The following is a 144,179-nucleotide window of genomic DNA, read 5'->3' as shown; positions in this document are numbered from 1 at the left end:
GTTATCTGGCTACCTTCCCATTGTTCTTTTGTTTGGCTGCTGTGGGGAAAGGGAGGGGGGTGATATCACTCCAACTTTCAGTACAGCAGTAAAGAGTGATTGAAGTTTATCAGAGCACAAGTCACATGACTTGGGGCAGCTGGGAAATTCACAATATGTCTAGCTCCATGTCAGATTTCAAAATGGAATATAAAAAAATCTGTTTTCTCTTTTGATAAATGGATTTTAGTGCAGAATTCTGCTGGAGCAGCACTATTAACTGATTCATTTTGAAAAAAAATGTTTTTTCCCATGACAGTATTCCTTATATAAATGGCTACCTGCTAGATCCGTAAAGAGACATTTTCATTATTTATTGCCCTCATTCAAAATGTACAATAGTTAATCATGTTTTCATTTTTCAAGTTTCTTTAAAAAAAAGTCTTCAATAACAATTCTTCTAATGTGGATCTCATTTATATGAATGTTATGAAGTCATGGGTTGGACTCCCTTTCTTTCAGTGTCTCTCAGGGTAGGCTACTAAAGGAAGTGTTTTAATGCTCTCAGATTACCATGGTTATATAGAAACAGTGAGAAACAAACTTTTTCCGAATAGATTCTAGCGAGGGATGTAGCTTATCAATGGAGCCAGAATCTGTCATTTCAAGTGGTCACTTAGACTCTCTTACTTGGGGTCATACTGAGCATCATACATCAAATACAGTAAAACCTCAGTTTTACATCCCTGGATTTTTGGTTTTCCCTCATTTTCCTTAATTTTTTGTGGAACCACCTATATATTATGCAGAATACATTTCCCTGATTTCACATTTTCCTGGATTTGACACAATTTTTTTCTGGTCCCATGAAAAGCATAAAATGAGGGTTCTACTGTAATACATTTACATAATGGGCAGTATGATAATAAATAATGATAGCATTCCTTTAAGTTCTCCAGGAATTTTAACAAAAAGGCAGTATACCCCCTTTTATCAACAATATTTCATTAAATAGGGTTTGTGCTGAATGTACTTTTTGCCTGTTGTTTCTGTGAAACTAAAATTAGCAGTCGACTGAGAGGCCCTCTGTATAAACAAACCCCTCCCTTCCCTTGGCTGAAGCTTTTGAATAAGGAGCAGCTTTATACATATTTTTATACTGTGTGTGAATATAAATAGTGTTCTATGATGTGTTGGCAGTTTATAAATGTCACAAGCGCCAGTCGGTGAGTCCTCCGGCGGCGACGGTGAATCCAAAATATCTGCGCCCATAGCTACCATGTGGGTAACGGAGGCACCAGCATGATGACATCACAAATCGATGCCAGCGCGATGATGTCATGAAAACGGCGCCAAATTCAAATAAAAGGATGCCCAGGACGCCGGTTCAATGTCCAAGTATAGGACTAGTTTGCTAAACGTTCCTGGGTGCTATATAATTCCTAATTTATTGATTATTGGACTTTGATCCTTTCCTGGACTTCGTTTCTGTATCTATTCTGCCTGCCCTTGAACTCTCGCCTGGATTTGGATTATGTTTTTGCCTGAACCCTTCAGACAATAAATATATGTTAATAACAATAATAATTAAGCGCAAGTTAAAAATCGCACCCATTCGCTGGATTCAGTTTTGTTCATATGCTGCATTACAACCAAGAGCAATGTCCCATGTGACAGTTATTTATGTTTCTAAATTGACCGTGCATGTCTTTGTAAGTCTTGTGAGTTTCTGTATCTTGCTCTATATCATCATTCATTTTTATCCCAATTAATTTAGAAGTTTACAAGCAAAGACTTTCAGCACTGCAAAATCAATTATTGCTTTGGTAGCATGCACAACAGACAAACACAATTTCCAGGAAAACCAACCTGAAAAATGAAAATGATAGATCTGGGATTTTATCTTGCTCTGTTTTGAATGCAGGCAACTAGTGCCCTTAATAAATGCATGATTTTAACAAAAAAAACATGTAAGCAATTTGGGTCTATTTGAAAAAATATATTTTAGTTGCATACATTCATGCTTAGTGGCCATGTTTAACCCTGATACACTTTAAATACTTTATTTTTGTCTAATGCTGCTTGAAGCTACATTATGAAAAAACTCAGCCCATACCTCCATTAAAGGAGAAAAAAAGCTCCAAGACAGTTTATTGCCAACAGATTAGCCACAATAGTACAAGCTAGAATGCTATATTTATTCTGCAGAATGCTTTACCATACCTGAGTAAACAGCTCTAGACACTGTCTCTGTTTGTTTAGGATAGAAGCTGCCATATAAGCTTGGTGTGACATCACTTCCTGCCTGAGTCTCTCCCTGCTCACTCATAGCTCTGGGCTCAGTTTACAGCAGGGATGGGAGGAGGGAGAGGAGCAAACTGAGCATGCTCAAGCCCTTGCCTGGAGGTTTATGCTGAAAAAAGGAAGTCTGATACTGAAGCCCATGTGTACACAATAGAAGGAAAGAAATGCTGTGTTTCATTTGACAGAGGACTCAGAGCAGCATTACTTTAAGGGTTTACTGGTGTGTTTACAGTATATAGACATTTCTGATAAAGCTTACTTAATATTAGCCTTTCCTTCTCTTTTAAGAGAAAACTAAGCCCTAAAATGTATTTATTTATTATTATTATTATTTACATTTTTGAGATTTGGTAAGGCTACATATAGTTAGCAAATTGCCACATTTAAAGGTAGATGTTGTGTGTCCTACGCAACAAACTCAGGAAAAAAGTACTCAAAAAAGGAGCCTTGTAAAATATAATGCATATAGCTGTACAGGTATGGGATCTGTTATCTGGAAACCTGTTATCTAGAAAGGTATGAATTATGGGAAGGCCATCTTCCATAGACTCCATTTTAACCCAATAATTCAAATGTTTAAAAATCATTTCATTTTCTCTATAATAATAATACAAAACATTGTACTTGATCCCCACTGAACTATAATTAATCTGTATTGAAGCAATCCTATTGAGTTTCACTTATGTTTAAAAAAGTTCCCCTATTCAGAAAACCTCAGGCATTTTGAATAGCAGGTCATATACCTGTATCTGAATTGTAGAATTACAGTTTTTTAAGTGCAAATTATATTGCGGGTGAAGATTCCCTTTGATAATCAAGCTTTCCAAAAAATATAACATTCACCGGTGTATATAAATAGTATATAATAGTACAGGTATGGGATCCATTACCCGGAATCACGTTATCCAGAAAGCTTCAAATTACAGAAAGGCTGTCTCCTATAGACTTCATTTTATCCAAATAATCCACATTTTTTAAAAGTGATTTTCTTTTTTCTCTGTAATCATAAAACAGTACATTGTACTTGATCTAAACTAAGATATAATTAATCCTTATTGGAAGCAAAACCAGCCTATTGGGTTTATTTAATGTTAATTTTCTAGCAGAATTAAGGTAGGAAGATCTAAATTACGGAAAGATCCGTTATCCAGAAAAAAACCCAGGTACCGAGCATTCTGGATAAAAGGTCCCAGACATGTATATATAATATAAGCAAAACATACATACATACTTTTTTTTCCGGTTTAGTCCTAGGTGATTATTGTTCTCCATCTTTTAAAATACATGTCTTGTCTGTTTTTTTTAAAAAAAATTGTAGTTCAGAAGTGAAAGCGTCAGAGGTCCTCTTCCCTAATCATAACTGTATGGGTACCATAATCGCTAAACCTTTATCAAAGTCATTTTTTTTCAAAGGAAATGTACTTATCAGCTATTTGTTGATTGTTGTAGAAATGAACAAATGTTCAAGACTGCAGGAGCAATTATGTGCAAACCGTACCCAAGGGCAGCCTGATCTTTGTCATGGTCTGACCTTGGCTAATCCGTTGCCGGTTGGGCTAGTCAGACGGAATCAAATACGTAATAACTAGATTTGGTATCAAAAGAAAGAACTATATGTTTATTAAAAATCCAGGTTGGACATGCAGCCAAATGTTTCCTTCCTTTTCTATCCCTTCCCCAAGAATATAGAAAAATGTAAACGCTTAATTATAACATAAACGAAAGACAGCACCGTAAGATTATAGTTGGTAAAAATTCAGAAATTTTCCATTCTGAAATTCCCGAATTTTCAATTGCTTTAGTCAAACCCCTCTTCCTATTAACTCTCCTCAAAGATTAATTACTAAAGGCAGATGGTCTGTGTGACATTCAATGGGTATAGTAACTTTGGTTTAGGGCCCTACATCTGTCAAAGATGGTAAAAGGATTAAAAAACAACATTTTTTAATCATACCATCTCTAGAATCCCATTAACATATGGTGTGCATTGACCAAATGCTACAAATGCTTGTTAGTTGGCCTCTATCGGAAAATACACTGATTTGAATCATGATTTATATGAACATTTCCATGCGTTGGGTAATATTGGATTAAGGAGTAGTCAAGGACAAAGCTGATACTGATCTGTATGCTACCCTAAGAGGCCTATATACTAACATTCGAATTTCTGTTTTTATTCACAATTCAAAATGTTTTCTCTAAAAATATGTGCTTTTTCATTTCTCTAAAACTCAAAAATTTTGAAATTTATAAGGTGTTAAAGCCACCAAAAACTCCAATACAAAGCTTTGCCACGTAACAGCTGTCAAAGTCCTATACAAATCAATCCTATTGGACTATTTAATAAATTCAGACTTTTAGAAGTTTTCTGATTATTTTTTTTGCTAGTAGAATAACTAGAAGCTTTTAAGGTTTTTGTATCTGTATTTGGGTAATTCAGCGTCTTTTTTTCTTTCGTACTTTTTATATTTGGATATTTTAATAAATAACATGGCATTCATGATTTTAGAGAAATAGAGATTAATCATGGTTTCAAAAAACTCTAAAATCGCTAAAATGAGACTGTAGAAAAATGGGCCTCCAAGAGTAGCCCACGTTGCCCCGCTTGTCTTCCATTCTTCTCAGTTCCTTGTGCCTCAAGAAGAAATCCATGATGCCCATGCGTTTCACTGTTAAACACACAGCCATGTTGGAGGCAGAGAGAGGGACAAGCAGTTTGGGTGCAGCAGGAAAAAAGAACTTAGGTGCTGGTATTCTGCCTGTCCAGGTATAGACCCAGGTGAGATAATGCTTTCAGTCTATCCATTTCTTAATTTATTTTACCAGCATGTCTAGAGTTAATGGAGTGCTCATTGGCTGTTTTTCAGTGATCTTACTGGCTTGTCTAGGGTTAATTAAGTGATCATTGGCCATTTCTACAGTGATTATATTGCCATGTCTGGGGTTAATATTCTGTTTATACATTTTCTATAGTAATTATACTGCCACATTGGGTTCAATATGCTGATTTTAATTTTTTTTTAGTAATTATACTTACTCATTGGGGATAATATGCTGCTCATTCATTTTTTGTAGTAATTATACTGGCACTTCGGGGGTTAATATAATTATCCATTTTCTGTAGTAATGACACTAGCACTTAACATGCCTATTATCTATTGATTATATTGGCACATCTAGGCTTAAAATGCTTGTTATGTGACATTTTCGGACCACATCTGTGGTATGTTTTGGTAAGACAAGTGTAGTATTTAGGGGTTGTCAAACCAGTGTATTCCCAAATGGATCTCTCACCAAAATGCTCATGTTGAGGTGGGCAATATCAGACTGTTCCCATCATTTGGACCTTGGAATCATGATTGTCACTATGCAGGCTGTCAGACTAAGGACTGCATCAACACACAGATGTGGCCCTCGATCCAACGGAAAAATCAAACCTGCCAAATTGACATCTGCCTGATTTTTGGCCAGTCGCTAGGCCTGTTGTGGGTCCTATACATCAGATAAGCAACTGAATCGGCAACTTAAAGCTGCCTATGTATGGTCACCTTTAGGCTGGTAGAGATAGGGAACCAAAGGAAGCAATAAAGGAGGTAGAAGCAAGACAGAATGTCCCTCTAAGCAAAAGCAGTGCCAATTAGAAAAACTTATGGGGACAAATTCAGGTTAAAACACATCAGACCATAGTATAGATATGGGTATATATAAATTAAAGTAGGGAGGGGTGTGTGTATGTTTGCTGGGTTTTCATTTGGAGGGGTTGAACTTGATGGACTTTGTCTTTTTTCAACCCGCTTTAACTATGTAACTATATTATTTTGGGTATTGTTTTAGGGTATATAGATATTTAGGTCAATTTAATGACTTGTATAGTCAGTAGACTTTATGCTCTGGTGTTTCCAGTTCCAAGCAGAAACTTACCAGGCTTACTGTATCAATGGAAGATGTAAGAGCTATATGGCTAAATTACAATATTCTATCCAAGGTAAATCTGTAGGATTTGAGGCTGTGTGCTCAATATGGACTGCAACTTAATGTATAGTGGCCTGCTACATTGTAACCACCACCCAGACTACTAGACAGACTTAACTTGAGAGATAGCATTAACTTAATTAAATATGAATAAGTAGGAACATTCAGCCCATCTGTAGATGTCTCTAAGGACAGTACTCATTCCATTCATAGTGTCAGACAGAAACGTTCCAGGTCCACCAAAGACTTAAAGGAGAAGGAAAGCTACGGAGGCATTTTATTGCCAATAGATTAGCTGCAATAGTGCAAGCTAGAATGCTATATTTATTCTGTAGAATGTTTTACCATACCTAAGTAAACAGCTCTAGAAACTCTCTGTTTGTTTAGGATAGGAGCTGCAGTATTAACATGGTGTGACATCACTTCCTGCTGGAGTCTCTCCCTGCTCTGGGCTCAGATTACAGCAGAGAAGGGAGGGGTGGGGGGAGAGGAGCAAATTTAGCATGCTCTTGCCTAGGGCAATGAGGTTTAAACTGAAGGCAGGAAGTCTGATACAGAAGCCCAAGAGTACACAATACAAGGAAAGAAATGCAGTTTTTCTTTTGACAGGGGACTCAGAGCAGCACTACTTTGGGGTTTTACTGGTATATTTAGATGGACCTTTCTGATAAGGCTTACTTAGTTTCAACCTTTCCTTCTCCTTTAAGGTGGCCATACACGGGCAGATTACAGCTGCCGATATTGGTCCTTTAGACCGATTCGGCAGCTTATCTACCCCTGTGTGGGGGCTCCCGACGGGTACAACCGATCAATATCAGGCCAAAAATCAGCCAGATATCGATCTGTCAAGTTTGAATTTTTCATACGATCCAGGACCGCATCGGCTAGTTGATGCGGTCCTGCGACCTGTTGGAGCCCATTCGTAGTATTGTAATCCGATTGCTCAGCCCCAGGGCCAAACATTCGGATTCATCTGATATCGCCCAGCCGTTAGTGGGCATATCAGGTCAAGATCTGCTCGTTTGTCGACCTTGCCAAACGAGCGGATCTTATAGTGTATGGCCACCTTTACATATGTTATGACTATTAAGAAAAAAACAAAAACGAGGGGGACTAAAAATTGCCCAAAAAAACCATTTAAAAACAAAAAATTAACCAACAATGAATTACAGGCCAGGTCTACCTACACTTAGCAAAAATACCTGCTCTCAATGTGCCACACTGTAAATTCTTCCTTTCTCTGTCTCACACTGAAGAAATTCATAGCCTGGGAACATTCAAATATGTATTAGGATTTACAATGAGATCATTGTTGCTGTTCCCATTATCTTTCTTGTTATTCTCAAAAGTCGTTATTGTTTACTTAGGTCAGAACATTCCAATTTACTAGTCTGTGAGGCATGCCTTTCCTGTACTAAGTAATGAGTCAGCTATATAAGGCCAGGTTCCCTAATATGCTAATGGCAATAAAGCCCTTGTTCACTTTCCTTCCACTGATAGAGAGACATTGCCTTCCTCTATCAAGCACCCCTCCCTTCAATAAGTATGTAATCTAATTGTTTTTATTCTAAGTCCTTTGTCCTAGTGGTACTAGATGGGGCTGTGAGGTGGTCTTTTGGAGGACATACAGCATAAAAAAAGGCTCCAAACTCCTAACAAAATGACTTTAATAGTTTCATCATAGCCAGTATCGAACTGGGTCATTGGGACACTGGGAAAAAAAAACATGGGACCCACCAATCCCCACCTGCAATAGTATTGCTCCCCAACTGTGTTCCCTCCGCCGATTGTGGTGTAGTAAGGATAAGGTGTGTGTATGGAGAGGAGGGGACTGGTGGTGGTTGGATGGGTGAGCGATCAGAGAGACAACAGGGGTAGAAATATTTTGCACGGATATGTTATTGTTGGGCCAGTCCATCACTTGCTCAGAACCAAGCCATACTACCCAGTGTCGGACTGGGATACCAGGGACCCACCAGAAACCCTTAGACCAGGGGCCCACTCTAAGTATTATTTTCTTCCTTGCCTCACTAAACCTATATTCTCCTATTCTCTTTTCTTTACATACTATAACCAATTATTCCATCTATTTAGCCTCTTTATTCTCATAGAAATAGGCAATGACCACAAAATAGGCCAAATGTTTAGAAGCAGGAGGGCCAACTGACACCTGGGCCCACCAGGAGTTTTCCTGGTATCCCGGTGGGCCAGTCCGACACTGATACTACCCATTGCCTACTGTACAAATACAGGTATTGGACCTGTTATCCAGAATTCTCATGACCAGGGGTTTTCCGGATAAAGGATCTTTAAGCCCCAAAAAGGGATCTGTAATTTGGAACTTCATGCCTTAAATTCTTTAAAAAATATTAAAAAACCAATGCTACAAAAACCCAGAATCTGCAAAAAGCCAAAATTTGTCAAAAGACAGAATCTGAAAATCTTCCATGTCAGACCTGCCGGCCGAGGTTGTGTATAAGTCAATGGCAGAGGTCCCTATCCAAATTGGAGGTTATTATGGTCATCACTGGGTTAAGCCAGAAAATCCGATCTTTTCAGGGCAAAGACAAAAAAAAAAAACTGTACAATTCGGGGAAAAAGCCTGAAAAATTGTACAATATGATTTTTTTGTATCATTTTTTGGGGGTTTTTCCCCTGAACCATTTCATTCTAGCTTTTTAAATAATAAATTAGGTCATATCACGTATGGGAGTTTGGTCATGGTTTTTTATTGACATAATGAGGTGAATTTTGATTTTAGTAAATAACCCTTTAAATAAATCCAATAGGATTGTTTCTCCACCAATAAGGATTAATTATATCTTAGTTGGGATCAAGTACAAGGCACTGTTTTGTTGTCTTTGGGAGATAACCTTTCCATAATTCAGAGCTTTCTGGATAATGGTTTTCTGGATAACAGATCCTATACCTGTATGCCAAATGAAAACCACCACTGACATGGGAATAAGGAATATTAGTAATATAATAATCACATAAAATCTATGAACAGTTTAATACAGAACAATACATTGCAAGCATATTGTACAGTGGCTATGTTATCATGTTCTTCTTTTTTGTTTTTGCTTCCTTAAACTTATATTTATCCATATTATCTTATGTGTCTTGCTTGAGATGTAACTCATGAAATTCATTTGCTTCACCCACTGTGCTAATCCTGCACTATCACCCTTTATATAATACAGTATATTATCCACTGGTTGTTGTGGTGTATGGAATGGCATCTCCTGGGTATGTTGTCCAAAATAACCACTATGCTCATTAAAGTGTCCAATATGCTCATTGCAGTGTGTATAATTAGGTTATTTATGGTTGAGTTTTTACCATCCCCTCCCATAACAACTGGACTTTCGCTAACATTAGTGATGGGCGAATTTATTGGCCAGGTGCAAATTTGTGCCAAATTCCCGTGATTCGCCGGTGTCAAAAAATGGATGCCGCCAGCGAGATGCCGGCGATGTTGTTTCGCTGTTTCGCAAATTTCGTCGAAGTGACACGCTCCAAATTCGCCCCTTCACTAGCTAACATTGATTATAAAGTCTATTTAAAATTACAGCTTGACTTGATAAGGCAAAAGTTTTTACGTGTCAGCACATCGATTAAAGCTGGCCATAGATGTAGAGATCGTTTGGCGATGTCGCCACATGAGCGGATCTTTCCCCGACATGCCCACATTGAAGTGGGCTATATCGGGCTGATGCGATTGTGAGCCCTAGGGCCCAATGATCGGATCATAATGGATTTGATACGGGCTGTCGGATCATGGGACCACATACATGAGGCCGCGGTCTGACGGGATTTTTTAACCTGCCTGATCGAGATTGGGCTGACTTTCGCCCAAACATGGGCCAATAAGCTGCCGACTTGGTCTGTCGGCAGCTTTTATCACCCCGTGTACGGGGGTTTTAAGGATTATAATAGTGTTACATTGCATTTACTGGATCACACACCTAAACAGCCATATAAGATATTGGGAACATAACTTGACATGCAACAAAGCAAATTAACGAATATTAAAAAAAGCAAAAAACAAAAAATTGGGGATGAAAAACATATGTTCTTGCAACAAACTGATTTTCTGATCCTGTTATTTGGTGTATGCTTTAATGGAGGAAATCCCTATAATCTATTTAAGAAACGTGAGCTAAACCGGTTTAGCTGTTCAAACAACATGATTTGGCAAAGGCCGGAATGGAGGAAGCAGATTATATTTGTGATTCCTATGTGATATCAATTTTATTTTTCTTAATGGTCGGCTATCCTACTGTAGTTTCCGAGATGAGAGCTCTTGTTCTTCATTCATTTTATATTTAGAATAAAGCAATGAGACTCAAAATGTCCAGTTCATCTTAAACGCATTGAATGATAATTCAGAAAAAGATTTCTCCTAGCATCATCTTTTGTTTTACCCTTTGGAAGAGGTACATTTTTTTCTATGTCTTCAAATAAATTTGGCTCGATTTCATGGATCTTTCACCACAAATTTGATTTTATATCAGTAACCAAATATGTGTTTTCTTGCCAAAAAATTGTCCAACCCATCTTTGAAGTCCATCCAGAATTTTTTTAAAAAATGTAAAACTAATATTATGAGATAAATTCGGATTTTAGTATATAACCCCCAAAGGCATTTTGTACATTAAGCTACTAAAGATTCCCTAACAGTTTTATGAACATAATCCCTACATTTGGCTCTCGAAAATTTCATGAAAAGCTTCAAGCTCATTGTTGACAATGTTTCTGTAACATCAGCAGCCACCCTTACTTTTAGTAACACCAATACATTTTACTATTTACCATATATACAGGTAAGGGACCTGTTATCCAGAATCCTCGGGATCTGGGATATTCCATATTACAGATCTTTCTCTAATTTGGATCTTCATACTTTACTAGAAAAATCATGTAAACATTAAATAAACCCAACGGGCTCTTTTTGCTCCCAATAAGGATTAATTATATCTTAGTTTGGATCAAGTACAAGGTACTTTTGCATTATTACAGAGAAAAAGGAAAAAAAAAATGGATTATTTGGATAAAATGGATCCTATAGGAGATGTCCTTACCAAAATTTAGAGCTTTCTGGATAACAGGTTTCCTGATAACCGGGCCCATATCTGTATAAAAATTCTACATCAAGCACACCAAAGGGTAAGTCTACACTAGGCATTTTGGGGAGATTTGGCCTAGTTTTTGCGGCGACCAATCTCCCCAAACGCCTTCCCTGACTCTGCGCCGGCTTAAAATGAAAAAATGCCGGCAGTAATCACACGTGATTAGCGCTGGCGTTTTTCCATTTTAGCCGGCGCAGAGTCAAGGAAGGCATTTGGGGAGATTGGTCGCCGCAAAAACAAGGCGATTATTCGCCAGGCAACCAAATCTCCCCAAAACGCCCAGTGTGGCCTGACCCTTTGTCTTACCTGGCTTGAGAAGGTAATCATTATAAACAATATTCACTGCCTTTTGTGTTATAGGTTAAACCTTTTGGATTCAAATTTCTAATGATTTTTGTTGTAAGGTAGGTTTAAGTCCCTACTATAATTGAAGTATGTATAGAGTTAATATGAGTTGTAAAGAAGACAAATGTCCACCAGTACTGCAATTTAAACATGGTTAATTTTTTAACTGGGAAGTCAGACTGATAGACCATCAATCAATACATAGGAATCAATAATTAATGATTATTTGATTAAAGCTTGTATTGTATACGAATAACAAAGGAATGGGTTAGTACCAGTTAGTTATTGTAGTTAATGACCTCTCACTCCCCCACATTGTTTTTTTTTTCTTTTGTTTTTTTTGTCTTTTGGACTTTTGTATACTTTGCTGATGTGTTTGGAAGAGAAGAGAATCAGAGAGCCACAACACCATTTAAAAATTCATATCTTTATTCGTCAATATTAAAAAGCATGTGTGGCATTATGGGTTTTTTGTTTGTCTGTCTGGATTTTATATATTGATTAAAATAGTATAGATTTTTATAGATTTTTGCTTCTGTCTATGATGCTTGAATATATATTCTTGCTACCATGATGAAGTAGCTTTTTGCTGGCTTCCTTATGACTTTATGTGTGAGGTTTAAAGAAGCTGTAAAGAAATATAGGCAACAGAGGAGGTCAAGAAATAAACCCCTTGATAATATAGTGAATAAGTACCCCCTCTTGTAAAATATAAGGATATTATAGATTACCGAGGAGTTTCATGACCATATAAAAACACGAGGCCGAAGGCCGAGTGTTTTTATACAGGTCATGGAACTCCGAGGTAACTTCGAATATTCTCATATTTTGCAACTGGGGGTACTTTATTTATTATAATACACAAATTTCAATGAGTCATGTGACAGAAATGACATCAGAACTCACCGTTTATAACTGATGACATCAGAACTCACCGTTTATAAGGATATAATTTACAGGATATTCATGGCTTTTGTGTATTATAGGATAATAATAAGTCAAGTACAAACCACCAGTATTATATCAGTGTGGCATAATTGCAGAGAAGTAACACACACACACACACACACACACACTTAAAATTCTACAGCCATACATAAGATTAGTACATGTATATAAAGACCTGGCCATGTTTTAAGAAATTTGACTTAGACTTTCATCTACTAATATTTTTTTGAGCTTTTCATATACTTTCATATACTTAATATCTGCTTTTCCATATATCTGTAACCCCTATTTGGCTGGATTAGACAAATACCAACTAGTGTGGTAGAGCATGGGCTACACACGACCCTCTTTCGCCAGGATGGGCTTACGCTAAATGGAAAGATCACAGGCTGATGTTGTTAGACTACAACTCACTACTGCCAAAGGTGTATAATAACAGAAGTTGGACGCCAGGGGTTCTTTGCAAAACAGTAGAACAGGGTTATACTCACACATGAGGTAGTGATACCTCACACATGATACATGCCAGGTACATTTAAAGGTGTAGTAGACACAGCAAGGAAAGACACCATGGTAGGAATAGCACTGGGAGTTGAGAGGATCACCTTCTAGGGTTTTGGTTAGGGATGTACCGAATCTACTATTTTGGATTCGGCTGAACCCCCGAATCGTTTGCGAAAGATTCGGCCGAATACCGAACAATATCCAAATCCTTATTTGCATATGCAAATTAGGGGTGGGAAGGGGAAAACATTTTTTACTTCCTTGTTTTGTGACAAAAAGTCACATGCTCTCCCTCCCCGCCCCTAATTTGCATATTTAAATTAGGATTTGGCTTCGGTTCGGCAGGGCAGAAGGATAGCCGAATCCCAAACCGAATCCTGGATTCGGTGCATCCCTAGTTTCGGTACCTCATGTGGCCTGGATCCCATACAGCAGACGTGGAACAGGGATAGAACATAACCTGATTCCCTTGTCAATACTGTGGTCCCTTAACTACAGGCAAAGCAGAGCCTGGGGGAGAGCTACTCCCTTTAATCCTCCTTGGTGGAGCTTGAGCTGCTCTTACTAACTAAGCTTTACTGTCTCACTCTCTCTATAGAGTGCTCTTACAAGATCTATCCTATACAATGGCTTCACCTCGTTCACACGGTCCCTGTACCCTGACTAAACGGGTTGTCCCTTTAGGGCCTAACACTTCTGGAGCCTTGTTGACTCCAGGCTCAGTGGACCTTCCACCCAGATCAATTCCTGCAGGCCAAAGAGGAAGGACCTCCCCCTGCAAAGCACTTTGTTACAGCACTGCAGGAAATTGTCATCAACCTAGGGGCAATGAAATGGGTATGCAAATAATGTATATGTTTCATGGGTTTTAGAAGATTCATGGGGATCCCTAGGAAAATTTTGTCATTACTAAAGGGCATATACAATGGCTTTAAATGCCGAATTTTGCACGAAGGTAAGCTGTCAAACTACATTGAAGTAACACAAGGGGTGAAACAAGGCTGCGTCCTGTCTCCTACAATATTTCTGTTGGTATTGGACAGCGTAATGAGAAGAGTTCTAAGGGAACAGAAAAGAGCAATACAATGGAGCATGATGGGATAACATGTGTTTATTGTCTCAAAGGTATATAGATATGAAAGAAAAACTGGAGAGGTTACAAAACGAAGCAGAAATTGCAGGGCTACGTATCAATGCCAACAAAATAAAAGAAATGAGGATAAACAATACTGCTACAGTGAGATTGTATATTATGAAATAGAACTGGTGGAGTCGTTTACCTACTTGGGAAGTGTTGTTACCAGAGATGGTGGTGCAGAAGAAGATGTAAAAAATTGAATAAAGAAAGCAAACTGAGCATTTATCCAGTTGTACCCTATATGGAGAAATAAAAACATTGCAAAAAGGACCAAAGTTCGCATTTTTAATACTAATGTGAAAGCAGTCCTTTTATTCGCAAGTGAAACTTGGAAGGTCACACAACCTATTTCCACAAAAATCCAGATCTTTGTAAACAGGTGCCTACGGAGACTTGGCCGGAGAAAGTGACAAATGAAGAACTGTGGAAAACCACTAACCAGCTAACAATAGAAATTCAGTTAAGGAAAAGGAAGTGGGGTTGGATAGGCCACACACTCAGGAAGGGAGAGGAATCTATAGAAAGAAGAGCCCTAGAATGGAATCCACAGGATCAAGAAGAAGGGGACTGCCTCGAAAAACATGGACAAGATAAGTGGAAGAAGAAATTATAAAGATGGAAAAAACATGGAATGAGGCCAAGAGAATAGCAACACATAGATCTGAATGGAGAGTCTTCACGGATGCCCTATACTCCACTGAGAGTCAAAGGAACAGATGATGACATGGGTTTTAACCCAGCAACAGGGAAAGAAGGCACTGGCAGGGAATGAAGCCATAAGGGCCATTACACTTATGGGTCCCTACATACAGTATTCAACAACCATTCTTTATATTGTTTATCTATGTCCTTTGAGACTACAGACTCTGGAAGAACTTTAGATAATGTATTATTATTTTCTTTTACTTAACTTTGCATGATTTATGAAAACAGCTAATTAATACTTTTTTGGCTTTGGTATAACAGATTTACTAAATAAACAGGCCCATTTTAGGATTCGTAGTATTGTTGGTCTTATTTCTCCATAGGCTTAGGTTCATGGCAGAGATATATGTGACAAAATGTTGGGCAGGTTAGAAAAAGTTAAAAGGTTGAACTTGATGGACGTGTGTCTTTTTTCAACCTAACTTACTATTCATGTTTTATCCTGAATTTGTTTTTTCCAGTATAACATGGAAGAGTATAATGTTGACACAGAAGTAGTTGAGAAGAATGATCCTGCATGGTCAGATTTATCAATAGGTGCAGCCAATGGCTTAAAAGTGGGTGGAAGCACTACATACATACACATATCAATACATAACAACATGAACATAATTATCACACATTATGACTAGTATAAGTATTACTCATGATTATTGTTCCTAAATAAAGATACAACTGTCCAAGGAGGGTCATTCACAGATACCCCAGATGCAATTGCAAAAGCACCGAAGGGCACAAAAGAATGCTCATTGTAGAAGCACTTGTGTCTGGGGTCTTGCTGTGCTCTGCTCTTGTCTAAATGACTTGCAAGTTAGAGGAGGGGTGTAGGGTAAGGTGTAAAGTGCAAAAAAAAAAGATTGTACCCGTTTTTTTGCACTTTGCATCCTGCCATGACCACTTAGGTCTTTAGGTAACCTCTTGTACTAAACCCATTATAGGGAGCCTTCTGTGGGTATATCCAACCGCATCTTTCAGGCCTAGTTTAGGGTCTAGGCTCTAGGGCCTCACAGTTTCCTTGGCATTTAAAACACAATTGCGCTGGTTCCAGGCTAGAAGTCAATAGAGATAATTGTACAATTCCTCTTTATAGAACTGTGTGATGGGTTCGACATGTTATAAAAGGAAAAAAGAAACATTAAGCAAAAAATGAGTCAAGTATAGAGAGCATCACCTCCATAGATGATCCTTTTATATAAGAATAACACAAAATCACACTTTTTAACATTTTGAATGTATCTCACCTAATGATTCCATTCTGCTCTGCTATTTGTATGTTTTTCCTCTGAGGCATTGGATACTTCCTTTTATTTATTCTTATTAGGGATGGGCGATTTTTTTCGCCTCATTCTGCTGAAAAAATGACGCTCATAGACTTGTATGGCGGTGTGCGTAAAAAAAGATTTTTTTGGACACCCCATAGACTTTAATGGCCATCTGCAACATTTCGCCGGCGGAGAATTTTTGCCGAAACGGGTCAAATTCGCCCATCCCTAATTCTTATTCTTTTATTAATGAGAATGCCACTGAATGTGTTTCTGAAACAAAACAAATGTTACATTTTAAAAAATATACACTATTCAAATCTGATATGCCTTATACATAGCACAGTAACTATCCTTTATTCATTGGAGCCAGATAACAACACTATGAAATATAAGCAAACTGCCGTTCTTCATTATAAACATGTGTAAATGGGTTATACAGTACTAGCTAAAATCTATGTTGACAGTATTAGAAGAGGAACACACAGCTAGCTTCTGGGATGCTGGGAAGGAATTCCATTTGGAGGAATTAGTCTTTTTGTTTTTAGTAAACTTGGAAATATTGTTCCTGATTTTCAGCCAACTAACAAAAGATAAAATAATATTATTTTGTATAATCATTCTGGAAAAAAGCATACACTTGGTTCAAGCTCATAAATATACTGCTACATTGTAACAATTAGGTTCCCAACCCATAATGACAAACATCGCACTGCATACCAATTATTTTACATGTTTTTTTTACTATGTTTTAAAGTGGAAATTATATTTAAAGTAGAACTGAACCTTAAAGGTAAAAACCCCTACCCCCCACCTTACAAAGACCACCTCCCCCCCAGCCTAGCTGCTACCCCGAGTCATTACCCCGAACTGTTCTAATATGGTACCCATTAGTATGTAACCATGCTTAGCTTTTGTGTAAAGGAATAGTCCATAATACATCTTGCTACTTTAGTGAAGGTGAAAGTCCAGCATCTTCCTTGCCAGATATAGCCACACTAGTGTCTCCATGATGCAAGAAGGATAAAATTAGCAAATGAAAAGGTTTATATTCTGTGGTTTCTGTTTTAATTTGTAAAGGCCTGGAGCGTCTAAATCATCAGGACATGCACTAATATGAAATGTCCATAAATAATTAAATCACATCATTCCTGACTGATCTCTGTTTAAATCTTTCATGTGAATCACAATGTTATTCTCTGGAATGCTGAATAGCTATAAATCCATATAAAGTGTTTCAACAGACTCTGTTCAACTATTCATAAAACCAAAACCAAAAAATGAAGACAGAACTAATATATGTGACTTCTCAATGAGAGTCAGCATTTCTTCCTAAGAATCAGTTGGGTCTATTCTAAGAAACAGAACAGCAACATTGCTTAATGATGCTAAGCCCGTCCTCCCTAGATACTGGAGACTGAAAGGTCCACCACTCTTGAGAACCGTTACTTAGATTCTTAGACATTTACAGATTTGAAGACTTAAGCTTAGAGTGCAATCCATAAATCAAAAGAGCAAGGAAACCTGTAGGTGGTGTATTTTATAACATATTTCCAGTGATATTAAGACAGACGGCTGGGATATTGTTGTTCAGAAATTCTAGCATACCTTGTAGGTATTATATTTTAATTTTTTATTATATGCCTGTAAGATTTAGATAGCAGGTTTAGAGTTTTCAGATGAAGCCTTCCAAAAAAAACCTCAAACATCATGAAGGCTACAAACGACTTTAAATGGTTCAAGGGACCTCTGCCATTGACTCCTACATGACCTTGATCAGGCCTGGACTGGGAGTCAAAATAGGCCCTGTCATTCCAAGTACACAGAGGCCCAAACAGCCTCCTACCAGCCCAAACAGCCCCTTATATGGTAACTTTCTATGGAGCCATACAGCAGCCCATCTGGCATTTGCCAGAACCCACAGATTGCCAGTCAGGGTCTGACCTTGATAGGTTTTAGATGGTGTATTTTTGAATACAAGCTATTTCCAGGGTCTGAGTATAATAAATCTTGAAGAATTTTTTTTAAACTTGAAAATTAATTTTTGACCAAAAAACTAAACTCAAAATTTTTTTGTGGAAAACACAAATTGATCCTTAAAGGTACTGTCATGGGAAAACATGTTTTTTTGTACTTAATATTAGTACTTCCCAGTGTATATCTCTCTATTGGGTGAATATTGAAGCAGGGTTGGCACTAGGTGCTTATATCAAGTCTTCTTTCTCTTGTTAATTATCTCAACATCTATCCCATTAATTATCTCAACAGATATGCCTTTTCTACATGATACAACAGGGGTCCCTCACCTTTTTTTTTTTTTTTAGCTGTGAGCCACATTCAGATGTAAAAAGATTTGGGGAGCAACACAAGCATAAAAAATGTTCCTGGGTGGCACAAAATAAGGGCGGTGATTGGCCATTTGGTAGTATACCCGTTCTTTATTTTTGAATACAAGCTATTTCCAGGGTCTGAGTATAATAAATCTTGAAGAATTTTTTTTAAACTTGAAAATTAATTTTTGACCAAAAAACTAAACTCAAATTTTTTTTGTGGAAAACACAAATTGATCCTTAAAGGTACTGTCATGGGAAAACATGTTTTTTTGTAGTGCTGCTCCAGCAGAATTCTGCACTGACATTTGTTTTTCAAAAGAGCAAACTGACTTTTTTTTAGAACAATGGGAATGTAACCAGATAACAGCTCTCTGATAGATATAAGAACAGCACTCAATAGTAAAAATCCATGTCTCACTGAGACTCTATTAGTTACAGTGAGTAGGAGAAACAACAGCCTGCCTGAAAGCAGTTCCATTCTAAAGTGCTGGTTCTTTCTGAAAGCACATGACCAGGCAAAATGAGAAGAGATGGCTGCCTACACAATATTACAACTGAACAATTTACTTATTGGTAAGGGAATTACATTTTATATTGTAGATATGAATTATTTGCAGTGTAAACGGTGTAATTTAGAAATAAAAACTACAGCATAAAAATCAGAATCCCTTTAATAAACCCTTTAAGAAATCTGCCCACTACTGACAAGTGTTAAAGCATGCTGGGTGCTGAAGCCTAGCAAAACTGGGGTTGGATACATAATGCAATATTGTTCAATATAACTTTTCCCAGGTCTCCAAAGCTAGTGGCTCCTATTAGAATAAAAACAAATCTTCTTATGAGACATCCACCTAATGTGTAAATCTGGCTCCAAGTTCTTTGTTCCTTCAACTGGAGCTGGAAGTTTGAAGCACAGCAGGAGGTCCCTGTTCCTTCTGAAATGCCTTTCATACTTTAGTGGTTATCTTCTTCAGAGGACTTCATCTAAAGTTAGGAAGAATTACAAACAAACAAGGGTGTCGAGAAACGTACATGTTCACCTAAAATGTATTGTCTGAATGAAATAGATGTGCATGAGTCATGCCTATATTTTCACAAGGGCATGAAAACAACCAAATTGAATATCAATAATGTATCCAGACCTTCTGCTCATCACTACTTTTAATCGATATTCCACTTGTTAGATAGCTTGACAACTCTTGTGTTTCTATTAATCCCCCGCAGAAAAATATATGCTACTGGCAGGGTTTAGCTACTTAGTTCTGCTGTTGCACTATGATCTTCAGAACTCCTGGGATGAGATGACATAAAGATTAGTGTGATACAACCCAGAAAGGTATTGAGTAATAATGTGATAAAGAATAATTCCAGAAATATATCTATATATCTATATAAATATGTATAGGATCTATTATCCAGATTGCTTGGGACTTAAGGTATTCTGTATTATCTGATTGATTGTTTTGGATAAATTAATGCTTGATTAATTGCTATGAGTAACTTCATACCTGATCAATTGCTATGGATAACTGCACTGGAGCAGCTGATGCCTATATTATTAAAAGAGTCTTAGTAAAGGAGATCCCCCATTATCTTCCATCTAAAAATGGTTAATAGGTTCCACCTTTCTCTTAATAAGCAGGATCTGTGAATCATTTGTTTTTCCCAAGCCTAAGGTGACCATACATGGGCTGACCTGGACTGTACTTAGATCTGTCGTCCTGAGGACCAAACAAAGGGATGATGTTTCATCAGGACACATTATATTCAAGCCACCATTATATCAGTGCCTAAGTAGCCACTCAACTTGCCATACATGCCCAGAAGCTTGGGAAATCAGTCAGTTCCCTGCCAAATCTTAACGTATATTGGCAGCTTTTGTAAGCGCATTAAAAATTCCAGGTATTACATTAATAGTAATGCACGTAATGCATCTGCTCATGGAAAGATATCAACAGATAATAAATCATCCTCTGCTTACCTGAACCATTTCATTATGCATTTCAAGTGCATATTTTCATATTAAAATTAGCAACTTCCAAAGATTTACTGAGTGATTCTAATCATTTCAGGCATTTCCCAGATGCACTAGGTATTTCTTTTCATCTGCAACTGTAGCTCTCTAAATGAATTAGGAACTATACATAGTGTTTATCACTAGAAAGGAAATTGAATGCAATGTTGCTTGGGTAACCCTTTCTTGCCATGATGCCCAGGCTACAGTTTATGCTTTCCCTCTGACACTGTATCCTGGTACCTTATATTGACCAGAGCCTCCTCTTTAAAAGGCTCCTACAACAGCTAATAACACATAAATCACTCTATATACACAATAAGCAAAGTAAAAAAGTCAGTTATTAGCAATGTACCAGTAAGCATGGGCCATTCTGTAGACATCACTATTATCTGCTAGCTAGAGCATTCAATCACAATTCATTTATTGGCAATAATGGTAGTTTGGTGGTAACACCATAAATAATAGAATAAACACACCTCCAAATAGACTCTTGTTCCATTTATTTTCACTAGTGCTCCCAGTTCCAATGGTGTCCAGAATCACTGTAGAAGTATTTCACCAAACAAAGTATATAGAAATACAGGGTTTGAACCTTTTTTTCAGCCTGAGGAAGGGTTATCACCCCAAAATGTTGTGCATGTTTTTCTGCAATAAATGTGGCTTGCACATTTTTAATTTGTGTTGCCCCAAGTTCCTATATTCTTAGTTTGGTGGTAACACAGTTCACTATTACAGTAAAAAGTTGGGATTACCCCAGAGGCCTGACTTAATAATAGTACTTCCCAGTGTATATCTCTCTCTTGGGTGAATGTTGAAGCAGAGTTGGCACTAAGTGCTTATATCAAGTCTTCTTTCTCTTGTTAATTATCTCAACAGATATGATTTTTCTACATGATACAACAGGGGGTCCCTCGCCTTTTTTTTTAGCTGTGAGCCACATTCAGATGTAAAAAGATTTGGGGAGCAACACAAGCATAAAAAATGTTCCTGGGTGGCACAAAATAAGGGCGGTGATTGGCCATTTGGTAGTATACCCGTTCTTTATGCCTCCAAATCAGAAACTCAAAAATAAGCACCTTCTTTGAGGTCACTGGGAGGGTTATTCACTCTTCTTGTAAATTATATTGTCCTTTCTGGTATGTTTATGTTGGGGGGCACAAGGATAAGGCAAGCTAACCATTTATTGCATAATGAAGGCAGAGTGGTCTTATATCAATCTAATGGGCTAATGTCATAAAAGGCACAATATTTTCAGCACGCTTAGTAACCAATTGACAAGATTCAATTAGAAGAGAGAAAACTTTTCTCCAAATTCAATTCAACAATTTTTCTTCCCATAGACTTCAATAGAGTTTTCACATGGTTAACCGTGAGATAAATGTTTCTGAATATAATTGCATTTCAAAATATCGAATCTTGTCCGTGAGTTTTCAGGTGATCAACCATTTTCTCACTGAATTGAATCTGGCCCGATGTTAGTTAGCACATTGTGTTAGTTAGCACATTGAAACAGTTACTATCTGTCAGCAGAGAAAACTGATACTCTCATGTAATTTACTAATTGAGGTCTAGCCTCCTCGCTGGGTGTATTTTTCATATAAACAATGGAGATAACGTGCTTAGGGCGGCAGCTTTTGTGCTTATATATTAAAAAGGGTTTACCCCGTTCTTCTGCAATTGGTGCATGGGAACAGTATGGGAAGTTATAGTGCGATTTGAGCATTTTATAACTGTGTTTCTGTGCATTTCCTTGTAATATGACTGATTAAATGGCAAGCTCCATATCATGTGTAGCAGCTATTGTAGCATACTCAGATTAAACAAATAAGGTTTTATTAGCAGCCATGGTTCCCTCAACTGCTACATAGTGGTTTATTTCTGAAGTCAATTGAAAGCGAATAATGCATTACATTTAAATATATATGAATCCCTTTTATTTTTTTGTTCTATAAGTGATAGATAGTGTGGTGGTGTCTTTCTTTCATACTGCAATATACCACATACTACATGCTAGTAAATTAGCCCCATTTAATTATAACCTACAGTGCCTGTGCCATTTATTAAACACTAATGGGTAATGATTTCATGTATCAAGGACGAGCTGCTATTTGAATTCACAGAATATACCCCAAGCAACCTGATTAATGACTGTTTTTCAATAAATTACCCTGCTTCTTGACCTTTTGAGCTTCTGCAAGCTGAATTCTGCTCCAGTTGGAGACAAAGCATTTTTTCTAATAATACAGGTGATTTAAAGGGCATGTAAAGTCTAAAATAGAATAAGGCTAGAAATGCTGTATTTTGTATACTTAATATAAACATAAATTTACTGCACCACAACCCTAATCAAACAAATAATTTATGCTTTCAAAGTTGGCTACAGGAGGTCACCACCTTGTAACTTTGTTAAACATCTTTGCAAGACTAAGACTGTGCACATGCTCAGTGTGGTCTGGGCTGCTTAGGGATCGTCATAAACAAAGCTGCTTGAGTTCTGCATGGCTGGGAAGTAAGGCGGGGGCTCCCCCTGCTGTTCATAAGTATGATTGTTTCCCTGCTCAGCAGTTAGGGACCATCTGACAATTCCTATCCACAGCAGTAAATGAAGGGAGAATTTCACTGCCTACAGTCAGGTTTCTTATAAAAATTTTAATTAAAGTATATTGGAGATAGGTTTCTTTTTCATTAAAGAAAGTAAAAATGGGATTTTATTTTTTTACCTTTACATGCCCTTTAAGTTCTTATCGCCACTCTGAAATAAATGTGAATAAAACCAACTAGACAGGCCAGACACATGATTGTTACATTTGCAGTCTTGAATTCGGTGGTTCTCACAAGTTGACGACAAAAGATCCAAGCTTCATCAGTAAATTAAGACCTTGATTCACTAACAATTTTTAATGGTTTTTGGAATTTAAAATTCCCACGCTGTCATCAGTAAGCACATTGATATCAGCCTGAGAAAATGACTAGGGAACATTAGCGTGCAAAAACCAACAAGCGAATTAAATCTAATGGGAAATATATATATCAAAGTCCAAAGTGGGAATTGTTTTCTATTACTTTGCTTCATGTGCTTTCAAAGTGAATGGAAAGCCATGCAAAATGACTGCAGCAAATATCGGTCTTTAATTAAGATGGTTCTGTGTTCTCAGTGTTGGACCCTACCATTAAACAGATTACAGACTCACTCTCTCTTTGCTCATCTTCTGTATTGTATGAATTGCTACTCCTTATCTATTCTATGCTTCTCCTTATTTATACTTACTATCATCTATTTGTCTTTCCATTTCTCCTCATTGTTCTCATAGATAAATATAGCATGTCCATGGTGTAGAAATAAAAGACAAATGGTTGGGTGAACAGGAGGGCCCAGGAGGGTCACCTGGGCTTATGGGAAATTTTCCTTGTGTCCTGGTGGGCCAGTCCAACACTCTGAGGCACATTTATCAAAGGTTGAATTCCGAATTCATGTGAGTTTTTTTTAAAGTCACATAATTTCCCATGAACTTGAAATTCGATAATCTATAATTAAAATCCTGTTTTTTAAAATCGGGTGAATAGGATCAACGCAAAAACTCAAATTGAATTCGAATCAAATTTGATTCTAGTTTAAAAAACTCGAAAAAAAACTTGAATGCCAGGAACGACGTTGCAAACAACGAATTGAATTGCTGGACGTCTCCCATTGGCTTAAACAGCAATCCGGCAGGTTTTCGGTGGCGAATAGTCGAATTTGAATTCTTAATTATGATAAATCTCAAAATTCGAATTCCAATTAAAACTCTAATCGAGTTTGGATAACTCACAATTCGAATTTGAGAGTTTTGACTAAAAAAATAAATAAATTAGAAAATTAGAATTAGAACCCTTGATAAATCTGCCCCTGTATGTTCCTGCAGGTTTGTGAGGTGATTATAGTACTGGAAATGAAGCAGTGATGCCTTACTACATACATGGGAAGACTTGATTTCTAAAGCAAACTGATATATATAAGAAGAGGATGTAGAAATGTTTTGAAATGTGGGCACAATGGCTAGATTGAAATCTCTTTTTTTCAGCATACCCTGACATCATAGCCTTTTCACAATTGGGTGCCCAGTCACAGGAAGCCCACTTCTCCTCATTAGTAAGACAATATTCTCAGCACTCCTCAAGCATGCTTGACAAAAAAGTGGAGTGCCATTCGAAACGTAGCAGAGTTATTATGCTGCACTAAGTCGAATAAAGGCTTAAGAAATGTGCAAGTGCTCTCATGGGGGATATTGCGTTATCAATCTAGGTAACTTATGCTCCCCCTAGCTTCTCCTTTCCTTCTTTACACTACATCACTTTATACTTTGTAACTGTACGTTCATATAATAAGATGAAAACATGTTTGTGGATTGTTTAAGAAATCCTACAAATCCTTCAATGAAACAATGATTTTTTTCCATTGGATATATACAGGTATGGGCTCTGTTATCCGGAAACCCGTCATCTACAAAGTTCCGAATTACTGGAAGGAAGCCTCCCATAGACTCCATTTTATCAATATAATCCAAAAAAATTATTTCCTTTTTCTCTGTAATAATAAAACAGTACCTTGTACTTGATCCAATCTAAGATATAATTAATCCTTATTAGAGGCAAAACATATTGGGTTTATTTAGGGAGTTATTTATTAAACCTCAAAATTTTCTGGGCCAGCTTTTTTCGGGCTAAAAGCTAATTTTTCGAGGAAACAAAAACTCAAATTTTTCAAGATTTATTATACCCCAATGCAGCAAAAAGCCGAAATCCGAAAACCCTCCATCTCAGACAAGTCAATGGGGGAGGCAGCTATCACAAATTTAAGTTATTGTGGTCTTCGGTGGGTTTACCCCGAAAATCCGACCTTTTTGGGGTTTTCAGGCAAAAACTCAAATAAATCAAGTGATTTGGGGAAAAAGTCAGAAAGATTCATATGATTCTGGTTTTCACTCTACATTATCAATTTTTTTCACGATCCGATTGAATCAAGTTTTTTTTATTAATAAATAAGCTAAAACCCGGCTTGGGTGTTTGGTCGCGCTTTTTTATTACTATGATGAGATGAATTCGGATTTTAGCAATTTAACCCCTTTAATATTTAAATGATTTTCTAGTAGAAGGTTTGAAGATCCATATTACAGAAAGATCAGTTATCCAGAAAACCCCAGGTCCGAGCATTCTGGATAACAGATCCCATACCTGTAATAGAGGTACAATGGCTGGCAATAAAAGAGTCTTTCAGTAGATTAAAAAATATAGTAAAATTTGAAAATATGGTTGGAGAAAAAGTCGTACAGGTATGGGATCTGTTATCCAGAAACTCATTATCCAGAAAGCTCCAAATTACGAATAAGGCCGTCTCCCATAGACTCCATTTTATCCAAATTATCCAAATTTATAAAAATTATTTCCTTTTTCTCTGTAATAATATTTAAACTAAGATATTATTAATCCTTATTGGAAGCAAAACCAGCCTATTGGGTTTAATTCATGTTTAAATGATTTTCTAGTAGAGTTAAGGTATGAAAATTAAAATTACAGATAGAACTGTTATCCAGAAAACCCCAGGTCCCAAGCATTCTGGATAACTGGTTCTATACCTGTATGATAAGTTCATCATTTGACAGTTCATCAAATTCATGGGCTTCCTATAGCACCTCTACATCAGGCATGCACCTGTTCAGATATTCCTTATCCTTTTATTTCAGGAATTTCTTATCTCAGATATAAACCTTAATACATTTCATCAAATAATGAGACAATTTATCATAACACAAGCGCTACCATTAATTATTTATTATAGATTTTTCTTGCATTTTCTTGATGTAAAAGTTGGTGAAGCTTTTTAGGTTTTTCTGGACATAACTTGGAAAGCTAATGAACTAATATGCTGTGACTGACAATCCAGATTAGCGCCCACTTATAAAGCTGTGAATCAAATATCTGTCCAATTTTAATTCAGACAAACAGACAAAATGCAATATTATACCTTAATTTAATTATACAAAAAAATCTGAATTCTGAATCTTATTAAGTATATGTAACTAGTGACCAATATAAAGAACTTGTGGTGATAGTAGTACTTTCCCTTTTCTATTCATTCCTGCCTTCTGAATACAATTTATAAGTTATTGTAACATACAGTAGCTCAGCTGTGGATTGTATATAAGGCTCATTTGCTTTTCATGTGCTGGGGAGAAAATATGAATGATATAAGAATATTCTCATCTCTCACAATGACCATGCAGATTTCATGGAGAATGACAGAATAAAGAAATGCAATCTCCATTTGTTCTATTCAGTTTCAGTTCACTGTATAGCATTTGTATTTTGCTTAAACTTATATTAAATAGGGCAAAATCAGAAGAGAAGGCTAGCAAAACTACACGACATTGTGAAATTAACTTAAAGGGATCCTGTCAAAAGAGCAAACAATTTTGAAATTTGACATGGGGCTAGACATTTTGTCAATTTCCCAGCTGCCCCTGGTCATGTGACTTGTGCCTGCACTTTAGGAGAGAAATGCTTTCTGGCAGGCTGCTGTTTTTCCTTCTCAATGTAACTGAATGTGTCTCAGTGGGACATGGGTTTTTCCTATTGAGTGTTGTTCTTAGATCTACCAGGCAGCTGTTATCTTGTGTTAGGGAGCTGTTATCTGTTATCTGGTTACCTTCCCATTGTTCTTTTGTTTGGCTGCTGGGGGGGGGGAAGTGAGGGGGGTGATGTCACTCCAACTTGCAGTACAGCAGTAAAGAGTGATTGAAGTTTATCAGAGCACAAGTCACATGACTTGGGGCAGCTGGGAAGTTGACAACGTGTCTAGCCCCATGTCAGATTTCAAAATTGAAAATAAAAAAATGTTTTCTCTTTTGAGAAATGGATTTCAGTGCAGAATTCTGCTGGAGCAGCACTATTAACTGATTCATTTTGAAAAAAAAATTTTTTCCCATGACAGTATCCCTTTAAAATGAACTTTTAGCATGGTGCAAATATTAGAGTCCTGCAGCGGGTTGGGTACCCGTGGGTTACCCGCAAAAACCTGCGGTACCCTGCGGGTTGCGAGTAGTAGTATCTGGTTTCCATGCCTTAAATATCTTAGCAACTGAACAGGAACATGGAAGATACATATGTCAGAGCTAGTGATGGGTGAATTTCTCCTGTTTCGCTTCGCCGAATTTATTCGCTCATCACTAGAGCCTAAATAGAAAGATGCAAAAAACCAGAATAACAATAAAACTGTAATTTTGACAACTGGGAGAAACATTTCGAAATAACACAAGTTTCAAATTAAATCTGTCCAGCTATTCATCTGTGCAAAAGTTGAGGTATCTGCCCTTTCCGTATTCATTATAGATTTTTTTTAATCTTTGAGATTTTTTCAATCTTAAGGTCACTTGATGGTTATCAAAAGATCATTAGACCATTCGTGAACATTTATGATAACGGTATTACTACAGGTATGGGGACCTGTTATCCAGAATGCTCAGGACCTGGAGCTTTTCAAATAATGAATCTTTCCATAATTTGGATCTTTATTAAGTCTACTAGAAAATCATTTAAACAATAAATAAACCCACTAGGCTGGTTTGGCTTGAATAAGGATTAATTATATCTTAGTTTGGATCAAGTACAAGTTACTGTTGTTATTAGAGAGAAAAAGGAAATCCTTTTTAAAAACTGGGATTATTTGGGTAAAATGGAGTCTATCGGGTAAATTTACTAAGCGGCAAAAATTCGCAAGCAACGACTTTGCAGGCAGCGCAACACTTCACCAGGTGAAAATTCGTTCAGACAACGATAATTCACTAACATGCAAAGTTGCGTCCAGGGCACCGAACACTGGCAAAGTTATTCTACCGTTAATTCGGCAATCAAAGAGAAGTGGCGCTAGCGTTGGGAAGTTAAAGTTGAATGGACGTATATGTTGCAGCAAATACATTACACTAGCCCAGGGAAGCTTAGTAAAAGTAAATAGAGTTATTATATTGCCCTACACATGAGCCAGTGTATAGTTTATGTGCCATATATTAGGGGGGGAAGCCGGTTACCCCCCAAAAAATGTACGCTCTTTTGCAGCCTATCACCCTGAAAAAAGGAAAAGACGCCAGCGTTTTTTGGGACTTAGAAAAATTTTCAACTACAGTTTGAGGAAGTCCTATCTACTCTATTGCACTTCTGAGGTGGCGAAGGTAAGTGTGGCGCAAGAGGTAACGTTCAGTAAAATCTTAGCGAATTTGCGCAGTAACGTTTCTTCGCCAGAGAGCAACTTCGCCTGCCGATTGAGTGTGAATAGGCGCCAGCGTCAGTCTCTTTCGCTATTGAAGTTACACCTGTGCCCGTTAGTAAATCAGCAAAGTACCGAAATGACATCACACTGGCGAATTTTCACCAGCATTAGTCACTTCGCCCCTTTAGTAAATTTGCCCCTATGGGAGACAGTGGTTACATAATTCTGAAATTTCTGGATAACGGGTTTCTGGATAACAGATCCCATACCTGTATGAGCAATGTGGTGGATAATGTAAATTAAACCCACCCTTAATACTGTAGCTTGCCAGTCCTTTTGTGATTTTTCTGCATGGTAAATTTGTGACTGTCCTAGACCATATATATTGTAACAAGATAGAACTAAGTGTAGCCATAAATATTACCCAGTGAAATATTCAACTTCAAATAGCATCAGTGTTCAATCATCTCTAGTGGAAATATAATTATTTGCTGAGGTCTTGAAGACATCCTATCTAAGTGGGTAAGGGTCAAGTTGTTTGCTGCATTCAAGGACCTTGAGAACGTATTGCAATCATATTACGGTTTCCTTTTAGAAATCTTTATACATTCCACCTAAGAGATATGAAAAAAAAACGAATGCGGGAGGTTTTTGTGCAAGCACTGGCATTCTGTGATCAACATTTAATAGCGTAATCTGCAGTCTTTGAAACACACAAAAAGATTTCATTCACTTCGGATGAACAGCAATTCTTAAACGAGGATTCATCATTTGATGATTAAGACGCTTATTAGACGCTGTCCAGAAAGCCTTGAAAGTGAAAGCAGAAGCATCCATTAAATAGAAGTTGGTTTAAGAAAGAAAGAAGTGCTTCATGATTTAGTAAACTCTGCCCTGAACTTTTTTACCCTAAGATACTCTCAGCATTGCATCTCTAAAACCATTTGCAATCAGGGTAGGTATTTTTTTAAGAAGTGGTGTCTATTCTTATGATGTTGTGTGCTGATCATTACAGGGACGGGATCCGTTATCCCAAAAGCTCGAAAATACAGGAAGGTCCTCTCCCATAGATGGTTCACCTTTAAGTTGACTTTTAGGGCAGGACTACATGGGCAATTCAGCCACGATTCGACGCGCTGCGCAAAATCGCAGGCGTCAAGTCGGATGCGACGGAAATAAGGTAAGTTATTCAATTGTCGCATCGTATCACAGCATTGATGCAACGCGACTGTCGGATGCAGACGCTCCACGTTGTGTCTGCATCCGACAGTGGTGACGTGTCGCATCAACAATGCGACGCGATCTGACACTGCCATTACTTATCTTGTTTCCATCGCATCTGACTTGACGCCTGCGATTTTGCGCAGCACGTCAGATCGCGGCTGAATAGGCCATGTAGTCCTGCCCTACAGCAGGATTTATCAAGGGTTGCATTTCAAATAAAAAAAACTTGAAATTCGAATAAAAAAAAGACCAACCGAAACTTATTTAAAAATTCCCGGGTGAATAGGCCGTCTTCGTTAAAATTCGAATCGCACGGATTAGGTAACATCGTATTCACTCTAATTCGATTCAAAGTTTTTCCTAAACTTTTCATTGACTCCAAATGGTTCTAGGAGGTCCCCCATAGGCTAAAACAGCAATTTGGCAGGTTTTAGATGGCTATTGGTCAAAGTCTAATTTTTCAAGAGACAGTACACGATAAATTTCGATTTTTGAATTTAGAATTTTTTTCAAATTCAAATTGAATTTGGACTATTCCCTAGTCGAAGTACACAAAAAATAGTTCGAAATTCGATTTTTTTTTATTCAAATTTTCACCTGATAAATCTGCCCCTTAGTACCCTAGTATCCTTAGTATCTTGTATTCGAATTTTGAATTTTTTTCAAATTCAAATCGAATTTGGACTATTCCCTAGTCGAAGTACACAAAACATAGCTCGAAATTCTAAGCAACTTTTGAACTAGCCTTCATTATTTATTTTTATAGTTTTTTTAATTATTTACCTTTTAATTCTGACTCTTTCCAGCTTTCAAATGGAGTTCACTGACCCCATCTAAAAAACAAATGCTCTGTATTGTTATTGTTACTTTAAATTACACATCCGTCTATTTCAGATCCTCTCCTGTTCATATTACAGTCTCTTATTCAAAAAAGTGCATTGTTGCTAGGGTAATTAGCAAAGTGGAGAGCTGCTGAATAAAAATGAAATAACTCAAAAAACACAAATAATAAAAAATGAAAACCAATTGCAAATTGTGTCAGAATATCACTCTCTAAATCATACTGAAAGTGAACTCAAAGTAGAACAACCCCTTTAATCAAATAATTTACATTTTGAAAAATGATTTTATTTTTTTCTCTGCAATAATAAAACAGTACCTTGTACTTGATCCCAACTAAGACATAATTAATCCTTATTGGAGGCAAAACTATTGGGTTTATTTATTGTTTAAATTATTTTTTAGTAGACTAAAGCTATGGAGATCAAAATTAAAAAGATCTCTTATACAGAATACCTGAAAAATGTACCAAGCATTTTGTATAACAGGTCCCAGAATTGGGTGTTAGAGGTTTGTAAAATAAGCAACTAAATTGTTTACCTCTGTGACAATAAATCTGTCGGGAACTGCCTGTATCTGAACTCTGAACTGTGTGCGTTTGGGGCAGTGCATTACCCTTCTGAGGCACTGGAGACTTTGGGATCCAACATTTCACATAATGTTATGTCTCCATTTGTTATGTTCACTCTTATCAACTCCTCCCTCATTAAGTCATGTGTGTTAGTGATGTGCAGGTTGGGATTTCTCAGCCCTTTACCCGCCGCCACCCGCCCTCCCTCCACCCGCTCCCGCCTGACTTCTGGGTTCCTTTTAAAGGGACAGGGTGAGCATGCGCAGCGTCTACAAAGAAGAACCCTGAAGTCGGAAGCCGACATTTGACGGGGGTGGGTGGGGAGAGCAGGAGAAGAGCTCAGCCCACCACCCGCGAAGAAAAGTGAGAGGTCGACCCGAACCCGCCCGACCCATGGGTTAACCAGAGGGTAAACCTGCGGGTAACAGGCCAGCCCGCACATCAAATGTGTACTGTATGTAATCTCACAATTAGGGGACCCTACAGGCCGAGGCAGACCCTCTGCCTGTATCATGGACCCATCATTGCAAGCTGCCTGCCTCCAACCACTGACCTTGTATAATGACTTGTTTCTTTCTTAGGCTTGCTTAGACTCTGTGTTCTTATTATTTATTAAATCTGCTTTTCTTCATTGCAACATGACTGTTGCCTTCAATCATCCCAATTACATGCACCACCCGGGTTATACAGCATATAAACTCCTACTTGCTAGGCACTCTCCGTTGGCCCAATCAGAAGAGCTAATTCACGAGTTATATTGATATCTGATAACATTAAACATTTTGGGGGGGAAAACTCAAACAAAACTGTTCTTGAATGGGTTTATCTTGATCGAATTTTGGAACTTTTTAAAATGAAAATCTTTTTTGAATGCTGTAGATAATATGTCCCATTGGCTTCCATAGCAATTTGCCAGGTTTATGGTGGAAGTTTTTTTTATTCAAAACTTTTCTCCATTGCAATTTGATGTTAAAAATGTATGTTTCTTCCACATGACTTTTTGAGAGAAAAAAACCCTTGATCGTAACAAAAATAGAATTGAATTTTAAAAAATTGAATATAATTATTAACTTTTTCAACAAATAATTCTCAAAATCATGAGAGAAAATAGTAAGAGTGATTCCAATGTTCCACTTTTAAAATATATCTCTAACTTTCACAGTTGAGCTTGCTTTTCCAGTTATGACTTATTTGGTGTTTACATTAATCCAAAACATTTTCTCTACTAATTATTCATTAACATAATAATAATATAATTCTTATGATGTAATAACAAATATATCGCAGTCACTAGAATCGCAGTGAATTTCTAAAAGTATTAGGGTGTAACATATTATAGTAAATAGGCAAATTAGCATAAAACCATACTATAAAGGAAAACAAAATTAAGTAAAATAAATCCTTTGCAATTAAACAAATAATTGTTGGTGCGATCTCTGCCCACAAAAGTAGGTATAAATAGGTTTAAAAAGTTTCCACCCTATCCAGCTATAGTCAGGTGATCCCAGTAAGCCCAGTGATGGGTGAATGAATTCGCCAGTCGTGAATTTACAGCGAATTTCCTGTACTGAAAAGTCACTTGCGTCAAAGCCGTAGTGCGTCAACACTATTTGGACGCCCATTGACTTTAACATCGGTGTCAAAATTGACATAAATAAAAATTCGAGTTTCACTAAATTTTCACCATTTCGCAAATATCACAGAAAATTTGCAAATTTTGCAGCAAAGTGACATGGGAGAAATTCGCCCATCACTATTTGGGAGTTTTAACCTTGAAAGCAGCAAGTAAGTTGCAGGTAAAACTTAGTCCTTTTGTAAAATGTATAATGAAGCAATAGAATTCTTAATGAATCAGATAAATTTGAGTGTAGGACTGGCCAGATATGGGATGACTTTGACGTAGTTGGCCAGCTTAAATATATTGCAATATATGGACAAACAATCCCTGTTTTGTTTAAAGGGTAAGGCATTTTTTAGTAGGGATGCACCAAATCCAGGTTTGAAATTCTGCCAGGATTCAGCCTTTTTCAGCAGGATTAGGATTCGCCCGAATCCTTCTGCCCGGCCAAACCGAATCCGAATCCTATTTTGCATATGCAAATTAGGGGTGGGGAGGGAAATCACATGACTTTTTGTCACAAAAAGGAAGTAAAACATGTTTTCTCCTCCTCACCCCTAATTTACATATGCAAATTAGGATTTGAATTCTGTTCGGTATTAGGCCTAATCTTTTGCGAAGGGTTCGGGCGAATCCAAAATGTCTCAATGTCCTTAATATATTGATAATGGGTTGAGTGCAGAGGACTTGTATTTGTTTGCTTGACTCTTGTGGTCACAGCCTCATTGCACCCCCCGCCTTATGGTTTTAAATATAGCGGTGAAGACAACTTTGCCTTTTTTTTCTCCATTAGATTCATCAGGTTTATATTGTTAGTCCAGGAATTCCTTTATTCTTACAAACTGTGGTTTAAGGATTAATAAATGAGGCTCAGAAAGAAATGGGATATATTAATAGCTCCTCCTCATTCAGTATCAGATTTTCCCATAGACTTTTTCACATGATGTGATAAGTTTTCACATTGAATTATGTTCTAGGCCCAATGTGACGTTTCACTTGAACACCATCCAATAGGTTTCCAGGCATCTGCATACTAAGCATTATGCTTTTTTGACTGGGACAGCATGGAAAGATGTTACCAAAAAAGTGAACATCCTCTTTAATATGAAGTTGGTGTCCCTCTGCTGTACTGTGATGTTCTATTCTACAAAATGCTAGGGCTTTGGTGAGAATTGCTTTCATTCAAAGGAATTTCAGGTTGGGCACTGATGTGAGGCATTCTGGCCTCAGCTTTCTAGTTCCTCCCACAGTGGACTAATATGGACAAATAGACTAACACTTTTTTTACACATTTTACACGAAGAGGGTTATTTTTCAAATGTCGAGTTTGTGAGGTTTGTGAGTTTTTTTCTACCTCGAATAGTTTGCTTATTTGTGAAAAAACTTGCATGTAAAAACTCAATTCAATGCAGTTAGGAAAAAAACTCAAATACCTCAAATTTATGTAGGCTAAAAACCTTGAATACCTCGAATTTATCAAGTTTTCGAGAGCAAACCAGTGTAAAAAATCAGAAAATCATGAAGGCAAAAAACTTGTTAAAGAGACTTCTGCCATTGACTTCTACATTACCTCGACAGGTTTTAGCTGGCGTATTTTCAGATTCTGATGTTTAGTAGCTTCAGGGCATAATAAATCTCGAAAACTTTGAGTTTTTTGGTGAAACTACCCTGGAAAAACTTTTTGAGAAATACAACAATACAACAATAAATTAAACCCTTAAATCTTGAAATTTAGCGTTTTCAAGAAATAAAAGAAACACATTGTAAACCAAAAAAAATTGATTCGTAAAAATATAGAAATCTGAATGTTAGTAAATCGTCCCCCTTCATGGTAGTTTTGTAAAAGAATGCTTGGGGTTCATTTATTATCATTCAGCAGTGTCGGACTGGGGGGGTGTTGGGAGGTCATGAAGGAGCGCTGGGGAAAGCGGGTCTGGGCCTGCAGGGCCCACGAGAGCCCAGTTCGACCCTGGGTGCAGGGACGTTGGCTGCGCTTTTCCTGCCTGCCGGCTGCCTCCCTGCCTGTGACGCACAGATGCATAGTAAGGTCACATGGTAGGCGGTAACAGCATCAGCAGCCTCAGGCCCGCAGCCATCGACTTCAATAAGAGAGTTACTGGCAGTAGGCAGTAACTATGCGCGGAAGCCTGCAGACAGATAGTAAATTATTTTACTAAGCCATAGCAAGTTAATTAAAGCAAGGGCCCCAGGGGCTCACCAATGCCAGGGCCCACCGGGTATTTTCCCAGGCCCCTGGCAGGCCAGTCCGAGCCTGTCATTCAGTACCTTGTATAAGCATACCACTTATAAGTAGATATCACATTTTTTACAAGACAAAGGTAAGGAGTCCATAGAGAACACTGAGTATGACTATAGGAGTAATGAGTATGACTCATTGTGTTCTCTATATACTCCCCATTCTGTCATGGCCAGGGACATCAAGGGTCATTACTTTAAAGTCCCAACCCCAAAGCAAAACTACTTTAGATTCTACAGAATTTCCATATAGTGGTAAATGCAATATTTTCAAGTAAATAGGAAGTAAACATAAACTTCCTATTCAGTATTTTAGCTCTTGACACATACATAAAAAACATTAAAGGTGGTATGGCAACTAAAAAAAGACAAAGAAATGAAAGAAAAGTGCTAACATTGGGGTTCCATACAGTACAAAGACGTTAAATGGATTGATATTTCGATTCAATCTAAAATCATATATTAAATCAAAATTGAATCTCTCAGGTGAATAAGTGCATCATTAGCCATTTCCCAACAACTATGTCATGCAGTCGTATTGATTGAGGAGCACACTAAGCATATGCAAGCCTCCTAGTAGCCTTTGGCGCTGAGCACAGATGATACACATATGGCAGATAAAGACAAATGTTCATGTTTAAGTCTCAGGATCGTACGATCAGCTGCTATAGAAAATGAATATCTAGTAGTTGGATGTAGTCACTGATCAGAGTATAACATCAATAACCGCATTAGGCACTCCAGCTGTTACACATTTACAGCCCACGGCATCTTCTCGCAAAGCCAGATGGAAGGCCGGGAGATGTAGTTCTACAACAGCTTGAGGTTCTCAGGTTAACTATTCCTGACCTACATATAGCGAATATGCCTTACTTGTTAAGCACATTGTTTAATAGTCACAGATCATATATGGATTTTTAGTTTTTGGGTAACTTGGCAAGTAATTCAGCATGAGCACATTCATTTTATGATCTGTGACAATTAAACTGTATTTTGGGATATGATCCCAGATTTAACAGATGCTTGTTTTTAAATTGAATAATAAACAATCATTGAGTAAGGTGGTAGGTATATGGTTCCTTTCAAAAGTTTATTTTTTTGTTTTTTTTATGGCTGTAGAAAAGTGTAAAAGGGGGTCATCTATGGCTTACCGGGCAGTTTTTTTGCACTTTACATGCTGCCTCTGTCGCTTGCAGAACTGCAGTTTGTTATTTATATGGTTGTTCTGAAGAGCATATATAAAAATGTAATCTAATGGGGGTCATTTATGGCCTCCTGAGAAGTGTGCAAACTGCAAAAAAAGCCAGTTTTTTGCATTAATAACCCTGCCTTTGTCTCTTGTAGAATTGCAAAACCTGTAGCTTATCCCTTAAAGGAGAAGGAATAGCATTCAATATTTTTTTTTCTTCTAGCGAACACCACAGAGAGATCCTCTTCCTGCTCCATCGGTTTTCAAATTTCCCGGGGCAGACGCATGCGCAGTAGAGCGAAATAGAAGGCTTTTTCGTTATAGTCCAGCTTTTCGCTCTACTGCGCATGCTCGACCCTGGGGAGACCCGAAGAAGCAGGAAGAGGATCTCTCCATGGTGGTCGCTAGAAGAACCCCGGGGCTGTTGCGTTTTTTTGCTGATAGGAGCACCGGCCTGGGGTGTCAGGTAAGTAAAAGTAGTCACTTGGGGGTGCCTAACTTTTGGCACCCCCAAGTGTAAATTGCTATTCCTTCTCCTTTAAATAGAGTAGAATTACCCTAGCAACCATGCATTGATTTGAATTAGGAATGTACCTAATTCATTATCTTGGATTTGGCCAAACTGCAGAAGCCTTTGTGAAAGATTTGGCCTAATACAAAACTGAATCTGCATATGCAAATCAGGGAGGGGGAGGGAAAAATGTTTTTACTTACTTGTTTTGTGACGAAAAGTCACATAATTTTAAAGAAGCAACAAACCCTTAATAAAAAACCCTACCCTCCTACCCTACATAGACCCCCCTCCCTCATCCCCCCCAGCCCCGGCAAATGCCCCTATCTCTTTACTTACCCCTCCGTGCAGATTATGTTCAACGGAGTTCACGTCCGCCATCTTCAGCAGCTTTGGTAATCTTCGGAAAGAGACCGGCGATTCTGCAATTTTCGTGAGTTTCGGCACATGCGCTAGTGTGGGGAACAGAAAATTGCTCCAAATGCGCATGTGCCGCTTCACCTGTCTCATTCTGAACATTATGGAAGTCCGACGCTGGCAGTAGTGCAACAACTGGAGGGCCACAGGTAGGGCATCTATACATAGTAAGTAAGGTTGAAAAAAGACACATGTCCATCGAGTTCAACCTTTTTTTTTTTTTTTTATTAACTACCTATCTGCCAGTTGATCCAGAGGAAGGCAAAAAACCCATCTGAAGCCTCTCCAATTTGCCTCAGAGGGGGAAAAATTCCTTCCTGACTCCAAAATGGCAATCGGACTAGTCCCTGGATCAACTTGGACTATGAGCTATCTCCCATAACCCTGTATTCCCTTACTTGCTAAAAAGCTATCCAACCCCTTCTTAAAGCTATCTAATGTATCAGCCTGTACAACTGATTCAGGGAGAGAATTCCACATCTTCATAGCTCTCACTGTAAAAAAACCCCTCCGAATATTTAGGCGGAACCTCTTTTCTTCTAATCGTAATGGGTGACCTCGTGTCAGATGGAAAGACCTACTGGTAAATAAAGCATTAGAGAGATTATTATATGATCCCCTTATATATTTATACATAGTTATATCACACCTTAAACACCTCTTCTCCAGCGTGAACATCCCCAATTTGGCCAGTCTTTCCTCATAGCTAAGATTTTCCATACCTTTTACCAGCTTAGTTGCCCTTCTCTGTACCCTCTCTAATACAATAATGTCCTGTTTGAGCGATGGGGACCAAAACTGTACGGCATATTCTAGATGGGGCCTTACAAGTGCTCTATACAGTGGAAGAATAATCTGACTAATAAAAATGACTTCCATTTATCATGTCATTTAATAAATTGCTTCACCAAGCAGGTTCCTGGTTAAAAATTGCCCACTGCCACTGCTAGGACACTCGCACTGAGGGGCAATTGTTTTAAAAAAACAAAAAACAAAAAAAAAACTACTGTGCCCCCCAACCGCAGTGCAGGCTCTTTTAGCCCACGCCTTAGGTTGACGAAAATATTTTTGCCCCACAGGTGACCTTTAAGGGACCCCTTCTAAGGCTGAGGCCCTACCCAAGAACTGCTTTGTGTTTGTAGTTATGTAAACATGGCGGCTGTTCTGAATCTTCTGTAGCTCAATCATCAGAACCCCAACCTTTCAGCTATACATTTACTGGAACAGCAAATGACTGGAGCAATTTGGATGCTTCTGTATTACCTCCTAATGTCTAAGGTGTACACTGTACTCATTCTTCAGCCTATTCCATTATCTGCTGGCTGCTCAGTCAGCTCACCCCAAAACTAGCAGTTTGAGGCTCCATGAACTGTCACTTACCAATGCTGGTATTCCACTGATAGCAATGATGTGATAACAAATATACTTCCTATTTTCATAGGAATCTTGAGGACACGGATGAAAAAAGAAGGCGCAGGATGATGTTTAAGATCGCTAATTCAAAATGACACTAGAATGGTGGGAAAAACACAGGAAAGCAATACAGCCAAGCTCAGCTGCTATGGATACATGAAACAGCAGCAGCTCCAGCAATATAAGGGTCTTTCCTTACTTCTAGTAAATGGTAACATCAAAACAGATGGCCTGATGCATTTTGGGTGCTTCTGCCATGTGGAGATTGTTCCATGCATTTATAATCTGCAAGCACAGTCTACAAACAAAAAAAATAAACAAAAACAACCTGTTTATAAAAATAAGAGGCAATAGGACACAAAACACATAATGCAATAACAAAGCCCCATTGATTAAAATTACAGCAGGCAAAATGTGTAATGTCATAGCTAGTGGTTAACCATTGGGAATACGGTATGTATGATTAAAGATTCAAAATGCTTCATGAAAGTTTAAAGGATGCAAAACATACACCTTCAAACGTATTCTACAGTTTTTAGTACCCAATTAAAGGGCAACTTTTGTAGCAAAACTGTTTCTGCCTCCAGAGGTTCAGGCTAATTTAGATTCACAATAACAATTTTATTTTTGCCAGAAAATGCCCCTTGTGAGTGCTATTCCATCAACATTTTGAGGGAACGCTCAGTGCGGGTAGCCATGTTGGGTCATGGACACATACATAAGGAGCAGGTCCCCCAGTTCACGCATAGGTGCCTGCCTGTGACATATGATTGGAGAAGAGTCTACATATCCTGCATTACACACGTGCACAAAGTGAGCAAGCTGTACACTCACGCATTTTGAGCATATGACACCTGCACTGGAGCTCCCTCCTGGTTTTGAGGAATAGTGTTTACAAGGGGCATTTAATTTTTCCCCAAACCAGGCTCTATGAGCCTACACCACAAATAATTTTGCTATAATAGGTGACAATGCAACATAGTTATGAATTTTGCTATAATAGTTGGTTAAAAACTATCATACATTTCTGCTACATCTTTGCTGTTTGGCACAATATGTCCACAGGGACACAGTTTCATTTCCAGCCATGGTAAGGCTTTTAGATTGGACAGATACCAAACACTAAGGGGCAGATTTATTAAGGTTTGAGTTATGTTTTCCAAGATAAAATTTTTGATGTTATTTTTGAGTAATTTTGAGTGTTTAAAAAAACCCTCCAATTCTTCAAGTTTTTTTGGAAATGCCAAGGCTTGAATCCCAAAATACACCATCTAAAACCTGTCGAGGTCGTGTTGGCGTCAATGGCAGAGGTCCCTTGAACCATTTGAAGATGTTAATAGCCTTCATGATGTTCAAGTGTTTTTAGAGGGTTTTGCTCGAATACTTTTTCACCAAAAATTTTATCAATTTGAGTTTTCGGGTCATTAACCCAGAGCTCGCTAATTTGAGTTTTTTTCATTAGAGCTTTTTCTTAAATTAGAACTTTGATAAATAACCCCCATATTGTATAACATTTGTTAGATATATTCAGCATATACACCAGGAATGTGTAACCTGTAGCCCTCCAGGTGTAGCTCCCCACCAACAGCCAAAGTCACAGCGTCCAATCCAAAGGACTTGTCTATCAGCACACTCAACTGTCACTCACTTAGCTTTGCTTTTTACTGGAACCATTGCATATTAGCTCTTGGTTTTGGTACAGCTCCTACATGTAAGTTAAAATGCTGTCTCCAATCAGAAGTGCGCAAGGCTGAATCAAACGACTTCTCGGAGGTAATGACCTGTAATTAATTATCAATCTATTGGGTGCAAGTTGTAAAGGAGCCCTAAAGATTGAATTTGAATTCTCTGTTGATCTTATCCTTGTTGGTTTTTAAACTCCAGTGTTAAGAGCTCGTATTTTTATGAATCTGTGGTTTCTAACTCAGGTTCATCTACTGCAGAAAACGGCAGAAGAAGCAGGATATACCCAGCGCACCCCCAGCATGGGCCAGACTTTTGAAAGTCAGCTGCTCCTCTTAGGGCACTTTAAAGGACAAGCAACGCTCATTGTTTATGCACTTTCTTCTTGTCTTCTGAGGATGATGGGAGATGTTGTTCAGAGCAGCTGGAGTGGTGGGGGTTTGTCAGTTCTGGTTTTGTATTTGTCTCTGACCAGCTGTAGAATTATTTCTGGCTATATCTTGATTTTGTCCTCTCCAAACCCTGCCTTATACAATTAGAACTCAAACACGTTTAACTGGACATTGGGGGACACACAAAATAATTCAGCCAAACTTTCTTTTTACATTGATTGCACTAACCCAAAGACAAAGAGAACTCATTTTCTGCATCAAATGTTTTTCATTAAAGCAATAAAGTCAAGGAATTTGTCTTTGATTATGTGGTGATATTGTGCTCCATCATTTAGCTGAGTGGGTGGGGAGAAACCAAGCTTTGCAGTTTTGAGACCAGAGCCAGCCAAGTATTATCAACAAAACTCACAAATCCCACTTACCCACAAGCTCCCTGGTGCTCAGATCAAATTGCCTGATGTTTAGGAGCGACTGTATGGACCAATTCCATGGTACCAGCCAATAAGGAAGAAGGTATTAGGAAAGACAGTAAGAGTAAAGAGAAAGAACATAGTTGAACAAGAACCTCCAACAATCCCTCCCTGCCCAGCTTCTAAATATTTACACTGCAATATAAATAGGGAATTGTGGATCCAGGATCAACCTTGCATACAGAGATGCAACATAAGGTTTTGCTGCTGCTCTGCCTGGTATGGGACCTGTTATCCAGAATACTCGGACCTGGGTTTCCAGATAACAGATCTTTCCACAATTTGGATCTTCATACCTTAAGTCTACTAGTAAATTATGTAAACATTAAATCAACCCAATAGGCTAGTGTTGCCTCCAATAAAGATTAATTATATCTTAGTTGGGATTAAGTACAAGCTACTGTTTTATTAATACAGAGAAAAAGGAAATAATTTTTAAAAAATGTAATTATTTGGATAAAATGGAGTCTATGGGAGACTTGATTAAAGAATATAAATTGTGCAGAGGTGCTGGTACCAGTACTGGCCTAGCCAGCAATATACTTTTAAACAAAATGGAACACCAGTACCTTGCTGTGCTTCAAACGGAGACCCAAACAGAGTTTCGGGACACAAATGGCCCTTGAACTGTGGAAGGGTTCCTGAAACGTTTGATCGGGTGTGCAGTGTCTGAAGCACCTTGCAATAAAAGTTGGGATTACCTTGTTTGAAGCACAACAAGGTACTGGTGTTCCATTTTGTTGAAAAGTCTATGGGAGACTGCCTTTCCATAATTCGGAGCTTTCTGGATAACAGGTTTTCATTTAACAGATCCTGTACCTGGAAACATTGCCTCTGTTCTGGTGCAGGCAGACACTGCATTTCCCTGCTTAATACAAAATATAAAAATTTTTGCTGATATCCGCCACATTTTGCCATCCAGGCAGAGACAATGCTTCCAGGTGCAGGGACATGAATCAGGGCAGCAGAGGAGTGGATTTGTCTAGTCTTAAATTTTCTGCAGTGGGACATTTTAGACAAGCAATGTCAATTTAATGCACGCATATGGACAGTATCACATTGTTTTAACATCATGGGCTGTTAGGCACCATTTTAAAGGAGTTGTTTGCCTTTCAGTTAACTTTTAGTATGTTATAGAATGGCCAATAGTGATGTCGCGGACTGTTCGCCCGCGAACTAATTCGCGCGAACATCGACCGTTCGCGTCCGCCGAATGTTCGCGAACGTCGCGCGACGTTCGCCAATTTGGGTTCGCCTTAGCTGGCGCTTATTTTTGCCCTCTCACCCCAGACCAGCAGATACATGGCAGCCAATCAGGAAGCTCTCCCTCCTGGACCACCCCCACACCCCCTGGACCACTCCCCTTCCATATATAAACTGAAGCCCTGCAGCGTTTTTTCATTCTGCCTGTGTGTGCTTGGAAGAGCTAGTGTAGGGAGAGAGCTGTTAGTGATTTGAGGGACAGTTGATAGTAACTTTGCTGGCTAGTAATCTACTTGATACTGCTCTGTATTGTAGGGACAGAACTCTGCAGGGATTTGAGGGACATTTTAGGTTAGGTAGCTTTGCTGGCTAGTAATCTACCTTCTACTGCAGTGCTCTGTATGTAGCTGCTGTGGGCACTGCTTCTGATCTCTCATCTGCTGACTGCTGCCTGTAACCCAATAGTCCTTGTAAGGACTGCTTTTATTTTCTTTTTTGTTTTTTTACTTTGCTACTATAAGAGCCCAGTGCTATTAGTCCTAGCTGTGTTGGGGAGTGGGACTGGTGTGCTGCTCCTCCTAGTAGTTCACCACTACCAGCACCAACCAGAGTCAAAATTGTTACAAAGTATCTTATTTGCACCTGTTAGCTGTTCTGAGCTCTCTGCCAAAAGCTAATTAAGTTAGAAACTGTTTTTTTTTCTGGCTGTTCAGTTCAGAGAAAAGAGGGACTGGTGTGCTGCTCCTCCTAGTAGTTCACCACTACCAGCACCAACCAGAGTCAAAATTGTTACAAAGTATCTTATTTGCACCTGTTAGCTGTTCTGAGCTCTCTGCCAAAAGCCAATTAAGTTAGAAACTGTTTTTTTTCTGGCTGTTCAGTGCAGAGAAAAGAGGGACTTTCCAGTACAAAAGAGGGACAGGGGGTTGAGTGGTCAAAAGAGGGACAGTTGGGAGGTATGCAAGTGCCACCTAGCTGTGTGAGCTTTTTCACATTCTGTCTAAATAACAATAATAATTCCGTGTCCATAAACATCACCTGAGTGATGTTTTTACAGCAGCAATAATATATTCCGTATCCACTACTGTATACGTTGCCCTTGCAGGCATTGTTTGCCCAGTCTTTAACCAAGTGCCACCAAGCTGTGTGAGCTTTTTCACATTCCGTGTCCAGAAACATCACCTGAGTGACGTAGTGTGATTTCTGCCCTTTACAGCACAAAACGCAGCGCTGTGTCAACAATGTATTTTTCAGATACATTTTTGCCCTTGATCCCCCTCTGGCATGCCACTGTCCAGGTCGTTGCACCCTTTAAACAACTTTAAAATAATTTTTCTGGCCAGAAATGTCTTTTCTAGCTTTTAAAATTCGCCTTCCCATTGAAGTCTATGGGGTTCGCGACGTTCGCGAACCGTTCGCATTTTTGGACGCATGTTCGCGAATATGTTCGCGAACATTTTTTCCGCCATTCGCTACATCCCTAATGGCCAATTCTTCACAACTTTTCAGTTTGTCTTCATTATTTTTATAGTTTTTTTTTATTTATTTGCCTTTTTCTTCTGATTCTTTTCAGCTTTCAAATGGGGGTCACTGGCCCCATCTAAAAAAACAAATGCTCTGTACATCTACAAATGTATTGTTATTGCTTATTTTCATTAATCATCTTTTTATTCTCCTAGTTATATTCCAGTCTCTTATTCAAATCAGTGCATTGTTACTAGGGTAATTTGGATCATAGCAACCAGATTGCTGAAATAGCAATTTAGAAAGCTGTCGAATAAAAAGCTAAATAACTCAAAAACCACAAATAATAAAAAATGAAAACCAATTGCAAATTGTCTCAGAATATCACTCTCTACATCCTACTAAAATGTAATTTAAAGTTGAACAACCCCTTTAATATAAGTTAATGAACGTTATGTTAAAATTGGATGTAAACTGCCTATTTAGGGCCAATTATTGGTACAGGTCTGCCTAAATAAAATACTGAATCCCTTTGCCATAAATTATATTTATGTAACTTTCCGTTAACATAACAATTTTAGCTCTTAAGTGGAGTAATGTAAAAAACACAAAATTACATTGATCATCCTTATACTGTATAAATGAATAGAACAGAAAACACACTGTATTAGGTTTAAACTTATTTATTGATATAGTACAGACAGGGAGAATCTCACAGATGAAAGAATGTCGATTTGTTCAGTCGACCCTTCTTTTTCATCTTTCTTATGTGATAATGCCTCTAATGTCTCTCCATCAGAATATAATGGCCCTTGTTACTGTCCCTCTACTACTTCTTCCTCAACTTCTTCTTCCTCAACTTCTTCTTCCTCAACTTCTTCTTCCTCCACTTCTTCTTCCTCAACTTCTTCCTCCCCATCTGATTCCTCTTCATTCTCTGCTTTCTCAGAAGGAGCTTTCTCTTTCTCAGATTCCTTGTTCTTTCTGCACAGACATAACAAGGCACCGGTTTTTAAAGCTTCCTAAATCAACACTTGGTAATAAACTGGGTCATAGGAGCCTGATAATAAAGTTACAGGTTATATATGCCAAAATCCAAAATATGTTTTTTTAATTTGGTGCAAATAACTTCTTGTGTTTTCTGTTGTACTGAAATATGGAATGGTTTAGAAATCCATCTCCATATTATGCTATCTATAACCCGTGAATGAAATGTTACAGTTCTAGTGACTAGGGTTGCCCTGAATCCAGCATTTGCCTGAATGTGACTTCACACAAGTCTCTCTTTACACCAGATGCAATTAGGGGTTGGCTGAATCTTTTGTGGAGGATGCTGTGCATCGCTACCCGTCACACCTGTTGAAGTCCCACTTGTTAAATGGTCAAGCCATGTACTGAATTATATCCCAATTACATGGGAATATATGAAAGATGTGGGCTTAGCAAACCTACAGAATTTAATTCAAGCATACATACCCATTAGAGCTTGCTATTGGAGTTGTTTCTACTGGGTTTTCTACATCACCAAGTGGCACTTTCTTCCGAAGTTTAAAATAAAGAACCCTGAAAAGATAAAGAAAAGTTAAACAGATTCAAGTCTCACATTTCCCTATCTCTCATGTTTTAGAGGGATTATGAGATTTCTGATGAGATGCAGCTGGGGAGAATTTTTAGAAATCTGTGGACAAAGTTGTCCTAACTAGATTTGATTTATACATTTCTTTATAAATAAATAACAAAAAAAAAACTTACCATGCCACGACTCCCAGCACAGAGAATGCAATAAGTATAGATCCAACAACCAGCACTACAATAAGGGCTACAGTCTTATTGCCCTTGAGTTTGGGGAGGATGTACCAGCTGATAAAATCACTTCCATTTATATATGTTACTGTCGTTGGAAGTGTCGTAGTGATTTGAGTGGTGGTTGCTGTTGGCTCTTCTTTGGTTCCTTTTAGGTTTCTGGCATCATTCCCTCTATTATGTGATATTGATGTCCCTGCCAAAACAAAATGGAGAACATGAATCTTTAACTGTGTGTCATGCAGATCTAGGCTCCCTTGAATTTTGTTCCTGACTTTTATTACCCATCTTTTAAATACAATGAGAATAGCGCCTGTGCTTTCCACCTACATCAACATTGGAACATATAATCTACATCACAGAGATTTTTCTCATATACAATGGGTAGCAAAGTGGATCAATATTACAATTTTTATCCCCCACTAAATAGATTTTTCCCCATTTAACATACTTGTTTGCAGATTCATAAGTCTGATTTTGATCGATGGAACAGGCTCAAATAGCTTTCCTTTGACCTTCAGGCGGACCATGTATGTGCCGCTGTCTTGGGGTTTGGTGTGGCGGATGACCAAAGAACAGTTCCCTCTTGAAATCTCAGACACAAAAAGGTCGTACAGATCCAGTAGGTCAGGTGAGGGCGTTGACACTTGGTTTTCTTTTAGGCGTATCAGAGGGACGTACTTGTCCTTACCCACTGGGATTTTGCCCCACTCAAGCTCTACTTTGAGAGGGTTGAGCTGACGCTTTGTGTGGAATGAACAGGGTATGATATTCCTGGTGCCGAGCTGCAGCGTCATTTTGGGTTTGAACAGGGTTAAATATTGCACCTTTACAGCTGAAAGAGAGGGAGAAACATTACATTTTTGAATGTTACAGTACAATATCTAGCAGACAACTTATTCCTATAGGGGCCTGAAACCATGGGGAGTAACTACAGAGGAAGCAGACCCTGGGGCTACAGGGGGGCCCAGGAGGCATAGGGGGCCTAATGAGGCTTTAATTCATATATTATTTCAATAAATATTGGTAAAACAGGATAACCTCTGGATATGTTGGGGGCCCTAAAATTAATTTGCTGTGGGGCCCAGTAACATCTAGTTATACCACTGCTGAAACCCTTTGCTTAAAGGAGAAGGAAACCCTCCCCCCCCCAGGCAAATGCCCCTAACTTGTTAGTCAACTCTCTGTGCAGGTCCTCTCTTGCCAAGTTCACGGGCGCCATCTTCGTCCGATTTTTTTTTTTTCGGAAACTTCGTGACTTTCGGGGCATGCGCAATAGATCCAACCGGCAAATGCCTCCTACTGCTCATGCGCCGCCAAATACAGGAAGAAGATCGATCGGACAAAGATGGCACCCGTGAACTCGGCGAGAGAGGACCTGCATAGAGGGGTGATTACCGAGTTAAGGACATTTGCCCGGGGGGGGTAGGCCGGGGGGAGGAGGGAGATGGGCCTATGGGGGAGGGGTTTTGCACTGAAAGGGTTTCCTTCTCCTTTAAAGCATTTGTGCAAGAGGATTTCATTTGGTTCTAAAGGGAAAGCCGGTGGAAAAAGAAATAAAATTCTCTATTTACCTGACGTTGAATGTAAAAACAATGCAGTTATGATGATAAAGATGATCATGATTGAGTGTTTCTTCTGCACAAAGACACAAAGAACTTGGGTTAGAAACATATTAAGGAAATATTAGCATGTCACTGGCTAAAATAACATGATGCCAAAATGAAAATGGGGCATCAAATCAGTATATATACATATGCATACATACACAGATATTTATATACAGTATATACAATTCTTATACTCACTGTTTTGTGATTAATGTTTAGAAACATGGTGTATCCACAGACAACTAAGTTGCGTGTTGCACCATAAACCTCTAAACATGAAATGACCTGTGTGTCAGGCTTACAGCTTAACAGTTTCTAAACTGATGATGTCATAATGATCTGTGTTTCAGGCTCATTGTTCAATAGCTTCTAAGATGATGATGTCATAATCATCACAATGATCACACCTGGTGCTGTAGGTTGATGTGTAGTATATTTTATAGCTGCCAGGCTGATGATGTCATAATCACCATTCCCTAGTGTGTTAGTTAAAATGACCTGTGTTAACCTTTATAGTTTACAGAAAATGACCTGTGTTAACCTTTTTATTTTACATCTTCTAGGCTATTGATATCAGAATCATAGTTAATGCTTTAGATTAATATGTGAATCTTAGACAATAACATTAAAATATGGTGTATATGTGTGTGTGTGTGTGTGTGTGTGTGGAGCAATTGTTTGAGACTATACACATTCTATACAATTTCTAAACAGAAATAGCAAAAGACAGAGTTTAACATAGAAAAATCAAAATGGAGAGGAATTTAAATTTTAAGAGCAAAACGGGGGAGGTTTAAAAAATTGGGGAGGTTTAAAAAATTGGGGAGAGAAGGGTGGGGCAGCAGAAAAGCACAGAAGGCAAAGAGGGGAGAAGGAAGATAAGGGAAAAAAGCACAGATTACTTGGGATCACTTGAGTTATGCTTCTGTCATGTTTTGAATTTAATCCAGTAGAATAATAATATCCCTGTCCAACTGGAAGGAAAGTCACTTTATAATCTCTACCACACCCTGTTTCTTCAGATTATGTATGTATTTAGGGGCAGATTTGTCAAAGCTCAAGATATCTCCCTTAGTGTTCTATGATTTATCAATTTACTCTTGATTTTTGCGCCAGGGTTTTCTTCGTATACTTCCCAGAATCTCAAATGAGACCAAAGCCAGCCTATCAAATGGGCAAACCGACTGTTAATATTACTAGCCCTAATTCATAAACAATTGAAATTAGTGATGGGCGGATTTGCAAACCGGCGCCAGCGTCTTGTTTTTGATGCCGTCATACGTTTTTGACGCCATCATACATTTTTTGACGCCGGCCTCCGTTTTTTTTTTTGAGAAAATGCGATGGTGTAAAAAAACGGACGCCGGTGAATTTTTTGCGGCCGTTTTGCAAATTTATTCGTCGGTGGCGAATCGTGCGAATTCGCGCCTGCCGAATAAATTCGCCCATCACTAATTCCAATAAATATTGGCAAAACAGGTCAATCTCTAGACATTTTGGGGCCTGAAAAATAATTTGCTGTGGGGCCCAGTAACACCTAGTTACACCGCTGCACACGGACATTCCCCCATCCCAACCCCTGCCTCGTACAACATTCAGACTAGCAAGGTACTTAGGGACCCTAAGGCAGGTGGTAAGTAGAGGGGTAGGGTGCTCCTCCCGACTCGTCTTGCACTTGTGTCCCCAGGATTATGAATAACCCCGACCATCTTGCACTTACTGTGCTATAATGTTTAAATGAAGCATCCTGCAGGCATGGATAACCAGTCAGTATTGTGCCCCATTAAATGGTTGATGGAGTGTATATCACTGGGCCCCTTTGTATCAGCTCCATGTGTCGCTTCCAGAGATGCCTACACTAATGCATCATTTGAAATTAGTCATCGTGATGTCTCCATTACAAAATAATATTGTTAGATGGAACGTAACTCTCGCTTCCCAAACAAAGCTTCATCATGTCATATGTTTCAGCTCTGTCAGTTACGCAGCGCACTCTATAATAAGAATCAATATTGTATAACAATATATGTCATACGTGGGCATTTTCTCCTTTGTTGAGCTGCTGAGTTAATCTTTGCACAATGGTTTAAGACATGGTATCAGCAGTGAATGGTTTCAATCAAACTTGCACCTCTCAAGCTGCTCCAGCTAGAATTTTAGGTGAACCCATTATCCAAAAAACAAAGAGATGAAAGCACATTATCAAATAATGAAAGCTTACAAATGAGGGTTCTGTATGAGCCACTCAGTAGTCTCAGCAAGTGTTTTTAATACAGGATCCCTACACTTATGCTAAGCACCACGGCACCTGAAAAGTCTCCAGCTCCAGCGCACTTATCGACACAGAGCAACTGAGGTGGCAGTAATTCCAAGGTTCCCATAGTAGGCGGCATCAATATGTGCAGCAGATTTACTCCAAAAGAATGTCATGTTAATGCAGAAAACTGTAACTTATGCAACCCCACAATTGCATCAAAAAGGGCAGGTGCAGTTGTGGTTATTATGATTGGTTAGCAATTGTCAAGTGCAAATCCGCACAAAGCCTCAATTATGGTGGATTTGCGGGGGAAAACTGCTGCATTGTGAGTAAAAAACATGGCAAATAGCATCCAGAATTGCACTTTGCACACTGCCCTTGTGTTCATAAATTTGTTTTGCTCCTATGTTTTATTCTTATAATACACAAAATAGAATTGTCTTCCTTTCTGAAGTGATTTGGACTTGTTGAACTTGTGATGCAAGTAAACAGCAATTTATCTGTAATAAATGCACCTCAATTGATATTATCTGCTCAACCCAGGCAACTTAGGTCATATAGTATTTCCTACTCGTATGTATACATTACACTACACAGAGTCGGAATATTGCTTATATTCTGTAAGATATGAGTGATAATTTACTAAGATAAATGCTTTTCATTTTCTAACTGCTATGGGCAACTGTACTTGTGCAATTTAGCACCTATCTTAGTAAATGAGTCCCATTATTTAACATATGTCTAAGCTTCTGCTACATTTTTTCGGAATTGGACATATCAAAAATGATCCTTTATAAAGCCACCCAGTCTGAGATCAATAACCAATACTGGACATGACACATGCTTGTCAATCCATCTTCCAGCAAGACTCACCTGGGAAGACGCTGGCAGTTTATCCTGCTTTATTAACCAGGGCTACTGGCAACCACAACAAGAGCTAGTCACTAGGAGTTTGGCCAGTGCTCCAGTGGTGACATTCCATGAAAATCATTGCTGGCCTTCTTCCTGCCCAAAACACAAAAATGTAGCATAAACCACACTAAGAAACTAAAAATGCCAAAGTGAGCCTTCAAGATCTTCCAAATCTTGGTCCCATTTAGAAACTTACATTATTTAGAAAGACTGAGATCCAAGAGCAGGTGGTCTCTGGAGAGATACTTCTATAAAAAAAAAAAAGTAGATTTAAAAATACTGTGGATTAGTTACAACATGAGACCTGTGCATTAAGGATCTTTCATAGTATTATTGGCAAACATTTGATCCACTCTTGTAACTGTACATTGCCCCGTATGCAATAGAAGGTACACAGTTTGCCCAGGAGCAGTAACTCCTGGTTGCTATGGGTTACTGCTCCTGGACAAACTAAGGGGCAGATTTATCAAGGGTCGAATTTCGAGGGTTAAAAACCCCTCGAATTTGACCCTTGCAGTAAAATCCTTCGAATTCGAATATCGAATTCGAAGGATTTTAGCGCAAAAGGTTTGATCGAAAGATAAAATCCTTTGAATCGAACGATCCAAGCGATTTTAAGCGATCGATCAAATGATTTTTATTCGATCATAAAAAGTGCCCAAAACCTATCTACAATGTCCCCATAGGCTAACATTCAATTCGGTAGCATTTATTTGACGAAGTCTTCAGTCAAAGGATTTTTTACTTTGATTATCGAATGGTCGAACGATTTTTACTTTTAATCAATCGATTCGATCGAATTTGACCAATTCGATGGTCGAAGTACCCAAAAAAATTACTTTGAAATTCGAATATTTTTGTGTTCAAACTATTCACTCGAGTTTAGTAAATCTGCCCCTTAGTGTCTTTTATTACATAACTCCCATTGTGTCTTGTTCAGACACAATACAAACAAAAGGGGGCCTCCAGGCACTCTTGGAAATCCACAGGGCCACACATATGAGGCAAAAATTCCATGAATCCATGATTAAGTGCCAAAAGAGCACGAAATGCGTAGGACCATTAGAGATGTTTGCTTTTTAATTTAATCTCAAAAAACAGTTTTTTACTCCATATTTGTGGCCCCGTAGATATCCCTAGAGTGACTGGAGGTCCCCTTTTGTTTGTATTAGGGATGCACCAAATCCAGGATTCGGTTCGGGATTTGCCTTTCAGGCCTTTTGCAGCAGGTTTCGGATTCAGCCAAATCCTTGTGCCTGGCTGAATCCGAATCCTAATTTGAATTTGTAAATTAGGGGCAGTAGGGAAATCATGTGACTTTTTGTCACAAAAGAAGAATTTTTTCCACTTTTTCCTTTCCTGCCCCTAATTTGTATACGCAAATTAGGATTCGGTTCGGTATTCGGGCGAATCTTTTTTTTTTTTTGTAACCGGTTTCCCCCATACATTTTCTAACATATGGAACATTAACTATACAGTGGGCTCATGTGTAGGGCATGATATTAACTCTATTGTTTTTATTAAGGTTCCCTGGACATGTGTAATAAACAGTGGAAATGTAATGTATTTGCTGCAACATATAACATAAGGACGTCCATACAACTTTAAATTTCCTGCCATATGAAAAATTAGCCAGAGCGCAAGATCTCTAGCGAATTTTCACTAGGCAGAAAAGAACGCTAGCGTATCTTCGCTTTTAAATGCTTGCTTTACCAAAGTACCACTAGCGAAAATCCGCCAGCGTTTGGCGCCCAGTACGAAACACCGCGTGTTAGAGAATTGGCATTGTATGAGCAAATTTTCGCCTGCCGAAGTGTTGCGCTGGGTGCGATGTAGACGCTGGCGAATTTTCGCCGGTTAGTAAATCTGCCCCCTTGAATTTAAAATGCTATTGGGTTGCAAGGATCATTGGCCCCAGCTATGAGATACGTTAACTGTGTGTCTAAATTCTTTCTCATTATTATTACATTCTTTGATTGCTGCAGAGTTCAGAGTGTCAGTGACCCAATCTATGGATCTTTCTGTTTTAGTTCTGGTGAGGTTTGGAGGAAGACTTTGCAGGGCCTTATTATTAATGACTGTCTAGCCAGTGGGCCAGCCACTGTTGTTGAGCACTAAGAACCCCTACAGACTTTCAGCTGTAACTTAAAGAAGCTGAAGTGCCACTGGTTGGGCAGAGCAGATATAAAGTTATACTATCTATGTACCCCTGTTGTCACCATCACGCCATACCATACCAATTAAATAATTACAGGGTTCTGGTAATGGTATTTATCTTTCTGCTAAGTCTGGTAATAAACTTGAGGCAGGAACTCTAGGAGCAACTGAAACTTGTTTTCTTCTTTTGTTTCATAAGTAGTGCTGGGCGAATAAATTTGCGGCGAATTTCTGCGTCAAAAATTTTTGGACGCGCATCTGAAAAGTCGCCTACATCATAAATGCAGAGCGTCAACACTATTCGGACACCCATTGACACCGGTGTCGAAATTGAGGCGAGCAACTTTCCAGACAAATCCATTATCCAAAGCCAGTTATCCAGAAAGCTCAGAATTACAGGAAGGCCAGGGTTGTTTAATTGCAAAGCTAATTATATAAGCATACTGACAGAGGCAGGGAATCCCTCTTGCTGTGACAGATGATCTCTGTATACAGTTGCATGTAGTGATGGGCGAATTTCTCCCGTTTTGCTTCGCAGAAAAATTCTCGAAACTCTAATTTTGATGCCCACGTCAATTTTGACGCCCGTGTCAATTACACATCAATTTTTACGCCGGCGTTAAAGGCAATGGGCGTTCGAATAGTGTGGAAACGCAACGGTTTTGATGCGGGCGACTTTTCCGACTCGCGTCCAAATTGTCTGAATTTTTTCGGGAGTTTCGCAAGTTCATTTGCAGTCTGCGAAACGCTGAAATTCGCCGCAAATTCGCGCCTGCTGAATTTATTCGCCTATCACTAGCTGCATGCAAATCCTAACAGGTCAAATGTGGTTTTTTTTGTATGTAAGTAAGGTTCAATAGTGTCTAATCTTATCCTGTATGTGAGATACAGCAGAAGTCCATAAAAATACAGTTACAGAAGCTATCATTCAGAATGCTTGGGACATGGGGTTTTCCAGATGAGAGATCTTTCCTTAATTTGAATCTTCATACCTTAAGTCTGCTAAAAAATAATTATAAAAAAGAAATAAAACCAATAGGGTTGTTTTGCCTCTATTGAGGATGAATGATATCTTGTCTGTGATCAAGTACACAGGACTGTTTTATTATTACTAAGAAAAAGGAAATCATTTATAAAAAATTTAAATCATTTGATTTCAATGGAGCCTATGGGAGATGGCCTTCCCGTAATTCTGAACTTTCTGGATAACGGTTTACCAGGATAATGGATCCCAGATTATTACTCTATGCTGAGATATATTGGCTCCTGACTATTTGCTTTTTATTCAGAGAGAATCCACAGCGGTTTTAAATTCCTCCAGAAGCCGGCAGATTTATTAGCCACCGGGGCTCTGATCTAGAGGGAGAATCTAATTCACCAACAGATCTGAGTCAGTCTAATAGATGGTTCTCAATTGTCCTCCATTGGGAAAAGGGGAGGGTTATACAGTATGCCAGGAAGAGCCTGGGTGACTCAAAGAATGAATGACCAAAGATGTTTTCATTACCTGCCACCCACCTCATGTCAATAATATTAGGCTGAACAATCACACAGGGAACATATAAATAGAGGACAGGTGTAGGGACATCAAAAGATTTCTCTGTTGTAACTTGGACCCATCCTGCACAACTCACTCACTCACACACACAGCAGATTGGAAGAAATCCAAAGGGTAAGTGTTCTTGAACATCTGGAATGGCTACACATGATTTGTGTGTATTAGATTGTAGATTGTGGGCAATAAATTGTACTTTGTCTCATATCAAGTGCCCTGATGTCATGTAAATGCTGAAAGACTAAGATGTATTATTATTGTACTATTTCTATCATTGATTCTGACATTGTAAGTGCATTAACTATATCTATATATATAAATAGAATGTTCTTATTAGGAATATGGAATAGATGTTCTTTATAGGTTAAGGTTTAAGCCCATGTCCCAGAGAGAATAGTGAGTATTCAGCACATGGGGTATAGGTAGGTCCTGGTGTAGCTGAACTTGCTCTACATGTGTCTCCCTGTTCCAGACACAGGAGAAATCCCCAAGCCAGGCTTGTGTATCATCATCTTCATCATCATCATCTGCCGCCTTGTTAATACCTTCACTAATCCTTGGCTAGAAATGAGACCTGGAGGGGCTGCAGAAGAAGTGGGGCGAGAGGCAGCCCTGAGGGAGGAGAGTCTGCCCAGTCAATTAGGGAGGATAGGCTTTTCCATGCTATTAACGTGCCCTGCTGGGAGGAGTGCCTGACAGTTGCTGGATGTTGGAGGGACACAGGAGAGAGCGGGGGCACATTGGTTCCTGCAGTTCTGTTACAAATGAACTTTTTCCCCTGACTCCTCTGATCTATCCGGGGGCAGCAGCTGTGATTAGGGGCAGAGAGAGGTGCCAGCAGGAATGACTGTGCCAAGCCGGAGGAAGGTGATGGGCAGGAGGCACGTGTAACGCTTCTCACCAGCCTCTCTCTTCCCCAGGTTTCCAAAGGGAGAGATGCAGAGGGCAAGGACATGGCACGCTCTCCTCGCTGTCTCCTTACTGCTGCTCACTGGCACCGTGCAGGGCATCGGGGAAGTGCGGCCGGGAGACAGGAAAGCGCTGTTAGATCTCCTGCTGCAGGTTATCGGGGACTCGAACACTCACAGAGACAGCGCAAAAGTCGTTTCACGGCGCTACAGCGAGAGGGCTGCTGTACGCGCCGCCGATCTGTTGTCCAGGGAGCGAGAAGCGGCAGTTGCCAAGGCCGGCAGTAGGCGACCAATAGGTAAGTGTCTCTTTTAGCTATATGTGTCCATTGGACGGGAGGTCCCGGGAGTTCTGGGATCGCTTTTCCAGCGATTGTCCACATGACTGTGGTGACTTGTGTCATTCCATAGTTTCATCTCCCCAGGGAATGGGCTGCTGATACCCGGCCACTGTCATAAGCGCTTTATGTGACACATGAGCAGGTCCCCTGTTGCTGCTGCTTCACTTATCCTCCTGCTTCACTTATTCTCCTGCTTCACTTATTCTCCTGCTTCACTTATTCTTCTGCTGTTACTTCACTTATTCTCCTGCTTCACTTATTCTTCTGAGGTTACTTCACTAATTCTCCTGCTTCACTTATTCTCCTGCTTCACTTGGGGCACATTTATTAAAGAGAGTGAACTCTATTTACCCCATTTAATCAACATGTAACCTCTACAAATCATGAACAAGTCACCAGGGAAATTCCGCAGCTATGCTGAGCTCTATTTTCACCTTTGTTGCTGCTGGAGGTACAGGTAATGGAAACACCAACTATGGGATCAGTTATTCGGAAACCCATTATACAGAAAGCTCAGAATTACAGAACAGGAATCTCTCATAGACTCCATTTTATCCAAATAATTCAAATTTTTAAAAAGGAATTTCTTTTTTTCCCGGTAATAATAAAACAGTTTCTTGTACTTGATCCCAACTAAGTTATAATTAAACTTTATTGGAGGCAAAAGTGTATTTAAATGGGTTGTTCACCTTCAAACAACTAGTTGGTTTTAGATAGATCACCAGAAATAACGACTTTTTCCAATGACTTTCTATTTTCTATGTGTCACCGTTTTTCTAATATCGAAGTGTAAATTGTCATTTCTCTCCTTCTGAAGCAGCTCTGGGAGGGGGGGTCGCCGACCCTGTAAACTGTTCTAAATGGATACATTTACTTGATACATTTCTTATCTTTGTCCCTGCTGAGCAGAATCTCTGGGTTTCATTACAGGCAGCTGTTAGACATGATACAATAGTTGCTAATACTCCAGAGATGCTGCTGAGAAATGTATCAACTAAATGTTGCAAAATTGTAACAGTTTAGAGTCTGCGCCTGAATTACTGAGCTGCCAGACTCAAACACCAGAGACACGAACATTCAACTTTGAACTTAAATTTTGGAAAAACAGTAAAAAATAAATAATGGAAAGTCATTGAAAAAAGTCTTAATTTCTAGGGAACAATCTGAAAACAACTGAACTGAAAAAAGTATTTTGAAAGTGAACAACCCCTTTTTTATGATTTTCATGATGAAGATCCAAATTACAGAAAGATCTATTATTTGGAAAACCCCAGGTCCCAAGCATTCTGGATAACAGGTCCTATACCTGGCTGTGCATAGGAGTTCCCTCACACTGGAACTTGTATTGAATCCTGACTCCATAACACAACGGGACTGGTTAAAAGATGACATCAAATAGTTACATGTATCTGTATGTGTAATCCATGTTTTCTTTTGCTTGCACTTGGGAATTTAACTGGTTTTAAGAAGAAAGATGAAAAAAAGTAAATGTATTTCAGTATAGCGGCACAATAATCGAATGACACTTTTATTCTGGCAGCAAGAGATTTCTTGTTAACTGTGTTATTGATGGGTTTTTGTGTGCTGAATTCCCCGGGAATCCGTGACAGAATAAAAATCGAGGTAATATCTTAAGGAAAATGACAAATCCCTGGCCCCCCATTAAATTTTCATGTCAATTCCCCCTGGGAACTCTAGAACTGCACTTTGACAAATGCCTCAGTAGTAGCTGGTGTTATATATTGTATGGATTGGCTAGAGATACACTTCTGAAGGTGCAGGGGGGGGGGGTTATCCAGAGAGAGAGAGCACATATGCTGCCCCCCCAGTAGTGTTTGAGATGTTTCTGCCTCACTTGCTCCAACACAATGAAACTCCAGGGGAGGCCGAGTCAATTATTACAGCCCTTCCCCCACTCTTCTCCCCTGCAATTTTTGTCCAGTCCCCTTAATTTCACCTAATGATATGATAAAGTAGGAGAGCACAGTGTCTGCTATCAGTGAGAGGAGGTGAAAGTGGCCAGAACTGGAACTACTTCAAAATCAGATTTAGATTTTAGAACCAAAAAGTGATGTTTGTGCCCAAGGAGACAGAGAAACAGTTCATTGAGATGATGATTATTACAAAAATTATACATTATAGTAATATGATCTACTGAATGTAGCCATGTAACATCAGATTGCCAAATGTTCCATCTTTTTTTAAGGAATTTGTGAGTGATTGTTCCCCTAATGCATTGTTTCTTAGAAAAGAAAAAAATCCATCTTTTTGATCCAAAATGTAATTTAAAGCCAAATGTAATCACTATTTTCTAGGGATGCACCAAATCCAGGATTCGGCCTTTTTCAGCAGAATTTGGATTCGAGCGAATCCTTCCGCCCAACCGAACCCAAATCCTAATTTGCATATGCAAATTAGGATTCGGTTCAGTATTCGGCTGAATCTTTTCGCAAAATAGTGGATTCGTTCACCGCTACTATTTCTATTGTATGTATACACGGTCGAACTGGGGGGCCCGGGGCCCACCGGGACTGCTGTCCAGGGCCCCCCTCCAGCCCCCGCACCCCTACTCCGACGCGCCTCTGACGGTGCTCATGTGCGAACGGCGCTGCTCAGTGCGCTGAATTCACTGTGCGGCGCTGGAAAAAAATAATTTTTTTGTACAGAGGAGTCTTCAGGAGAGCCGGTCTGGCCCGGCGGGGGGCCCATGAGGGTCGGGGCCCACCGGGATTTTTCCCGTTGTCCCGCTGGGCCAGTCCGACACTGTATGTATATATTCATAATATATGGGATTATAAAGACATGCCCTTAACAGCACAGGGACCTATTTACGTTAATAATTCTTGACCCTGTCTATGAAATGTACAGGTATGTGACCTGTTATCCAAAATGCCCGAGACCTGGAGTTTTCTGGAACAGGGGTCTTTCTGTAATTTGGATCTCTGAGCCTACTTCGTCCACCAAGAATAATTTAAACCTTACTTAAACCCAACAGGATTGTTTTGCTTCCAATAAGGATTAATTATATCTTAGTTGGGATCAAGTACAAGGAACAGTTTTATTATTACAGAGAAAAAGCAAATCATTTTTAAAAATGTGAATTATATAATTAAAATGGAGACGATGGGAGATGGCCTGCTTTATCCGAGCTGTCTCGATAATCTGGTTTAACTACTGATTTTTGGACCACTGGCCAGTGTACAGTATGTAGAGTAAATAGTCTGTTTAGAAGACAAGTTCATTTAGATATTATTTTGGCTGGACTGAAGATCCTTCCAGCTGAGGAGTGCATTGAAGTGTGTATGCCCCATCGGCAATATCTTTTCTCTAAGCTGTGTGCAAATTAGTGAAACTTTACATGCATGGCTGGATGTGGTACATTACGTGTCTGCGCTGAGTGTGAGAATGGTAAAATCGTTGGTAACCTGATAAGGATTCTAAGGGTTTATTTAATCAAAGGCTGACAATAGAGTTCACCAAAAGGAAATTTCACAGCTATCTATTCACATCTATAGGATTTCTCGTGAGGCAACTGCGGGCGACTTCGGAAAACAAACCACCACGTGTGATTAGCAGCTGGGTTTTTTAATTTTAGCTGGCGCAGAGTCAGGGAAGGCGTTTGGGGAGATTGTTCGCCGCAAAAACGAGCCGATTAGTCACCAGGCGACCAAATCTACCCAAAACACCCTGTGTGGTCTGACCCTAAGGGGCAATTTATCAAGGGTTGAGGATAAACCAAGCTCGGTTTTACTTCTTTTGCACCTAAAAATTCCCCTCTGGCGAACTGCGATGAGCTCTATTATCGCTAACGAATTATCATTTCATCCAGAACAGTAGTGAAAGAGTTAATGGAGCTCAGTATTCCAGAGATAATCTGTGTGATGCTGATATAATGTGGATTTAAACATGTTCCATGCTGTATTACATGGATATTATAATGATGATTCGGGAATTTAGAATAAAGTGAAAAGTCTGTTTCATAGGCCTGGGTCTGAGGACACCTACTTTATTTCCACTAGTACAAATATAACAGAAATGTTCATATATAATCCCACTATTTATGGGATTTATCAGCAGTGTTTAAAGGGGAACATTAATGAAGGTTATAAATATAACAAAGGCATTTTTCTTATATTTTTGAGTGTATAAAGGTACTCTCTTCTTGCCCCCAGTTGTGAATACTTCTACCATATAGCTGCCCATCAGTAGAACAAAAAACTACAGATTCACAGTCACTAAATGGCTCTAGACATAGCTAGTGATTATTGCCCCCAAATCATTGCCACCTGTTCTTATATTACTCATTAAGAAAATTTGCCCATGGGCAGTTACCTATAGCAACCAATCAGTGATTTGCTTTTTAAAGCCAGCTGCAAGTAGAACAATGAATGCAGCAATCTGATTGGTTGCCATGGGTTACTGCCCATGGGCAATTTTGCCCAGTGTTCATAAATGACCCGCATTGACTCTACTCGGTCATCATTCCATTGCCATTAATGGAATTCCACCCCCCTAATAAGTAGCTCATATAAATTAAGGAAAAAGCAGTAGGGCTCATTTATGAACAGTGGGCAAATATGTACCTGGGCAGTGACCAATGACAACCAATAAAATGTTTGCTTCTACTGTTCTGCATGCTCAGGTGGTTGAAAAATGCTAATCACTGCTTGGTTGCCATAGGTTACTGCCCAGGTGCAAATTTGCCCTGTAAATAAATTACCCCCATTGACTCTACTGGAGCATTATCTATATGGAAACATTTACACGTTGCTCAGTTTCAGACTTGGTGGAAATAATAAAACATACCACTACCAAGTGAAGAATTAACACATTCATCTTTATCTCTATCAGAGTATATTAAAGTGTAAGCAAAATAAAAATAAAAGGAGCGCGCTTCACCTCAAACGTTTTTTTTTTTTACGATTGCTGCAGAATATCATAATTGTGCATTTTAGCACCTGTGTCTTTCTGGAAGCAGTTTTTTTTTGTCCGCAGGAATAGGAAAATTGGGATGAATTCTCCATCAAGCAATAAGTCATAAAGGAATCAAATCTATGGACATATAGCAACCAAAGAGATGCTGCATGGGAAACCTCAGTTTAGCAATCAGCAGACTGTGCCCATTGCCGTGTGTTTTTCAGTAACCTTACAGCTGTCAGCAAAATGTTCTTGACGGTCAGGAAAGTGTACTAACCAATTGACATATTGATCAGTGTCTTTAATTGCTTTGATCTGTCAAACACCATTCTGCTGTATGGGGGTGTTAGAACTCAGCAGCAGCACTGAGCTCTTACACCCATTTTAATTGTTAATCCCCATTGAAGATTGCAAGGGGGATTAAGGATTTCCATTATTTAAAATAGGAAAATATCTAGAAAAATATAAAGACATTCTGGCATAAGTGGTACTAATTTTTGCAGAGTCAGGCACGAATTTAAGCAATTGGCCTTTGATGTAGGAATTTATGCAAAAACCCTTGGTTCAATTCCTTGTCCTTTTGACCCTGGATAGGTCACTTAATCCCCAATGTCCCAGCATGCTTAGTGTGCCTATCACAGCTACACTGAATGCTGTAAAGTGCTTTGAGTCCCGCTTTATGTATAACCTTTAACCATTATTTTTATCATGGTTTAACAATGGGTAAAGCCTAGTAAAAAAAATCGCATTTGAGAATTAATATTTACCCCCTTTGACCTCAATGGGTTATGCTAAGTCTGAGGTGGTGTAATATATGTTGTAAATGTTATAGTGTAATAAAATACACACAATAACCATTGTAACTTCAGTTCCTCAAGCCTAAATGTGTGACTCGTGGTGCTCAGATCAGTTTTATGGGAAAAATGATCCCCCGTTTAATGTAGTTATAGAGTAATCAGGTCCCCTCACAAGCATGTTTTTGCCAGTAAAAAAAAGCCCAACCTTAACAGTCTTTCCTCCTAGTCTAATTTTACCAGTACAGTTGCATATCTCTGCACTCTCTCCAGCTCATTTATATCTTTTTTTAGGACTGGAGCCCAAAACTGCACTGCTTTATGAGGGCCTTATGAGGGACCTATCAAGATGCAAAAATATGCTTACATCACTCCAGTTAATTCCCCTTTTTAATGCCTAGAGTTACAAATGTTATTATCCACAAAAATCCCCAGATCTTTCTCAGTTAAAGGAGAAGCAACCCCTTTCTTTGAAAATCCCCTACCCCCCTACCCTACATAGACCCCTCCCTGCTCCATACCGAGTCTAGGTCTTACCTCGGTAAATGCCCCTAACTCTTTATGTACCCCTCGTTGCAGATTCAGTGCATCAGAGTTCACAGGTGCCATCTTCTTCTCTTCGGTAATCTTCGGGTCTTCCTGCGCTTCCGCAATTTCCGTGACTTTCGGCGCATGTGCAGTTAAAAAAATGGCAAACTGCTCCAACTGCGCATGCGCCGATACGGCACTTACTTCACGAAGATTACCAAAGAGAAGAATCTGCAACGAGGGTAACACCTAGGCTGGGGGGGGGGAGTAGGGAGGGGGATCTATGTAGGGTAGGGAATAGGAGATTTTAATATAAAGGGGTTGGTTCTCCTTGACGGAGGTCCCCAACACACTTGCGTGTATAACTCACATTTATGTTTTTTTGATCGAAGGCCAGTTCTCCAGCTTAGTCAAAACCTTCTGCAAAGAGGCAATGATTTAGTATCATAAGCAAAAACACAGCGAGTACTCACAGTGCCCACTGGTCCAATTTGAAGTTGTTCCATTTACCACCACTCTTTGTAATCTATCCTTCAGCCAGTTCTCTATCCAAGTACAAATATTATGTTTTAGACTAATTTAATCAGTAACCTTTTGTGTGGCATAATAATAATAATATTCATAATCATCATAAAAAACAAATATTTTCCTGCCCTGATTAGTCCAGCAAGTCCTGAGCATTTAGTGAGAAGTGATGGGCGAATCTGAGCAGTACGTTTCTCTGAAAATTCGCAAAATGATGAAAATGTGCCGAATTTCATTGAAGTCAATGTTTTTTCTCCCATTGGTCTATGGGTGTCATTTTCGCTGTTAAACTTGGCAAAAAATTTAGCTCATCATTATCAGAGTGGCTGTTGCTTTACTGTTCTTCTGTATCTTTAAAATGTATATATCAGCAGGACACAGATAGAAAAAGAGAGAGAGATAGCCATCAATTAGTTTACCCACTGTAATTCATCCTATATGTATATATGCACTGATTTATATATTAGACACCGCCAGCTCTTCTAATCACAATGTGATTTCATTAAATAACAAGCGTTTCATGTAATAAAGCTAATTACATTATTATATTATCTTAAACACTTTATCTTTACTGGAGTCACAGAGTGATTGTTTTCCTAAGGAAGAATATGAACACATTTATTAGTAGCCAATATAGAATTGGCATTATGGTGAATTATAGACACACGCTAGATCTAGATGTATATGTCTATTTTTTTGTAGTGTACCGGGCCTAGACATTAAAGATGTGATACAGAAAAGTGTAAATAAAGGTATGGGATCCGTTATCCCGAAACCTGTTTTCCAGAAAGCTCTGAAATACAGAAAAGCCATCTCCCACACAGCCAATTTTAAGCAAATAATTCTAATTTTAATAAAATATAACAGTACCTTGTACTTGATACTAACTAAGCTGCATGAATCCATATTAGTGGCATAACAATCGTATGGGGTTTATGTAAAGTTTACATGTTTTTTGAACAGATTTATGGTGATCCAAATTATGAAAAGATCCCATATCTGTATAAGCAATATTGTTTATTGTTGTGTTAGAATATTTTTTTCCCCATTTTTTTTCCCAGTCAGTGCTGACAAATATTTTTAGCGCAGTGTAATAATAATATTATTGAATCTTACGGAGAATAACTTATCAACATGAAAAATTCCATATATATATATATATATATATATATATATATATATATATATATATATATATATATATATATATATATATATATACACACATAGGTATGGGACATATTATACAGAATGCTCGGAACCTGGGGTTTTCCTGATAATGGATCTTTCCATAATTTGGATCTTCATACCTTAGGGGGCACATTTACCTAGGGTCGAATATCGAGGGTTAATTAACCCTCGATATTCGACTGCCGAATTATAATCCTTTGACTTCAAATATCGAAGCGCAATTCATTCAAACGATTATCCTTCGGGACCTTCCCCATAGGCTAACATTGGCCTCGGTAGGTTTTAGGTGGCGAACTAGGGGGTCGAAGAAATTTTTAAAGAGACAGTACTTCGATTATCGAATATTTGAATATTCAAAGATTTTTAGTTTGACGATTCGAAGGTCGTAGTCGAAGGTCGAAGTAGCCAATTCGATGGTCGAAGTAGCCAAAAAAACCATTCAAAAATCATGTAAACATTAAATAAACCCAATAGGCTGGTTTTGCCTCCAATAAGGATTAATTATATCTTAGTTTAGATCAAGTACAAGATACTGTTTTATTATTACAGAATCATGTTTAAAATTTTGGATCATTTGGATAAAATGCAGTCTATGTAAGACAGCCATTCTGTAATTTGGAGCTTTCTGGATAACAGGTTTCCAGATAATGGATCCCATACTTGTATTAATAAAGTAAGAATAGTCTATTTTCTTATTTTCTACTGGTCATTTAAGGAGTACTACATACAAGATATGCGATGGAGGTATGTGTTTTTCCCTTTGAGCTTTCTTTCTTTTGTACGTTGTAGTGTACAATTTTGCAACCTAGAATATATGGGACCAAATATTATTCATGTGCTGATAATGAGAGTTTGTGGGAGAATTTCTAGAAGCCTCCAGTACTCAGTCAACTCCTCTTATTTATTTCTGAAGTTGTTTCTTATAAAGTGTCTTATTTAACGTTCCCACTGTCAGCTCATCAGGGAGACGCAACGCATGACCATCCAAACAATTTAGTGTCGCTGTCTCCAGCAGGCATGTGATGAATCACACAAAAACATTCCTAGTAAAATATATGAGGAAATTGGCAAAGGTGATGAATCACACACAAACATTCCTAGTAAAATATCGGAGAAAATTGGCAAAGGTAAAAAAAAAAAGGACTTTATCGCAACAGTTGAAAGATAATTCCTTATAATTAGACAATTAGACAATTTTTTTCACCCATTGGAGTCTATGGGCATCAATTTCGCAGCCAAACTTGGAGAAAAATTTTGCTCATCACAACTGAATGTAATGGAAACGGAAAGAAATACATACATTATGGAACTTTGTTGGCGAGTTGTGAATATATATAAAGTTACTTACATCTTTTTTTATGAGTACATTGGAAAGATTCTCATTAAAAGGGTGGTATACAACTTTTAGTAAGTTATAGAATGGCCAATTGTGAGAAACATTTTAATTGGTCTTCATTATTTATTTGTTATAGTTTGTGAATTATTTGCCCTTTTCTTCTGACAAAACAAATGCTCTGTAAGACTTCAAATGTAATCTTATTGCTACTTTTTATTACTCACCTTTCTATTCAGACCCTCCCCTATTCATATCCAGTCTCTTATTCAACCAGATTGAAATTGCAAACTGGAGAACTACTGAATAAAAAACAAAATAACTAGACACCACGGGGCAGATTTATCAAGGGTCGAATTTTGGAGTAGAAAAAGCTTCGAAATTTGACCATCGAATTAGAATACTTCGAATATCGAAGTTAAAGTTTTTTTACATTAAATTTGGCCATTTGCGTTCAAAGTAAAATCGAACGATGAAATCCTTCGAATCAAACGATTCGAAGGATTCCATCTATCGATCGAACGATTTTTCTTCAACTTCAAAAAACTAGCCCTATAGGCTACCATAGCACTTCGACAGGTTTAATTTGGCGAAGTATTGAAATCGAAGTTTTTTTAAAGAGACAGTACTTCGATTATCGAATGGTCAAATATTCGAACTATTTTACTTTGAATCAAACTCGAAGTCGAAGTCGTAGTATCCTATTCGATGGTCGAAGTATCAAAAAAATTACTTTTTTACTTCGAAAATTCCCTCGAATTCACTTCGACCCTTGATAAATCTGCCCCCACAAATAATAAATGAAAACTAATTGCAAATTGTCTCAGAATATCACTCTCTCCATTATACTAAAAGATCACAGGTCTGGGCAGGCCAGTCAAGTTCCTCAATTCCAATCACTGCCAATAAATTCCACATGGACTTTGCTTCTTGCTTGGTATTCGGCTGGAGCAGGAACATGTTTAAAATTTTGTTAGAATGCTAGCATCTACGTCATACTAAAGGTTAATTATAAAACAAATTAGCCCCTTAAAGGGACCTGTCATCCAGACATAAAAAGCTGTATAATAAAAGTCCTTTTCAAATAAATATGAAACCCAAATAATTTTTTTATTATAACACCCATAACTCCTTTAAAAGTCTCAGCTGTCAATCATGTATTATTTGCCCCCTCCTCTATGCCTAGAGGCGGGGCAGGCAATTACTTTCACTTTCCATTCCCCACTTCCTAGATGTCACTGCTCTCCTCACATTCCTACTCGCCATCTAATTGTGTGGCCAGTGCTTTGGCATGGGTATCAGCTGCCCCATTCTGGCTCATAAACAAGATTTTGGCGTGATGCAAAGCTTGTCTTAATAACAGTGTCCACAAAATGGTGCCATCCTGCTCCATTTGATTGTGAAGTCAAAGTCTAAAAGAAACAATATCCTTTCTATACAAGTGAAGTTTATTTTGCTTGATTAACACCATAAAATAGGATTTGTAATTATTTTTTTTGAGATGACAGGTCCCCTTTAAACATGGTAAATAAGACAACTGAGTGAATCATATGTTTTTTTTGTCAATCATGTGCCCTGAACATCTCATCTCATAGTCACACAATTGTGCCTCTAAAACATCTGATAAGCATGGCATTATTGTACACACCACAAGCACTTGTGGCTCCGTTGCGGTTTTAATAAAAAATAAATATTTGCAAGATCTCGTCTAATGTGGTTTATGCACCCTTGTAACAATTTTTGAAAAATTAAAGCCTCTTTTCATAATGAAAACCTCGTCAATTGAATCTTACAAGCAAACAAATATTTCACAGCAACTCTTTTGTTTGGTGTCCAGCACTTCCTTTTTCTTTCCCACTGGTTCAGGAACATCAGCTGGGTTTCATTTGTTTGACCTTGGCACGGCAATATGAGGCCTCAGGGATGAGTCTGGTTCTAATTGGACATGGCTCAGTTTGTCCTACTTTTTAATAGGTTGATAGGATGAACACAGACTATATCCATCAGTAAGTATGTGTTATGCTTGAGGCATACAAAGAGAAAGAGAATGATTGTCAGCACTCAAGTTCATCCTTTGCAAATAGAAATATATAAATAATTGTTACAAAATATAAGCCATTAGAACAATACTTACAGCAATGCACATTTTCTTTCCATTTGTGTGCATATTAATACAGTATATACCATTTCTAGCAGCTGGTCAACGCCAAAATGTAGGTTAGACAGAAGTGACAGATGGGTGCTTCTTCCAGCTGGTCAGTGTTACAGTTGTGGTATAGATTTCTGTTTGTCTGGGTTCATTTGGTCACATATTTACAAACGGGTTGATTCCTTTGGCTGATTTTGATTTTACTGCTTTTGATGATGATGTCTCTTATGTTTTAAAAGTTTTATTGGGTTTTACAAAAACAAGCAAATATAACATTGGTCCATTGAAGGACTATAACACAAACGTATACAGTTTAGAGAGTTAGGTGTCCTAGAAGAATGATGATTATCCATTTGATGATGGAGAATACACCTAGGGGCAGATTCACTAAGGGTCGAATTTCGAAGTTAAAAATACTTCGAAATTCGACCCTCGAATTGAAATCCTTCCACTTCGAATATCGAAGTCGAAGGATTTAGCGCTAAACGTTCGTTCGATCGATCGAAGGATTTTTCGTTCGATCGAACGATTCGAAGGATTTTAATCCAACGATCGAAGGAAAATCCTTCGATCAAAAAAAGTTTAGCAAGCCTATGGGGACCTTCCCCATAGGCTAACATTGACTTCGGTAGGTTTTATCTGCCGAAGTAGGGGGTCGAAGTTTTTTTTAAAGGGAAAGTACTTCGACTATCGAATGGTCGAATAGTCGAACGATTTTTACTTCGAATCGTTCGAATCGTTCGAATTCGAACGAATTTAACCAATTCGATGGTCGAAGTACCCAAAAAATACTTCGAAATTCGAAGTATTTTTCATTCGAATCCTTCACTCGAGCTTAGTGAATCGGCCCCTTAAGCTGTTATTAGAGCTAAGTAAGAAAACTTGTCAGAGGGCCTATCAGTTCCCGAGTAGTCAGGACCAAGGAGGAAGCTTCAGGGGTTAAATTCCAAGTTCGTGGTACAAAATAGGATCAGGCGAAATCATAATCAAAGTCCAGGCAAAAGTCCAAAAGGCAGGCAGAATAATATCAAAGTCAAGGTTCAGGCAGGGTCAAAAGTCCAGGAATCAAGATAACAGGAATTAACAAACACCCAGGAATGTTCAAAACAAAACCTACAATTGGGCATCGAACCGGCGTCCTTAGTGTCCTTTTAATTTGAATTTCACACCAGACGCGTGATGTCATCACTCACGGCGCTCCTGACAAAATTAAAGTAAAACAAAACATATTAACCTAATAATGCTCAGCTAATCTTGAAAGTTGAACAAGGATGATGTCTCTTCTTGGTATGTGATGAGGAATCAGCTAATCGGAAAGTGTTAGGAGCAACAGCACCCACTCACTTTCTATTCCAATCACTCATCAGACTGAGAAACAGATCAGCACAATCCGTTACATTCATCTGGGCTTATGGCATAAAATTAAGGTCCAAAATAAATTCAGATATAAATGAAGAATATAAAGGATATTTCACACATATACACTAGATTTACTGGACTGCTTGGCCCATGATTTATATTTATAAATATATATTTTATATGCAGCCAAATTCCCTTTCCTGCATATTTTTATTTCATGTCATAGTATTAACTCTGTCATGTGTGCTTGCAAAAGTAGTTTTCCCTTTTTCTAAGAAAATATATATACAGTAGTTTTTTTTTTTAAGAATCCCAATATCTCCAGGGCACTAAAGTTTCTTAAATGATTAAAAAATATTTTTATTAACTAACATTTTAAAACAGCTGAATCTTCCTTTCTCAAAACAAAATAATATCATATAACACAGCCAATAGCTTCAAAGATATCAAACACCACCCTATAATGACATAACACAGCATTAGCCAATGTACCGCAGCCAGTGACCTACAGGCAACATGTTGCTCACCAACTCATTTTGCTCCCAGTGGCCTCAAAGCAGGTGCTTATTGTTGGCTTGGAGTCAAGTTTTAGTTGCATAAAAACCACATGTACTGCCAAACAGAGCCTCCTGTAGGCTGCCAGTTCACATAGGGGCTACCAATAGCCAATCACACCAGCCACCCCCAGTAACTTTTTTCCTGCTTGTGTTGCTCGTCAACTCTTTTTACAATTCAATATGGCTCACGGGTTCTAACACAATGTCATACAGTCTCTCACATAGAAACCCCAGAATCCCACCAAACACATAAATGCACCTGCTGCCTCTACCACCCCTTACAGTTTTCACTGCCCCCCACTCCCCTATATGTACTTGGATGAACAAGGCTGTCTTGACAAAGTATGAGACCTAAGGTGAGATAGAACCCTGGGAACTAAGGTTGCCTCCTGTCCAGTTTTCACCCGGTATTTTTAAGGGCTGCCAAGGTGAAAACTTCCTGCCCGGTTTTCCAAATTAGGAAAACCAGGCAGGATTCCCCATGATTGACATGGTGATCGGCCAATAGGCACGTCAAAACCCCTGCCCCAACACCATCACAGCCTGCCCTACCGCGTCACGGCCCGCTTCTCCATGTAACGGAGAACCCTACTGGGAACACCCCCTCCCCCCCAAAATGCACTGTGCTTTGCCACACTCTATAGATGTATACAAAGCATTTTCACTTTCTGACAATAGTACATAACATTTCAGGTTATCTGCATATTCACATAATCCAGACATTGTTACCACTACCATGTGATCTCATGCAGATTTACACAATTTATGACACGAGTACAAGTACAGTAAAAATTGTATTGAAACACATGTGCAGTGCCCTTATATTAAGCATATATTGCAGTGTATGCCCAGTTTTAGGTCAGCTGTCAAGTGAAAAAAATCGAACTCATAAATAAAAATACTTGAAATATGATAATAATGAAAAAACACACAGCTCATATTTCACAACAACGACCACAACAGCAACATTTTTACATTACCTTTGGCATTTTGGTGCCACCTTGATAATTAGACTCCAGAGTACCTCTAGAAGAGCTTGTCTTGTCTTTATAGACATCAACTCTCAAGCATACAGTTAGCTGTGTTAGTGTTTCTGTGAACAGCAGGGCAAAGTGCCTACTGGTCATGGGGTTGAGCAGCTTCAGGTGGCCAATGGGCAACATTAAGTGGCTAATTATCAAAGAGGTGTTCAGAATACTGACTGGGCATGAAAAGCTTGTTTTAAAAAGCCCTAACTATTCAAATGGTTCCATTATCACTGCATTCTAAAATAATCTAGAGAAGATTACTTCCTAATATAACATACCTCCCAACATTTTGGAAACAGAAAGAGGGACAAAAAGATTTGTTGCACATAGCGCTGCAAATTTTTTTGCGCACGCTCATTTTGTGGCCATTTTACAAAATTTTGCAGGTTATGAAAGTTTGAACACATTTCTGTGCTTTTTCTGTGTTATTACAGTTTTGGTAATGAAAGTGAATTGCCATTTAAGCTGTGAGTCTAACTTCTTATCTTATCTAGAACTGTTACACAAGCATTTTAAGTATCTATTCTGGGCTCTCTGCCAAGAGCCAATTAAGTTAGAAACTTTGTATCTTTTTCTGGCTGTTCAGTGCAGCAGATCAAAGAGAAACTTGGGACTTATCAGTACAAATCCGGGACTGTAGGTTGAACTGTCAAAAGCGGGACTGTCCCGCTCAAAACGGGATAGTTGGGAGGTATTTTATAATCCTGATAAAAAAAAGCATTTTCAGGAGAAGAAAAAAACATTAACTTGTATAAAATGTACGACTGCTGAGCAAACGCTACACGGACGATACTCTCCAAATATACAAGGATCTTGTTGTTTTATGATAACAGGAAGCTTTAGAGCAGGATTTACAAAGATGCCTTTATAAATTCAAAAAGTTCATTGGGTTAATGGGTTCTTATATGATGTTTGTCAGATAATAATAATCTGTGTTGCAGTAAATACATTTTCTATACAGAAGCAGGAAGCAATATATCTCATTTGACCTAACTTGCAATTCCCCCTTGGCTCTTTGCCTTTCATTTTTTTTTTTTTGCATTCCCAAAACATAATGCTGATTGTGCCAAGCATGAATTGATGGGGGTGTTATAAGTGACCATAGAGTTGGAATGATAATTCATTTATTCAAGTAAATGAGTGTGATTTGACTCATATGACCATCAGGGGCGCTGCGCCAATGAAGCAGGTTGAGAAACTCAGACGGCAGCACCCCACTATTTATCAGGGGCAGCAAAAATGTAGATCCTGTAACTTTAAGAGCTGAATTTCCAGTTTTCAAACTGGAAATTTAGCTCTTCTAGCGCAGAGAGTGCATTTACAGAAATAGGGTCTGTAGGTTTGTCCTTAAGTTGAATTTGTATGTAAGATGAAACATATACATTTACTTATTAAATGCAACTTAGATGTTTGTCTGAACATAGTATCTATTTTTACCTTTCTGTGCTCTGCAGTAGACAACACATGCCAGAGGGGATTGGGGCAGGTGGTATATTAAAACTAAATGCTAATAAAGGCCAAACAAATCACAGTACATTGCTGTAATAGTCTCTGTTTGTAAGTGTGAGTTGTATGTCGGGTGTATGTAACTCAAGGACTCCCTGTACTGTTTTATTATTACAGAGAAAAAATTATTTGGATCCAATGGAGTCAATGGGAGACAGCTTTTCCATAATTTCTGGATCAAGGCTTTCCGGATAACATATCCCATACCTGTAACGAGTCATTATATGCCCACTTCATATTTCTGTATTCTGTATTCTTGCTTGTACGGGGGTCTAAGTAGTTTCAGTTCTTGTGGCCTAATGTCACTGCTGTGTTACTAAGCTCCTTCTAAGCCAAAGAGTTGCAGTTGTACTATACCATTTATCCGTGTAACACTATTTTTCTTAAAACCAAAAGAAGGTCTGGAAACAACCCATTATGGATGATGTTCAAGTATTATTGTAAAACCAATCTGGAAATAAGTCCTCCCTCCCTGCTTCCTCCCCACAATGCACATTATTCCAAAAAGTGTCCCTGAATATCATGCTCACGTATCCATACAGAGTAGAGCAGCAGAGCTCATGGGTGCCATCTTCCACATCTTCGGTCTTCTTCTGTAAGGGACTGCCATCACTGAGCTATTTGGTGCATGCACAGTTGGAGCCAGATAGCTATCCACTCAAACTGCGCATGTGCCGAAAAGATCTGGATATTGCTCCGCTGCGCTGCATGGAAACGTGAGCATGATATTCAGGGACACTTTTTTAAAATAACGTGCTATGCTGGAAGGAAGCAAGGAGGGGGGACTATCTAGGTTAGTGGATGGAGCTTTTCTTATTGGGGGGGTTTGTTCTCCTTTAACATGTCATTTAGGGGGTTATTTATTAAAGGTCGAAATGTTTTTTACCTGAAAAATTCAAGTTTTCAAGGGTATTTTTCAGACAAAATTCAAATTTTTGGGTTAAAAAATTTCAACATTTAATAAATAACCCCCCTAAATGACATGTTTTTCGGGCTTTTTTTAAAAAAAACACACGATTTATACCCCGAAGCTGAAAATAGCTTGAATCTGGAAATACTCCAGCTTAAACCTGTCAAGGTCATGTAGCAGTCAATGGCAGCAGTCCCTTGAACAATTTGAAGATGTTTGTAGCCTTCATGATGTTCATGTTTTTTTCTATGGGTTTTGCTCAAAAACTGGATTCATTTGAGCAATTTGAGTTTTTTTTTGAGTATTTGAGGTTTTTACCATGAATTTACCGGTTTCAGTTTTTCCCCATTTGAGTTTTTTAATTAAAATCTAAACTCACACTTTGATAAATCTGCTCCTTACTACATGGAACATTTAAGTCAGTCAAACTGATATGTGATTGTACCACAAATGATCAACTAAAAGATAAAATTGGCCAATTTGCAAGGGTTAATAATCCTGCTCTGTCAACAAACTCGAACAAAATGTTGCAAAATAGCCATGATTGGACAATTACATGGCCTGAACTGTAAATAAAAACATCTTTACACCTTCTACTCATCTCCCACTTTGACTGCCTGTAGCTAGGGGGTTGACACTGTCTGCAGAATAATTGATTAATATTTTTTGTAGGGTTTTTTTTATTCCCACTTTGATGTTAGTCATAATAAGTAAGTACAGTATGGTCCAGGATAGGGCTTTCTTTATTATGCCAACTTTTAGACTTTTCATGTGCTGTGGTCACATTCGGTCTTTCTAGTCCATCTTTAGAAGAATGTTTTTTTAACATCTTTTTAGCATACGTTGCACTGCTCCCTTACTCCCTCAGTTTAACAGTGGTTTGGCACTGGTTAAGTCTCACAGAACTCTTAGGGGCAGATTGACTAAAGGGCGAAGTGACAATTCAGCAGCTAAGTCATCCTCAGGGACAACACCACTTCACTAACAGGAGTAGGTGACAATTTGCTAGCGAAAGAGACCATCGCTAGTATATGTTGGCTGATACATTAGATAGCTTTAAGAAGGGGTTGGATGGCTTTTTAGCAAGTAAGGGAATACAGGGTTATGGGAAATAGCTCATAGTCCAAGTTGATCCAGGGACTAGTCCGATTGCCATTTTGGAGGCAGGAAGGAATTTTTCCCCCTCTAAGGCAAATTGGAGAGGCTTCAGATGGGGTTTTTTGCCTTCCTCTGGATCAACTGGCAGATAGGTAGTTAATAAAAAAAAAAAAAAGTTGAACTCGATGGACATGTGTCTTTTTTCAACCTTACTTACTATGTTACTATGTTACTATGTTACTATGTTCACACTCTATCGCCAGGCGAATTTTCTCTCTGGCAAACGGTCGTAACTCCGCCAATTCACTAAGATGCAAATTTTACAGAACATTACATCTTTTGCCAGAGTTGACTTCGCCACCTCAGACCAGACGAACTGCTACAATAAAGCTACATCTTCCTCAATCTTATGTCAGAGACATCAGTATGCCGGAAATGCATTCAAAAAACGCAGGCGACTTTTTTTTAAAGAGGAATGTCCTTCATAATTCTGAACTATTAAAGATTTATTATTGAAGTTTATAATAAGTGACCACTTCAAGCATTTGCACCAACATCCCAATGACTTTAATGTACCCCTTCTATTCAAATTGACCTAAGCATAGGAGAACTAACGAAGTTTCTCTAGGCAGAAGCGATCGCTAGCATCATTTCGATTTGAAACGTTCGCACTGGCGAAGTAACGCTAGCGAAAAGTCACCAGTTTTCGGCGCTCAGGACGCAACTATGTGAAGTGTGACAAAAGCTTTCGCTGGCGAAAATTCGCCCTTTACTGAATTTGCCCCTTAGACCTTTGGCCTTATGCTGCTTCACTAAGCTGCAACATCGTTAACATTATTGAAGTTTATCAGGCAGTAGCAACAATAATGCTCAGAAATTCAGTAAATTTCCAGTATTAGTTGTTAAAAGTCCAGCACAACTCATGCTGTCTATTGAGTGTACATGTGTTATTGATTTATTCATGTATTAAACATTTTCCAAATGTGAATAAACAAGGTGGTTAGAGAAATGTTAGTTTCATTTAAAAACTCTCCTGATTTCTGTAATTTTTACTTTTTCTGTTTTTTGTACTGACTTACCTTAAACCCCGGGCCGGTGCTCCTATCAGCAGAAAGCTGCACCGGCCCAGGGTTATACCAGTGAACACCACGGAGCACTTCTCTTCTGGCTTCTTCTTTCTTCAAATTTCCCGGGGCAGTCGCATGCACAGTTGAACGAAATAGCCGACTTTTTAGGTAAAGTACGGCTTTTCGTTTGACTGCGAGAAGAAAGCGGAAGCCAGAAAAGAAGCGTTCCGTGGTGCTCACTGGTATAAACCCGGGCAGGTGCAGTTTTCTGCTGATAAGAGCACCAGCCCGGGTAATGAACCTGTTTCCATAATGCTTGGGACCTGGGGTTTTACGGATAACAGATCTTTCCATAAACGGCTCTTCGTACCTTAAGTCATACTTGATAATATACTGTATATAAGTAGAAAGGTATACATTTATTTATGAATGTAAGATGTAATAAATTTTAATAGTTATAAAAAAACACTTTATGCAGAAGCTATTTTCCCATTTATAAAGAGAAACACTTGCAGTCTAAATAACAAAATATCCTGCAGGTTCTACTGGTCAAAGTTAATAGTCTGTAGGGGCAGCCTATGCTTGTGTTTTTCAATACAATGGTCTTCACCAACTTCGTTTTTATCCTTAATAAATGATTTAATGGAGGAAGACAGGGTTATTTATTCTGAAATTGTTTCAGCCTGAATGAAACTTAAGCATTTAAGTCAAACACTACTGAAAACCTAGAGAGCTATATAGAAACTCTAGACTAAGTACTGCCTCCATGGTAACAGCACTGCAGATCAAAATCATATTTAATCTTTTATCTACAGAAACTAGCATAAAAGCTTTAAAACAGTGACACGCAACCATTAGAACTCCAACTGTTCTGAAGCGACAGCCCCTGGAAGCTCCTGCATATGTGGGTAGTTGTGCGACAACTCCAGCAGTGTTTAAAAATGACTTGAAGAGTCTTAGAAATAACCACAAACAGCCACCAGGAGAGGAAAACATATTTGAGAAATACATCAGCTTGAGAAACAATAAGACATTGTTGACTGTTGGTAAACGTTTCTCTAGGTTTCGCTCATAAAACAAAACATTCTATAGTATTTCCTTAAATTCCGTACTCTCTAGGAAATGTTTTGTTGACCCTGGTTGGTTAATTAAAGCAGCCCTTCCACCTTATAGTTTATTTCTTGTTGCAAAATATCAGTCATTCAGCTTGGCATTTGTAAATTCCAAATTGATGGTACATGCTGGAATCAGTTTAGTACAAGCTCTTCTGTAAGTCCAAGGGGCCGATTCACTATGGGTCGAATATCAAGGGTTAATTAACCCTCGATATTCGACTAGGAATTAAAATCCTTCGACTTCGAATATCGAAGTCAAAGGATTTAGTGCAGATAGTTCGATCGAACGATCGAAGGCTTGGCTAACTTTTTTTGATCGAAGGATATTCCTTCGATCGAACGATAAAATCCTTTGAATCGAACGATTCGAAGGATTTTAATCCAACGATCGAAGGAATATCCTTCGATCAAAAAAAGTAAGCCAAGCCTATGGGGACCTTCCCCATAGGAAGGTCCCCATAGATGGCGAACTAGGGGGGTCGAAGTTTTTTTTAAAGAGACAGTACTTCGACTATCGAATGGTCGAATAGTCGAACGATTTTTACTACGAATCCTTCGATTCAAAGTCGTAGTCGTAGTCGAAGGTCGAAGTAGCCCATTCGATGGTCGAAGTAGCCCAAAAAAACCTTCGAAATTCGAAGTTTTTTATCTTCGAATCCTTCACTCGAAGTTAGTGAATCGGCCCCTAACACTCAAAACATGAGTGAATTTGTAAAAAAAAAAAAATCTTAAGCTCACCACAAAATATATAAAATAATGAGGACTATTTCAGTAAGAGATTCTTTAAGGATTTACTAAATATGGAGTTATAACAGAAGTTTGTTAGCATAGAGATCGGACAGTGGGTACAGTTTTTACAGTAAAATTTATATTAAAAATTTAATTTAGAACCCAATTTCTTTTAGATGATGACACTGAAATTTGTCACAGTCTGAGTGCTCCACGGGCCTAAAGTACTACGTGGTATATCTGTAGCCTATAGCAGAAGAAGAAAAAGTAGGATGATTTTTTTGAGACTTGGGCACTTGTCAGTGGTAAAAAAAAAATGCAATTTGCCAGTGTTATTCATTGGGAAAGGAATGTATTCTTCTATCACTGTAATCTTATCAATAACTGTTACTGCATATTGTTCCTTGTGTTCTTTTACTCATTTACTTCCACTTGTCTTGTCCTCTTCTCTAGAAGTTACTGCTTTCTTGGCCAATATTTGCATAATTTGGTTACCCAGCATTCTTTGCACTGATCATTTAGACTTTAGTCAGATTACAACACAGATGTGTGGGCCTTGCCTTTCAGAAATTATTCAAAGAAAGTATTGGGTTATTAGATTTTTTAATTTTTATTGTATACAATTAATATCTTTTTTTCTGCTTTGCAGAGCAGCATGTGTTTAAAGACCAGATAACCTCCTTGTGAACCATCTGAATATATGAAAACTTTAACAATTAATAATTTAATAATAATAATAATAACTTTTATGGCTACTTTGTTGTAGGTAGGTCCAAACCCTAAACACAGCACTGCACTTCTTGTTTAAGTTGCGCTAAGGGCACCAGGCAGGTGCAAGGTGATGGTAAAGTTGATATTTAGTTGCAGTTTCTAGTGTCAGTTTTAGTTTTTTTCTGTGTCTGACAAATTAAATTCAGGTTATATATTAAACAAAATCATTTAAAGGTCTGGTAACCCATAGCCGCCAACCTGATGTTTGCTTTCAAACTGGTGACCAGTATATGCTAATTCCTTATTAGTTGCTTTTGGTTACTAGATCTGGAGCCAAGTTTGTGAATTTTATTATGTGATTTAGGACACTTAGGGGCAGATTTACTAAGGGTCGAAGTGAATTCGAGGGAATTTTCGAAGTAAAAAAATTCGAAATTCAAAGTCATTTTTTGGATACTTCGACCATCGAATAGGATACTACGACTTTGATTCGAAGTAAAAATCATTTGAATATTCGACCATTCAATAATCAAAGTACTTTGACTGCCACATTAAACCTGCCGAAGTGCTATGTTAGCCTATGGGGACCTTCTACAACCGTTTTCTAAATCTTTAGAGGTCGAAGGAAAATCCTTCGATCGTTCGCTAAAATCGTTTGAATCAAACGTTTTTTATTCGACCGCAGGATTGCCAAATTTGTTGAAAAAACGTAGAATTCGAAATTTTTTAATTCGATGGTCGAATTTTGAAGTTTTTTTGTACTTCGAAAATCGACCCTTGGTAAATCTGCCCCTTAGAATACTCAAAGATGATTGTACATTTGTTTGAACAGTTATATCATCTAAAAGTCCAGCAGTTGCATTATAACTCAACCATGTTCAGAAATAAAATCTCTGATCTATTAAACATAAACTTTCCAAAACAAACACGTGATTTGATCATTTGTTTGATAGTTGCTTAGCTAACGCATTACATGAAATAAAAATATTATAATCAAAGCTTGTCAGAACAATGTTGTATTGGATTATATCCTATTTTTGGTATAGCCTACAGCTGACAGTCAGGAAAATAAAATGCTTCTATAACTCATGCTTTTTATGTAGTGCATGTGCTCTGCTTATATAACAGTTGTATTTGTACATCACACTGTTGAATATTAGGTAACCATGTTTTGACCATATGGTTAATGTGAAGATCAGCTTGGAAATGCTAATTCTTTGATAGTAGGTGAGGGGTATATGCTAGATGGCATGGCTAGAACATTTACATTGAAAGGTTACCCACAAGGATGACTTAAGAAAGAACAAAAGTACAAATACTGTAAGATGCTCTTGTCCATACCTGGAAATAGTGCATCTTTCATTTGTACATACAAAGCATCCAGCTATGGGAAACGTGCAACATATCATTCAGAAACACTGGCCACGAATGGAAAGAGCTTATGCAGGAGGACTAGTAGAAGTGTGAGGCATTTATTTGAGGCTCCTGCTATAGGTCATGCTGAGCTGCACCTTCTTGTGAAGCAACTCACTCCTTTCTTTTGTCAAACAAAATCTATTAAGAAATGTTCTTACAATCACAATATCACTTTGAACAAGGGCATTTGAACAAACTGTAGCATATGATACCCTATTAAGTCAGATCATGTCCTCACTTTCATCTTTTCTATTTAATAAAACTTGCAATGTCGGTGACCTAAAGGTTTAATTTTGGAAAACGATGTGTTATTACATAGATGTTTTGTGAGAAAGCAGAGTTTTGAGAAGGCAGCAGAAGAGAAGCAGACCCACCTCTATCCGTCGGGGTTGCAAACAAGAATTATAGTAACATTCCTAAGGATAGCTCTCTTTAAAACAAGTGATAAAAATGGGCTTAGAACTTTCAGATGCTCTAGATATGCTGATCACTGAAAATGGGCAGCTAACTGATTTTCGATCAAGCAAATATATATAATATACTGTACTCCCAAAACAGAGCATTCAAATGAATCAATGGATATTTATCATGTTTAATAATAAATATGTGTTAATACTAAAATTCATTATCCTAATACATTTTACTTCTATTCATGACATTTACTCTCATGGGGCTATATCCGGGAAGCCTACTATGCTGGTGGTCCTAGTGGACAGATGAGGAATACTCTGGATTAGTGATAGCTCCTTTGCGAGAAAGCAGATCTTTGAGATGGGCTAAATACAGAAGCAGACCAAACAAGCTGTCAAGGTTGTAAACAGGAATTAGAGGGACATTTTAACGGCTATCTCTCTTTTATTAGTACAGTTAAACAGGTGCTTTGCTAAATACTTGGAATAACTTACTGGAACATACATGTAGGATTCTAAAAGGTAGCCATAACTAGTCAATCCATCTCACATCCTCATTGCTTTTTCATACGTTAAAGACACATTTTAATACAATTCCTAGGTAGTAGGAACTGAAAGATAAAATAAAAACGTCTAACAAGTTGCATATCTGGCAGTGTAGGGTGAACAGAGTTAAGCACCAGATTTTTAGCTGCAAAATATGCCTTATTTCTCATGCCAGCAGTGGTTCTTTGGAGTAGAAGAAATGTCAGGTACGGTGGCCTGGATGCAGCATACTCTTATATTCATTGATCACTATCTGGAATTGTTCCTGTGAATACACTTCTCACAAACCTCTTTAGCCTTGAGCTCTTGTTACGGTGCCCTATACACCATTAATACAAAGGGTACTACTACTCTTTATAAATCTGTGCTTGCACACCCTGCTGGAAAATACAGTACATTTACCAGTGCAGAAGTGTGCATAGATCCAGTTGTGTTGCTATTCATTAGTCTTATGTTTAGCTTCTTCTGGACATCCTGAATCTTGGTTCCATTTTCTGCAAACAATGACACCTTACTGATTAGAAGATGAAGTCTGGGTGGCCTACACCCTAAAACACATTTTATGAGTTTGCAAGGTTAACCGATGGGACTAATTTGCCTTCCAATGATCAGATTAGAGTAAATAGCCATAAAAACTTTTAGTATTCATGATTTCTGTCCGGTCTGCTGCTACAAAACTGCCCTTTCTTCTGTAACTGAAAGAACCACAAAAAGCCATTAAATGATTGTAAAGGAAGATATAATGAGAACTGACTATCCCTGACAAGTGGTCATTCAATCTGAGTCTAGCAATCTCTCACTATGTAACATTTAATTCAATAATAAAACTACTGACTTATTTTACACTGCTAGTGTTGAATTTGATGGTTTCAAGCAGCTTTTTAATAAAACTCTTTCTGGCATAATTTTACAATTTTATCCATATTTACTAAGGCAATGTATTATAGTTGTAATGGCCCACAATTAATTTTCTGTGAGTAATAACACATGGGCAAAACAATTTAAATGTCCTTTAGTCAATGTAGTCTTCTAATCAGCCAAAGAAAGCTGGTCATACATGTGAAGACTCGCTCATTTGGCCACATCTCAAAATGAGTGAATCTTTCACCGATATGAGCAACTTGGTGAATTGAAGCTATGATTGAAGCTATGCAGGCCTTCGGAATGAGGCGGAGCCACGAAACGCATCAGACCTCAGATGCTAGATGGTTAATCAGATGTTAAAATAAAGATATACCTTTTATCCATATCCTGAGAGTGTTTGATTCTTCAAAGATACCGGTGTGCGCTGCTGCAAATCTTGCTTCGGAATGAGAAACACATAAAGGTTCAGATGCAGTCCTCCATCAGGCATCACACCCCCTTGATCACTTGGCTAAATGCCAATTGTTACAAGTATTTAATAATTTAGAGGGGTTGACTTCCACCATTTTGTACACTGCCCACAGAGATTCACAACAACAAAAAACTTGAAAGTGGCCTGTATATATTTTAAAGTGCACTTCAATAAAGGTGACATAAGCAAACTTACATTACAGATTTACATTACAGGTTTAAGGAACTTACATTACAGGTGTATATAATTTAGCGGAGATATGTTGGTGTATGTGAGATATATTGGTGCTTCAGAGGTGGCAAATATGCATAAAGTGTCTGATTTGCATATGAACTTGCTTCTAGTATTGGAGATGGTTTCAACAGAAGTTGACTTTATTACTTTTAAGATCTACAGGACAGGGGCCTCCTTCCTTCCATGTCTCTAACCACATGGTATTTAATCTCTGTATATGTATACTTATTAGCTTGTCTTCCCTGTGTGCACTTATCTATACTGTAAAATTGTAAATTGGAAAATTATAAAGATGTATGTTGTCATATGCACTGGAGTGAAAAAGCAGATCTGGAAAAATATCTGTAGTTTATTCTGCTCACTAATATTTCCAGTAACCATTTTGATAAAGTTAAGCAGATCCGAATAAGTATTCCCACTGCAGCTCAGTCCTTGATTCTGTTCATAATCCTGTTGTGAGCAAGTGGGTCTGGCCTAGAGTTAGACCTCAAAGTGGTCATGTAATACTTTGCATAATTAGTGCAGGGCCGTGTTTTCAGATTTGCAGGCCTTTAACTTTATGCGCATACAAAAACATAGCTGTAACTGTGCCCACCGTTGTTTTTGGACATGGAATGCACTTTATGACATGGAATGCACTATATGATGAGAAGCTAAATGTACAGTATCTTAGTGTTTCCTGGAAAGATCTTTTTAGATGATTTACAGGCCTTTGCAGTTAATTCCATATTTATGTTTTTTTTCATCTATCACCTAATGATCATCATTTCCAAATAACTCAGAAGCAGATTTTTTTTTTCATCTGTCCTACATGACTGTATTTAGCAGATTATCTGGTTACATAGTGATTTATATAAACTGATAAATTATGCAAATGCATTTAATTAAAAACACAGGGTAGGCATTTTCACATAAAACAGGTGTTCCTGGGTTGGGTCTGACATTTTTATGCTGTATTAACTTTTAGATTATGTGAATTTTTTGAACAACAACATGCACAACATTGCATTGCAATGAAATCTGTTTTTATTGGAGCTTGTTTAGTATGTAAAGCAAATTTCCTTTTCTGTTTTCTTCAGCCTCCCCCTGTCAGGGGGCCTATCGGCTCCCAATGGGAGAAGTCCAGACCAAGGAGGAAGCTTAGGGTAAATATCCAAGTTCAGCGGTATCCAAAAGGGGTCAGGTGAAAGCGTAGTCAAATTCAGGCAACGGTTCATAAGGCAGGCAGCAAGAATCAGAATCAGGGTCAAAGCAAAAGTCAGGAATTTAGGGAACCCAGGAACACAAGTCGTGAATTCCTATAATAGGGCATCGAACCCGTGACCTGGAAGTCGTTTTATTTCCAAATTTCGCACCAGAAGCGTGACGTCATCACGTTGGCATCAAGGCACAGGCGTCAACCCATGTGGGTCATGGCCTCCGCCATCTTGGATGCAGCGGGGCCGGAGACGGGAGCGCCATTGGACACTCCTGACACTCCTTCGTTTGAAGATAACTACACAATTTCATCACTATTGAGTTTATTCGTCAAAAGATTATATGTTAGTCAATTTAGCCTACAGATTTGATAACATAGGATATAAAGTGTTTGTCTTATGTTGGAGAGTTTTTCTTGTTTGCTAAATCTAGTTCCCAAGGTTGTGTGTTACACTTCATACAAACCCAAAGGCGTCAGTTAATTCTGTCACCAGAGGAATTGTAATCCAATCCTTCTAATTTGGAAGGAGATAGTTAGGGTCTGTACTTGTTCTTGCTGATAATGACTTTCTATGATGACATTCCTAGTTGTTGGTCATAAATATGTCTGGTAGTGATAATAAGCAGCAATGACAGGACTTTGCGTATAATTGCCAACCCTGCTCATTCAGTAGCAAGTCAAGAAATGCACATAATCATTTTTGTTTGAAAGCATACAAATGACTTGTCTGGGGGAAATTTACTAGCTGCTTCAAGAAGAGAAGGCAGTAAATCAAATAATCTTACCCAACTGTGTTATGAACTTCTCCTTATATGTAAGCCTAAGACACAGGCAACAAATTGGGAAAGCAAAATCTTATGTATAAAGAGTTCATTATCTTTCCATAGATCTATAAGAAGAGATTTTTCTATAGAGAGAAAAAGAGAAAGTACCCCGCACGGAAACTATTAAAGAATATCGGTAACTAATACCATTGAATTCCTCACTCCCACCAATAGGACACAAGTAGTGATGGGCGAATTTATTCGCCAGGCGTGAATTCGTTGAGAATTCCCACGATTCGCCGCCAGCGAATAAATTTGCAAAACCGTTGTCAAAATTCGCCGGCGTAAAAAAATGGATGCCGGTGTCCATTTATTTGGACGCCGGCACATTTCACTGGCGAATGTGTGCCGGCGTCCAGAAAACGAGACGCTGGCGCCATTTCGTGAATTTTTTGGAGAAGCGAAATGCCCCAAATTCGCCCATCACTAGACACAAGTCTTAAGGTGGCCATACAAGTGAGTCGGCAGCTTATTGGCCCGTGTATGGGGCCCTCCAACGGGCTTCCCCAATCGATATCTGGCTGAAAGTTGGCCAGATGTTGATTGGACGGGACTTAAAATCCCGTCAGATCTCGGCCGCATCGGTTTGTTGATGCGGTCCCGCGATCCGACCGCCCGTTACCCAATGTTAGGATACGATTGGGCCCTAGGGCTCGCCATCGGATCAGGCCAATATTGCCGATATTGCCTCACGGTGGGCATATTGGGGAGAGATCCGCTCGTTTGGCGACATTGCGAAACGAGCGGATCTCTCCATGCATGGCCACCTTTTGTTAGAGGATCAGTGTTGGTAATTGTGCAACACCACTGTATCAGGTCGGAAGTCTGTGTCTTATAGGTACTTCTAATTGGCTGGTCTGTGATACAGCCAATAGACTATTTTTAAAACCAGTGAAAATAGCTTATTCTAATTAAATTTTAATACCTAGTATTTCCTATACATCAATTAATTCTCAATTAATTAAGCTAAAGTGAAGTGCAATCAATTTATCAAAGAATCAATCCTCAATTAATTTATTCTATAATAGTTTCCCTGCTGGGTACTTTCTCTTTTTCTCTCTATAGAAAAATCTCTTTTTATAATTGAATTTTACTGACCTGGACAAGACCTCTGCAGAAACTAAGAGGATATAATATTATATAGGCAATCAAGGGTACTGTTTTTACTCTCCTCACTTTCCGTATGAAAGGGAGAAAGAGCAAAGATAAAAACAAGAGCCATTAGATTTTGATAAAATATATAATTTTTTAAAAATGATAATAAAGCTAATGCTGAAAATATACTTATGGCCAAAATTATTCCCAAATTATTGGTATTCATATAAAGTTGTCCTCTTGTGGGAAAAGCATCCACTTGAGGTTGATGCATTGTTGGTGGCATTTGCTTTTATGTAGCCACAAGAACATTAGTAAGGTTTGTCATTGATGGAGATCAGGCCTGGCTTGCATTTAGCTTTTTAATTCATCCCACACATATTCAGTTGGGTTGCATTCGGGGGTACTGGATAGGGCAATCACACTCTTAAAGGGATTCTGTCATGATTTTTATGGTGTAGTTTTTATTACTAAATTAAACTGTTTCCACTGCAAATAATTCACTCTACCATGTAAAATTTCATTCCTGAACCAGCAGGTGTATTTTTTTTAATTTATAATATTGGCGTGTAGGCAGCCATCTTAGGTTATTTTGCCTGGTCATGTGCTTTCTGAAAGAGCCAGCACTCTAGGATGGAACTGCTTTCTGTTGTTTCTCCAACTCAATATAACTGAATGTGTCTCAGTGGGACTTGGCTTTTTACTACTGAGTGCTGTTCTTAAGCTGGCCATGGACGCAAAGATCACGATCGGCAATACATGCAGAGAAATTATTGGCAGCCGACAGAAATCTTTTAACCTGTCCAATCGACCAAACGAACGATCTCCATGGGATGAAAAATGTTGGGACTCTCCACAGATGGTCTGAAAATCGTACGAATCGAGGATTCGTATGATCGGATCTTTGCATTTATGGCCAGCTTTAGATCTATCAGGGAGCTGTTATCTGGCTACCTTCCCATTGTTCTGTTGTTTGGCTGCTGGGGGGGGAGGGGTGATATCACTCCAACTTGCAGTACAGCAGTAAAGAGTGACTGAAGTTTATCAGAGCACAAGTCACACGATTGAAGTTTATCATGACACAAGTCATATATATGGGGGCAGCTGGGAAACTGACAATATGTGTAGCCCCATGTCAGATTTCAAAATTAAATATAAAAAAATCAGTTTGAGAAACGGATTTCAGTGCAAAATTCTGCTGGAGCAGTACTATTTACTGATGCGTTTGGAAAAAAATATGACAGTATCCCTTTAAGCTTTGATTTCAATGGAACCAGGTACCCTAGCCCTAATTTTGGCAAAAAGAGCCAACTACTTTAACTTCTTCTCCATGAACTTTATGCTTGGATATTGGGATATTAGTGTTCTGCTGGCATCTGCCAAACCCAGAATTTTAATCAGAATCACAGATGGGGTGAAATCCCATTTATCACTCCTGATTATGTGTTTAGACTCTTTCGGAGTCTAATTACAGCGTTTCATATTGCACATGGTGTTGTCAGGTGTGTTTGCATCTGTTAGGTTTATTTGTTTTTCAGTGAAAATCCGAGGGATCCGTTATCCAGAAACCTGAATTACGCAAAGGCCATCTCTCATAGAGTAAATTTTATCCAAATAATCCAAATTTTTAAAAATAATTTCCTTTTTCCCTGTAATAATAAAACAGTACCTTGTACTTGATCCCAACTAAGATATAATTAATCCTTATTGGAAGCATAACCAGCCTATTGGGTTTATTTAGGGGCCGATTCACTAACTTCGAGTGAAGGATTCGAAGTAAAAAAACTTCGAATTTCGAAGTGTTTTTTGGGCTACTTCGACCATCGAATGGGCTACTTCGACTAAGACTTCAAATAGAAGGATTCGAAGTAAAAATCGTTCGACTATTCGACTATTCGATAGTCGAAGTACTGTCTCTTTAAGAAAAAACTTCGACCCCCTAGTTCGCCATCTAAAAGCTACCGAACTCAATGTGAGCCTATGGGGAAGGGCTTTCCTAAGTTTTTTTGATCAAAGGATATTCCTTCGATTGTTGGATTAAAATCCTTCGAATCGTTCCGATTCTTTGGAAAATAAGTAGCAATCTATTGGTAAAGTAGCCATGCCTCTTGAGTGCCAAGCTTGGAGAAAACAAAACAAATATACAACCACTAGTACTTCCATTAGGCAAAATGTATAGGGAAAATTAAATAAGTGAAGGTACTGTTCTCCTTTAAAGAAAATACATACGTTCTGTAGGAAAGCCATAAACAAACTGAAGTGTGTTAACAGGGTACTTTGACAAGTTTTGACAAGCATAGGATGTTATACATACATTTATTTATATTAACATATAAATATTTATCTGACAATATAGCTTGCAGACGATAGGTCTGATTGCTGTAGTGCTTAAAGTGTATTATAAATGTTATTGTACTTATCCTCAAATCCCACTTAAAAGAATGCTGAACCATATTCTGTTTGCTGCCTTGGCAGTATCCAAAACTGGAGCAAAGTGACTGTAATAGACATAATTGTTAACCATACATTCCAATATGGTTGTATGAAATGGGGGCCTAAAAGGTAAAATGAAATGGGAGATCTCCCCTGCCTCATATTTGAGGGGTCCCTCCTTTCTGTATTCTAGGCATACAAATAATATTGGCTTTACTTAAAAATAAACATAATTTTGCAGAAGCAATAGCAATACACTCATTACAGTACATGGGGGCAGATTTACTAAAGGGCGAAGTGGCTAACGCTAGCAACTTTTTGCCAGAAATCCCATCCGCAGGGACAACACCAATTTACTAACAGGTGTAGGCGACAATTTGCTAGCAAACGGGGCTGTCGATAGCTTTCGCACTCTATAGCCAAGCGACTTTCTGCTCTGGTGAACGGTCATTACTCCGCAAATTCAGTAAAGTGTGAATTTTACTGAATGTTACCTCTTTCGCCAGCGTTGACTTCACAACCTCAGACCAGACAACCTTAAATGAAGCTAGAACTTCCTCAAGCTTATGTCAGTTACATCATATCCTGTCCTTTTTTTAAGCAGAATTTCCTGCAAAAGTCCTAACTATTTAACTTTTTTCGGTTAACATTTTCCCCCAGACATTTGAGGGGCATGGACCATTCATTTTAGGGTGGGCTCATATTTATGGCATTATAGGATCTCTTTTGTCTTTATTTAGGTGCCTTGGACATTTGTAATAAAAAGTGGCCACTTCAAGCATTTGCACCAACATTTCTAATAAAGACGTCCGTACGAGTATAATGTACTCGCCCTATCAAACTGACCTAAGTGTAAGAGAACTAACGAAGTTTCTCTAGGCAGAAGCGATCGCTAGTGTAATTTCGCTTTGAAACGCTCACACTGCCGAAGTAATGCTAGTGAAAAGTCGCCAGCGTTCGACACCCAGGACGCCACTTCACATTTTAGTGAATTAGCGTACTGGTAACAAATTTTTGCCTGGCGAAGTGCCGTTATGTGTGCGAAGCATTCACTGGTGACAATTTGCCCTTTAGTGAATCTGCCCCATGATGTATAAAGAGGAAAAAGCCTTCTCTCTGTATTTTCTCTGCTCTCAGAAAACCAGCATCTCCAAATGTAAGCTTTCTTTTTTCTGCTTATAAAGTAGGTCACATTAGGATTAACATGATGAAATGAAAAGTAAATTCCTATGCATTATTGGCTGTGCAAAGTCAAAAAAATAATAATACTGGAAAAGGGTCAGATTAAATATACAAAGCAGAGAAAGGGGTCATAGCAAACAGTAGAAAGCCAATGTACATTTCTAAGGATATTAGATTGGTTCATTCATGCTGTTCCTCTTGTAGTAATAAATACATTTTCTATTGTATTAGTTGTTACCTATATGGTCGTTACAAGTCATATATCCATCAAACTCAGTTTTCATGTATTGTTGTTACAAAAGAAAAAAAGAGGCACTCAGTAAAACAAAATCTGGATAACAGGTCTCATACCTGAATGTAATTAATATACCTTGTCTTTTTACTTTATAAAAGTAAACTTTATAAAGTCTGCTTCTCCATGCCCCCAAACTCGTGGTAACCACTAAAAAAAAACAATGCCAAGCTAATGACTTTTTTGCTATAAATGAAAGCATATAAATGTTTAATTGCATTATACAAGCTTGCCACTAAGAGGTTTGGCAAACAAATGTCGGATTTTAGTGGTTTTAGACTTCGTGAATCTCAAATTTTTTGAGCTTTTTTTTTTTAAAAAAATTGAAAAGCATGCATTTTTAGAGATTCTTGCAAAAATTCTCAATTAAATTTTTAGTAAATGGGCCCTTAAGATTAGTCCACAGCCCACAATAATCACTTTCATATTTTTTAGAGACAGTTACAGGTCAAAAACTACTGATGATACTATCTAGAGCTAACAGTAAGAGCATTGCAGTTTCTACTAACTAGGAAAGAACACACGGAGAACAAACTGTGCACCAGATCTCTCGAATAAATTCACAATGCTGGAATTTCTGAAGTTCTCCTGGTAGACTTTTGTTGTTGTATTTGATAACTACATAGGTGAGATGGACCTCATAACCAGCAAAGAAAGCAGTTTAAACACTTGGTGGGACAAATCTGTGCTAGAAGCAAGACTTGTCAACCTGATGTTGGATCTCTGCTACTCACAGCAGTGTTCTATAAACGTAATGCTTTTAGCTGTGTTATTGTGTATTTCAGCCTTGCAACTGAGAGGAGATTGATATAATTCTGATAATCGAGGGATTAAAGCAAAGAAAAAAACTGAGATCTTTGTAGCGCAAGGTCATTTACAAAGAGTTCAATGGACAACATTCCTACCCATATAAGTATGAATCATCTGAAGGAATGTATTTCAAATTCAAATCATGGCTAACATCAAAGACATTGTGTGCTGTTTTAAAGAAAGTACAGATTTCAAACAACGTGACATAAAAAAAAAAACTAAGAGGATGAATGCATAAAAATAAGGGTGGAGGGCTGTATTAGTACTAAACCTGGAACATTTATTGTAAATGTAGCTTTTGATTATGTTTTTTGGGGGAAGACAAATATTAATTGTAGCAAAATCTATCAGAAAGTCACAAGATAACATGCCTTACATATCTACTCATTTTCAACATAGCTCCCTTGGCTCCGGTGTCATGAGTATTTAAGTGCAGAAGTTCAAGTACATTTAGCAGAATTTGAAAATATTTGTGTATTTTCTTTTGGTCTACAGAACCAAATAAATGAGTGCTCACCATTATGCATGAAAAAATAGCTGTCCATAAGGCTAAGGGGCACATTTACTATGGGTTAACTAACCCTCGATATTCGACCATCGAAGTTAAATCCTTCGACTTCGAATATCGAATTCGTTCGACCGAACGATTGAAGGAAGGATTTGAAGGATTTTAATCCATTGATCAAAGATTTTCCTTTGATCAGAAATTGCTAGGAAAGCCTAAGGGGACCTTCCCCATAGGAAAACAGTCCAGGAAGTACTCGCACACCCTGGTCTTCACCGAAAGCAGAGACCTCTGGTGCACAGCAAAATGGAGGAAACGGCAACCTCACTATCCAGTGGCGACACAGGTAATGCAAGCATAGGCTAACATTTGTGCTCGGTAGGTTTTAGGTGGCGAAGTAAGTGGTCGAAGTTTTTTTTAAAGAGACAGTACTTAGACTATTGAATGGTCAAATAGTCGAAAGATTCGAAGTCGTAGTCGAAGGTCGAAGTAGCCAATTCAATGGTCGAAGTAGCCAAAAAAATACTTTGAAATACGAAGTATTTTTTATTCTAATCCTTCCCTCGAGCTATGTAAATGTTCCCCTAAATGTATGAAAGTAGCAGGGGTCAATTACTATACCTCTGGGAAGAAGTGTAAAAGCATGCCTAATAGGTAGAATTTCTGCCCGGGGATATGACTGTGCACCTAACACCATTTAAGAAATGAAGCACAAGATGCACAGTGTAGCATAAGACCAGCCCTGTCCATTGTGCATGTTTTTTTCACAGACAGTCATAAATGTCCTCAACTGTCATGAAAACGAATAAGCTGCAGTATAGAAATGGATACAGTAATTGGCAGCCACTTAACGGGTGCAAAACCTTGCTCCAGTTCCAGTAACCCAGAGCAGGTTGCATGTGCTGGTCTGCTGGTTCAAGGTGATTATCTGATTGCCCCATTAACAAAGTTTTCACATCTTATTTGAAGCAACAATTTGGATGGGTAGTCATATCTTATTTTGATTCCTGACTAAGGTACATTATTTTCTCTTTTAGGTATTACATATTTTATTTAGTTCGTTTCATATGTCTCTTATAACTTTCTTTAGCTCTGTTTGTGACACCTGGCACACACATCACAATCAGCATGGTTTAGCTTCCATAAGTACTTCATGCACCTCCATAAATGCTTCAGTGCCCACATCCACTCAATTACACCTGTCTGTGCAGATGCCAAGTAGTGCCCGGTTTTAATTAAACTGTGTTGGCTTTTCTGTCAGTTTATCTATGGTGATGGAAGTTTGTTCACACAATGGTGGAAAAAGTAAACGTGGCAGTATTTTCACTGTGAATATTTAGTGCAGTGATTCATAACCAGTAGCTCGTGAGCAACATGTTGCTCTCCAACCCCTTGGATGTTGCTCCCAGTGGCCTCAAAGCAGGAGCTAATTTTTGAATTCCAGGCTTGGAATGAATAAAAACCTGGTGTACTGCCAAACTGAGCCTCAATGTAGGTTGACAATCCTCATAGGGGCTACTAAATGGCCAATCACAGCACTTCTTTGGCACCTTAGGAACATTTTTCATGCTAGTGTTGCTCCCCAACTCCTTTTACTTCTGAATGTTGCTCATGGGTTCAAAAGGTTGGAGATCCCTGATCTAGTGTATTGTACCAGGCTTAGAAACCCATTACAACCAGTCAGCAGCTGGCATTTGTTGGTCATTAATGTTCTCTAGGCTGTAGTTACAGGAAGGGTAGAGTGCTCTAGATGCTGTGCATGGAGCAATTGAAATTCATGCTATCATTTATAATTTGCATATACAGTATATTGGCCTGGAGGGGTAGGATACAATGTCAAGAGAAGACAAGAGAATGGATGGACTGCTTGAGGGGGAGATCATTAAGAGGGAGAGGATTATTAGATGCAGTTGTCTGTAGTCTGTAGTTCATTAAGGGGATTAGCGATGATTAACCTCTGTCGTTTAACATATCAGTCTCTAAACTGACTTCTGTCTTGGCACCACAGCTGTATCAATATCCTGTTTTTAAACTGCTGAGTCTGAATATTCTTTTTGAACAAATAACTGTATACTCCATTGTAGCAATACCCTGTTTGTTCCATAACAGGCTCCCTATAAAAAGTTTTGATGGATTTTTATTAATGCAAATACTGTACCATCACAAAATTTGCATAAAAGTAACTCTGGAATTAAAACAAGAGAATGAAAGAGGTACAGGAATTATACATGGCAGAAAATACCTTACACTAATGATGGGTGAATTTCTCCCATTTCGCTTCGCAGAAAAATTTGGGAATTTCCTGCAAAATTCGCAAAACGGCGAAACTTCACAAAAGAAATTCGAACGTTTTCACGAAAAAATCTTGAAATTTGGACGTTTTCACTACAAATTGTGAAATTTTAAGGATTTCACAAAAAAAACCGTGAAATTTGAAGCTTTTCACTAAAAGATTGTGAAAATCGGAAATTGACGCCGGCGAATTTTCACCGGCGTATTTTTGCGGGAGTTTTATTCGCTGGAGGTGAAACGCAGAAATTCACGGCAAATTCGTGCCAAAACAGATATAAGAATTTATATTTTGTGTTGGTCAGGGGCAGCTTTTTAAACATGGGAATGGAGAGGTTTAGCCAGTTTCTGAGTTCTGTTTATAGTACATGGTTCCCAGATTTTGCCATATCTACTGTAGCTTTTAGGATTGTGAAAGATGTTGTAATTTTGAGTTTGGTGAGTTTTTGAGTTTTTTTGTATTAAATAAAACCTCAAACATTCACAAATTTGGATTCTGATAAATATGACTCTTAACTATTTCCCTGTCAAACACTTTAAACATTAATTTCCATTACAAATATTTTAATGATTTTAAATTTTTTTCACCCCTTTAGATCCACATTGATGAATGTCATAATTATATTAATTTTTTTGTTTTCTTTGTTTTTGACAGAAATTTTTTCTCGGGATCCCAGCCTAAAAGACAAGTTCATAAATCATTTTACAGGTAGGGGTAACTATTTATTTAAGCATTTATATTACTGCAAATGACTGAAGCACTGATACATACAGTAGATTGCCTGTCGGTAGGAACCCAAAGAAAAATAAGTCGTCTTGTTTCTTTTTGACTCATGAATGTATGTGAGCAAACATCTAGCAAAGGAGGGGAGAGGATATATGTCTACATGAATTTTCCTGCCAATTACAGACATATAAATCAACTGAGAAATGTATGAGTTGGTTGATCCATGCATACTTTCCATTCCACCTTGTGCATGCTAAAAGATTCACCACCAGTGTGAGTTAGTGAGCAGGTAAATGTGCTTACACGTTTCGCGCCTATAATACCGGCATTTCCAAAACACCATTTCTACATTTAAATACACATATTGGGCCAGATTTAAATGTTATTTTTATGGTTTGTCACGTGAAAACGAATGGGCCAGATTAAATTTTATGAAAAAGAACTTTCCTCCTAATTCCGTTTCAATTTTTCCCATAGAGTTTTTATGTGATAAACAGTGGGATATGTTTTTTTTTCGCTGAATGGCATGATGGGATAATCTAGACTTGAAGAAGGGGATGTCTTTCTCGTCTAATTTAATCAGGCCCATTTTTTTTTCATGTTTGAATTGTTAAGGTCATTGTTAGTATTCATTTTCCCTGTCTATGGAAAGGAAATGGCCTAAATTTGACTCAATCTGTCCCATTGACTTCAGTGAGCTATGCCTGGTCCTAGGTGGTGTAAAATCAAATCAAAGCAAGTATTGTTTAAAGAATGCCTGGCTTACAAATGTTTCTGTATAAATATAAAGAAGTAAACATTCCATTCCCTCTTTTATTTATACATGCTTGCTACTAAGAACCATGGCAAACAAAGCTTTTGACATCACTACTGGTTGCTTAAGACATCAGTGTGAGAGTAGCCCTCAGTCTACAATAATTACCGTGTTTATGTGACAGCCATAGGTCATGGATTGCGCAGAATACTAAATGGATATAACAGTGAGATGCAAGACTTACTAACCTGTTGTTTTGATCTCTGCTACTCTAAAGCAGTGTTCCATAAACCTCATGCATTAACTGTGTTATTGTCCATCTCAACCTTGCACATAAGAGGAGATTGAGAGAAATCTCAACAACTGAAGAAGCCATTGGATCTTTTGTACAGCAAGGTTATGTACCAGGGTTCAATGGGCAACATTCCTTCACATATATGTGAATCATTTAAAGGAATTTGCTTCAAACACAAGTCACAGCTGACATCAAAGATATTGTGTGCTGTTTTCACGTAAGAATAAATCTCAAACAACGTGCCAACACTAGAAAGATTTGTGCATCAAGTTCAGATCTGATTTCTGATCTATTTTTTATAATGTAAACTGAATTGTATATATATATATATATACGTATTATAGACAGGTATGGGATCCATTATCCAGCAACCTGTTATCCAGAAACCTCTGAATTACGGAAAAGCCTCCTCCCATAGACTCCATTTTATCCAAATATTCCAACTTTTTAAAAATGATTTCTTTTTTCTTTGCAATAATAAAACAGTACCTTGTACTTGATCAAAACTAAGATATAATCAAAGGGATGGTTCACCTTTAAGTTAATTTCTAGTATGTTATAGAATGGACAAAACGAACAACTTTTCAATTGATTTTCATCATTTAATTGTTTATAGATTTTGAAATATTTGCCTTCTTCTTCTGACTCTTTCCAGCTTTCTAGTGGGGGGTCACTGATCCCATCTTAAAAAAACAAATGCTCTGTAAGGCTAAAGATTTATTCTTACCGCTCCTTTTTATTACTCATCTTTTAATTCAGGCCATCTTCTATTCATATTCCAGTCTCTTATTCAAATAAATACATGGTTGCTTGGGTAATTTGGACCTAGCAATTCGATTTCTGAAAATGCAAACCGGAAAGCTGCTGAATAAAAAGCTAAATAACCCACACATAATTAAAAACGAAAACCAATTGCAAATTGTCTCGGAATACCACTCCCTATGTCATACAAAAATATTACTCACTGGTGAACAACCCCTTTAATCCTTATTGGAAGCAAAACCAGCCTATCAGGTTTATTTAATGTTTACATGATTTTCTAATGGACTTAAGGTATGAAGATCCAAATTACAGAAAGATACATTATCTGGAAAACCCCAGGTTTTGAGCCTTCTGGATAACAGATCCCATACAAGTGTTTATAAAACTGTGTGTATTAGTATTATGCACATGTGAAGCAAAATGTAAATGTACAAAAAGAGGCGCTAGCTTAAAAAAGCCAAGTAAATACGGTATTGAAGACTTTTAATACAACTTTTAATGCCCAGAATTTGTCCCATTGACTTTAATGGGTTATACCTGGTTTGCCGTAGGGTAAAATATTGATATAAATGATCGTCTTAGTTTGGGGGAAAATAAATAACTGTAGTTATTGCTGTTGTGTCATTGTGGAGCTGCAGTGTGTGCTTACGTGTTATGGTATACTTTATAGTCATCTGGTTAATCCCATATCTTAATGACCTTTGCCTCTCATAATCTCTTTGCATGTTTCCCTTCTCCGGCAATCTATATTTTATCAGTTCGGTGAAAGGAATTCAGTGAGGAAGATCTCCTTTCAAGTATCTATGTTGTAGATGGTCATACGTTTTATCCAAATATCTGTTTCCCTTCTTGGAAACCTATCCTTTAGCTTTATAGTAAAATTTATTGGAATTCACGTATGTATAGGTATTTGATATTCAAATACATATCGTTTTTTAGACCCTTTTTCCCATTTTAAATTTGAAATAGCTTTTCACAAAAAGACTATTCAATGGATGGATTTTTTAAATTTATCTAGAGCCATTTGAATGAGTCATGACCTTTTTGAAAACAATACAGAATGCATATGAAGAAACCATCAACCATACACGAGCTACACCCTGTATCTATACACTCACTTAATCAGTAAATACCAATATACAGTATATACTAATTGTAAACTGTAAAATTGTATCACCATAGCCTATAATATTATGCTTAGCCAAGAAATCATCCAAACACCTCTTAAAGGAAAACTATACCCCCGAACAATGTAGGTCTCTATAAAAAGATATTGCATAAAACAGCTCATATGTAAAATCCTAATTCATGTGAATAAACCGTTTTCATAATAATATACTTTTTTTAGTGGTATGTGCCACTGGGTAATCATAAATAGAAAATTGCCATTTTAAAAATTAAGGGCCTTGCCTTGGGATCCTAGGATTCACAGTGCACACAAACAAACCATACATGTCACATGAGCCAATTAACAGACAAAATTCTGTCTTTTGCTCCCACACTTCCTGTTACAGTTAGAGTTGCAGTATTTCTGGTCAGGTGATCTCTGAGGCAGCACAGCGAATATCATAAAACGGTGGTTCAAGGCAAGAGATGTAAAATGGCAATATTTACTGAAATACATATACCAGTTTGGTAAGATTCTGTAATATGCCACTTACTTTGATATAAACTGCTGCTTAAATATTCATTTTTGGGTATAGTTTTCTTTTAAAAGCAATAATAGCATCTGGCTTGGAAGTCCACAAACTCACTGTCCTCACTGTGAAGTACCACCTACACTGCTTCAAATTAAATTTCTGTTCCTCTAGTCTAAAAGGGTGGCGTCTGGTGCATTGATCCTTTTTATGTTCCACCCGCCATCTGTCTATAATGTTGTCAAATGTACTTAATCACTCACAAGCATCTTTTGTCCAGAGAAAACAATCCCAAACTTGACAGTCTACCCTCGTAATTTAAATTTTTCATCCCCCTAACCAGTTTAGTTGCACGTCTCTACAATCTCTCCAGCTCATTAACATGCTTCTTAAAGGGATACTGTCATGGGAAAAAACATTTTTTTAAAAAATGAATCAGTTAATAGTGTTGTTCCAGCAGAATTCTGCGCTGAAATCCATTTCTCAAAAGAGCAAACAGATTTTTTTATATTTAATTTTAAAATCTGACATGGGGCTAGACATTTTGTCAATTTCCCAGCTGCCCCAAGTCATGTGACGTGTGTCTGCACTTCAGGAGAGAAATGCTTTCTGGCAGGCTGCTGTTTTTCCTTCTCAGTGTAACTGAATGTGTCTCAGTGGGACATGGGTTTTTACTATTGAGTGTTGTTCTTGGATCTACCAGGCAGCTGTTATCTTGTGTTAGGGAGCTGCTATCTGGTTACCTTCCCATTGTTCTTTTGTTTGGCTGCTGGGGGGAAAAAGGGAGGGGGGTGATATCACTGTCAGATTTCAAAATTGAATATAAAAAAATCTGTTTGCTCTTTTGAGAAATGGATTTCAGTGCAGAATTCTGCTGGAGCAGCACTATTAACTGATTCATTTTGAAAATGTTTTTTTTTCCCATGACAGTATCCCTTTAAGGACTGAATCCCAAAGGACTGTCATGTGGAAGTACACTGGTAGAGTGTCATTAGCCATTGAGGGTGCCTCCTCTCTTAATAAACTGCCTCCCTACTTCTCTGCATTGTCAAGCATACAGTGGCCCAAGCTTCTCACAAGTGTCTCACTGTAGCTCCATAAGGCTGCCACTAACCTAGTCCTCAGGCCTGGATTTGTGGCGAGGACACAAAGGCCTGGGCCTAGGGGGCAAAATTTCAGGGGCAGCATGCCGCCCAGCCACATACATAGAGGCAAAGGGGAGCCGCAGCTCCTCAGTGAAACAGGCGTCACTCACACGCTCACAGGGCGGTGGCGCATCTAACTGGGCAGGCGCTAGAACCTGGGGGCCTCGGGGCAGCTCCTCAGTGAACCTGTGCGTTGCTCGCATGTTCGCATGGGGCGGTGAGCCAAACCGGGCAGGCGCTAGGACCTGGCAGCCTCGGTGTGCCAGATTAGTAAATCCGGCCCTGCTAGTCCTACACGTTCTCAATCCCTTACTGGCGCACAATGGGCTTGGTGCTCTACCACAATTTTTCACTAGTGATGGGCGAATTTGTCCCATTTCGCCACGAAACGCGAATTTTGATGCCGGCGACAACTTCTATGCCAGCGACATTGGACGCCCATTAAAATCAATGGGCATCCGCTAATCGTCGCCGGCGTCATCGCTGGCATTGAAAAAGCTTTGACGCCGGCATCGGAACCATCGCAGGAGTCCAATTTTTTTCGCCTCGACTGATTTTCGTTGCAAAAATTGAGTGCGGGCCTGGCCAGATAAATTCGCCCATCACTATTTTTCACTAATTGTTGAGATTGTCCTTGCTGGCTACCCTATCTAGCACTCTTGGTCTAGCCCTATAAAGAACAGGTACCCACCTGATGTGACTCAGTAATGTTTGTCTCACTAGCTGATAGTTAGGCAGAAAAGGAAATGTGTGAATCTAGTACTTCCTTATCTAAGCTCATGAAGGGGAATGCCCTTCATGGGCCCCTCTGGTCTAGGCTCGCTCACATGCCCACACTGCCCCCCTCCCCTGATCACAGCAGAACGGATAAAAGGGGGTGTGGTTTGAAGGGAGTGGTGCATGGTTGGACTCACCACATCTAGGGCCCTTGAATTTGGGACCCGACACTTTGAAAAATAAATTATTTTTCACCTCTTCATATGCTTCATATCAGGAACCATAGTCCAGGTAGCTTGTAAACATTTGAAGCTAATTTATACAAGTATGAAAAGCTGGCTACAGTTGTGGGACTAGGCCCGCAGCATTATAGGAATAGGATTCAAAATGACAGATTATATGAGAGACCACATTAGTTTAATATCTCGGCATAACCAAACCTTCTCATGCTCTTTTTAAAAAACGCTGTTTTTGATTTATGGTTTCAAATAAACTAATGGGTTAAATATGTTTAATAAGAAATACATTTTTTTAAAAAAATCTAACTATAGTTAGCTTTCAAGGATATTAAGCCACGCTTCAATATCAGATAATTTACAGATGAGGTTTATTTCACTGGATCTACCATAGCTATTGACTTTCATTGTCAATGACAGATGTTCCGAAATGCTGGCAAGCTCACAGTACAGTGGTTTTATTTAGAATCAGATCATTCGCTTGAACAGAATTGTTGTCTCCTTCTTTTGTAACATTCTCTCATTACCAAACGAATAAGAAAACTGTTCACCATTCTTCTGTGCTTCATATGGGATGTATTCACCGGGGTAAAATATTCCTATTTTAAGATATGTTTTTTAGGATAAACTAATACTTAGGATGAACAAATCCTTCTACCTTACAACCTGCCTCAATCTTACCAAGCAAGAAACAATGTGACTGGCCCACCATTAACTTCAATACCAGTCCCCATGATTATCTGAGGGCACCTCAATAAAGCACAGTACAATCAAAGGTTAATAAAGTTGTTTTCTTCTTGGAAAGTGTCTGTTATATTTTATAAATATCCTCGGGGTATTATATGGGAAAGGAAATCCAAAATAGCAGGAATCTGCTCAAGATTCCCTTAGTGATTTAAATTATTTTGACAGGACTCCAGGTACATTTGTCAATTGTCTTTCCAAAAAGGAATAAACATACTGTATGTTCTCCCCATACTATTCTTTTTAATACTCTTTATTTTTAGTTGACAATCGGTTTTTGAATACACAAGGTACTTATAAGCAAAGAGTACGGTGAATGTAAAAATTAATTGTACCAAGATAAACATAATGAGGACAATTCCTCCAAATATGAATGAAATGTTGTTAATCAATTAACAAGTAGAAAATAAACCTTGTGCATAGTCATCAGTCTGTAGTCTGTGTATACAGTAACTGTGAGAGGTAGTGATGGGCGAATTTGCCCTGTTTCGCTTCTCCATGAATTTCCAGCGAAAATTGCTGAAAAACTCATGAAACAGCGATTTTTTACGCCAGAAACAATTCGCCGACGTCAAAACGGTAGCTGGCGTCAAAGTTGACGCCGGCGCCCATTAAAGTCAATGAGCATGCATTTATTGTCGCCGGTGTCAAAATTGGTGGCGTTGAAAAACCATTGCCGCCGGCGTCGAAACCGCCAGCGATCAATTTTCCCCAGCAAATTTTTGCTGAATAAATTCACCCATCACTAGTGAGGGGTTGTATTTTTACTTTAAAGGGGTGGTTCACCTTTACGTTAAGTTTTAGTATGTTATAGAATGGACAGTTCTAAGTAACTTTTCAATTGGTCCTCATTATTTATTTTTTATAGTTTTTAAATTACGTGCCTTCTTCTTCTGGCTTTTTCCAGCTTTCAAACAATCTAAAAACAAATGCTCTGTAAGGCTACAACTGTATTGTTATTGCTACTTTTAATTACTTTGCCATTCTATTCAGACCATCTTCTGTTCATATTCATTTCTCTTATTCAAATAAATGCATGGTTGCTGGGGTAATTTTGACCCTAGCAACCAGAGTGCTGAAATTGCAAACTGGAGAGATGCTGAATAAAAAGCAAAATAAGTCAAAAAGCACAAATAATAAAAAATGAAAACAAATTGCAAATTCTCTCAGAATATCACTCTCTACGTCATACTTAGGGGCAGAAGGTCGAAGTGAAAATTCGTTTTGAATAGCCTATGGGGAACCTCCTAGAACCCATTTGGAGTCAATTCGTGGACTTTGAAAAATCAAAGTTTTTTTGGGGAAAAACTTTGAATCTAATTTGATCGAAAGCGTGAATTCGATTGGAAACTGACCTATTTGTTCAAAAATGGACATATTCGATCGGAAATGGACCTATTCGGCCAAAAAAAACCTTGGATTTTTTAAAATAAATTTCGGTTGCTCTTTTTGAATTAAAAATTTGACGTTTTTTAAATTCGAAATTCAACCCTTGATATATCTGCCCCAAAAGATAACTCAAAAGTGAACCACCGCTTTAAAGGGTTGATTCACCTTCAGTTAAACTTTCAGTTCAACTTTTCATGTTATAGAATGGCCTATTCTTAGCAACTTTCTAATTGATATTTGTTTTTTTTATAGTTTTTGAATTATTTGCCTTCTTCTTCTTCTGACTCTTTCAAGCTTTCAAATGGGGGTCACTCTCCCCAGCAGCCAAAAGACTATGTATGCTCTGTGAATTCTGCAGTTATTGCCGCTATTTATTACTTTCTGTGATTTACGTTTCTGTGCATTCACTTCTCTATTCATATTCCTGTATCTCATTCAAACCACGGCCTGGTTGCTAAGTTAAATTGTACTCTAGAAACCAGATAGCTGCTACATTTCCAAACTAGAGTCACTGCACAAAAAGCTAAATATTTCAAAAACTGCAAATAGATTCCAATGAAAACCAATTGCAAAGGTGAACAGCCCCTTTATGGGGAATGGGAAGTTAAAGGGATACTGTCATGGGAAAAAAAATATTTTTCAAAACGAATCAGTTAATAGTGCTGCTCCAGCAGAATTCTGCACTGAAATCCATTTCTCAAAAGAGCAAACAGGTTTCTTTATATTCAATTTTGAAATCTGACATGGGGCTAGACATTTTGTCAATTTCCCAGCTGCCCCTGGTCATGTGACTTGTGCCTGCACTTTAGGAGAGAAATGCTTTCTGGCAGGCTGCTATTTTTCCTTCTCAATGTAAATGAATGTGTCTCAGTGGGACATGGGTTTTTACTACTGAGTGTTGTTCTTAGATCTACCAGGCAGCTGTTATCTTGTGTTAGGGAGCTGTTATCTGGTTACCTTCCCATTGTTCTTTTGTTTGGCTGCTGGGGGAAAAAAGGGAGGGGGGTGATATCACTCCAACTTGCAGTACAGCAGTAAAGAGTGATTGAAGTTTATCAGAGCACAAGTCACATGACTTGGGGCAGCTGGGAAATTGACAATATGTCTAGCCCCTTGTCAGATTTCAAAACTGAATATATAAAAATCGGTTTGCTCTTTTGAGAAATGGATTTCAGTGCATAATTCTGCTAGAACAGCACTATTAACTGATTTATTTTGAAAAAAATGTTTTTCCCATGACAGTATCCCTTTAAGAATTAGTTCAGGTTGAGGGATGTGGATGTTATGGTGATTTAGGGCCTCGTTGGAGCTTCAGCTGCTCTTTCTCTCTCACCTCTCTGCCTTTCTCTCCTAGAGAGACTACGACAAGTCTGCCCTAGTGTAACTATTCCTCATTCACGGGGTTACCTGGTCCCCGACTTCTTCTCCAAAGCACATGGGCCTTTCTGGGCCTAGCTGTACCCAGGCTCTCCTGAGCACACCCAGCTGGATCACCATCCACAGGCCAAAGAGGAAGTGGCCACTCCCTACACACACTATATAGCAGTGTAGCAGGGGAGTGTCATTCTCTCCTGGCAGATCACTCTAAGAAAAAGGTGGGGGCCTTAAAGCTGCAGGGCAGATTAACCCGTAGGGGCCCCTACATATATAAGGGGGTTATTTAATAAATGTAAAGGAGTGCGTGCTCGTTTTTCTGGTTATTTATTAACTTTGAATGCAAAAATCACGAAATTATTTAGGAATTTATTAAACCCAGAGGATGGAAAAGTCAGAATCTGAAAATCTGGCATCTCAGACCTGTCGTGGTTGCATATATGTCAATGGGAGAAATCCCAATGATTTTTTGATGTGTGCTGGGTTTCGTGCAATACCCTGAGTTTTCCGGTGTAAATTCCGAAAAAATCATGAAAATTGGATGAAAAATCCGAAAAAATCATAAAAATATGATTTTTTTCCCACATAGCAGTAAATTGTATTTCAGTAAATTGTAATAATAAATAATTGCAAAAAACCAGAGTGGATTTGATCTGAGTTTATAGCAGAAAATATTGCGATAAATTCGGACTTTGATAAATAACCCCCTAAAAGTGCTTTCTTCTAGGATAATAGCCCACTGGCCAAGTAATACATATAGTAGCACAATTTCACGATAATAATAAAAACAGCAATAACAATAATGAAACATTGAACATATTGTTAGTAGATGTTTATAATTTGTTGAGATTTTTTAGAAATATGTCGTCAATTCCCTTTGTTCTAGAATTTTTTTTTTATCTTACTATAAATTGAATACATTTATGAATGCCTATTATTGCATGCTCAACTTAATTCATTGTTTTTTTTTTCTTTTAACATTTTGTACGTTTTGCTTTGACGGGAGTTTTTTTAAACATTTTGCTTGGATGGGAGTTTTTTTAAACGTTTTGCTTTTTTAATTTTTTTAATTTTTTTTTTCAAATTTGGACAATTCCCTAGACGAAATACATTAAATTTGCTCAAAATTTGAATTTAAAAATTCAACTCGACCCTTGATAAATCTGCCTTTTAACGTTTAGATAATTTTCTAGTAGACTTAGGGGCCCATTTATCAAGGGTTGAATTTCGAAGTTAAAAAACTTCGAAATTCGACCATCGAATTGGCCAAATTCAATAGTCTTTTCTTCTTGAATTTTTTTGGTAGTTTTCGTTCAAATTAAAATCGTTCGATCGATCATAGTAATCGTTCAGAACAAACGATTTAATTGATCGATTGAACGATTTTCAAAAAAAAAAACTTCGACTTTTTAAAACTTAGGTTCTAGGAGGTCCCCATAGGCTAACATAGCAATTCGGCCGGTTTAAGGCGGCGAAGTGTCGAAGTCGAAGTTTTCTAAAGAAACATTACTACGATTTTCGAATGGTCGAATATTCAAAGTATTTTCAATTCGAATCGAAGTCGAATTTGGCCGATTCGATGGTCGAAGTACCCAAAAATTACTTTGAAATTCAAAGTTTTTGAATTCGAAAATTCACTTTGACCCTTAGTAAATGTGCCCCTTAAGGTATGAAGATCCAAATTACGGAAAGATCTGTTATCCAGAAAATCCCAGGTCCCGAGCATTCTGGGTAACAAGTCCCATACCTGTATAGTGATTAGAGGAATGTTTTTCTTATGTATGTGTATCCTTTCTTGTCTAGGTCCAGTGACATTTTCAGCTGAATGCAACAAACATTTTATTCGAGTTTACCACAACACAAAGGACTGTTCAACACCACTTTGTAAGTAGCATTTGTTTTAAAAAAAAAACTGATTATTTAGCACACACATATACTTTAGGATTTACCCATAATGTAGACATGCACTTTCCAGTCTTGTTCATATTTCTGGAGAAATGCATATTTAACTTGCCATGTGATAATCAAACCATCTTTGTTTATGAAAGTAACTATTATTAATTACATAATTACTTTGGGTTCATACTGTCTATTTAATTCCATGTCTGGCAAGTGGCCTCATGTAGGTTTTCATGACCCCAAATAGCCACTGACTTCTCAGCCCTGCCCCTTGGTGACATTGCTTACTTACGGACTACAAGCTCTTAGTAAACTGAACATTAATATCTACAGGTTCTGAGTTCTAAAATTTCTTCCAAAATTAAAAAAAAAAAATTATATTTTGTGTATTTAGATTTTATTGATATTTTCATAAATGAAAAAAAATAGTTCATGAAAATCCTTGCTTCTGTTACAGATTATAAAAGATGTGCAAGGCTGCTGACACGGTTAGCAAAGAGCTCATTGTGTTCGCGACCTTAAAAAGATACTGGTGTAAGTATATTCAATTCATGTTTTGTTGGCCTTTACTTCATATATTGATTTAAAAATAGTCATTATAGTCATGTGGGTGTGAGCTGGTGAAAAAGATCCAGCCGTCTGAAGACTGCTAGGGGGCATATTTATCATATTATCGAATTTCGAATTTGAAAAACTTTGAAATTCAAATCAAAAAGACCAACTGAAATTAAGGGGCCGATTCACTAACTTCGAGTGAAGGATTCGAAGGTAAAAAACTTCGAATTTCGAAGGTTTTTTTGGGCTACTTGGACCATCAAATGGGCTACTTCGACCTTCAACTATGACTACGACTTCGAATCGAACTATTCGAAGTAAAAATAGTTCGACTATTCGACCATTCGATAGTCGAAGTACTGTCTCTTTAAAAAAAACTTCGACCCCCTAGTTCGCCATCTAAAAGCTACCAAAGTCAATGTTAGCCTATGGGGAAGGTCCCCATAGGCTTGGCGAACTTTTTTTGATCTAAGGATATTCCTTCGATCGTTGGATTAAAATCCTTCGAATCGTTCAATTCGAAGGATTTTATCGTTCGATCAAAGGAATTATCCTTCGATCGTTCGATCAAACTATCTGCGCTAAATCCTTCGACTTCAATATTCGAAGTCGAAGGATTTTAATTCCTAGTCGAATATCGAGGGATAATTAACCCTCGATATTCGACCCATAGTGAATCGGCCCCTATGTCAAAGTTTTTTTTGGGCGAATAAGTCCGTTCGAATAGGTCTGTATTCCATCGACTTTGAATAGTACGAATCACATATAAAGTAAAGTAATAGCGCATTTGATCAAAGTTTTTTCCCAAAAATAGTCCACCAATTGGCTACAAATAGGTTCTAGGAGGTCCCCCATAGGCTAAAACAGCAATTCATCAGGTTTTAGATGGTGAATGGTTGAAGTCGAATTTTTAAAAAGACAGTACAGGATACATTTCGATACACGAATTTTCAGATTTTTTTCAAATTCGAATCGAATTTGGACTATTCCCTAGTCGAAGTATACAAAAAATAACTCAAAATTTTTAAATCCAAAAATTCTCCATGACCGTTGATAGATCTGCCCCTAAGTGTTTTGAAAGTATCGCTAAATGGTGGGTGGTACAGGTATAGGAACTATGATCTGTAGTGATGGGAGAATTTGTCCTCCGAAAAATTTGTGAAACGCATTGAAGTCAATGGGCGTCAAAATTATTTTGACTGGCATCAATTTAGACGCCTGCAACATTTTGGGGCAGATTCATTAAGGGTCGAATTTCGAAGTTAAAAATACTTCGAAATTCCACCCTCGAATTGAAATCCTTCGACTTCGAATATCGAAGTCGAAGGATTTAGCACTAATCCTTCGATCGATCGATCGAAGGATTTTTCGTTCGATCGAACGATTAAATCCTTCGAATCGAACGATTCGAAGGATTTTAATCCAACGATCGAAGGAAAATCCTACGATCAAAAAAAGGTTAGCAAACCTATGGGGACCTTCCCCATAGGCTAACATTGACTTCGGTAGGTTTTACCTGCCGAAGTAGGGGGTCGAAGTTTTTTTTAAAGGGAAAGTACTTCGACTATCGAATGGTCGAATAGTCGAACGATTTTTACTTCGATTCGTTCGATTTCGTTCGAATTCGAACGAATTTAACCAATTCGATGGTCGAAGTACCAAAAAAATACTTCGAAATTCGAATTTTTTTCATTCGAATCCACTCGAGCTTAGTGAATCGGCCCCTTCGTGTATGCATGCCTATTTTGTCCAAATGCATTAAAGACAATGCGTGTCCGAATCATTTTTTGATGCGGCAATTTTTTTTCTCAATTTCGCACATTTATTCGACAGCGGCCAAACACGGAAATTCACTGCGAATTTGTGACCTGACGAATTTATTCGCCCATTACTAATTATCTGGAATGTTTGTGACCTGGGCAATTCCAGATAAGGGATCTTTCCGTAATTCAGATCAACATGCCTTACGCCTACTAAAAATCATGTAAACATTTAATAAACGTCAAATTTTTATAGAAAATATAGGAAAACCAACAATTTTTATAGATTCATATAAAAAAAATCAAAATTCAGTTGTTGGTAAATCAGCCCCATAGATTGGTAGAACTAGTATTTTACATAAAATTAATTTGCCAACTAGCTTAACCCTTTCTTTGCCAGTTGATTTAATGCAACACGCAATCACTCACTGAATTAATTAGGAACACGGGAACAGGGCGTGTACAGCGCACACTAAGGAACAGATTTATCAAAGGTCAAGGTGAATTTTTGAATTGAAAAAATTTGAATTTCAAGCTATTTTTATGTACTTTAACTAGGGAATAGTCCAAATTCGATTTGAATTTGTAAAAAAATTTGAAAATTCAAATATCGAAATTTATCATGTACTGTCTTTTTTAAAAATTCGAATTCTATCATTCCCCATCTAAAATCTGCCAAGTTGCTGTTTTAGCCTATGGGGAACCTCCTAGAACCCATTTGGAGTCAATTGGTGGACTTTGAAAAATCAAAGTTTTTTTGGGGAAAAACTTCGAATCGAATTCGATCGAATGCGCTATTCCTTGAATTCGAACGATTTGAATACAGCCGAATACGGACCTATTTGATTGAAAACGGACCTATTTGACCAAAAATAAACTTCGACTTAATTTCGGTTGGTCTTTTTGAATTCAAATTTTTAAGTTTTTTCAATTCGAAATTCGACCCTTGATAAATATGCACCTTACTTGAGTACTAGAACTGTATATGCTATGATTACTGACTCATAAAGGGTTAAAGCAGCCATAATTGCCTATAGCAGGGAAATACTAAAGATAATGCAGACTTTGTATTAACAATTTTTTTTATTATTTCAGATCTCATTTACTAAAACAGAACTCTGATCTGCCAAGAATGTGCCTTGATACTACTCCGAGATAGTACAGATGTTTTATCCTACGATGATCTGAGTTACTGTTTTCATCTTGATTGCATCTTTTGCATTATGTTGAACATTCCATAGTCATGTGAATATAACATTTTTAATTTTTGAATTTATTGCCCAAAACTGATAAAGACAACTATTTATTTAAATACATTGTATATAATATTTACTAATGATACACCCAATATATGTAATAATCACTTGCATTTTTTTTTTCTGTTTCTCTTTTCCCATTGTAATTAGAATATGTTGCTCAGGCTTGAACGTTTTTATTTGCACTAACTTGAAAAGAAAAAAAAAATCTCTATGTAATTGAATATTTCTGAGTAGTGATGGGCGAATTTATTCGCCAGGCGCGAATTCGCGGCGAATTTGCGCGATTCGCCGCCAGCGAATAAATTCGCAAAACTCCCGCGAAAATTCGCGGAAAAAATTAGTCGGGCGTCAAAAATTTTTTTCCGAAAAACGGACGCCGGCGTCAAAAACGAGACGCCGGCGCCGTTTCGCGAAATTCGCCCATCACTATTTCTGAGCTTTAAGGGAGAGGTTTTATTTTCAGATGTACATATCTGATATTGTATTATAAAGCTTTTGGCAAAATATTGCACATCAGAATAAATGCACATTGTATTGGCAAATGTGTAACAGAAGGAAATACAATTTTAAAAAATATTACTGGAAAACTGCAATGCAGTTTTGGAGGAATAAAAACATATAAAATTGTATCGCTAGCTATATTGTTACTTTTATCAAATCCATTTGGTCTAAGATTAGCATGACAATGCCAGGACCATGTGAAACTACTGAATTTAAATACAAATGCAATACAAAAAAAATAAAAAATACAGCATGTCTTTTTATTTTACTTAATTTTTACATTGAAATGCAATACAAAGTCAGAAGAGAACCATAACTGATGGATATCCTGTTACACATCCAACCATATTTTATATTATTATTACAAGTATGGAACCTATTATCCAGAATGCTCGGGACCTGGGGTTTTCCAGATAACGGATCTTTCTGCAATTTGGGTCTTCATACCTCATGTAATCATATAAACATTAAATAAACCCAATAGGCTGGTTTTGCTTCCAATAAGGATTAATTATATCTTAGTTGGGATCATGTAAAAGTTACTGTTTTATTATTACAGAGAAAAGGGAAATTGTTTTTAAAAATATGGATTATTTGGCTAAAATTGAGTCTATTGGAGATGGGCATTTCGTAATTCGGAGCTTTCTGGATAATGGGTTTCCGGATAACTGATCCTATGCCTGTATTATTATTTTGGAACTACCATTGTGAAATTTAATATAATTCAGGAATAAAGTGGAAAATGACCTATACCGACATTAGGGGGCAGATTTATCAAGGGTCTGATTTCAAAGTAATGGGAGTTTTTTTGAACCTCAATAAATAAAGTTTTTTTCTGCAGGTGAATAGGTTGTATATTCAGTTGTTTGAATCGAGGTAAGATCGTATTCGATCAAACTAGATTCTAAGTATTTAAAAAAAAAAAAAAAAACTTTGATTTTTCAAAGTCCACCAATTAGGTTCTAGGAGGTCTCCCATAGACTAAAACAGCAATTCAGCAGGTTTCAGATGGCGAATGGTCAAAGTCGAAGTTTTAAAGAGACAGTAAATGATAAATTGCAATTATCACATTTTTTTTCAAATTCAAATCAAATTTGGACTATTCCCTAACCGAAGTACACAAAAATAGCTCAAAATTGGAATTTTTTTACTTCAAATTTTTCATTCGACCCTTGATATATCTGCCCCCAGCTGAGCATTGCTTTTTGGAAAAGTCCTTTGTGTTCCTGGATATAAAGTGCCATTAAAAAAATTGCCAAAGATCTAATTCTTAGTTCAGTTTTCATGTTAGAACTTTATAGCATTGTAACTGAATCCGTCTGTAATTACTAGAAGATTGACTAGCATCACAAACCCCTCCCCAAAACAAGAAAAGGTGAAATAATACCCCCTATGCACAGTATACAGGTATGGGACCTGTTATCCAGAATGCTCGGGACCTGGGGTTTTCTAAAAAATAATAGATCTTTCTGTAATTTGGATCTTTATACCTTAAGTCTACTCATAAATCATTTAAACATTAAACCCAACAAGCTGGTTTTGCTTCCAATAAGGATTAATTATATCTTAGTTTGGATCAAGTACAAGCTACTGTTTTATTATTACAGAGAAAAATCAATACATTTTTTACAATTTGGATTATTTGAATAAAATCGAGTCTATGGGAGATGGCCTTTCCACAATGGGTTTCTGGATAATGGATCCCATGCCTGTACCCACACAGAGAAGATCGTCCACAGGATGGAGGAAATCATCTGCACAAAAATTGTACCCAAAAGCATATGATTCAAGTGATATATGCTACGAGAAAAGATTCACTCTAAATCGAATAAAGACATCACTCAAGAATTGAGGGCAACAGAAGCATTGTCAGCTCTGACAGTGAAAGATTTAAAAACAAATCCCAGTGGCCATATACAGTAAGAATTTGCTTTGGGGTATATAGTTCCCCTTTAAATTACAAGTGAGAAAAATGTCCTGGGCTGTTTATATCTATTTGCAATAGGGATGCACCGAATCCAGGATTCGGTTCGGGATTCGGCAAGTTTCAGCAGGATACAGATTCGGACTAATCCTTCCGCCTGGCCAAACTGGATCCAAATTCTAATTCGCATATGCAAATTAGGGGGGAGTGAAATCGTGTGACTTTTTATCAAATAAAAATATTTTCCCCTTCCCACCCCTAATTTGCAAATTCGGATTCGGTTTGGTATTCAGCCAAATCTTTAGCAAAGGATTCAGGGGTTCGGCCGGATCCAAAATAGTGGATTTGGTGCATCCCTAATTTGCAACCTACAGATAAATAATGAGGACCAAGTTGAAAAAAGGCAAGGTTGCAGACCCATTACTTTGGGGTTCATTTATGTTTCAGTTAAGACACCCAGGCCTATATGTTATTTCTGAGTCTTAACTGACTTTCCCTTTATTAGCTCACATATGGTTGTCACCAGTGATGGGCGAATTCGCCAAAAAATTCGCAAATTTCCATTGAAACAAAAAATTCTCGAAACGCCGCCATCTCATTTTAGATGCCGGCAAAAATGCGCCGGCGTCCAAAAAACGGATGCTGGTGAATTTCTGCCTGGCGAATACATTCGCCCATCATTAGTTGTCACTTATATTTTCCTTTATTGATAGGTTTTTTGCAACAGTTAATATAAAACAGGCTTCATCAAATGGTTCTTACATTATGCTGAGTATATCCACTAACCCGAAAATTGATCATTGATCTCGACAACTTTTACCTGGCAGTTTTGTATTAGAGATTTTCGGGGTTTTTACACCTAATAAATCTCACATTTTTACAGATTTTTTTTTAAAAGAAATAGGAAAACCATGACTTTTTTGCGATTCGTGGAAAAATCAATATTCGATTTGAAATTCGGTAATGCTGTAGGCTATTGTTAGAAAAATGTGCTCATGAAAGTTTTTATGGTGTGAATTTAATATGGTTTTTACAAAAGTATTTAACAATCCACCATCCCCTTCTGTAAATTGAGAGGTTAGAGCCAATATTCAATGTACAGTATGTAATAAAACGTCATATTGAAATGCTATCATTTGTGTGCCAAAGAAATACACCTATATACACTCTAAGCAGGTCTTAAAAATGTGCTATGAAAATGTGCCGAGTAATAACAGCCCAATGAGGAATATTACATTTTTAAATATTTATTCTTTTTCATATGTGTGCAATGTCCGTTCATGGCTTATTAAATTTCCCCTTTAATCTTGAATGTCATTGTATATAGTTATTTAAATTATCTCATTGTTCACCCTCTGTTATATTAATACATTGTTTGAATGTACAGCGATGTGTATAAAGTTAGCGATATATAAATAAAAATATAAATATATGCAAATTATTTATTCATACATGACTTTGAGGTTTGTATTATAAATACTGTCTCTGCTTTTTGGCTAAATTATGCAAACAAATGATCCAGGGGCATTGACTCAATGGAGAAAAGCAACGTTTTTCTTTTTTTACAGATCCTGAGTTAATACTGTACAGTTTTATTATCAGCTAAAACAAAAATAAAAAATTCAGGAACGTGCAAAAGTGCTGATGGAAACTGTACAAATAAACTATGAAGAAAGACTATTAAGGTTTCTGGAGAAGGGGTGCGTATGAGGGGACATAATTGGAATACATGACATAAGCTAGAAAGTGAGAAGGCCCTGGTTTTACAAAACAACTTAAAGGAGAATTAAAGCCTAAAAATTAATATGGCTAAAAATACCATATTTTATATACTGAACTTATTGCACCAGCCTAAAGCTTCAGCTTCTCAATTGCAGCAATGATTCAGCATTTCATTCTTGTCACTTGTAAGCTTAGGGGTCGTCACTAATTATCAAGCAGAAAATGAGGTTGGTCTGTAATATATGCTGATGCTACAGGGCTGATTATTAAATTCGAATTCTAATTGCACTGGTTTCTGATATGACATGTAGTAATTATCTGTATTAATTACTAATCAGCCTTATATTGTGATATTTATATTCTATATGTACTGTATATTGTGAGTGGGTCCCTAAGCTCAGTAAGTGACAGCAGCACAGAGCATGTGCAGTGAATCAGCAGAAAAGAAGATGGGGAGCTACTGGGGCATCTTTGGAGACACAGATCTTTACAACATCCTTCAAATCCAGGATGCTCGGGACCAGGGGTTTTCCAGATAACGGATATTTCTGCAATTTGGATCTTCATACTTTAAGGGGGTTTAAGTGGATTTACTAAAATCCAAATTTATCAAACATTTTATTAAAAAAAATTGCCAAACTCCCGTGTAATTTAGCTTAATTATTAATAAAATAAACTCGATTTTATCAGATTGCGAAAAGAAAACCCAAATTGCTCACATTTTTCGGCTTTTTCCGATTTTTTGCGTGAAAATCAAGAAAATCAGATTTTCAGGCTAAACCCAGCGCAGACCATGAAAACTTCAACTTGAGATAGGTGCCTCTCCCATTGACTTACTGTATACAGGACCTCAACAAGGCTTTCAGATTCGGGTATTTTGCAGCATCGGGGTATGCTATTTTATAGCATAAATATTCACAAACTTAATTTTATCGCCAGAAAATTCGCATCTCACTTAAATTACCGCGAATGTAAGATGGTTCATCAACGTATTTACTGTAAGTGATCGCAATGACTTCTAAGAGCATAACTGTTTAGTAAACTTAGTTGCTGCAAAAAATTTTCGGGAAAAATATTTGCAGCGATAACATGTGGAAGCATATCATAAAATTTACTGCGCTTTAGTAAACGGACCCCCAAGTATGTTATAGAATGGCCAAATCTAAGCAACCTTTCCCTTGGTCTTCATTATCTATTTTTTATAGTTTTTTTAATTATTTGACTTCTGATTTTTTTCCAGCTTTCAAATAGGGGTCACCCCATCTAAAGAAACAAACATTCTGTAAGGCTGCAGATGTATTGTTATTGCTACTTTTTAATACTCACATTTCAATTCAGAGCTTTACTTAATTACATGTATATTCAAGTGTCTTATTCAAACCAATGTATGGATTTGGACCCTAGCAGAAATTGCAACTTGGAGAGCTGATGAATAAAAAGCGAAATAACTGAAAAGCACAGTAACTAAATAATGAAAACCAATTGCAAATTGTGTCATAATATCAAACTCTGCATCAAACGAGTGTTTTTATACGGGTCATGGAACTCCGAGGTAACTTCTAATGTCCTCATATTTTGCAACAGGGGGTACTTTATTTATTATAATACACAAGTTTCAGTGAGTCATGTGACAGAAATGACATCAGAACTCACCGTTTATAACTGATGACATCAGAACTCACCGTTTATAAGGCCATAATTTACAAGATATTCATCGCTTTTGTGTATTATAAGCATATAATAAGTCACCAAACAGCCCTGTGACTATATAACTGTTAGAGGTCACAGACCAGTTGCCTTCACACAAAACATGGAACCAGTGATGGGTGAATCTGTGCCGTTTTGCTGAAACATTTGCAAATTTACTGAGAAATTTGCGAAATGCATTAAAGTCAATGGACGTCAGAATAATTTTGACTGGCATCAATTTTCTTTTGATGCAGCGGATTTTTCACCGGTGAATTGTCACTGCAGTTTCGCTAATGAATTTCAATGTGAATTTGTATCTGGCGAATTTATTCGCCCATCACTACATGGAACTCGAAGGTGACTGCTATAAATGTTAATTGTTGTTATTCTACCATTTATAATACCGTTAAAAAGGATGGTGCTCTGGTCAAAATATTGGCCTTTGCACTGAAGCACATTTTATCTTGATATTAAGATCTCTTTTCTTTCTGGATAGTTCTAGACAAGTGGACTGCACCCAGGCCCAGTAACCCAGTATTAAGTCAGTGTCTGCATTAACTTGTACTGTGCATTTCCTTTACAATCATATACAGCAAATACACAATCTCATCATTATAAGAATGTTGCTATTAAATTCCTCTTTTTCTGTCCACTGTCAACATGAGCTGCTGCTGTTGTATTTCTCTAAAGTCTGCGGTCTGAGTCTTTCGTGCATTGTATATGTGAATGACATTCCCTATAATGTATTTTTAAGGCTTTTCTCACATGGAGGTCAACTGTGGAGGCAATAACTTACAGTATATTCACTGCCATTGAATTAGTTATAAGGTGTAACCCTTATTTTCCACCCCGGACTAGCTTTCACTGAAATTGGGAAAAGTATTGATTATATCAGACCCTCAGTCTCAGCTGAACCCTCACATATATGTGTAGAGGAAAGGAGAGGTGTTGCAGGACTGTACCTCTTAGGTGCTCAACTACAGGATTTTTGGATGCCAGGAATTCTTAACCAAAATAAAAATTAATTAACAATGACAGGATACTCATACGGTAAATACATTCTCTGAAACAAAGTTGTCAAAGCACATTCAATAGCTGAGCGTATCACACACTGACATGACTTTGGAGACAGACTTGGCAGGAATCTCACTTCACCTCTGTGACACCCTTAGCGGATCACCTCCAGTAGAACCTCCAGGGAAATCTCTAACCTGATTCCCTATCCTCTATGATCCCAAAATTAACTGGCGGTATCACCTGAGAGAGATACCTCTAATCTATCCTCCTACATTGGAGCTCAGAACTACCTCAACTAGCTCAACTATCTGACTTATAGAATGTACTATGACAGGAGCTAGACGTACCACTATCTCATATCTCACTCACAGGGCCCTTTTCCCCAACTTCTCCAAGGTTCTTTTCCTTTGGGGCATTTCCTTACTGGGGCTGAGGCTCTCCAGCAGATATCCACCTTGTTCAGCATGTGGCGGCCAAAGAACAAGAGCACATGGTGTCTCTCCTTTATAAAGACTTAAGTAACAGTGACATTTTCTGACTAAAACTGACAGGGGTACACTTCAACCTGGAAAAGGAAACATTGCCCCCTCTCTAAATTAGGCCCAATTCTTAACTGGCCAAACCAGGGGATTAACAACAGTAGGGGATTTCCAGAACAAAGGGTAACCCTATGGGAAAATTCATGAAAGATCAACTGGGGAATCAAGAAACATACCTAGAAATCTGATCTTTGTTTAAAAGAATTATTAACACTTTACTGACTATTAGGACAGTCTTCTTGAAATATGATTACGTGTGGAAACACAAGAAACACATAAGGTGTTTGGTTACCTGATGTGAAATAAAGCTTTTCTTTTACTGTACACCACGTCTGAGGAGTTCTGGAGTGCGTGTCCAATATGGAATGTTGAGGTACTTTTCCTCAAGCTACGTGTTCGAGGTGCAGCACCTGGACCACCAACGGAGAGCGGTGGGTGAGTGACCCGGGTCTTAACTGTGCATAGATAAAGTAAACGGTGGGTTCCGGGCAGTTGCACCCAAACCACATCTTTAAGTTGGTGAGTGTCTGAATAATAATGCCAAATATAACTGTTTAACATAGACGCTGAAAGAAGTAAGACAATAAGTTGGTAGCACATTCATTTGGTTTTCTTGAAATAATAGACACATATACTGTGTCGTAAGCACTAATACAATGGGACCTATATATTTTACATAATCAGCCTTGAGATCTTTCCTTAATTGTGTAATCATGCAATTATAGTTATCTGTTCTTACTACCTCAGCTGAATATAAATGAGGACCTTAAAGAGGTTTGTATTCTTGAGAGCCATCTCAGATGTGTAATGATGCATTTTGTTTTGATCCTTGAAAAGTGAAAAAAACCCAAGAAGATATTTATATTTGTCTCAATGACTACAGCATTGCGTACATCATGACAAGTTCTGTGATGATAGAATGTTACTGGCTGGAACTGAAGGCGATCTGAAGACAACTGGAGATCTTGACAGCGGGTAAAATCTATCATTTCTTCTTGAGATGAAATGAAAAAAGCAGGCACCCTAAGGCTTCTTGACTTTGTCATCAATAATAGAAAATAAATTGACAAAATCTTCAAGTGGAGAGATGTTTCTGGGTATGTTTCAATAATATAATATAGATGAGAAAGTTGGAGAAGGAAAGGTGACAAATGAACGCTTTGGAATTATGGGGCTTGTGAAAAATATTCTACTGGCACAAGCATTGAGGAGAGAAATGACAGGCAGTGCAAGCATCCGATCGCATCTCTTGCTTGCACTCCTTAGGTGAATATTTACTGCAAATTTGCAGCAAAAAACATCCACTTGGGCGTCCATTGCTAATTTTTTTGCTCATCCCTGTTCTTTACATGCAGTAACTAAGTCTCTAACCAGGCTCAAATGACCAGACTGTGGCTTTCACACTTCATAATCGATACCATGTTTGTTAAGATTGAAGGTCACTGCAAAAAAAGGATGGATTGATACAATACCAGCATCTGTGGATGCCACTGAGTAAAAGTTAGGGACCTGATTAAAGATAGAACACAAAGTTCAGGACACCCATCCTGACATTTGGCATTAATCAACATCAACTCACAGCCATATATAGTCTTCAAACACAGCCAATTAGTTTGACTAAGGTGAGGGCACATCTTGAATGGAACAGTGAAACCAGCAGGCACCACCTAGCTCTTATAACCCTTCAAGTATTGTGATTTTAAAGCTCTGAACTAAACACGACTCTCTTTGGTCTTTTCTTCTGCTTGATGATCAACACTGACCTGCTTTATTTGTACAGTACATTTCATTGTGAGAATAAACTTGCAGCATCATTGAGGCAGGTTTCTTGTATTCGCTATAAGTTCTCCCAACTATGACTTTAGCATCTTAAAAAGGTGACATAATAAGGGATGTACAGAATCCAGGATTCGGTTCGGGGTTCAACTAGGATTCAACTTTTTCAGCAGGATTTGAATACTTGTGTGTGGCTGAATCCGAATCCTAATTTGCATATGACTTTTCATCTCCAAACAAGGAGTAAAACACTCTTTTCCACTTTTTCCTTTCCGCCTCTATGTAAATTAGGATTCGGATTTGGTTCGATATTCGGCCTAAACTTTCACAAAGGATTCAGGGATTCGGCAGAATCCCAAATAGTGGATTCGGTGCATCCCTAAAAGTAATAGTACCTTAGTAAAATGAAAACCACTCCTGCTGTACAACTGCAGTGATTCTACGTTCATCATTTCATAATAAACAATCACTGTGGAAACAGGAAAAGAGCAGAGTATAGGCTGCCTCTACCTACAGAGAGATGGCCTCAAACTCTGCTACCAGCAGGAGCTGCATCTCCCACCATGAGAGAATTTCAGCAGCCCTGCTGCTAGTCCTGAATCTGCAATGTCTTGATGATATGAAATCCAAGCAGTAGTAGCGTCTGTATCAATCAACCCACTGTGCAGTCACAGGAGAGAACCTCCTTTATTTTGGATCCCTTGTCATGCAGTCCATGTGCTTATAGCTCCAGAGCTTTCTTTTATTAACTCCTGCTTGAATAGTCACACTGGTCAAATGTCATTCAAGTAGATTTTTACCAGTGTTTGTGTTGTGTACAGTGTAACACATTTACATGATTTATACTCTCTACCTAAACAGGACCCCTAGTTATACAATTATGTACATTGTGCCAGACGTATGGGCTTTGCCAATAAATTGATTTCCTACAAATTTGCCACCTATTTATTGTGTACAGGTGTGGTGTAGAAAAATGGTTTGTTTTTGATTAATGACTTTGCCCTTCCCCTGGAAAATAATCTGAGGATGTCCATGGTCCAAGCATCACCATAATAGGATAGGTAAGTAAATATTGCCAGGGCCATAGCAAAACCTAAACAATATTTTATTTTATTTGAATTACCACTCTCCCTTATCTGTAAGCTAATAGTTCATCTAAATGGTTTTACTGTCAGGAATATGACTTGAGATTTCCTCAAGGGGTTTAAGGGCTAGGAGTTGAAGGTTTCCTAAAGAGGTGTGTGGGACTGGGGCATGGTGAGTGTGATTGGGATGTTACAGGGCATGGACAAGATTCTTATCCATAGATATATTGTGTCAAGAACAAGTCTTTGCCATTGTATTATTCACCTCACTTTCCAAAATTTCGCCCCTCAAGCACCACCCAGCTGTTCCACCTCCTGCTTCCTCATCTGGGAGATCTTATTGGCACTTTACACTGTAGTGTAACAACCAATCAGTGACTAGATAAACAATCCCGCTGCCTTTCCTCCCCTGTGTAAAAGCTGAGCTGTGACTGGCTGCCCACATCCCACTGTGTTTCTGGGTAATGGCAATTGCCATGGAAAAGAAAAACAGCAGGTCTTGGTGCAAAGATAGGACACACGAGCCACTCCAATTTATACCGTGTGCTGCATGTAACGGTGTCATAAATTATGTAAATCTGCGTGAGGACACAGGGTAGAGGTAACATTGCCTGGATTATGTGCAGAAAATCTGAAATGTTATGTACTATTGTCAGAATGTGAAAATGCTTTCTATAAATGTATAGAGCGCTCTAGTAGATAAAATATATATTCATAGTACTTGTTACCAAAAGGCAGATTTGCCACTAGGGTTTACTAGACCTTGTGTAATGAATTTTGCCCATGTGCAGTAACTGTAGCAACCAATAAGATGTTTGCATCTAAGTAGCTGACCAGTAAATATTACCTGCTGATTCATTGTTATAGGTAATAAGAGCTGTAAAAAAATTCGGGAATGTATTCCCTGGCGGCGAATACTAGTCACTAGTCGTTTGTGTACATCATCTGTATGTTTAGTATATACACCATTTATTGTACAGCACTGCAGTATATTTTGGTACATTATAAATGCCCATTAATGATAAGTAGCACTTATAAAAAAGTTGCAAACTCAAGGGAACTTGGGAATTGAAAAGGGCCATCAGCCATGTTTACGAGATATCATACAGCATACCTGACAGCCCTCACATCTCTCTTCTGGCTGTGTTGGACCCTGCTGGCTGCTCACTTCATGAATATTGTCTCTCCCCAGGATGAAAATGTAAAGATGGATGGATGTGTGTTCCACTGTGGAACGCATAGTCACCTTTAATCATAAAGTGAGTTTCAGTTATGCAGGAGGCAGAGTCCAGCAAGCAGTATGGGTGCACAAGTAATGCTAGGTAATGCTTTCGCACTACCCATTTTCTGCAGTGTAGTATACTTCCTGGTATATTTAGGGTTAATGTGTTTATTGTGTATTTTTTGCAGCAATTTTGGGTAATGTATAATTATGGGTAAAGAGTGTGGCAAAGCACAGAGCATTTTTTTTGGTGGGAAGGGGATTTCCAGGCTTCAGTTTCACCTTAGGTGAAAGCTAAGAAAATAGCCAAAGTGCTGAAGCCGAAGCGGAGAAAAGACCAGAAAACAGCCAAAATTGAAGTCCTGAAGCAGCGAAAAGACCCAAAGTCACGAAAGGAGGCGAAGTTGAAGTCCTGAAGCCATGAGCTCAATTCTACTGAACACCAATTTGTGTGTGTTTTTTTTTAATCCCCTGGCCACCAATGTATTATTTTAATATTCTATAGGCTCCTGCCACCAATGTTTTTTTTTAAATATTTTTTCAATTTTTTTACCTTGTAAGGGGGGCCCTGGCACCAATTTTTTTTTAAAAAAATATTCTTTGGGCCCTTCATTTTTTTTAACTTGTAAGGGGGTCCCTGCCGCCAATGTTTTTTTTAACATATATTCTTTTTTAGCGCTGATGTCTGTGTGGTCTTTTAACTGTGATGTGGAGTGGGTGGGATCTGGGGTGGGGCTTGGGCGCTAGTGTGGGCGGGACCCAAGGGGCCACAAAAAATTTGTTGTACGGGGCCCCATGATTTCTAATGGTGGCCCTGCTAAAAGGGCATACCTAAACTGGATATCGCTACACCCATGTTTGTACAAACCAAAACCCCTATCTATGCATTTAAACCAAATGGAAACAAAGATCCTTGAGGGAAAACTATACCCCTAATAACTTATATAAGCTTTCCATTTTGATATCAAGTTTTTACATTTATAATTCACAAATATCTAATCTACCCACTGTAAAACATATGCTTCTATTTTAGTTGGGATCCTGCATTCCAAAGATTGTGGATTTCCAACTTATGATAATTTATCAGTTTAATATAAAATGTACTCTGTGTGCTCTTGATCTTCAAATACGTTTGTATCTGGCTTATTTTATTTCACAGCAAATCAATTGAAAACTGCTCAAAATCATATTTTGCAATATAAGCCAATAATAAAGTTGCAGCTCAACCATTCCTGTGCCTTCCCTGTCTTTCGTTTCTCCTGCTCCTGCCTGTGCACGAGAATAAAAACCTGTGATTTCCTGAGCGTAAATCAGATTTTATTAGCCCCACAGCTCTAATGCTGGCATGCAGATGATATTCTGTCAACAGCACAAATGGGTCTGCAACTCATCCTATAGCCACACAAGAAAAGAAATGCAGCAAGGAATTCTTTTTGTTAACATTAATACAGCGAATGGCAGGAAGCAATGTCAATTTTTTTCCACATATTTAATGGGGTTAATCCCAATTTGGTGAGGAATCTCCCCCAAATTATATGTAGTACTGCACACGGTAAATTGGTATATCTGGAACACATTCGAGTTGGTGCAGATGGGGGATAATAATCAAAACTGCAAACTTTTCTACAGTTTAATCAACTATTACAACCTATCAGCAGGTAGCATTTAGTGATCACAAACATCTGTTGGTTGCTTCAGGTTACTGCACCTGGGCAAACTTTATGCATTTTTTATATATGGGGTAATTGTGCAGTTAGCACATTTGGAGTGAGGTTGGTGTTCATTACATATTGAATATTGGGGGTACAGGTCAGGAGTTAGCTCAAAATAAATCTGCCCAAAAACCGAGAGGATACTAAAAGTTAATACATAAAAGCCCCAATACCAGGTCTCTTTTTTGAATATATAACCTATGGCACATTTTGATAATTTTTAAATAGTTCCAGGTCTTTTCCCAGAGAATAAAAAAGATGGGGAGATAAACTGATTCTCACTGAAATGCAAATAAGTTGGTCTTGTAATGCCTCAATGGGAAAATGAAGTCATCCAGGAAGCTTTAGATGTAAGATGTAACTATTGAGGAACAGAACTGGGCTCCCTTCTCCGTACGCACACTAGAGAGACGTACCAATGGGGGAACAAGGGTCTGAACCAGGGACAGGGGCTGTTGAGAAATTTAGAACCTGAGGTCAGTGAACATGTGAAAAAATCTAATATTAAACAATATTACTTATATGACTCTGTAAAATACTTGATCAAGTGCCCATGTGGCATTGCATATGTAGAATAGACCACACAACAGAGACCTGAGGTTCTCCCCATGAATACATCACCGACTGCATTGGCAGCAATGTATCCAAGAGAGGCAGGCATGGGGAAAGATATAAATGTCCCCCCTCGGCCCCCTACCTTGTGCATCGTTCCAACACAACAGCTAGGGAGCAGCTGCCGATTTACACCCTGTGCCCACAAGGAGTAGAGTGCAGTTAAACCTGGGGCAATAATGCTATGTACTTATGCACTAAGGGACAGGCTCTTGTGCCCCTTAGTATTCTTTTATTTCTGCCCCCAGTTGCACGTAAATGATCGCTAAAAGCTGATTTACAAAGGCAGTGCAATGTGAAAGATTTTTTTCTGAAGAATTGTGAGTAAATGTGCCAAATGCAAAGTTGTATGTGATGCATCGGAACATTCCTAATTGCCTGTGAATATTATTAGGAACCAGCCACAAGTTTTGGTGAAAACTGCTCTAGTATTGATTGTGTCATATCTGGCATGTGGTGTTGAAATACTATTAGCTAGATCTGGAATTAGCGCCCCCGAGCTCTGGAGGGTTCCCAGCTTCAGTAAGTGCACTTGTGTATGATGCACTCCCTCACTAGAGAACCCCTCTAGTAAAAAGAAAAAGAAGGGGGATTAATCAATACACATTCCCTGGTCCCCTGTCTCTATGCTTGTAGTTAATTTGGCCAGATCAGTAGCACTTCCGTTGAATTTAAATTTAGTTTTACTTAGCCTTGCTGTGCTCCCACAACCCTCCTTTTTTGCACTTTGTATTGCCATTCTGCCGAAGTCTAGCAGTTATGCTGCAGGCCAAGCTTCCATGTGGTTGTAGCACCCCTACACCCATCCCTTTAAATTGTGGTCCCACGCCCTTTAATCTCCCTTCTTTTTTCTATGTTTGTAGTTAATTTGGCCAGATCAGTAGCAGTTCCATTGTATTTAAATATAGTTTTACTTGGCCTTGTTGTGCTCCCACAATCCTCCTTTTTTGCAACCCCTCTAGTAACCCTGGACAATAAAGATCTCCCTCCACCCGAGGAATCAAATCAAACATAAAGGCCGAAAATAAAAAAACACATAATTTCACTGGTCTCATTTGTTTTGAATATACTGATAATCGTTTGAATGGCTCCACATAAATCAAATGACAAATGGGTCTTTTTCTACTAAACAGTGCTAAGTACTACTATCTGAAGTAGCCTATTACCTGGATACCATTTCTTGTTGCATGCCCTCGTCACTATTTACTAAGAACGATGACAATTATTTCTGTGTAAAACCCGGAATTGAAAGAATGTAATCTGATCTGTATTGCAGTCTAATCGATGTGGGAACAAAATCAGTAACTAGAAGGTGTTTGTAGCAGGACATGTGGCTTCCAATGTAAGTCATTATTATACTCGTCAAAGCAGAATGTCAGTGGGGGTCATTTATCAACACTGGGCAAATTTGCCCATGGGCAGTAACCCCTGGCAACCAATCAAATTGCTGCATTCATTGTTCTACTTGCAGCTGGCTTTAAAAAGCTATTCACTGATTGGTTGCTATGGGTAACTGCCCATGGGCAAATTTGCCCAGTTTTGATAAATGAGCCCCAGTAAGATGTACAACCTGCTTCCTAGCCCCTACTCAGTTCATTCTTGCTTTTTTGACCTGTTATGCAAATTTAATAATGACTTATCTCAAGATTGCTGGAAATAGATTCCACATTTTAATTCCCAATGCATCACATCTTGTTCTTGCAATATGATTTTCCTACAGCAATACAGGAAGCACTCCTACCACATATGTTGTCTTTATCCACGTCATAAGACACTTCATTAATCCAATTCCCCCTGCAACCTGTGCTATGAGTTTTACCATGCTTAGAAGAAAAAGAACATGTTTTAAGAAATACATCCATACTGCTTTACTTTCTTTGGTTGATGAATAAATGTTATTGTTTTTGAACTAAACAAAAATATCAGTATGTCTAACTTCCACGTGTAGCACAGCTGTAATTCATCGTGGGCCGGTGAGTGCTCCCAACTCTCTTTTGTTGTCTAACAAATTATAGTCTGGCTAATTCTCCATTGGTTATGTAGGTTACATAGGAACAAAGTATTTCATATTTAGTAAATAAAAGCAATGTAAATGCATATATTACTTTTAGGGGCCCATTCATTAAGTTAGAGTGAAGGAATAGAAGAATTTCAAGTTTCGAAATGTTTTTTTGGCTACTTCGACCATCAAATGGGCTACTTCGACCTTCGACTACGACTTTGAATCGAACGATTCGAACTAAAAATTGTTCGACTATTCGACCATTCGATGGTCGAAGTACTGTCTCTTTAAGAAAAAACGTTGACACCCTAGTTCGCCACCTAAAAGCTACCAAACTCAATGTTAGCCTATGGGGAAGGTCCCCATAGGCTTGGCTAACTTTTTTTGGTCGAAGGATAATCCTTCGATCGTTGGATTAAAATCCTTTGAATCGTTCGATCGAACCATTTGCGCAAAATCCATTCGACTTCAATATTCGAAGTTGAAGGATTTTCATTCCCCAGTCGAATATCGAGGGTTAATTAACCCTCGATATTCGACCCTTGATGCATCTGCCCCTTACTGTCAGAATCCTGAGAGGGGAAGTGACCTGTGATGTAACTATAGAGGAAGCTGACCCTGCGTTGCACGGGGGGGGAGGGGTCTGAGTCTGTTCCCTCTATAGTGTTCAAATGGGCATCTCTTTTTTTACCCCAACAGTGCCATGTCCTATAATAAGTTGCTTAGTCTGCCATGCCTTTAAAAAAAGCAAATGTCAACCTAGTTAATGTTAACATGCTGTTATGGCCCAATAAATATTTTGATGAGAAAAATGCAGAGTATAAAATTTTAACATTTTCTTACTTTTTTCCCAATTCTTAATTTATGTTATTAAATGCTCACATATCTGTTCTCAACCATGCGGATATTCCTCCTAGATCTGAAACATAGAATCCACAGCAGTGAAACCTAATTACCCTGTGTATTATGGATCATTGAAGTGCTCAGTAGTGTCTGCATAACATGGTAATGATTTAATGAGATTTGCAGCTTTACAGATTTCTAAAACATTTTCCTTTTGTTTACCTCACATGATTCGGGGCCTTTGATGTTGAGAGGTCAAGTTTTGGCAGGGGGATTAAAGAATATTGAAGAAAACACATTGAAAATATGATATACAAAGATAAGGAGCAAAGCTAATTCTTAAATGTTTTTGCCTGTGGGAAAGTAGGACTGCGAGCTTTAAAAATAGATGAAAATATATCCATTAAAAACATTAGAAATCCTATCTAGAGTCTTATTAATAGGCCGGATGGCCTGTTGTGTAGGTCACACCACCTCTAGCTTCATGTTAGGGCATTATAAATCACAAAAGGAAGAGTAAAGTAAAGTAATGACTCACTTAGATGCCCATCCTGAATGAGCATTTTTTCCAAATAAACACCATGGGGCCGATTCACTAAGCTCGAGTGAAGGATTCGAATAAAAAATACTTCGAATTTCGAAGTATTTTTGGGGTACTTCGACCATCGAATGGGCTACTTCGACCTTCGACTACGACCTTCGACTTCGATTCGAACGATTCGAACTAAAAATCGTTCGACTATTCGACCATTCGATAGTCGAAGTACTTTCCCTTTAAAAAAAACTTCGACCCCCTACTTCGGCAGCTAAAAGCTACCGAAGTCAATGTTAGCCTATGGGGAAGGTCCCCATAGGCTTGGCTAACTTTTTTTGATCGAAGGATTTTCCTTCGATCGTTGAATTAAAATCCTTCGAATCGTTCGAACGAAAAATCCTTCGATCGCAGGATTTGCGCTAAATCCTTCGACTTCGATATTCGAAGTCGAAGGATTTCAATTCGAGGGTCGAATTTCGAAGTATTTTTTACTTCGAAATTCGACCCTTAGTGAATCTGCCCCCATGTATTACATACAGTATCCATCATTTAACAATACTTGACTAGGGACATTTGTAGTGTTGGAATGTCAAAGGGATGAAGCACCTAGCTACTGCATGTCAGGAAATACTTAATATTCTAATACATTTTCTTTAAATTGTACTTAAATTGTACTTAAACACCCTAGAAGAGACACTGTCCATTCCTTCCTTATTTTATATAACTATTTTCCTGAACACATTCCTCACATAACATCTGAATATTAGCTGCTATGTCTATTAATGGATTGCCTTGTCTTTGTGCATATGTTTTGAATTTTTACAGATTTACAGGGAAACTAAATTTGACCCTGGTAGCTGCCCTTTAGCATTTTGAAATTAGCTTCTTCTTGAATCTGACGTTATCAGAATAGGATTAAATATGTGTATATGAATTAAACCTGTATTACATTTTCATATAAGCACAAATATCCTTAATGGATGCAAAATTATTTGTGTTCATTAAAAAAAAAAAATTATATATTATATATATATATATTTGTTCCCCATAATTGGGACTTTATATTGTAGTCAAAGAAAGGAAAGAATTTATTGTCAACGTTTCGGTCCTGTCTGGGACCTTTCTCAAGTCAAGGAAATGTCCCAGACAGGACCGAAACTTTGACAATAAAGTTACCCTTTTCACTGGACTGCCTGTAAACTGCAATGAAAAACTTTATGTAGAGACTAGACTAGACTAGACAATTACTGGGAAAGTTACTTGCATACCCTGGTTGTGTGTCAAACAGTACTAGTAGCCCAGATTTACTAAATAACTATAATTTAGATGTGAAATGCCGGGTGCTGCCTAAGGGATTAGGCCAACCCTAATTTAAAGTTATGCTTCTGTCAAGTACAGATTGCTTGGTATCAAACCTTGTTTGTACCCTTACCTATATAACCCAAATAATGAGAGAAAAAGCTCACAAAGGACAAAATGTAGAGGCACTCACCAAGTAAGAAATGTGGGCCGGGTGCATCTGCTCCGAAACCTCAGAATAGGGAGTGGTAAACCATAGGCAATAGCAGCATGGGCAATCGGACACTCCAAAGGATTATAAAGAGGGTCACAAAAATATAAAAGTAAAATTCTTTATTCAAACTTGCATTAAAAAAATCACCATCTCCTTCTGCCCTATGCGTTTTGTGTCCCAGGGACACGAAACGTGTGTAATCCTTTGGAGTGCCTGATTGCCCATGTTGTTATTGCTTATGGTTGTACCTGCCTGTGTGCTTCTTATTTATCCATAAACCAGTCCTGTGATAAACAACCCTTACAAGAGTATTGCATAGGGTTGTGTACAGTACTACAATACCCTAGGATTTGCTCCAGTTGAGCTATAACATGTACCTTGTGACAGGTGTTACTTTTAATGGAAATGATGCAGTTTGTGAAGCCAGCAATTAAGGGATTATTTTAGATGTCGCTCATATCTAAGGGGATGTTGAAATCAGAGCAGTTGTCATGGTAGGGAGTAATCAGCGGAGCACCCCTGTTGTGACATTCGGGTTCAACAGCCACATCACATTAGTTTAAGCAAAAGGAGTGCCTTGGGGATTTGTCCTGGGGCCAGTCCTATTAAATAACTTTATTTGTGTTATAACAAGGGGTTAGAAGTGAATGTTTGTGTTTCAGCTGCTGACATGATGATTTACAATAAAGTGACCAACCCAAATCCAAATGTGCGGAATGCAGTTGAGAGCACTAAGGAAAGGAACCTGGATATTGTTTAAACAGATGACATAAACAAGAAGAAGTGATGAAGTCAGGCAACAGGGATGTCAGCAGACTATCTGTGTTGTACAAGAAGTTGTCATTAAAAAAGTGAAAGGGTTGTATTTCCACATTATGCTTCTTAAAGGAACAGTAACACCAAAAAAAGGAAAGTGTTTTAAAAGAATTAAAATATAATGTACTGCTGCCCTGCACTTGTAAAACTGTTGTAGTCACTTCAGAAACTCTACTATAGGTTATATAATCAATCTGCTGTGTAGCCATGGGGGCAGCTATTCAAAGCTGAAAGACGAGAAACGGCTACAGAATACACAGCAGATAGCAGATAAGCTCTGCAGTATACAATTGGATTCTTCAGAACTTATCTGTTATCTACTGTGTATCCTGTGCTTGAATGGCCGCCCCCATGGCTACACAGCAGCTTGTTTATATATATTATAGTTGTGTTTCTAAAGCAAACCAACAAGTTGTATCAGTGCAGGGCAACAGTACATTATATTGTCATTCCTTTAAAACACTTACATTTTTTGGTGTTTCTGTTCCTTTAAGGTGAATCACATCTACATATTGAGTAAAGTAACAGGGGGTTATTTACTAAAAAAATATATCTAAATTTTTTATTAAACCAAACTTGACCAACCTCGCAACCATGATTTTATCTTATTTATCAATGAAATAACTTGAAAAAGTCAAGCCGGGATATAATCGAGCAAATCGTGCAAAAAACCCAAATCGTATGAATTTTTCAGATTTCCCTTGATTGAATCGCTTGATTTTTTCAGGTTATTGCCTGAAAACCCCACATTTTTCAGATTATTGGATGAAACCCAGCACAGATCACAATATCTTCAAATGGAAAAATGGACATCTCCCGTTGACTTATACATGATCTAGACAGGTTTTAGATGGCAGATTTTCAGATTTGGACTTTTTGCAGCTAAAACATACAAGATTTGATTTTCCTTTAAAAATTCTAGTTTTTGCCCAAAAAACCTTGACCAGAAAAAATTGAGGTTTAGTAAATAACCCATAAAGTGTAGTTAGTTTTCAGGATAGGGGTACTTCTTATATAAGAGATTATGGGTCTAATTTACCACTGACTCTGTGACAAATGCAGGAGAATTAAGGGGTGCAATATCATGCCACTTTGGTGGTGCACATTCACTTTGGATTTATGGCAGGGGCAGTGCTGCACTCTGCATCTAACAGCAGATGAAGCATCTGGACCGAGGTGCACAAAGCCCTGTCCTTAATGTCTGACATAGGGAGCTCCCTAGTCAGGGCTGGAACTACTGGGGGTTGTGGGGGAGCAGAACTATCACTGGAAAAAAGGGAACAGAAAATGTTTGCTGTGGTATGTGGTTTTTATCAAAAAGCTCTGAAACTATCAAGGACATCAAGGATATTATAAGTCTGCAATTTCTTTAGATTTTTTTTAATTTCTTTTAGGCACTGAGATAATGTCTGTATACAAACTAATGAGAAATAAGCAATAATTAATTATGTGATTTACTAACCTATGAAATTGAATCAAATATGTTACTTAATAAAAAATTTGATGATGTTTGATCTTGGTATAAAATTGTATAACACAGTGTAAAGAGGGCCGAGCCACTGTCTGGAACCGTGTGAATGCTTTTTTGCTAATCTGCAGTTTGGTGCACCTTTCAATAAATCTTCTGAGTTTAAGGGGCAATTTCATCAAGGGTCGAATTTCGAGGGGTTAAATCCCTCGAAATTCGACTGGGGAATAGAATCGAATAACATCGAATAGGCAATTCGGGCGAATTTACGCGCTGGCGAATAGTCGAATTGGCGAATATTCGCCAGGCGAATAGGCGCTCGATCGAATATTCGCTCGAAGGATTTTCATTCGATCGAATGCCTTTTTATTCGATCAAAAACTTGGAAAACAAGCCTATGGGACTTTCCCATAGGCTTTTAAAGCAATTTGGTAGGTTTTAGGTGGCGAAGTAGGCAGTCAAAGTATTTTTAAAAGAGACAGTACTTCGACTATCGAATGGGCGAATAGTCGCAGCATTTTTGCACTCAATCCAGTACTTCGACTATCGAATGGCGAATAGTCGCAGCGTTTTTGCGCTCAATCTATTCGAATCATTCTACTCAGGCGAATTCGATAGTCGAGGAGCACAAAAATTTCGAAGTTTTTTTACTTCGAATCCAGGATTCGAAGTTAGTGAATCGGCCCCTAAGCATTATCCGTGTGTCCAGATGTGGTAATTACCTGGGAGTTTAACTACCGAACTCTTCAGACCTACCTTGAACTTTTTTTTTGGGTAACTGGGTTTCCCCTTACATTTGCAAACATATGGAACAGTAATTTTACAGTGGGCACGTGTGAATAACTCTATTGTCTTTATTAAGGTTCCCTGGACATGTGTTTTAAAAAGTGGATTTTGTAAGTATATGCACCATCATTTGACACAAAGACGTCCATACAACTTTAAATTTCCTGCCCTATGCAAATTGACCTGAGCGCAAGATCTGAACAGATCACTAGCGCATATTCACTATCAAATGCTTACATTGACAAAGTAATGCTAGTGAAAAGTCGCCAGCATTCGGCACCCACAAAACTCTGCATTTCAGTGACTTAGCGTAGTGTGAGCACATTCGTGGCTGGCAAAGTGTAGCGATGGGTGCGAAGCAGTCGCTGTGACAATTTGCCTTTTAGTAAATCTGCCCCTAAGGGGGTTATTTACTAAAATCCGAATTTATTTAATTTTTTTATTAAACAAACCTCGATCAAACTCCCACCCATAATTTTGCCTTATTAATCGTTAAGTCAAATAAATCATATTCCGGGAAAAACTCAATAACATTGAGAGAAAACCCCCAAACGTAAAATTCAAGTCTTAGTAGATAACCCCTTCAAATTGAGATAGGGACATCTGCCATTGACTTATACATGACCTTGACAGGTATGAGATGGTGGATTTTTGAATTCAGGCTATTTGAAAGACTGAAGTATTTTTTTTCCATGAAAAAAATCCTGTTTTTGCCCCAAAAAGCTCGACCAGAAAAATCCAAGTTTTAATAAAGAACCTCCTCAATAACTCAAAAACCACAAGTAATAAGAAATTAAAACCATTGCATATGTTATGTTTATATCATACTAAAAGTTAATTCAAAGGTGATAAACCCCTTTAATGTGCTTGTCAGGTGCATACTCACATCTGTGTGTGTCATGGCATTCTGGCACATGCACAGTGCTTTAGATAGACAGCGAGGTATATGCATCCTTGCAAATAGTCTGCTCATTGGATCTCCCATTGCTGACTCTTTTGTGATCTTCTGGTTCTGGTTTTGCTGCCTGATTACAATTCTTGCCCCCTTCCCAGACCTAAGCCTGTTCTCTGACTTAAATTCTTTACCCCATCCACTGATACTTCACCATTGAACCAAAACCTATACCCAATTACAGGTTCTGTTTCCTCAAGTGGGAGGCATACTATGGGGTAAATTTATCAAAGAGTGAAGTTCTGCCACTAGAGTGAAAATCTGCAGCTCTCCATTCATTTCTATGGGATTTTGAAAGGTGTATTATCAATGGGTGAAAGTGAAATTTCACCCTTTGATAAATACGCCTTTAAAAACCCCATAGAAATGAATGGGAAGTGGCGGAATTTCACTCTAGTGGCGGAACTTCACTATTAACTTCACTCTTTGATAAATATACCCCATAGTAGAGGGTAAACCTCATCTCTACATACTGTTTTGTAAAACTATGTCAGAAAAGGGATGGGGTCAGCCAAAACAACCAGACTGGTAAGACACAAGTAGCAACAGAATTAAATGAGAACAGATGCTTTACAGTTATGCAAAGTAAAATCTCAGAGAGAGAGAGAGAGAATCCAAATTAAAATTCATCAGCAATTAATCTGTAATCATAGAGACAAAAATGAGACAAACTCAGACAGGGCCTTCTCCCTCCATCAAAAATTGTCAGCTACTATAGAACAAGTGTCTTGTAACATACAGATGCAGCCACTTTGGTTTGTCTGTTTGACACAGAATAACTAAACACAGATATCCCATTTATCTCATTTAACACAGAAAACTGTGACATAACATCCCATCTAATTAAAGCATTCACCATTGTGAACAATGGTGCTTTGGTATGCTAATGAAAAGGTTAAATGCATTAAATGAGTTAAGATAACTTTAGATAACACAGTTTCTTCAATTAACTCTGAGTCATGACGCATTTAACTCACAAATCCAAGTGGCTTCATCTGTAGATACCTTCAAAAGCACATGCAAATAATTGCACTTGTGTACAGGAACACATGGTATTGCAGTGCCTCTGTGGCACCTGTATATGTGTTTGCTATAGTCCCTACACAAAAAACTAGTGGTCACAAACAATAACAACAAGATTAGATAAGAGATGACTGGAAGCAACAAATAAGGACAGCGGGAGAGTCTAGTGACAACATATGGTGGTATTTGGTGATGAGCAACAGACCTTAAAAATTCGGCATGCATGAGTAAATAAAAGAAAAGTGCACAGCAGGAAGCACTGTTGGAAATCTCTTCTGCAAGCATGTTGTCATATTTGTTAAGACATTTGAAGAGCAAATAAAATGTAACTTATTTATTAAATTATTATAGCAGCTCAACGTTATGAGCTGTAAAGAACTTAAATTGAGCCATTACGGTAAACACAATAACAGGGAATAACATAAAACCACCACATTCTAGTTTTCGTTTCTTTTGCTTGCAGATGACAAGAGCAAAATAAAAAACAGATGGCAACTGTAATTTAAAGCTCAAGCGGAATATTTCTTTAGTCGATATTAATATTACTGGCACAAAGTGCATTTGTTTTACAGGAATGAAAACGTGTTCTTTCGTCATGCATGGCACTTTGAAGCTGAGAAGAAATGGCACAAAAGGAAAAAAACGCAGGGCTAAACGCAGCTACAAATGATTAACTGGATTACAAAGGGTTTCCTATATGCTCAGTATACAAATGTAGCCAACATGATTGCTTATGTTGGAACAGATTTTGAAGCTCTAGCCAATACTGTGGGAAAAAGTTGAGATTCTCCTAGGCAAATCTACAGGAAATCCAAACCAATCCAACTAAACAGAGTATTACTGGACACATGGAAACATAAGAGTATCAATGCCATAGAAACATAGTGTGCTGGAAGCCCACCCACATTGTACTCATCCTTTCTTTGTGGTCATCCAGCTGGTTATTTGTTGTTACTTGCCAATCATTCTTTTTTCATTGTCCGTTCACATTCTTAGAAAATACTTCTTGACCCCCTCTTATTTTTCTGACCAGAGCACTAGGCTGCTCAATTTCAAAAAACACTGACCTTTTAGAGGCCTATTTATCAAAGGGTGGATTTTAGTGATTTCAGAGGTTTTTGAAATCATGACTAAAACTCTAAGGGGCACATTTACAAAGCTCGAGTGAAGGATTCGAATTAAAAAAACTTCGAATTTCGAAGTGTTTTTTGGGCTACTTCGACCATCGAATGGGCTACTTCGACCTTCGACTACTACTTCAACTTCGAATCGAACGATTCGAACTAAAAATCGTTCGACTATTCGACCATTCGATAGTCGAAGTACTGTCTCTTTAAGAAAAAATTCGACCCCCTACTTCGGCAGCTAAAAGCTACCGAAGTCAATGTTAGCCTATGGGGAAGGTCCCCATAGGCTTGCCTGGGATTTTTTGATCGAAGGATATTCCTTCGATCGTTGTATTAAAATCCTTCGAATCGTTCGATTCGTAGGATTTAAACGTTCGATCGAACGAATAATCGTTCGATCGCAGGATTTGCGTTAAATCGTTCGACTTCGATATTCGAAGTCGAACGATTTTAGTTCCTAGTCGAATATCGAGGGTTAATTAACCCTCGATATTCGACCCTTCATACATCTGCCCCTGAAACTACATGTCATGACATTTATTAAAAGTTCCAAATAAAAAAAGTACTAATGGAAAACTACTTTGAACAATCCTAAAAAAAATAGGAATACCTCTAAAACCTCTAAATATTCAGTTTTTCGGGCCATTCCTAGCGAACAGAAATCAGAAAACCTCTAAAAGTCTAAATTGATTTCAAATAGTCCAATTGGATCAGTCAGCTTCCATTGACTTCTAAAGGACCTTGAGAACTTTTACCTGGTGTTTTTACACTTAATAAATCTTGAATTTTTTAAAAATGGGAAAAAAATGGGAGAAAAAAAAATAATCTAAATTTGATTGTTAGTAAATGGGCCATTAGTCTTGGGAATGAAGGGTCATACCAAGGGTTGTTCTCTCTATATTGAATCTGTCACCAACCCTTTCTTTCAAGGGCAATTGTAAAATTAAAATTTGTTGAATTATTTATCTTATCTCTGGATCTCCTTCACGTATAGTTCTGTCCTTGTTCATAGCATACATTTTTCTTTGTACCTGGAAGAATGTTCATTTATTCATGGTTTCAATTAAAAGTTTAAGTAGTTGGTTCAACAGTTTTCAAGATCAATTCAAAATTTAACACATTAAAAATTATGGTTAGAGTGTGACTTCACTGCATTTGAATTGTACACAATCAAATTCTGAAATTCCAATTTTTTTAAATAAATAAGCAAACATTTAAAATTTTTAATTTTTTTTCAAATTCGAAAGAAACTCAAAGGAGCAAATTATAAATACTGGGCAAATTTACACCTGGACAGTAATCCATAGCAAACAATCAGTAATTGAAGTTTTTCAGCCAGTTGCAGGGAGAACAATGGAAGAAAACATCTGATGGTGTCACTGCCAAGGTGCAAATTTGGCCAGTGTTTATAAATGACCTCCACACATTTAATGTTTGACAAATTTGCATCTTTAGGTATATTTCTTCCAACACTGCAATCTGACTTGAGTGTAAAGTAATATATCTAATTTGCCTGGCTGTGCTTTCAACATAGTGATTCAGAACAACTTTTTCCTCCTCCATGATTGTTCCTTGATTCCACAGCAGATCACATGCTCTTAATCCATTTCACAAGACAATTATACTGAGTATACTGAGGGGCCGATTCACTAACTTCGAGTGAAGGATTCGAAGTAAAAAACTTCGAATTTCGAAGGTTTTTTTGGGCTACTTCGACCATCGAATGGGCTACTTCGACCTTCGACTACGACTACGACTTCGAATCAAAGGATTCGTAGTAAAAATCGTTCGACTATTCGACCATTCGATAGTCGAAGTACTGTCTCTTTAAAAAAAACTTCGACCCCCCTAGTTCGCCATCTAAAAGCTACCGAAGTCAATGTTAGCCTATGGGGAAGGTCCCCATAGGCTTGGCTAACTTTTTTTGATCGAAGGATATTCCTTCGATCGTTGGATTTAAATCCTTCGAATCGTTCGATTCGAAGGATTTTATCGTTCGATTGAAGGAATAATCCTTCGATCGTTCGATCGTACTATCTGCGCTAAATCCTTCGACTTCGATATTCAAAGTCAAAGGATTTTAGTTCCTAGTCGAATATCGAGGGTTAATTAACCATCGATATTCGACCCTTAGTGAATCGGCCCCTATATAAAGCGAAGGCAAAATAAAAATTCTGTCACAATTAGTTCAAGGCTGTAAGACATGGATTTTTATATAGGACTCTAACGTGACTTTTAAAATAATCATATTTTAGAGTAAAGAATACATTATCTTTTATAACAAGTAAAGGTTTCTGTTACAGATTGGTCCTTGGAATGAGGCTTGAAATATGTGACTGCAGAAGAAAGACAGAATATTGGAAAGTGTGGTAGATATTGCAAGAATACCATAAGGAAAAAGGCAATGGGAGTAATACATATCCAAGATTATCCATGTCCAAGATTAATTATTGCGAAAGAGGACAATAAAATAGCAGGTCAATAAGTTACAGAAATGTATTGCTTGTTTAATAAATTAAAAGTGAAGTAAGGTGATTATATAGTGAATAAAGTACCCCCTCTTGTAAAATATAAGGATATTATGATGTAGAGGGACATTTTTTTCAATACAAGCATAATATTTAATATAAACATAAGCATGCAGGTCAGGCAGTGTGCCCAAGTTATATGCATTTGTAATACATTAAAGGGTTAATCAACCCCAAAATAAAAACATTGCCTAATAAAATAAAACAGAATTCTAAGCAACTTTGAAGTACAGGTATGGGACCTGTTATCCAGAATGCTCGGGACCTGGGGTTTTCCGGATAACGGATCTTTCCGTAATTTGGGTCTTTGTGCCTTAAATCTACTAGAAATTCATTTAAACATTAAACCCAATAGGCTGGTTTTGCTTCCAATAAGGATTAATTATATCTTAGTTGTGATCAAGTATAAGCTACTGTTTTATTATTACAGAGAAAAAGGAAATCATTTTTAAAATTTGGATTATTCGAATAAAGTGGAGTCTATGGGAGACAGCCATTCCGTAATTCGGAGCATTCTGGATATCAGGTTTCCGGATAAGGGATCCTATACCTGTACACATTTATTTAAAATGTCCAGTATTTTTAAAGTTATTTTTGAAAACAATTGCTATTGAAAGCAGCATTTGTTTAACTCCTGGTTGTTACTTTCTAAACAATGGTGCAAAAGTGTAAAGCTGGCCATAGACGCAAAGATCCGATTGTACGAATCCTCGATTCGTACGATTTTCGGATCATGTGTGGAGTGCCCCGACATCATGCCGATCGGTCGTTCAGTCGATTAAAAAATTGTCTGCCGATAATATCTCTGTCTTCATTGGGAGACTGTCACCAGCTTTTGTCAGAAATAACTTTCGTACGATTGCTGTAGGGGCGGAACATCGGCTGATCTGTTCTTTTTATACTTTATTTGATCTGAAAGGTTAGAGGCAGGTTGGGAGATGGGGAAGTCCGATCGTTCGAGGATTCGAACGGTCGGGTCTTTGCATCTATGGCCAGCTTTAGTTCCCCAGCAAAAACAGGTCTGTTAATCAGCTGCCATGTCTTACATTGTAACAACAGTCTGAGCCATCAGGACAGAGAAGAAAAAGGGATAAACACTGCTTTCAATAGTATTACATATAGGGGCACATTTACCTAGGGTCGAATATCGAGGGTTAATTAACCCTCGATATTCGACCGTCGAAGTAAAAAAAAAGATTTTGCGCTATTCCTACGATCGAACAATGAAATCCTTCGAATCGAACGATTCAAAGGATTTTAATCGATCGAAGGATATTCCTTCAATCAGGAAATTGTTAGGAAGCCTATGGGGACCTTCCCCATAGGCTAACATTGGCCTCTGTAGGTTTTAGGTGGCGAACTAGGGGGTCGAAGAAATTTTTAAAGAGACAGTACTTCGACTATGGAATGGTCGAATAGTCGAATGATTTTTAGTTCGAATCGTTCGATTCGAAGTCGAAGGTCGTAGTCGAAGGTCGAAGTAGCCCATTCGATGGTCGAAGTAGCCATATTTGACCATTCGAAATTCAAACTATTTTTCCTCTATTCCTTCACTCGAACTAAGTAAAAGGCCCCATAGTGTACGAACCATTTAAAAAAACCATAGAAAAAAATGTAATGAATATATACTGCAAAGTTGCTTAGAATTATGTTTTTGTATTTTATATGTTGGCATTCTCTTTAAAAACTAGCACTATTTAAAAACGAAAACAACATGTGGGAGTTAATATTATTATGAAAGTGTTGGTGGATTGTTTGGTGATTGGTCCAACATGGCCAGGTGGCTGTGTAAAACCCCACAGAGGAAACTAACAAGAGAATACCATTCAATAAAAGAAAAAGAAACTTGGCAAACAATCATATTCTGATAAGAGATTGTTGTTACAAACGTCACTATCATGGGGTAAACTAAGGATAAGATACTACATTTTGTGTTCAGGGAGCTAAGATAAATGGGGAACTCGGATGGTTATTATAATGGGAAATGCCCTCTGGCTTCCACTTAACAAGTGATGTTTTTTTTTGTAACATCTGTTTTTAACTTCACCACATTTTATTTAAAAGTATGTGGGAAATTAATCGGAAGCAATTGCGAGATCTAGTAACAGTTTTATTTTACAATAGCATGTTTATTATAAAATACAATTCATTTTGGTGGTTTACTGCATGCTTATGTTTTGATCATTACATTTTGATCATTATAATTTGATGAACATGACTTGGTCTTAACTATATGATCATATGGATAGATTATAATTGAGTTGCAGATTAGACTAAGTTACACTCAGTCATACCTCATCATTGTTTTAAATGAAACCCACGTGTATTGTTCTCGATTTGAGTCCTGATAAGTACAGTGCCTTCTGTCTTTTGCCAACCCTTTGCTATGTGCTCTGGAATGTTGTTTGTGATTGCCGTATTATGCAAGCTATGATCCTGAGTGATGTCACTGTATAGTCTGGGGCTATGTTGTAGCATACCAAAAGACTTGTCTAAATATCTCCATTTACAGTGTCCTTTTACAATACCCCTGTCAAATTTATAAACGAGCATTAGAGTTTAATTTCATTACTCTTAAAACTGATACACATCTCACAGCATACCTCAAGAACTGCTCAAGATTCAGTGGAGAGGTTTGTCAGGAACTGAGGTTTGGAATATCATCGTAAAAGGGCACATTATTCAGTGTTGTAGAATAAGTTTATATACATAGTTGTAATATATTCATACTTTGTTCTGACAGAAGCCGGTATATAGCTATTATATTTCACCGGGAATGTCCCTATTCATGCAATGTAGAAAGTGGATGCATCACTGTTTTATGAAAAATTATGTTACAAGGTTCTTCCAGTGATTAATATGAGGGGTCTAGCGTTTCATATAAAAAATGTCCCAGCATCAATGTATTATTTGCAGCACAATTCAGAATCTGGTACTTGGCCAAAGTGGAACTACAATTAAAAAATACTACTTTTTTTTTCATTAACCCTTACCTGAAATAACATTTGAAATAGTTGACTCTGAAAAACTGCCAAAGCCTTAATTCTACTGTATATCCATTCCCCTTTAAATGTGCCCATTTGTGTTTTGTAATGCAAACTTATTATCGCATGTCCTTCCTTAGATTTAGGCTTGTCCCACTTATCATTCCTCAAGGCTCCTGCCTGGTTTTTAGAGTTGCAAACCCATGAAATGACCCTCATGGTGTGCCTCATCATAGCCCCCACCAACAACCACATATAGTCAATCTGGCCTTTAATCCCTTTTTCTTTTCCCTTGTGCTTGAAGGTCCAGATTGGGGTAAATACATGCTGGCTATTTCAGATGGTCGTAAAGCTATCAATTAAGAATAAAGATGAAGTTTTAGACCTATAGCACCTGGGAATCAGAGGTCACTGTTACTTTAGCTAGAAAAGTACCAGCAATGCAATCATCACACATACAGATAGAAACAATAGAATTCTACATGTATCTGACTATTGAGCACTAACAAGGGCTGATGTTCGGGTGCCTTCAAAGGCGCCCAATCAAAAATTTCTGGCCAGCCCGATCAACGAGCCAACCAATATCCAAGTCTTCTGCTGATATTGGTCGGCTCTTTTTCTTACACGCACCAAATATCGTACGAAAATTAGTTTTGTGCGATATTATCTGTGCGTCTATGGCCACCTTTAGTAAACAGAATATTTTTGGCATCTGAAAACATGTGAAATTTGTTATTGTGCATTTATACACAGATGGTTACCCTAAAGGATTTCTAACAAGTTAGCTTTTCTAAGCTGGATTCATTGGCATTAATGTGCTCAAGTGATTCTAAATATGTTGATCTGGTAGATATCCCAGTAGTGTTCCCATTACTGTCAGCTATCTGAATTTAAATAACCCCTAAGAATCAATTGTGGCAAAAGGAATTATCTGGGATATCCCAAGAAAGCATTCAGGATTGCCACCTTCCCCTACTATACTGACTTTTAAAAGTAACAGCATCTTCTATCTATCACATAATTGTCCTCCTGACAGAGTTAATTTTCCTCTGTGGTGGCTCCAACAATCCCTTATCATATTATGGATTATTTTCTAACAAATGACATCTGAAAATTGAGACATCTGTCTTCAGTGAGTAGCTTGGATGAGAAAATGCTCTAATGTTATCCCAAGACAATATAGAATTCCAAACTTTTATTGGATTTAATGTAGCAATAGCATGTAGCATGATTTAAATTAAAGATAAATTGGCTTTAAGGGAAGACACCTTTTACGTCAGCATAAATACCAAGGGAACAATTTCAGCTAACTTCTATTGATCTCTTCATCTCTATTCAAAGCTTGATTTATCACTTAAATTCAACAAATGTATAGTACTGCTCCTGATTTGTTAGCTGTCACTTAATAATGGCTCATACCAGAGCTTGCCGGGACAGTTAACTACTAAACTACATAACAAGATAATGGGGGTCATTTACAAAGTAGTCTGCAGTGTGCAAAGTGCAAAAAAACAGCAATTGGCCATTTTTTGCACTTTGTATCCTGCATTGTATAAGTAACCACAGGTGTTTGAACTCCTTTTTGGAGCACAGAGACTTGCGGAATGCTGGTTGGATAGAGCACAGTCTGCATTAGATAGAGCTTTAATCAAAAGGAGGCAATAGGTCCCCCACCTGCCTACTACCCACCTTCACAGCTACTATACATCTCTTTCTCTTTCAGCCCTATAAATACAGGTATGGGATCTGTTATCCAAAATGCTCAGGACCTGGAGTTTTTTCTCTGTAATTTGGATCTTCATATCTTAAGTATTCTAGTAAGTCATGTAAACATTAAATAAACTCAACAAGCAGGTTGTGCTTCCAATAAGGATTAATTATATCTTAGTTTGGATCAAGTACAACGTATTATTTTATTATTACAGAGAAAAAGGAAATAATTTTAAAAAAAATTAATTATTTGGATAAAATAGAGTCTATGATTGATGGCCATTCCCACAGGGGTGGGAGGTCCACTATGTGCTGTCAGTTTGAGGTCTCTTTGCCTTATGGTATCCTTGTATAATCCAATGCCTATGTGTGGTGTTTATACAAATGGCCTGTAGATGTCACTGTGCTCAGACTTATACTGGCATACTTTCTGGATATCTTAAAAGTGAAAGTTACTGTTGACTCTGCTAATAGAGCACTGTCATACTCTACTCATCCTCGGCTACCAAAACATAACAAATTGACGACGAGATGGCTCTTCTACCTCTGCAGCAGCCTGCACCTTTTCTTCCAAACCCTGGTGAGCTTACCATACCTTTTACAGCTTGGATCTGTAAGTTTGAAGCTTACATTATTGCTGCTGACCAAGGGGAGATTTCTGCTGCTAGAAAGCGTGCTTTACTTATTCACTGCCTATATTCTATACATTGCCATTACCTGATGATACTTATGAAACTGCTCTTACTGCTATAAAGAACTTTTTTGTACCAAGAGTAAGGGGCCCATTTACTTAGCTCGTGTGAAGGAATAGAATAAAAAATACTTAGAATTTCGAAGTATTTTTTTGGCTACTTCGACCATCGAATTGGCTTCTTCGACCTTTGACTACGACTTTGACTTCGAATTGAACGATTCGAACTAAAAATCGTTCGACTATTCGATAGTCGAAGTACTGTCTCTTTAAGAAAAAACTTCGACCCCCTAGTTCGCCACCTAAAAGCTACCGAAGTCCATGTTAGCCTATGGGGAAGATCCCCATAGGCTTTCCAAGTTTTTTCTGATCGAAGGATAATCCTTCGATCGATGGATAAAAATCCTTCGAATCGTTCGATTCAAAGGATTTAATTGTTCGATCGAATGATTATTCCTTCAATCGTTCGATTGAACGAATTGCGCAAAATCCTTTGACTTCGATATTCGAAGGATTTTAATTCGCCAGTCGAATATCGAGGGTTAAATAACCCTCGATATTCGACCCTTGATACAGCTGCCCCTAAATGTGGTTGCTGAAAGATATAAATTCCGCTAACATGGGCAACGTAATGGCGAATCCACAGGACAATTTGTAGCAGCTTTGAGAGAGCTGGTTGTTACCTGTGAGTTTGGGAATCTAACAGATAAAATGCTAAGAGACCAAATAGTGGAAAAAACAAACTCACCTCGCATTAGAGAAAGACTGCTCCTAGAGCAGGATTAAAACCTTTCAAAGGCTATTACAGTTGCTAGCCAAATTGAAACATCAGTGGCAGAGGCTAAAACTCTCAGTCAGGGAACTGCTGGGAATGTACAGATTGTGAATTCAACACTGTGGCCTAATAATGCACAGTCACAGGCAAAATACAGTGCTAAGGAAAGGGATTCACCTACACTGCAAAAACGTGCAGCAAATACAGATAGAAAATACTGCTTTCGCTGTGGTTCAACACAACACACTAGAAATCATGTTACATGTCCTGCAAATGCTAAACGGTGCCGCAAATGCACAAAAGTAGGACATTTTGCTAAGATCTGCCGTAGTTCTGCTAAAGATGTTCATGAAGTCATTACTACGTGTCACCATATTAAGTGTGGATAAAGCTGGTACATTTATTCCAGACAAGTTTATATGCACTGTCAGTGTCAGTACTGCTTCTGCTGACAAGGGACACTCCATTAACATGATGCTTGATACAGGTTCAGCTGTTTCTGTACTACCAAAGGATATTTTCTTGAAATACTTTGCAAAAGATCAGCTTGTTGCAACTGCCCTGATACTGGTCAGTTACTTAAAGGATCCAATCCCTGTGCTTGGTTACTTGCCAGTGACTGTACAATTTGAATCAATTACTGCAAAATGCGACTTTTACATTTTAAATAAGGGTACTGCTATACTTGGAAGGGATCTCCTTGCTGCATTTAACCTACAATTAGTTGATGGTCTCATTACTACAGCACCAGTGCCTGCCACACAGCCAGTGTCTAAATTTCACCACAAAGCAACACTTCACTGGGTTGTGCAAAGAACTTTGTAAACAAAGTTAAGTTGAGACCAGATTTAAAACCAGTACCATTTCCTGATTCAGCATGGGAAAAACTTGCTATTGATATTGTCGGTCCTTTTACCGATGCTCCTATAGACTGTAGATTTGCAATAACCTTGATAGACTATTACAGTAAATGACCTGAAATTGCATTTGTTTCTCATATAACATCAGCTACAGTAATGACATTTCTGTCTACAGTCTTCAGCAGAGAAGGTAATCCAAAGGATTTAATATCAGACAACAGACCACAGTTTGTCTCATATGAGTTTGAATCCTTTTTGAGAGAGAGGAATATTGTGCATAGGAAATCTTCAGTGTATTACCCACAAGCAAAAGGAGAAATCGAGCGATTCAACAGAAGTCTGAAAGAAGCACTACAGACAGCAAATCTTACTGGGAAATCTTGGAAAGTATTTACAACAGAGTTCCTACATAACTACAGAGCAACGTGCCATGCAACAACCCAATCATCTCCTGCTGAATTATTACATGTCAGACAGATGCCCACTTTACATGTTGCAGACATCAAACGTCCACAAAATACTGTGCCTACAAAATCATTTAATGCTGACGTTGTGAAACGTCAACAAGTCAAATGCAAGGCTTATACTGACAGAAAACATGGTGCAAGAGAAGTACACTTTCAACCTGGATCTTTAGTCAGAATTAAAAAACCAGGAATACTGAAACAAGGACAATATAAATTTACTACACCACTTGAAGTGAGACGCCAGCGAGGACCATACATATATGAACTGTCTGATGGACGCATATGGACGCATATGGAATGCAAGTCGTCTTGCTCCTGTTAGATATGACTTTGGAGAAGCTCCATTTGATGAAGGAAATTTTCCTACTCCTGATGTCAACTGCAATAGGCCTGAAGAAAGTAAACCTATAAGGCGTACTGAGAGAATCAGAAAACTACCTGCATGGACCCAGGACTATGTGATGTGAATAATGTATATTATTGCTTTAAGATGCATTGTTGTTGTTTATTACATTGCCCAAATGCTTTCCTACTAGGGGGAATATGTGGTGTTTATACAAATGGCCTGTAGATGTCACTGTGCTCAGACTTATACTGGCATACTTCCTGGATAGCTTAGAAATGAAAGTGAAAGTTACTGTTGTGTAATGGCTGTCTGACTCTGCTAATAAAGCACTGTTATACTCTACTCATCCTCGGCTACCCAAAACATAACACTATGCACTTGTAATTGTGTGTGGTATTTTTTTTTTGTTTTCTCTTTTCTTTTAGTTTCCTTAGCCTGAATCTGATATTGATACCTGCTACCTGCCTTGACCTTTTGTCATTTTAGACCTATCCTCTTGATGCCTGAAGTTTTGAAATTCAACTTTTGTTGATAGCTTTCTTAAAGCCTGTCCAAGACAGTCTCACTCTCAAACCCAAGCACAAGCGATCTCTCATTAACTGAAGACATTCTGTAATAGGAGCTGTAAAAGGGCCTTTCCCAGCTATCCAGTTCCAAGTTACCTTACCCTTCTTTACAAGTAGGGAAAAAAATAATCATCTGGCATTGTGCCGAGAGACTGGCGAATTGCTAATGTGGTGCCTCTATTCAAAAAAGGATCCCGTTCTCAGCCTCAAAACTATAGGCCAGTTAGTCTGACGTCAGTGGTAGGAAAGCTTTTTGAAGGGTTAATAAAGGATAAGATACTGGACTTCATAGCAAATCATAATACTATGAGTCTGTGCCAGCATGGTTTTATGCGTAATAGATCTTGCCAGATTAACTTATTTTCTTTTTATGAAAAGGTAAGTAGAGACCTCGATTCTGGGATGGCAGTGGATGTGATTTACTTAGACTTTGCTAAAGCATTTGATACAGTTCAAAAGGTTACTGGTTAAATTAAGGAATGTTGGCCTGGAACATAGTATTTGTACCTGGATAGAGAACTGGCTAAAAGATAATGTGGTGGTAAATGGAACATTTTCTAATTGGACCAGTGTTGTTAGTGGATTACCGCAGGGCTCTGTACTAGGTCCTTTGCTTTTCAACTTGTTTATTAATGACCTGGAGGTGGGCATTGAAAGTACTGTTTCTATTTTTGCATATGATACTAAATTGTTCAGAACTATAGGTTCCATGCAGGATGCTGCTACTTTGCCGAGTGATTTGTTTAAGTTGGAAAACTGGGCAGCAAACTGGAAAATGAGATTCAATGTTGATAAATGCAAGGTTATGCACTTTGGCAAAAATAATATAAATGCAAGTTATACACTAAACGGCAGTTTGTTGGGAGTTTCCTTAAATGAGAAGGATCTAGGGGTTTTTGTAGATAACAAGTTGTCTAATTCTGGGCAGTGTCATTCTGTGGCTACTAAAGCAAATAATGTTCTGTCTTGCATAAAAAAGGGCATTAACTCAAGGGATGAAAACATAATTATGCCTCTTTATAGGTCCCTGGTAAGGCCTCATCTGGAGTATGCAGTGCAGTTTTGGACTCCAGTCCTTAAGAGGGCTGAGCTGGAGAGAGTGCAGAGACGTGCAACTAAATTGGTTAGAGGGATGAAAGACTGGGTAGACTGTCAAGGTTGGGGTTGTTTTCTCTGGAAAAAAGGCGCTTGCGAGGGGACATGATTACACTTTACAAGTACATTAGAGGACATTATAGACAAATAGCAGGGGACCTTTTTACCCATAACGTGGATCACCGTACCAGAGGCCACCACTTTAGACTAGAAGAAAAGAACTTTCATTTGAAGCAATGTAGGGGGTTCTTCACAGTCAGGACAGTGAGGTTGTGGAATGC

General features: G+C 38.0%; 2 protein-coding genes across 2 annotated transcripts; one reads left to right on the top strand and one right to left on the bottom strand.

The window, feature by feature from the left end:
- Positions 1 to 44,859: 44,859 nt before the first annotated feature.
- On the bottom strand, positions 44,860 to 47,819 carry LOC108719250. Its single transcript, XM_018267988.2, has 6 exons — positions 47,741 to 47,819; positions 47,507 to 47,570; positions 46,384 to 46,767; positions 45,882 to 46,128; positions 45,606 to 45,692; positions 44,860 to 45,113 (listed from the first exon to the last, which is right to left on the bottom strand). The coding sequence occupies exons 1-6, from the start codon at positions 47,765 to 47,767 to the stop codon at positions 44,945 to 44,947; spliced, it is 978 nt and encodes a 325-aa protein (XP_018123477.1). The 5' UTR covers positions 47,768 to 47,819; the 3' UTR covers positions 44,860 to 44,944.
- A 7,162-nt stretch (positions 47,820 to 54,981) lies between these two features.
- On the top strand, positions 54,982 to 107,263 carry alkal1.L (fALK and LTK ligand 1 L homeolog). Its single transcript, XM_018267986.2, has 5 exons — positions 54,982 to 55,630; positions 92,415 to 92,468; positions 103,343 to 103,423; positions 103,896 to 103,972; positions 106,849 to 107,263. The coding sequence occupies exons 1-4, from the start codon at positions 55,360 to 55,362 to the stop codon at positions 103,958 to 103,960; spliced, it is 471 nt and encodes a 156-aa protein (XP_018123475.1). The 5' UTR covers positions 54,982 to 55,359; the 3' UTR covers positions 103,961 to 103,972; positions 106,849 to 107,263.
- Positions 107,264 to 144,179: the final 36,916 nt, after the last annotated feature.

Source organism: Xenopus laevis, chromosome 6L (assembly GCF_017654675.1).
Source record: "Xenopus laevis strain J_2021 chromosome 6L, Xenopus_laevis_v10.1, whole genome shotgun sequence".
Classification (NCBI taxonomy): domain Eukaryota; kingdom Metazoa; phylum Chordata; class Amphibia; order Anura; family Pipidae; genus Xenopus; species Xenopus laevis.
This window is presented reverse-complemented; position numbering and strand designations above follow the sequence as displayed.

Bases quoted from the DNA above. Each gene is read 5' to 3' on its own strand.
- alkal1.L (XM_018267986.2), top strand. From the start codon at position 55,360: ATGCAGAGGGCAAGGACATGGCACGCTCTCCTCGCTGTCTCCTTACTG. The intron at 92,469-103,342 runs GTAGGGGTAACT...TTTCTTGTCTAG, and splicing joins GTTCATAAATCATTTTACAG to GTCCAGTGACATTTTCAGCT. The intron at 103,424-103,895 runs GTAAGTAGCATT...CTTCTGTTACAG, and splicing joins GGACTGTTCAACACCACTTT to ATTATAAAAGATGTGCAAGG.
- LOC108719250 (XM_018267988.2), bottom strand. From the start codon at position 47,767: ATGTTTCTAAACATTAATCACAAAACA. The intron at 45,693-45,881 runs GTAAGTTTTTTT...TTATCTTTTCAG, and splicing joins GTGCTGGGAGTCGTGGCATG to GGTTCTTTATTTTAAACTTC. The intron at 45,114-45,605 runs GTATGTATGCTT...ATGTCTGTGCAG, and splicing joins CCAATAGCAAGCTCTAATGG to AAAGAACAAGGAATCTGAGA.